At 40.6% G+C, this 144179-nt stretch overlaps 1 long non-coding RNA gene across 1 annotated transcript; it reads left to right on the top strand.

Annotated features, from left to right (window-relative positions):
• The first annotated feature begins 39018 nt into the window (after positions 1–39018).
• On the top strand, positions 39019–113647 carry LOC130338381 (uncharacterized). Its single transcript, XR_008879077.1, has 3 exons — positions 39019–39071; positions 48553–48605; positions 113592–113647. It is a non-coding gene; the product is annotated as an uncharacterized LOC130338381 (long non-coding RNA).
• The last annotated feature ends 30532 nt before the right edge of the window (positions 113648–144179 follow it).

Below are 144179 nucleotides of genomic sequence, written 5' to 3'. Positions count from 1 at the left end.
CATTCTGTCTAAAATAAACTTGTAAACTCTGCAGTAAGTCTAGTCTATTCTATTAAATATTGAAAAAGGAATTCCTACAAATAACAAAACAGAGATTAGGGATCACAAATATTCTTAATCTCTGTACCTAAGACATGATTGTGTTATATAAGAAGCTGTCCATAGACTATATACTTATTATCAACACATATATCTTCATGTATAAGGTAGAGTCTAAGATGTCTTTGTAGGTCTAGATATTACAATAGGGAGTATTCTGAGAAAAAATGAACAACAAAAAGAGATGGAGAAAAAATCTAAAAAAAAAACCTGGTTAGGAGACACCGTACCTGAAGGCAATAAAAAATGTAAAAATTGCAATTTTTGCAAATACAACATGGAAGCTAAATACATACGGCTAGGAGCAGTGTCACATACAGTCCAAGATCTTATAACTTGCAAGACGCATCAGGTGGTTTATGCCCTGTTCTGTCCATGCGGTTTTTATTACCTGGGGCAGACAAGCCGACAGCTCAGGGTAAGAATAAGAGAACACCTGTACGCTATATGTACAGGAAAACCAGGAGCTGCCAGACTAATGTCCCACGTAAGGGAAACGGATAATAATAATCCTGATATCTTAAAATTTGCAGGACTGGAAAGAATAACTGTCCAAAAAGGAGAAAGGCTAGACAGGAAATTATTAAAAATAGAAACTGAATGGATAATCAAGACTAATGCGACAGGTGTACTAGGCCTCAATGATAGAACAGAACAATCAGCTTGTTTTTAATCACAAACACTCTCCCCCCACCTCTCCCCTTTCTCTCTCCCGGAGGTGTACGTCATAGTCACGTGTCAAGGAGAGAAAATAAGGTGATTTGATAACAGGAAGGCTTACCTGGTATATAAAGATGTACTGTTAGTCTAGAAGTTAGGGCCGGAGGAAGTGCATTCACAGCACGAAACGGAGCTTTTGTCGCCTTTGTAATCCCCACCACGTCTGTTCCCTACCCCTGAACACATGTGAAGCAAAATAAAGCAAGAATTTTGAGAAGAATGGTGAGTGCCGGCTTTATTTCCATTATCTTCTATGTTGGACTACTATGATTACCTATCTATAAGCCAGAGCACCACAGCACACTCACCAGCGTTTCCCAGTATACTGTAGAGATCCCTCCATGTCCTCAGTGCCGTATGCACACCTAATAGTGATCTTTGGTCTAGATATTACATCCAGCCTGATTGTCATCAGTAATTAAAGGGGTATTCCAGGAATAAAAAAAAACAGGCCTTTTTTCTTTCAAAGACCTGTTTGTATCCAGTTTGGGTGTGGTTTCGCACCTCCGTTCCACTGAAGTGAATGGAGCCAAGTTTTAATACCTCATTCAAAGTGGAGACAAAGGAGGGCACTTTCTTTGAAAGAAAAAAGGCCTATTTTTTTATTCCTAAAATACCCCTTTAAGCCCTTAAAGGGGTACTCCACCCCTAGCATCTCGTCCCCTATCCAAAGGATAGGGGATAAGATGTCAGATCACCAGGGTCCCGCTGCTGGGGACCCTCAGGATCTCCACTACGGCACCCTGCTATCATTACTGCACAGAGCAAACTCGCTTTGTGCGTAATGACAGGCAATACAGGGGCCGGAGCATCGTTACATTATGTCTCCGCCCCCTCATCACATCACGGCCCGCCTCCTCAATACAAGTCTATGGATGGGGGGTTGGCGGCCATCACACATACGCCATTGACCGTGCGGTTTATTTAACTTTATATTTTTATAGTTCGGACATTTACGCACGCGGCGATACCACATATGTTTATTTTCATTTACAGTTTTTTTTTATTGGGAAAAGGGGGATGATTCAAACTTTTATTAGGGAAGGGGTTAAATGATCTTTGTTAACTTTTTTTCACTTATTTTTTTGCATGCAGTACATTGATTCAATACACTGATCACTGCCATTGCATTTAATGGCAGGGATCATTGTTATCGGCGTTTGATTGCTCAAGCCTTGATTTCAGGCTTGGAGCAATCAATCGCCGATCAGAAGCGCAGGAGGCAGGTAAGGCACCCTCCTGTTGCATTGTAGCTGATCGGGACATTGTGATTTTTCCGCGATGGTACCGATCAGCCCGACTGAGCTGCCGGGAAGATTTTACTTTCACTTTAGACGCGGCGATCAACTTTGATTGCCGCGCCTAAAGAATTAATGCCGGACATCAGCCCGATCGGCGATGGCCGGCATTAGCCACGGGTCCTGGTTTCTTATAGCAACTGGGACCCACCTGGTATGATGCACGCTCACCTGCTGAGTGGCCGTCATAACTCAGGAGACGCTTATGGACGTTCATAAACTGGGTTAATATAAATATTAATTACCTCTCTAATGGTTCCTTTCTTGCAGCTAATCTCAGGGATTATTAAACAGTAAAAAAAAAAAAAAGAAACAAAAAAAATTGTAACATGTTACACATTGGTTCTCTTTTTTTATAGAGAATTCTAAGGATAGGCAATTATTGAAATTTGAAAAAAATCGACTCTTCAAAATAATAAAAATACATACATTTCCCAAACATAAAAATATATTTATTTTTAATTTATGTATTTTTATTCTTTTGAGGGGTTGATTTTTTCAAATTTAAATGATTGGCTATCATTAGGCTAGGCCATTAATTGCTGATCGTCAGGATACTGACTGCAGGCACACCCTCTGATCAGCTATTCAGCTCCTCTTCTTATACAGGAAATGGGCCTGAAGCCCTAGGCCTTTCTTTCTACAGTGGTGGTGCCAGGCAACTGCAGCTCAGCTCCCTTCTACGTCAATGAGAGCCATGATGCTGTTATTCAGCGCCACCACTATATAATGAAGAGAGCAAGGCTTTTGTCCCTATTTACTGTATAGTGCGGCACACTGAACAGCAATTGAGGGGCTATCCTGTGAATAGACCAGCAATCACAAAAGTCCTGAAAACCCCCTTTAATTACAGTACAGTCTAATAGTAAGAGGCATTACAAGAATGTATGGTAGAGAACTGGCAGAACGTTTCCTCAATATATTCATACATATTCCTGTTCTGGTATAAAGAAATTTCCGTGTATGCATTTCTTTTTATGAATCAGAGTTAAAGGGGTATTGTCACGATTCGGCTTACGGGTTGTGGATCCGCTGTGTCAGCGAGGGATTGGCGTGGACCGTGCTAGTGGACCGGTTCTAAGAGGCTACTGGTTTTCACCAGAGCCCGCCGCAAAGCGGGATGGTCTTGCTGCGGCAGTAGCAACCAGGTCGTATCCACTAGCAACGGCTCAACCTCGCTGACTGCTGAGAAGGCGTGGGACAGAAGGACTAGGCAGAGGCAAGGTCAGACGTAGCAGAAGGTCGGGGGCAGGCGGCAAGGTTCGTAGTCAGGATGGATAGCAGAAGTTCAGGTACACAGGCTTTGGACACACTAAACGCTTTCACTGGCACAAGGCAACAAGATCCGGCAAGGGAGTGCAAGGGAGGAGATCAGATATAGCCAGGGAGCAGATGGAAGCCAATTAAGCTAATTGGGCCAGGCACCAATCATTGGTGCACTGGCCCTTTAAATCTCAGAGAGCTGGCGCGCGCGCCCTAGAGAGCGGAGCCGCGCGCGCCAGCACAAGACAGCAGGGGACCGGGACGGGTAAGTGACCTGGGATGCGATTCGCGAGCGGGCGCGTCCCGCTGTGCGAATCGCATCCCCGACGGCCATGACAGTGCAGCGCTCCCGGTCAGCGGGACTGACCGGGGCGCTGCAGGGAGAAAGACGCCGTGAGCGCTCCGGGGAGGAGCGGGGACCCGGAGCGCTAGGCGTAACAGGTATTGCCCTGTATCGCCCGTCATTACGCACAGAGCGAACTCGCTCTGTGCAGTAATGATGGCGGGGTGCCGCAGCGGCGATCCCCGGGGTCCCCAGCAGCGGGACCGCGGCGATCTAACATCTTATCCCCTATCCTTTGGATAGGGGATAAGATGCCAGGGGAGGAATACCCCTTTAAAGGGAACCAAGCAACAGATTTTACCTTGTATGATGCTTGGCAATGCATTATTTAAAGGGGTACTCCGCCCCTAGACATATTATCCCCTATCCAAAGAATAGGGGATAAGATGTCAGATCGCCGCGGTCCCGCTGCTGGTGACCCCCGGGATCGCCGCTGCGGCGCTGCTCTATCATTACTGCACAGAGCGAGTTCGCTCTGTGCGTAATGACTGGCAATACAGGGGACGGAGCATCGTTACATCATGGCTCCGCCCCTCGTGACGTCACGGCCCGCCCCTTTCATCCCGGGGGTCGCCAGCAGCGGGACCGTGGTGATCTGACATCTTATCCCCTATCCTTTGGATATGGGATAAGATGTCTAGGGGCGGAGTACCCCTTTAAGCCAAAATCTTTATCCTCACCATCCCTGGGAGACATTTTTTACCTTCAGGGACGGTGAGGATATGAAGTTACTAAGTCGCCCCACCGCCCCCCCCCCAGCCGCTCCGTAAGTAGTCCCCTGCGAGGACTTAAACTTACCGAGTCCTGTAACTTCGACCATGATGCCGCCCCCTCAGCTTGATTGACGGCCTGCATCATCGCTAAGCAGACAAAGCAGAGTGGTGACATGAGACGTCAATCAAGCCGAGGGGTTGGGAGCACAGCCGCAGCGACGGGACCAGTAAGTATAGTCCAGGTGACTACTTATGGGGCGACCGAGGGGGACTTTATAACTTCATATCCTCCCCATCTCTGGGGGCAAAAACATCTTCCGGGATGGTGAGGATAAAGATTTTGCCCAATTTCTTCTGATTAAAAAAATGCACCATATGTGGACGTTAAGTGCTCTGTTGGCGCACTACAAAGCTTAGAAGAGAAGGAGCAAAATTTGGCTTTTTGAAAGAGAATTTTGCTGAAATGGTTTTTGGGGGGCATGTTGCATTTTGAAAGTCCCCAGGGTGCCAGAACAGCAAAAAAAGAAAACAACCCACTATTTTGGAAACTACACTGCTCAAGGAACGTAACAAGGGGTATAGTGAGTCTTAACACCTCACAGGTGTTTGACGACTTTGCGTTGAAGTTGGACGTGAAAACGGAAAATTTGATTTTTAACACTAAAATGATGGTGTTGCCCCATATTTTTCTTTTTCACAAGGGGTAATAGGAGAAAATGGACCCCAAAATTTGAAGCTCAATTTCTCCCAATTAAGAAAACGCCCCATATGTGAACATTAAGTGCTCTGCTGGTACACTACAATGCTCAGAAGAGAAGGAGCAAAATTTGGCTTTTTGAAAGCGAATTTGCTGAAATGATTTTTGGGGGGCATGTTGCATTTAGAAGGTCCTCAGGGTGCCAAAACTGCAAAAAAAAACAACACATGGTATACTATTTTAGAAACTACACCCCTCAAAGAATGTAACAAGGGGTATAGTGAGCATTAATACCTCACAGGTGTTTGACGACTTTGCCTTGAAGTTGGATGTGAAAATGGAAAATTTTATTTTTACCACTAAAATGATGGTGTTACCCTAAATTTTTCTTCTTCACAAGGGGTAATAGGAGGAAATGGACCCCAAAATTGGAAGCCCAATTTCTCCTGAGAAAATGCCCCATATGTGGACTTTAAGTGCTCTGCTGGCGCACTACAGGTCTCAGAACAGAAGGAGTACCATTGGGCTTTTGGAGAGAGAATTTTGCTGAAATTGAAGTCTGGGGCCATGTGCATTTACAAACCTCCCATGACGCAAGAACAGCAGAAACGCCCCACATGTGACGTAACAAGGGTTACAGTGAGTACTTACACCTCACAGGTTTTTTGAACAGTGGGCCAAAAAATGTAAGGTTTGATTTTTAACACTAAAATGATGGTGTTACTCCAAATTTTTCATTTTCACATGGTGTAATAGGAGAAAATGGACCTCAAAATTTGAACCCCAATTTCTCCTGATTAAGAAAAGGCCCCATATGTGGACGTTAAGTACTCTGAGGCCTCAGAACAGAAGGAGCGACATTGGACTTTTGGAGAGAGAATTTTGCTGAAATTGAAGTCGGGGGCGATGTGTATTAACAAACCTCCCATTATGCCAGAACATCAGAAACCCCCCCCCCATGTGACACTGTTTTCGCAACTTCACCCCTCACAGAATTTTATAAGGGGTGCAGTGAGCATTTACACCCCACTGGCGTTTCACAGATCTTTGGAACAGTGGGCTGTGCAAATGAAAAATTACATTTTTTATTTTCACGGACCACTGTTCAAAAAATCTGTTAGACACCTGGGGGTTGTAAATGCTCACTGTATCCCCTTATTATATTCCTTGAGGGGAGTAGTTTCCAAAATGGGGTCACATGTGGGGGGGTCCATTGTTCTGGCACCACAGGAGGGGGGGGGGCTTTGTATACACACATGGCCTTCAATTCCAGACACATTCTCTCTCCAAAAGCCCAATGGCGCTCCTTCTCTTCTGAGCATTGTAGTTTGCCCACAGAGCACTTTACATCCACATATGGGGCATTTACATACTCAGAAGAAATAGGGTTCCAAATTTTTCCTATTACCCCTTGTGAAAATGAAAAATTTGGGATAACACCAGCATTTTCGTGAAAAAAAATGCACATTTTTCATTTTCACGTCCAACTTTAACGGAAATTCATCAAACACCTGTGGGGTGTTATGGCTTACTATACCCCTTGTTATGTTCAGTGGGTATTTTTGTACTCAGAAGAAATTGCGTCACAAATTTTGGGGCTCTTTTTTCCTTTTACTTCTTGTGAAAATGAAAAGTATGGGGCAACACTAGCATTTTTAACCCCTTCAGGACCAAGCCCATTTTGGCCTTAAGGACCAGAGCGTTTTTTGCACATCTGACCACTGTCACTTTAAACATTAATAACTCTGGGATGCTTTTAGTTATCATTCTGATTCCGAGATTGTTTTTTCGTGACATATTCTACTTTAACATGGAGGTAAGTTTTTGTGGTAACTTACATCCTTTCCATGTGAAAAATCCTAAAATTTGATGAAAAATTTGAAAATTTTGCATTTTTCTAACTTTGAAGCTCTCTGCTTGTAAGGAAAATGTATATTACAAGTAAAAAAAAATTTATTCACATATACAATATGTCTACTTTATGTCTGCATCATAAAAGTGACGAGTTTTTACTTTTGGAAGATACCAGAGGGCTTCAAAGTTCAGCAGCAATTTTCCAATTTTTCACAAAATTTTCAAACTCACTATTTTTCAGGGACCAGTTCAGGTTTGAAGTGGATTTGAAGGGTCTTCATATTAGAAATACCCCACAAAAGACCCCATTATAAAAACTGCACCCCCCAAAGTATTCAAAATGACATTCAGTCATCATTTTAACCCTTTAGGTGTTTCACAGGAATAGAAGCAAAGTGAAGGAGAAAATTCACAATCTTCATTTTTTACACTCCCATGTTCTTGTAGACCCAATTTTTGAATTTTTACAAGGGGTAAAATGAGAAAATGTATACTTCTATTTGTAGCCCAATTTCTCTTGAGTAAGCACATATCTCATATGTCTATGTAAAGTGTTCGGCGGGCGCAGTAGAGGGCTCAGAAGGGAAAGAGCGACAAGGGGATTTTGGAGAGTACGTTTTTCTGAAATGGTTTTTGGGGGGCATGTTGCATTTAGGAAGCCCCTATGGTGCCAGAACAGCAAAAAAAACCTCACATGGCATACCATTTTGGAAACTAGACCCCTTGAGGAACATAACAAGGAATAAAGTGAGCCTTAATACCCCACAGGTGTTTCACGACTTTTGCATATGTAAAAAAAAAAATATTTTTTTTCACTAAAATGTGTGTTTCCCCCCAAATTTCAAATTTTTCCAAGGGTTAATAGCAGGAAATATCCCCCAATATTTGTAACCCCTTCTCTTCTGAGTATGGAGGTACCCCATAAGTTGACATGAAGTGCACTATGGGCGAACTACAATGCTCAGAAGAGAAGGAGTCATATTTGGCTTTTTGAGATCAAATTTTGCTCGGGGGACATGTCGCATTTAGGAAGCCCCTATGGTGCCAGAACAGCAAAAAAAAAACACATGGCATACCATTTTGGAAACTAGACCCCTTGAGGAATGTAACAAGGAATAAAGTGAGCCTTATTACCCCACAGGTGTTTCGCGACTTTGCATATGTAAAAAAAAAAAAAAAATTCCACTAAAATGTGTGTTTCCCCCCAAATTTCACATTTTTGCAAGGGTTAATAGCAGGAACTACCCCCCAATATTTGTAACCCCTTCTCTTCTGAGTATGGAGGTACCCCATAAGTTGACCTGAAGTGCACTATGGGCGAACTACAATGCTCAGAAGAGAAGGAGTCATATTTGGCTTTTTGAGAGCAAATTTTGCTTGGGGGGCATATCGCATTTAGGAAGCCCCTATGGTGCCAGAACAGCAAAAAAAAAACACATGGCATACCATTTTGGAAACTAGACCCCTTGAGGAACGTAACAAGGAATACAGTGAGCATTTGCCCCCCACTGGTGTCTGACAGATCTTTGGAACAGTGGGCTGTACAAGTTTTCATTTTCACGGACCACTGTTCCAAAGATCCGTCAGACACCAGTGGGGTGTAAATTCTCGCTGCACCCCTTATTACATTCCGTGAGGGGTGTCGTTTCCGAAATGGGGTCACATGTGGGTTTTTTTTTTTTTTTGCGTTTGTCAAAACCGCTGTAACAATCAGCCACCCCTGTGCAAATCACCTCAAATGTACATGGTGCACTCTCCCTTCTGGGCCTTGTTGTGCGCCCCCAGAGCACTTTGCGCTCACATATGGGGTATCTCCGTAGTCGGAAGAAATTGCGTTAAAAATTTTGGGGGGCTTTTTTCCCTTTTACCTCTTGTGAAAATGTAAAGTATAGGGCAACATCAGCATGTTAGTGTAAAAAATAAAATTTTTTTACACTAACATTCTGGTGTAGACCCCAACATTTCCTTTTCATGAAGGGTTAAAGAAGAAAAAGCCCCCCAAACCTTGTAACACAATTTCTCCCGAGTACAGCGATACCCCATATGTGACCCTGGACTGTTGCCTTGAAATACGACAGGGCTCCAAAGTGAGAGCGCTGTGCGCATTTGAGGCCTAAATTAGGGATTTGCATAGGGGTGGACATAGGGGTATTCTACGCCAGTGATTCCCAAACAGGGTGCCTCCAGCTGTTGCAAAACTCCCAGCATGCGTGGACAGTCAACGGCTGTCCGGCAATACTGGGAGTTGTTGCTTTTCAACAGCTGGAGGCTCTGCTTTGGAAACAGTGGCGTACCGGACGTTCTTATTGGGGGAGGGGGGCTGTGTAAGGGTATGTGTATATGTAGTGTTTTTAACTTTTTATTTTATTTTGTGTTAGTGTAGTGTAGTGTTTTTAGGGTACAGTCACATGGGTGGGGGATTACAGCGAGTTTCCCGGCGCAAAATTTGCTGCATCTTAAGATGCGAGAAACCCACTGTAAAAGCCTCGCCCATGTGAATGTACCCTGTACATTCACGGGGGCGGGGGGGGGGGGGGGTTGGTGCACCAGCTGTTGCAAAACCACAACTCCCAGCATGCATGGTCTGTTAGTGCATGCTGGGAGTTATAGTTTTGCAACAGCTGGAGGCACACAGGTTAGGGAACACTGAGTTAGAAACAGACAATGTTTCCCAACCAGTGTGTCTCCAGTTGTTGCAAAACTACAACTCCCAGCATGCCCAGACAGCTGAAGGGCAGGCTGGGAGTTGTAGTTCGGCAACATCTGAAGGGCCAGATGTTGCTGAACTAAAACTCCCAGCATGCCTGGACAGTCAGTGCATGCTGGGAGTTGTAGTTTTGCAACAGCTGGAAGAGCACAGATTGGAGACCATTATACAATGGTCTCCAAACTGGGGCCCTCCAGATATTGCAAAACTACAACTCCCAGCATGCATGGTCTGTTAGTGCATGCTGGGAGTTATAGTTTTGCAACAGCTGGAGGCACACAGGTTAGGAAACACTGAGTTAGAAACAATGTTTCCCAACCAGTGTGTCTCCAGTTGTTGCAAAACTACAACTCCCAGCATGCCCAGAAAGCTGAAGGGCATGCTGGGAGTTGTAGTTCGGCAACATCTGAAGGGCCAGATGTTGCTGAACTAAAACTCCCAGCATGCCTGGACAGTCAGTGCATGCTGGGAGTTGTAGTTTTGCAACAGCTGGAAGAGCACAGATTGGAGACCATTATACAAAGGTCTCCAAACTGGGGCCCTCCAGATGTTGCAAAACTACAACTCCCAGCATGCCCAGACAGCCAAAGGCTGTCTAGGCATGCTGGGAGTTGTAGTTTTCAGACTCCTAGAAGCAGCAGTGAAGATCTTCACTGCTGCTTCTGAGGACCATATACTCACCTGCTGGTCCCGTCGCTCCTCGTCCTCGTGGCCGGTCCCGCGCTGCTCCTCGGTCCCGCCGCTGGATCTGGTAAGTCCGCCGGTCCCCTCGTGTTCCCCCCCTATGCTGCAGGTCCCGAGCGACCCCCCGCAGCTATCGTCCCCCGTTCTGCCCGACTTCCAGGGGCGGGCAGTGCGGGGGATCTGAACTTTCACCCCAGATCACTGTGATTGGTCCACAGGGACCAATCACAGTGATCGCTGACCAGGACCATCAATGGATGGTCCTGGGGGTGAAGCAGAAGTTGTCCCCTGCTGGACACAGCGGGACTTCTGCCAGTTAACCCGTGCGATGCTGCGCATCGCCGGGTTAACTGAATGTCATTTATAAACGCCGGGATGCACAACCCGGCACTGCACAACCCGGCGTTTATATATGCCATTCTGCGGGAAGGGGTTAACAAGGCCTGTGAAAAATAATAGAAGCAATCTGATTGGTTGCTATGGGCAACTGGCTAACTTTTCCTCTCACAGGTTTTGATAAATCTCCCCCATTATATTTAATAGATCTAGTCTTCATTTGCAAATCTAGAACTCAGATCGATTCTGATGAATATTAAGGATTTATTTTTAACTCTCCTGTGTCATCTTGTCCTCGTCCTCATCTCCTCCTGTTTGTATGCACTTCCTCTTTTTAATAACCATGAGCAAACTCTCATGTATTCCTTAGCGTAGTTGGGTCTGTGAGGGTTTTATTTCAGGGTTCTGACAATTTTAATGGTAACAATAGCACTACAAACTAAGGAAGGCAAGAACCACCCATGAATGTCATAGACACAGTGCACCCTAACACATGCTCAGTTCAACTGCAGTCTCCTGAAGGTAATGGCAGTTTGTCTCCACTGTGCTTATAAGCAAGGGGGATTGTGGGAAAGCGTGTGCTCTGTTGCCTGGCAACAGGAGGGTTACAGCTCAGAGACAGCTCCATGAGGGAGAACTGTACAGGGATATAAGTTATTTTTGTACCCCTTTACATAGATGTATGGGGCACACATCTTATTACCAAATTTCCTCTGTGGGACAATCCTGTTAAAGAAAATTCAATGTATGCATTTCTTTTTATGATTCAATATTAATAGTCATACATGAAATCCAGCATTATAAAAGTAAAATATACATTATTTCAGCCTAAATTATTGTTTTAGGTTATAACAGGAGGTCATGTCAAAGGTCAGAGATCTCTTATATTACTTCCCTGTCACCCCCTTTAGTAGGTCACATACACTGAACATATCAATGTGTTTTAGACATTTAGGTGCTTTTCCCTTTCTATGTATGGAAAACTATACATATAGGTGGAGACTTATCAAAACCAGTGCAGAGGAAATGTTGACCAGTTGCCCATAGCAACCAATAAGATTGCTTCTTTCATTTTGAAAAAGGCCTCTGAAAACTGAAAGAAGCAATCTGATTGGTTGCTATGGGCAACTGCTCCCCTCTTCCTCTACACAGGTTTTGATGATTCTCCCCCATAGACTTAATGTATCCATACAGTAATCACACCCCCCAACTCTTTGTGTAATATAATTCAGTATAAATAGTATATACTTGGTCATTTGTGAACATCAGCAAAGTGTATAGTTAAATGATTATATTTATTACAATTAACACTATTATTGTGACACATTATATGTAATAGAGCTAGTCATCATTTGCAAGTCTAGAACTCTAGATATATTCTGATCAATATTTAGGATTAATGTACCTCTCCTGTGTCATCTTGTCCTCTTCCTCATCTTCTGCTCTTTGTGTGTGCTCCCTCTGATAGCCAAGGCCTGAACTGTACTAGTGGCTGGTCAAGGTAGCTCCAAACACTTGATGATGTCACATGTGTGATGTCATAAGGGAAACAAAGAAAGTCGGTAAGGCCACTGAATAATATCATAGTGTTATTTTTAATGGGATCTATTAGGCTTCTATTGTGATTTCTAACATTTTACCAGACAAAATATTAAAGAATGTTGTGCTATAAAAAAAAATCCCCATTATATGACTCTGTTGGTGGAAAAATACAAAGTTATCTTAGAAGCCGGGGAGGAAGAAAAATAAGAAAAGGAAAGCAATGAAATGGGAAGAGTTTAATAGGGTCTGTCACATTTCTGACACTCAGGGATATATTTTCAACCAGAAACTTTGGGGGGCAGCATTAACCCCTTAAGGACATAGGGCGTATGGATACGCCCTGGCTTTCTGGTACTTAAAGACCCAGGACATATCCATACGCCCATGGGAATTTCGGTCCCCGCCACGCGCTGGGCGGGGGCCGGATCGGGGTGACTGCGGATATCAATCAGCAGGAGCCCCATGCAAATGCCCATGGGGGGTCATCAGACCCCGCCATGTCAGCGATCGGCGCAAATCGCAAGTGAATTCAGACTTGCGATTTGCGCCTATTCCTGGTCATACGGGTCTGGTGACCCGGTGATTTGGGATATAAGGGGGATCGCGGTTGTCTAAGACACCTACGATCCCCCTGGAGGGATAGGAGTGAGGTGGCAGGGGTGCCACCCCTCCTATCCCTGCTATTGGTCGTCAGAAGTGACCAATAGCAGATCGGGGGCGGGGGGGGGGGTTCACTTTCGTTTTCCCCGTCCTGCCCACCCACAATAGGCGGGGCAGAACGGGGAAACGAAGGGGATCGAACGCCGAAGTCCACTTACCCATCCGGAGGCAGCGGGCGACTGTGATCGGCGGGCGGCGATGTCGTGCGGCAGAAGAGGACAGCTCCCTGGATCCTACGGAAGCCGATAAGTTGATCTGGAGGGCTACAGTCTGAGACCACTGTATAGTGGTCTCTAAGCTCTAGCCCTCCAGATGTTGCAAAACTACAACTCCCAGCATGCCCAGACAGCTGTTTGGGAATGCTGGAATATGTAGTTGTGCAACAGCTGGAGGGCTACAGTTTGAGACCACTGCACAGTGGTCTCTAAACTGCATCCCTGCAGATCTTGCAAAACTACAACTCCTAGCATGCCCAAACAGCTGTTTGCTGTCTGAGCATGCTGAGAGTTGTAGTTTTGCAACACCTGGAGGTCCACAGTTTGTAGATCACTGTGCAGTGGTCTATAAACTGTAGCCCTCCAAATGTTGCAAAACTGCAAATCCCAGCATGCCCAGACAGCAAACAGCTGTCTCGGCATGCTGGGAGTTGTAGTTGCATACCTCCAACTGTTGCATAACTACATCTCCCAGCATGCCCTTCGGTGATCAGTACATGCTGGGAGATGTAGTTTTGTAACAGCTGGAGGCATATGGGTTGGAAAATACTGAGTTAGGTAACAGAACCTAACTGAAGGTTTTCCAACCAGTGTGCTTCCAGCTGTTCCAAAAGTACAACTCCCAGCATGCACGGTCTGTCAGTAATGCTGGGGGTTGTAGTTTTGAAACAGCTGGAGATTTGCCCCCCCCCCCCCATGTGAATGTACATGGTACATTCACACGGACAGGTTTACAGTAAATTTCCTGCTTCAAGTTTGGTCTGCGGCAAATTTTTCACCGCAGCGCAAACTCCTAGCGGGAAATTCACAGTAACCAGTCAGTGCGAATGTACCCTAAAAACACTACACTAACACATAATAAAGGGTAAAACACTACATAAACACTCCCTTACACTGCCCCCCCCCCCCCCCCCAATAAAAATGAAAAAAGTCTTGTACGGCAGTGTTTCCAAAATGGAGCTTCCAGCTGTTGCAAAACAACAACTCCCAGCATTTCTGGACAGCCACTGACTGTCCAGGCATGCTGGGAATTTAGCAACAGCTGGAGGCACCCTGTTTGTTAATCACTGGCGTAGAATACCCCTATGTCCACCCCTATGCAATCCGTAATTTAGTCCTCAAATGCGCATGGCGCTCTCTCACTTTGGAGCCCTGTCGTATTTCAAGGAAACAGATAAGGGCCACATATGGGGTATTTCTGTACTTCTTTTACCCCTTATGAAAAGGAAAAGTTGGGGGCTACACCAGCCTGTTAGTGAAAAAAAATAAAAATTTTAGACTAATATGCTGGTGTTGCCCCATACTTTTTATTTTCACAAGCGGTAAAAGGAAAAAAGACCCCCAAAATTTGTAACGCAATTTCTCCTGAGTACGGAAATACCCCATATGTGGCTGTAAAATGCTCTGCGAACGCACAACAAGGCTCAGGAGTGAGAACGCACATTTGTACATTTGAGGCCTAAATTGGTGATTTGCACAGGGGTGGCTGAAACGCAAAAAAATAAATACCCACATGTGACCCCATTTTGGAAACTACACCCCTCACGGAACATGACAAGGGGTATAGTGAGCCTTAACACCCCACAGGTGTTTGACAAATTTTCATTAAATTTGGATGGGAAAATGAAAAAAAAAATTTCACTAAAATGCTGGTGTTACCCTAAATTTTTCATTTTCACAGGGGAAACTAGGAAAAAATCCCCCTAAAATTTGTAACCCCAATTCTTCTGAGTAAGAACATACCCCATATGTGAATGTAAAGTGCTCTGCTGGTGCACTACAATGCTCAGAACAGAAGGAGTGCCATTGGGATTTTGAAGAGAAAATTTGTCCTGAATTGAAGGTGACGTGTGTTTACAAAGCCCACATAGTGCCAGAACAATGGACCCCCCCCCACACATGTGACCCCATTTTGGAAACTTCACCCCTCATGTAATGTAATAAGGGGTACAGTGAGCATTTATGCCCCACAGGTGTCTGACAGATTTTTGGAACAGTGGTCCGTGAAAATGAAAAATGTAGTGTTTCATTTGCACAGCCCACTGTTCCAAAGATCTGTCAAACGCCAGTGGGGTGTAAATACTCACTGCACCCCTTATTAAATTCTGTGAGGGGTGTAGTTTCCAAAATGGGGTCACATGTGGGGGGGGGGGGGTCCACTGTTTTGGCACCACGGGGGGCTTTGTAAACGCACATGGCCCCTGACTACCATTCCAAACAAATTCTCTTCCCAAAAGCTCAATGACGCTCCTCCTCTTCTGAGCATTGTAGTTCGCCAGCAGAGCACTTGATGTCCACACATGGGTTATTTCCATACTCAGAAGAAATGGGGTTACAAATTTTGGGGGTCATTTTCTCCTATTACCCCTTGTAAAAATGAAAAATTTTGGGGGGAAAACAGCATTTTTGTAAAAAAAAAATTACATATCCAACTTTAACAAAAAGTCGTCAAACACCTGTGGGTAGTAAAGGCTCACTGTACAGCTTGTTACATTCCTTAAGGGGTGTAGTTTCCAAAATGGTATGCCATGTGGGTATTTTTTTGCTGTTCTGGCACCACAGGGGCTTCCTAAATGCGACATGCCCCCCAAAAACCATTTCAGCAAAATTTGCTTTCAAAAAGCCAAATGTGACTCCTTCTCTTCTGAGCATTTTAGGTCCTAACCTGAGCATTTTACGTCCTAACATGGGGTATTTCCATACTCAGAAGAGATGGGGTTACAAATTTTGGGGGGCATTTTCTCCTATTACCCTTTGTAAAAATGGTAAATTTGGGGAAAAAAATGCACTTTAGTGAATTATTTTTTCCATTTACGCATCCGATTTTAACGAAAAGTTGTCAAACACCTGTGGGGTGCTAAGGCTAACTGGACCCCTTGTTACGTGCCTTGAGGGGAGTAATTTCTAAAATGGTATGCCATGTGGGGTTTTCTGTTGTTCTGGCACCATAGGGACTTTCTAAATGTGACATGCCCCCCAAAAACCATTTCAGCAAAATTCACTCTCCAAAATCCCATTGTTGCTCCTTCCCTTCTGAGCCCTCTACTGCGCCCGCCGAACACTTGACATACACATATGAGGTATTTCCTTACTCAAGAGAAATTGGGTTACAAATTTTGCCAGGCTTTTTCTCCTATTACCACTTGTAAAAATGCAAAAACTGGGTCTACAAGAACATGCGAGTGTAAAAAAATGAAGATTTTGAATTTTCTCCTTCAGTTTGCTGCTATTCCTGTGAAACACTTAAAGGGTTAACACACTTACTGAATGTCATTTTGGATACTTTGAGGGGTGCAGTTTTTATAATTGGGTCATTTGATGGGTATTTCTAATATGAAGGCACTTCAAATCCACTTCAAAACTGAACTGGTCACTGAAAAATTCCGATTTTGAAAATTTTGTGAGAAATTGGAAAATTGCTGCTGAACTTTGAAGCCCTCTGATGTCTTCCAAAAGTAAAAACATGTCAACTTCATGATGCAAATATAAAGTAGACATATTGGGGGAGATTTATCAAAGGATTTAGACTGGTTTTTCTTGTCTTAATTTGTCGCACAGAAAGTCGCAGTCTAAATATGTGCGACTTTTCTGCGACTTTTGCTCTAGAGGATTTTTAGAACATGATGCATGCAAGTCTATTTTAGACTGAAATGCATTGGAAAATGCATTGGTGCTGAATTTATCAAAAGCGACTTTTCAGCGACAAGTCGCATCGGCTGAAAGTACGCTGAAATGTCAGACCATGCTGGAGCAGGCTTAAATATAAACTAAAGCATACATCATGCAGTCTGTACACAGAATTTATCAAGAGCTGTGTGCCATTTGATAAATTAGGTGCATAATAGACCAGACTAACCCTCTGTAGTTTGGTCTATATTGATGCGGGACATAGACAACTTTGATAAATATAACCCATTGTGTATGTGAATCAATGTATAATTTATTTGAAATATCCATTTCCCTTATAAGCAGAGAGCTTCAAAGTTAAAAAAAAATGCAAAATTTTAAATTTTTTCATCAAATTTTGGAATTTTTCACCATGAAATGAAACAAGTATCGACAAAATTTTACCACAGACATAGAGTAGAATATGTCACGGAAAACAATCTCGGAATCAGAATGAAAGGTAAAAGCATCCCAGAGTTATTAATGCTTGAAGTGACAGTGGTAAGATTTTCAAAAAATGGCCGGGTCCTTAAGGTATATTTGGGCTGGGTCCTTAATGGGTTAAAGGGGTACTCTGGCCCTAATACATCTTAGGGGATAAGATGTATGACCACGGGGGTCTCGCCGCTGGGGACCCCCGCAATCTGTGATTGCGCACCCACCTTTGTGAGCTCTCCGCAGCGCCCGAGGCTCCGAGTGGGTAGCGTGACGACCACGGGGCCGGACATTTGTGGCATCTCGACTCCGTCATGCTACGCACTTGGAGCCTCCAGCACTGCGGAGAGCTCACAAAGGTGGGTGCGAAATTACAGATTGCGGGGGTCCCCAGCCGTGGGACCCCCGCGATCATACATTTTATCCCCTATCCTTTGGATAAGATGTATTAGGGCTGGAGTACCCCTTTAAAAACATTTTTATAAATACTTATGATGTAGCTGCGGCCACCATGCTGTGTCCTAGAGAAAAATAATGAACTCTAGTTAAATGTGAATGAGTCAGAACGGTCGCTCATTATGTTGTGCATTTTGTGACTGATTTCACCACTTTCTGTGTATAGGGTGAAATCCAAGGTGAACCTGCAACAAAATCCACAAGTAATGCATGCAGTTTTTGCTGCATATTTGTGACAGATCTGCATTATAAAATAGGGTTTGAGGTGGATTTTCATCTGTGCAAATTTTCTGCCAAAAACTCGGCACAGAGAGCCTGCCCCCTTTTCAAACTCACAGCAGGAAACATGGGGTTGGCTTTCTGGGCATGCTGAAAGTTGTAGTTTTACAACATCTGGAGGGCCACAGTTTGGAGACCATTGTGCAGTGGTCTCTGTACTGTGACCTTCCATATGACATTTTCAGGCCAATCGGGTCTCTAGTGACCCAGTGGCCTGGGAAAAAAAGTGTGATTGGTGGTGTCAGAGATAGCACCAATCACCCTTGGCCAGCAGGAGTGAGGTGGCACAACTACAACTCTGAGCATGCCCTTTGACTGTCCAAGCATGCTAGGAGTTGTAGTTATGCAACAGCTATAGCACACAAGTGGGTTTTCAGTAAGTTTCCCACTACGAGTTTGAGTTGCGGGAAATTTGCCTTGGCTCAAACGTGTATCAGGAAACTTGTTGTAAACCCGACTGTGTGTATGTACAGAAAAAACACCTACACTACACTAACACAAACATAAGACGTAAAACACTACATATATACACACACTTACACCGTTACCTTCCGACCCCCCAATAAAAATGAATAACAGTTTGTACGGCACTGTTTCCTAAATGTAGCCTCCAGCTGTTGCAAAACAACAGCTCCCAGCATGGCCGGACTGCCATTGACTGTCCAAAAATGCTGGGAGTTGTAGTGCTGTAACAGCTGGAGGCATCAATGAAAATGTACCACTAAAATAAAGTAGAATATGTCACAAAAAAAAAACATCCTGAAAACAAAGTCATAAGTAAAAGCATCCCAGAGTTATTGATGCATAAAGTGACAGAGGTCAGATATGCAAAGCCCCCACGGTGCCAGAACAGTAAAAAAAAAAAAAAACACACATGGCACATTATTTTGGAAACTACATTATTTGGGAAACTATTTTACCAAACACTATTAGCATTTTTCTAACTTTGAAACTCTCTGCTTATTAGGAAAATGGACATGCCAAATAAATTACACTATATATTGATTCACAAATACCATATGTTTACTTTATGTTGGCATCGTAAAGTTGACAAATTTTTACTTTTTGAAGACATTAGAGGGCTTCAAATTTTAACAGCAATTTTACAATTTTTTTACAAAAATTTTACATTTTCAGGGCCCAGTTCAGTGTGGAAGTCAATTTGAGGGTCTTTATAACAGATCAGCGAATTGTTCAAAAATGTTATTCCGTGAAAAAAAATTGTTTCGATCCACATTTATTCGCATGGAATCGCTTTTAAAAACGTCTATTTGCGGGCTACAGAAAGCCTCAATAGGGAGTCTTCCGGGGTAGTGAAATAATACTGTTATTTAGTATGTCATGCAGATTAGAGGCGTCGCTATTAGAATCAGTGACCCTATACAGCTGTAACAGAAACTTGCAGAACACTCAATGGGGGAGATTTATCAAAACCTGTCCAGAGGAAAAGTTGCCCAGTTGCCCATAGCAATCAATCAAATCGCTCTAGGGCCAGAACTACTTATCTCAGGGATTATGAAACCGCATAAGAAAAAGGAACAAAAATAAAAATAAATGGAACACATTGGGATTTAGATGATAGGGATTTTTATTTCTATACTAGTGCAGTGTACTACTCCTCCCATCATCCCAGGATGATGTTGACGCAGACTATTGACAGGTTTTTGGAGGGTTTGTTTTTGTAATGTTTGGGTTATGTCTTAAATTTCATTTATTTATTTATACATTTTAAGGGTAATATATGTTTTCTTTGGGGGGAGGGGGCAGAACATTTTATTAATTATTTGTTATGCCGAGCGCTCCGGGTCCCCGCTCCTCCCCGGAGCGCTCGCAGCGTTCTCCTGTTCGCAGCGCCCCGGTCAGACCCGCTGACCGGGAGCGCTGCGATAATGTCCCTAGCCGCATCCCGGCCCGCTTACCAGACTCGTTCCCCGTCTGCTCTGTCCCGGCGCGCGGCCCCGCTCCCTAGGGCGCGGGCGCGCCGGCTCTCTGCGATTTAAATGGCCGGTGCGCCACTGATTGGTGCCTGGTTCTAATTAGTGTGTTCACCTGTGCACTTCCCTATATAATCTCACTTCCCCATCCCTTCCTTGCCGGATCTTGTTGCCATTGTGCCAGTGAAAGCGTTCCTTGTGTATCCCAAGCCTGTGTTCCAGACATCTTGCCGTTGCCCCTGACCACGATCCTTGCTGCCCGCCCTGACCTTCTGCTACGTCCGACCTTGCTCTTGCCTAATCCCTTGTACCGCGCCTATCTCAGCAGTCTGAGATGTTGAGCCGTTGCTGGTGGATACGACCTGGTTGCTACCGCCGCTGCAAGACCATCCCACTTTGCGGCGAGCTCTGGTGAATACCAGTAGCAACTTAGAACCGGTCCGCCGGCACGGTCCACGCCAGTCCCTCTCTGACACAGAGGATCCACCTCCAGCCTGCCGAATCCTGACAGTAGATCCGGCCATGGATCCCGCTGAGGTCCCGCTGCCAGTTGTCGCTGACCTTACCACGGTGGTCGCCTAGCAGTCGCAACAGATAGCGCAACAAGGCCATCAGCTGTCTCAACTGACTGTTATGCTACAGCAGCTTCTACCACAGCTTCAACAACCATCTCCTCCGCCAGCTCCTGCACCTCCTCCGCAGCGAGTGGCCGCATCCAGCCTCCGTTTATACTTGCCGGACAAGTTTGATGGGGACTCTAGACTTTGCCGTGGTTTTCTCTCGCAATGTTCCCTGCATTTGGAGATTATGTCGGACCAATTTCCAACTGAACGGTCAAAGGTGGCTTTCGTGGTTAGTCTCCTGTCTGGGAAGGCCCTGTCATGGGCCACACCGCTCTGGGACCGCAATGATCCTGTCACTGCCTCTGTATACTCTTTCTTTGCGGAGATACGAAGTGTCTTCGAGGAACCAGCCCGAGCTTCTTCTGCCGAGACTGCCCTGCTGAACCTGGTCCAGGGTAATTCTTCAGTAGGCGAGTACGCCATCCAATTTCGTACTCTCGCCTCCGAGTTATCTTGGAATAATGAGGCCCTCTGCGCGACCTTCAAAAAAGGCCTATCCAGTAACATCAAAGATGTGCTGGCCGCACGAGAAATCCCTGCCAACCTGCATGAACTTATTCATTTGGCCACCCGCATTGACATGCGTTTTTCCGAAAGACGTCAGGAGCTCCGTCAGGATATGGACTTTGTTCGCACTAGGCGGTTTCTCTCCCCGGCTCCTCTCTTCTCTTGTCCGCTGCAATCTGTTCCTGTGCCTTCCGCCGTGGAGGCTATGCAAGTGGACCAGTCTCGCCTGACACCTTTAAGAGAGGACACGCCGCCGCATTGAGAACCTATGCCTGTACTGTGCCAGTACCGAACACTTCTTGAAGGATTGTCCTATCCGTCCTCCACGTCAGGAAAGACACACTCCGATTCCGCACAAAGGGGAGACAGCTCTAGATGTGAACTCTGCTTCTCCACGTCTTACTGTGCCTGTGCGTATTTCTTCTTCTAACTCCTCCTTCTCAGCTGTGGCCTTCTTGGATTCTGGATCTGCAGGAAATTTTATTTTTGCCTCTTTCGTTAACAGGTTCAACATCCCAGTGACCAGTCTCGCCAGACCTCTCTACATCTCCTCAGTTAATGATGAAAGATTGGACTGTACTGTGCGTTACCGCACAGAACCCCTGTTAATGTGCATTGGACCTCATCACGAAAAAATTTAATTTCTGGTCCTCTCTAACTGCACTTCTGAAATTCTTCTCGGACTGCCTTGGCTTCAACGCCATTCCCCTACCCTTGACTGGACCACCGGGGAAATCAAGAACTGGGGTACTTCTTGCTACGAAAAATGCCTTACGTCTGCTCCCAGTCCTGCCAGTCAAATTCCTATGCCTCCTCCGATACCAGGTCTCCCCAAGGCCTATCTGGACTATGCCGATGTTTTTTTGCAAAAAACAAGCAGAGACTTTGCCTCCTCACAGACCTTATGACTGTCCTATTGATCTCCTTCCTGGTACTACTCCACCCCGGGGCAGAATCTATCCTCTGTCAGCTCCTGAAACACAAGCCATGACGGAGTACATCCAAGAAAATTTAAAAAGGGGATTTATCCGCAAGTCTTCCTCCCCGTCCGGAGCAGGGTTCTTCTTTGTCTCCAAAAAAGACGGTTCCTTACGTCCATGCATTGATTACCGCGGTCTTAATAAAATCACTATAAAAAAACGCTATCCCCTGCCTCTTATCTCAGAACTCTTTGACCACCTACGTGGCGCTAACATCTTCACCAAATTGGATTTAAGAGGTGCATATAATCTCATCCGCATCAGGGAAGGGGATGAGTGGAAGACCGCATTTAACACCAGAGATGGACACTTTGAATATCTGGTTATGCCCTTTGGGCTCTGCAACGCCCCTGCTGTCTTCCAGGACTTTGTAAATGAAATTTTTCGTGATTTATTATATACCTGTGTTGTGGTCTACTTGGACGACATTTTGATTTTTTCTTCTAACCTCGAAGAACACCGCCGCCATGTCCGCCTGGCTCTTCAGAGACTCCGTGACAATCAATTATATGCCAAGATGGAGAAATGTCTCTTTGAATGCCAATCTCTTCCCTTCCTAGGATATTTAGTCTCTGGCCAGGGACTTCAAATGGACCCAGACAAACTGTCAGCCGTGTTAGATTGGCCACGCCCCTCCGGACTCCGAGCTATCCAACGTTTCTTGGGGTTTGCCAATTACTACCGACAATTTATTCCACATTTTTCCACCATTGTGGCCCCAATTGTGGCCCTAACCAAGAAAAACGCCAACCCTAATGTTACGCCGAGTGCTCCGGGTCCCTGCTCCTCCCCGGAGCGCTCACGGCGTCTCTCTCTCTGCAGCGCCCCGGTCAGACCCGCTGCCCAGGAGCGCTGCACTGACATTGCCGGCGGGGATGCGATTTGCATAGCGGGATGTGCCCGCTCGCGAATCGCATCCCAATTCACTTACCCGTCCCGGTCCCCGGCTGTCATGTGCTGGCGCGCGAGGCTCCGCTCTCTAGGGCGCGCGCGCACCAGCTCTCTAAGATTGAAAGGGCCATTGCACCAATGATTGGTGCCTGGCCCAATCAGCCTAATTAGCTTACACCTGCTCCCGGGCTATAATACCTCACTTCCCCTGCACTCCCTTGCCGGATTTTGTTGCCTTGTGCCAGTGAAAGCGCTTAGTGTTGTCCAAAGCTTGTGTTTCCAGATCTTCTGCTATCCACATTGACTACGAACCTTGCCGCCTGCCCCGACCTTCTGCTACTTCTGACCTTGCCTCTGCCTAGTCCTTCTGTCCCACGCCTTCTCAGCAGTCAGCGAGGTTGAGCCTTTGCCGGTGGATACGACCTGGTTGCTACCGCCGCAGCAAGACCATCCCGCTTTGCGGCGGGCTCTGGTGAATACCAGTAGCATCTTAGAACCGGTCCACCGACATGGTCCACGCCAATCCCTCGCTGACACAGAGGATCCACATCCAGCTAGCCGAATCGTGACACCTAAGTCCTGGCCTCCTCAAGCGAACGAGGCGTTCAACCGTCTCAAAACTGCCTTTTCTTCTGCTCCCGTACTCTCCAGACCTGATCCATCTAAACCCTTCTCACTGGAGGTAGACGCCTCCTCGGTGGGAGCCGGAGCTGTACTCCTACAAAAAAACTCTTCTGGACATAACGTTACTTGTGGTTTCTTTTCTAGGACCTTCTCTCCGGCGAAGAAAAGTTACTCCATTGGTGATCAAGAACTGCTGGCCATAAAACTAGCCCTCGAGGAATGGAGGCACCTGCTGGAGGGGTCCAAATACCCAATTATCATATACACTGATCACAAAAATCTCTCTTATCTTCAGTCTGCCCAATGGCTGAACCCATGCCAGGCTAGGTGATCGTTGTTTTTTGCCCGTTTTAACTTTGAGATTCATTTTCGCCCTGCTGACAAGAATATCAGGGCTGACGCCCTCTCTCATTCCTCTGATGCCTCCGAAATGGAAGCCCCCCTGCAACACATTGTTCCTCCTGACTGTCTGATATCCTCTTCCCCAGCTTCCATCAGACAAACACCTCCTGGAAAGACCTTCGTCCCTCCACGCCAGCACCTCAGGATCCTCAGGTGGGGACACTCCTCACACCTCGCCGGTCATGCTGGCATCAAAAAGTCCATCCAGCTCATCTTTCGATTTTATTGGTGGCCTACCCTGGAAGCAGATGTTGCTGATTTTGTTCGGGCTTGTACAGTCTGTGCCCGGGACAAGACTCTTCGTCAGAAGCCTGCCGGCCTACTTCATCCTCTGCCTGTTCCCGAGCTACCATGGTCTCAGATTGCTATGGACTTTATAACAGACCTGCCCTTATCCCATGGCAACACAGTCATTTGGGTGGTCGTTGATCGTTTCTCCAAGATGGCACATTTTATTCCACTTTCAGGTCTTCCTTCTGCCCCACAGTTGGCGAAACAATTTTTTGTGCACATTTTTCGCCTTTACGGGCTTCCCACGCATATCATCTCGGATAGAGGCGTTCAATTTGTGTCGACATTCTGGAGGGCCCTCTGTAATCAGCTTAAAATCAAATTAAATTTCTCGTCTTCCTATCATCCCCAATCCAATGGGCAAGTGGAGAGAGTTAGGCTGGGTCCACACTACGTTTAGTCCCATACGGGAGCGCATACGGCAGGAGGGAGCTAAAACCTCGCGCTCCCGTATGTGACCGTATGCGCTCCCGTATGCCATTCACTTCAATGAGCCGACCGGAGTGAAACGTTCGGTCCGGTCGGCTCATTTTTCGCCGTATGCGCTTTTACAACCGGACCTAAAACCGTGGTTGACCACGGTTTTAGGTCCGGTTGTAAAAGCGCATACGGCGCAAAAATGAGCCGACCGGACCGAACGTTTCACTCCGGTCGGCTCATTGAAGTGAATGGCATACGGGAGCGCATACGGTCACATACGGGAGCGCGAGGTTTTAGCTCCCTCCTGCCGTATGGGACAAATCGTAGTGTGGACCCAGCCTTAACCAGGTTCTTGGTGACTATTTGCGACATTTTGTTTCCTCCCGCCAGGATGATTGGGCCGATCTTCTACCCTGGGCCGAATTCTCGTACAATTTCAAAGTCTCTAAGTCCTCCGTTAAATCCCCGTTCGTTGTGGTGTACGGCCGTCACCCTCTTCCCCCCCTCCCCACTCCCACGCCTTCTGGTTTGCCCGCTGTTGATGAGGTTAACCGGGACTTCTCTACCATCTGGAATGAGACTCAAAAATCCCTCATACAGGCCTCATCCCGGATGAAGAAGCATGCCGACATGTTCCTGGTGACAAAGTGTGGCTTTCCGCCAAGTATATCCGCTTCCGCGTCCCCAGTTATAAACTGGGACCACGTTATCTTGGACCCTTTAAAATCAAGTGCCAAATCAATCCTGTCTCCTACAAACTCCTTCTTCTCCATTCTCTCCGTATTCCTAATGCTTTTCATGTCTCTCTCCTTAAACCGTTTATCCTTAACCGCTTCTCTCCCAAGGTTGTTGCTCCTACTCCTGTCTCCGGGTCCTCAGATGTCTTCTCGGTTAAAGAAATTCTCGTGTCTAAGACGGTCAGAGGTAAAAAAAAAATTCTTGTGGATTGGGAAAATTGCGGTCCTGAGGAGAGGTCATGGGAACCCGAGGATAACATTCTCGACAAGGACCTTATTCACAAATTTTCAGGTTCAAAAAAGAGGGGGAGACCCAAGGGGGGGTACTGTTACGCCGAGCGCTCCGGGTCCCCACTCCTCCCCAGAGCGTTCTCCTGTTCGCAGCGCCCCGGTCAGACCCGCTGACCGGGAGCGCTGCGATAATGTCCCTAGCCGGGATGCGATTCGCGATCCATCCGGTCCCGCTTACCAGACTCGTTCCCCATCTGTTCTGTCCCGGTGCGCACGGCCCCGCTCCCTAGGGCGCGCACGCGCTGGCTCTCTGCGGTTTAAAGGGCCAGTGCGCCACTGATTGGCGCCTGGTTCTAATTAGTGTGTTCACCTGTGCACTTCCCTATATAACCTCACTTCCCCTTCCCTTCCTTGCCGGTTCTTGTTGCCATTGTGCCAGTGAAAGCGTTCCTTGTTTTACCCAAGCCAGTGTTCCAGACCTCTTGCCGTTGCCCCTGACCACGATCCTTGCTGCCTGCCCTGACCTTCTGCTACGTCCGACCTTGCTCTTGCCTAATCCCTTGTACCGCGCCTATCTAAGCAGTCAGAGAGGTTGAGCCGTTGCTGGTGGATACGACCTGGTTGCTACCGCCGCTGCAAGACCATCCCGCTTTGCGGTGGGCTCTGGTGAATACCAGTAGCAACTTAGAACTGGTCCGCCGGCACGGTACACGCCAATCCCTCTCTGACACAGAGGATCCACCTCCAGCCTGCCGAATCCTGACATTATTATTGTGTATTTTTTTTTTCAAAGGCATTTCTGCCTTTCTATTGTTTTCTTTTTCTTTTTTTTGTTGGTGGGGGGGGGGGGTCAATAAACCATTTTATTACATTTTTATTTTATGGGGGGGGTTTCACCCATATTCCCATTAGAGGGCAACCTTTCACCAAAGATCTGATTATTTCTATAAAACACTGCACTACTATTGTGGTACAGTGTATTATTCCTCTCAGCATTATTCTGACAGGCAGTGCATGGTTATAAAGTTTTTGGGGGAATTTTTATATATTTTTTCTATTTTCTTAATTTTATATTTCATACCAAATATGTTTTGTAAGGGATATTTTTGTAGAAGTGTTTTTTTTTTAAATTATTTTATTAACCTTCTTTTTCTTTTATTGTTTTTAATGGAAATATGTCACCAGTGTCACCTACACAAAAGTGGCGGTACTGACAGATAGTGCAGGTGACACTGGTGACAACGGTACTTACCTTTTCCCGTTCAGTGGCGGGAATCTCCGGTGATCTTCTCTGTTAAGCTTCAGCTCTGGCCAGCTTGGTGCATGGGCGGAGCATAGGGACATCACCACTGCTGTTCTTTAGCAGCGGGACCAAGCAGGGAGCAGTAGCGGCGATGTCACTAAGCTCTGCCAATGCCCCTAGCCGCTGCTGCTCTCTGCTGGACTCGTATCAGCAGTGACATTCCTAAGCTCCACCCGTGCCCCAAGCCGGGCCTGGAGCTGAAGCTTAACAGAGAAGATTACCGGAGATCCCCTCCACGGAACGGGACAAGGTAAGGACCGTTGTCATTAGTGTCACCTGCACTATCTGTTGGTACCGACAGGTTAGTGCAGGTGACACTGGTGACAAATTTCCTTTAACTATTCCAATCAAGGGACTTTGAGCAGCAATCTTTCGATAGCTATGTAATAATACACTGCACTAGTGTCTTATGCCTCTTGTCCTTATTCTAAAATACAATGTATGGTTACAGTATTGTCAGGAGTGTTATTTCGTTTTTTTTTTCTTTTTTTAATATTTTTTTAGGGTGTTCTGTTTCAATATATTTTTAACTTGTTTTTTTTATTTTTTATTTTTTGATCTGTTTTTAACAAATACCATGAGAGGGCTTTCCCCAGTGATCTTTTTATCACCCATATAATACTTTGCAATAGTATTATAGTGCAGTGTATTATCGATGTTAGCATTATGTTGACAGCCTATTTTTAATTATAGCTTATGTGACGGGAGAAATGTTTTTTTTTTTATTCTTTTTTATATAAACATTTATTTTTTTGTAGGGGTTGGGGTGAATTATTTTATAAATTGTTTATTTTTAACTTCATTTAGATAGGATCCGGGCAGAATACATTGCCATCTATGATAACGGTAATGTACGCTTGGAACCTCCGGCAATAGTTATTCCGGCTGAAAATTCCTAGCTAGCCTTTAAGTTTTTTTTACAAAGGGGACTTTTAACAGCGATCTTAAGATCGCTCATATAATACACTGCACTAGTATTAAAGTGCAGTGTATTATGTGCTTCATGATTACTTCAACAGGCTATGTATTATTATGGCTATAGTCTTTTAATATATAGTTTTTTAATTCTCATTATTTTTATAATTATATATTTGTAGCAAAAACAAATTATTGATTTTTCTTTACATTACAGTTATGTTCTAAATCTGCAGTCAGTTTGTCTAAAGGAAACTTGTAAACCTTGGGGTAAGTCGGGTCTATTCTATTAAATATTGATAAAGGAATTCCTACAAATAAAAAACAGATATTAAGGATCATAAATGTTCCTATTCTCTGTACCTGAGACATGGTTGTGTTATATAAGAAGCTGTCCATAGACGATATGCTTATTAACAACACATATATGTTCATGTATAAGGTGGAGACTATGACATCTCTGCAGGTCTAGATATTACATCTAGCCTGATTGTTATCAGTAATTAATATAAATATTAATTACCTGTCCTGTGGTTCCTTTCTTGCAGTTGACGGGGGTATAGGTCACTTTCACCTTCTCACCGGACATCAGTCACCTGTAAAAAGACACTGGTATGATAACATGTTCCTGATACATGCTACAGACGCTAATATATATAACACTCTAGGGCCAGAACTACTTATCTCAGGGATTATGAAACCGCATAAGAAAAAGGAACAAAAAAAATGGAACACATTGGGATTTAGATGATAGGGATTTTTATTTCTATAGTAGTGCAGTGTACTACTCCTCCCATCTTCCCAGGATGATGTTGACGCAGACTATTGACAGGTTTTTGGAGGGTTTGTTTTTGTAATGTTTGGGTTATGTCTTAATTTTCATTTATTTATTCATACATTTTAAGGGTAATATATGTTATCTTTGGGGGAGGGGGCAGAAAATTTTATAAATTATTATTGTGTATTTCTTTTTTCAAAAGCATTTCTGCCTTTCTACTGTTTTCTTTTTCTTTTTTTGTTGGTGGGGGAGGGGGGGGGGTCAATAAATCATGTTATTACACTTTTATTTTATAGGTTGTTTTTTTCACCTATATTCCCATTAGAGGGCAACCTTTCACCAAAGATCTGATTATTTCTAGAAAACACTGCACTACTATTGTGGTGCAGTGTATTATTCCTCTCAGCATTATTCTGACAGGCAGTGCATGGTTATGGCATTGTGAGGGATTTGTATGGGGTTATATAGTTTTTAGGGGAATTTTTATATATTTTTTCTATTTTCTTAATTTTATATTTCATACCAAATATGCTTTTTTAGGGATATTTTTGTAGAAGTTTTTTTTCTTTTTTAATTATTTTATTAACCTTCTTTTTCTTTTATTGTTTTTAATGGAAATATGTCACCAGTGTCACCTACACAAAAGTGGCGGTACTGACAGATAGTGCAGGTGACACTGGTGACAACGGTACTTACCTTTTCCCGTTCAGTGGCGGGAATCTCCGGTGATCTTCTCTGTTAAGCTTCAGCGATGGCCAGCTTGGTGCATGGGCGGAGCATAGGGACATCACCACTGCTGTTCTTTAGCAGCGGGACCAAGCAGGGAGCAGTAGCGGTGATGTCATTAAGCTCTGCCAATGCCCCTAGCCGCTGCTGCTCTTTGCTGGACTCGTAGCAGCAGTGACATTCCTAAGCTCCACTCGTGCCCCAAGCCGGGCCTAGAGCTGAAGCTTAACAGAGAAGATTACCGGAGATCCCCTCCACGGAACGGGACAAGGCAAGGACCGTTGTCATTAGTGTCACCTGCACTATCTGTTGGTACCGACAGGTTAGTGCAGGTGACACTGGTGACAAATTTCCTTTAACTATTCCCATCAAGGGACTTTGAGCAGCAATCTTTTGATAGCTGTGTAATAATACACTGCACTAGTGTCTTAGGCTTCTTGTCATTATTCTAAAAGACAATGTATGGTTACAGTATTGTCAGAGGTTTTATTTCGGGTTTTTGGTTTTTACATTTTTTTTCTTTTTTTAATATGTTTTTTTTAGGATGTTCTGTTTAAATATTTTTTTTAACTTTTTTTTCTTTATTTTTTGGTCTTTTTTAACAAATACGATGAGAGGCCTTTCCCCAGTGATCTTTTGATCACCCATATAATACATTGCAATAGTGTTATACTGCAGTGTATTATCGCTGTCAGCATTATATTGACAGACGATTTTTAATTATAGCTTATGTGAGGGGAGAAATGGGTTATTTTTTTTTTATACTTTTTTATATAAACATTTATTTTTTTGTAGGGGTTGGGGTGGGGTGAATTATTTATAAATTGTTTATTTTTAACTTCATTTACATAGGATCCGGGCAGAATGCATTGCCATCTATAATGACGGTAATGTACGCTTGGAACCTCCGGCAATAGTTATTCCGGCTGAAAATTCCTAGCTAGCCTTTAAGGTTTTTTTTACAAAGGGGACTTTTAACAGCGATCTTAAGATCGCTCATATAATACACTGCACTAGTATTAAAGTGCAGTGTATTATGCGCTTCATGATTATTTCAACAGGCTATGTATTATTATGGCTATAGTCTTTTAATATATAGTTTTTTAATTTTCATTATTTTTATAATTATATATTTGTAGCAAAAACAAATTATAGATTTTTCTTTACATTAGAGTTATGTTCTAAATCTGCAGTCAGTTTGTCTAAAGGAAACTTGTAAACCTTGGGGTAAGTTGGGTCTATTCTATTAAATATTGATAAAGGAATTCCTACAAATAAAAAACAGATATTAACCCCTTCAGGACGGAGCCCATTTTGGCCTTAAGGACCGGAGCGTTTTTTGCACATCTGACCACTGTCACTTTAAACATTAATAACTCTGGAATGCTTTTAGTTATCATTCTGATTCCGAGATTGTTTTTTCGTGACATATTCTACTTTAACATAGTGGTAAGTTTTTGTCGATACTTGCATCCTTTTTTGGTGAAAAATCCGTAAATTTGATGAAAAATTTTAAAATTTAGCATTTTTCTAACTTTGAAGCTTTCTGCTTGTAAGGAAAATGGGTATTACGAATACATTTTTTTTTGGTTCACATATACAATAGGTCTACTTTATATTTGCATCATAAAATTGATGAGTTTTTACTTTTGGAAGACACCAGAGGGCTTCAACGGTCAGCAGCAATTTTCCGATTTTTCACAAAATTTTCAAACTCAGTATTTTTCAGGGACCAGTTCAGGTTTGAAGTGGATTTGAAGGGTCTTCATATTAGAAATACCCCATAAATGACCCCATTATAAAAACTACACCCCCCAAAGTATTCAAAATGACATTCAGTCAGCGTTTTAACCCTTTAGGTGTTTCACACGAATAGCAGCAAAGTGAAGGAGAAAATTCACAATCTTCATTTTTTACACTCACATGTTCTTGTAGACCCAATTTCTGAATTTTTACAAGGGGTAAAAGGACAACATTTTTACTTGTATTTGTAGCCCAATTTCTCTCGAGTAAGCACATACCTCATATGTCTATGTAAAGTGTTCGGCGGGCGCAGTAGAGGGCTCAGAAGGGAAGGAGCGACAAGGGGATTTTGGAGAGTACGTTTTTCTGAAATGGTTTTTGGGGGGCATGTTACCTTTAGGAAGCCCTTATGGTGCCAGAACAGCAAAAAAAAACCACATGGCATACCATTTTGGAAACTAGACCCCTCGGGGAATGTAACATGGGATAAAGTGAACCTTAATACCCCACAGGTGTTTCACGACTTTTGCAAATGTAAAAAATAAATAAAAAATTTTACCTAAAATGCTTGTTTTCCCCCCAAAATTTTATTTTTAAAAAGGGTAATAGCAGAAAATACCCCTAAAAATTTGAAGCCCAATTTCTCCCGATTCAGAAAACACCCCATATGGGGGTGAAAAGTGCTCTGCTGGCGCACTACAGGTCTCAGAAGAGAAGGAGTCACATTTGGCTTTTTGAACGCAAATTTTGCTCTGGGGGCATGCCGCATTTAGGAAGCCCCTATGGTGCCAGGATAGCGAAAAAAAACCACATGGCATATCATTTTGGAAACTAGACCCCTCGGGGAACGTAACAAGGGGTTAAGTGAACCTTTATACCCCACAGGTGTTTCACGACTTTTGCATATGTAAAAAAATTTTTTTTTTTTTACCTAAAATGCTTGTTTTCCCAAAAATTTTACATTTTTAAAAAGGGTAAAAGCAGAAAATACCCCCCAAAATTTGTAACACAATTTCTCCCGAGTACGGCGATACCCCATATGTGACCCTAAACTGTTGCCTTGAAATACGACAGGGCTCCAAAGTGAGAGCGCCATGCGCATTTGAGGCCTAAATTAGGGACTTGCATAGGGGTGGACATAGGGGTATTCTACGCCAGTGATTCCCAAACAGGGTGCCTCCAGCTGTTGCAAAACTCCCAGCATGCCTGGACAGTCAACGGCTGTCCGACAATACTGGGAGTTGTTTTGCAACAGCTGGAGGCTCCGTTCTGGAAACAGTGGTGTACCAGACGTTTTTCATTTTTATTGGGGAGGGGAGGGGGGTTGTATAGGGGTATGTGTTTATGTAGTGTTTTTTACTTTTTATTTTATTTTTTGTGTTAGTGTAGTGTAGTGTTTTTAGGGTACAGTCGCACGGGCGGGGGTTCACAGTAGTTTCTCGCTGGCAATTTGAGCTGCAGCAGAAAGTTTGCGGCAGCTCAAATTTGCAGCCCGATACTTACTGTAAGCCTCCGCCCATGTGAGTGTACCCTGTACGTTCACATTGGGGGGGGGGGGGGGGACATCCAGCTGTTGCATAACTACAACTCCCAGCATGCCCGTTGGCTGTCGGTGACTGCTGAGAGTTGCAGTTTTGTAACAACTGTAGGCACACTGGTTATGTATCACTGAGTTTGTGATCTAACTCAGTGTTTCACAACCAGTGTGCCTCCAGCTGTTGCAAAACTACAACTCCCAGCATGTACGGTGCATGGTGTACGGTGACTGCTGAGAGTTGTAGTTTGCAACAGCTGGAGGCACACCGGTCGTGAAACACTGAGTTAGGTAAAAAAAAACTCTGAGTTTCACAACCAGTGTGCCTTCAGCTGTTGCAAAACTACAACTCTCAGCAGTCACCGACAGCCAACGGGCATGCTGGGAGTTGTAGTTATGCAACCAGCAGATGCACCACTACAACTCCCAGCATGCACTTTAGCTGTTTGTGCAAGCTGGGAGTTGTAGTTATACAACAGCTGAAGGTACACTTTTCCATAGAAAGAATGTGCCTCCAGCTGTTGCAAAACCATAAGTCCCAGCATGCCCATAAGGGAATGCTGGGAGTTGTGGTGGTCTGCCTCCTGCTGTTGCATAACTACAGCTCCCAGCATGCCCTTTTTGCATGCTGGGAGCTGTTGCTAAGCAACAGCAGGAGGCTGTCACTCACCTCCAACGATCCAGACGCTGCAGGTCAGTCCCGCCGCCGCAGCTGCTCCTGGGGCCCCGATCCCAACAGGGGCGCCGGGGATCGGGGTCCCCAGCACCGGGGGTCGTCTTCCCGCACTCGCTCACGTCCTCCAGAAGAGGGGCGGAGCGGGTGCGGGAGTGACACCCGCAGCAGGCGCCCTGATTGGTCGGCCGGTAATCCGGCCGACGAATCAGGGCGATCGTGAGGTGGCACCAGTGCCACCTCACCCCTGCAGGCTCTGGCTGTTCGGGGCCGTCAGAGACGGCCCCGAACAGCCAGTAATTCCGGGTCACCGGGTCACCGGAGACCCGATTGACCCGGAATCGCCGCAGATCGCTGGACTGAATTGTCCAGCGATCTGCGGCGATCGCCGACATGGGGGGGCATAATGACCCCCCTGGGCGATATGCCGGGATGCCTGCTGAACGATTTCAGCAGGCATCCGGCTCCGGTCCCCAACCGGCTAGCGGTGGGGGCCGGAATTCCCACGGGCGTATGGATACGCCCTCGGTCCTTAAGGACTCGGGATTCAGGGCGTATCCATACGCCCTATGTCCTGAAGAGGTTAAGGATCATAAATGTTCCTATTCTCTGTACCTGAGACATGGTTGTGTTATATAAGAAGCTGTCCATAGACGATATGCTTATTAACAACACATATATGTTCATGTATAAGGTGGAGACTATGACATCTCTGCAGGTCTAGATATTACATCTAGCCTGATTGTTATCAGTAATTAATATAAATATTAATTACCTGTCCTGTGGTTCCTTTCTTGCAGTTGACGGGGGTATAGGTCACTTTCACCTTCTCACCGGACATCAGTCACCTGTAAAAAGACACAGGTATGATAACATGTTCCTGATACATGCTACAGACGCTAATATATATAACACTCTAGGGCCAGAACTACTTATCTCAGGGATTATGAAACCGCATAAGAAAAAGGAACAAAAAAAAATGGAACACATTGGGATTTAGATGATAGGGATTTTTATTTCTATAGTAGTGTAGTGAACTACTCCTCCCATCATCCCAGGATGATGTTGACGCAGACTATTGACAGGTTTTTGGAGGGTTTGTTTTTGTAATGTTTGGGTTATGTCTTAATTTTCATCTATTTATTCATACATTTTAAGGGTAATATATGTTTTCTTTGGGGGAGGGGGCAGACAATTTTATAAATTATTACTGTGTATTTCTTTTTTCAAAAGCATTTCTGCCTTTCTACTGTTTTCTTTTTCTTTTTTTGTTGGTGGGGGAGGGGGGGTCAATAAATCATGTTATTACACTTTTATTTTATGGGTTGTTTTTTTCACCCATATTCCCATTAGAGGGCAACCTTTCACCAAAGATCTGATTATTTCTATAAAACACTCCACTACTATTGTGGTGCAGTGTATTATTCCTCTCAGCATTATTCTGACAGGCAGTGCATGGTTATGGCATTGTGAGGGATTTGTATGGGGTTATATAGTTTTTGGGGGAATTTTTATATATTTTTTCTATTTTCTTAATTTTATATTTCATACCAAATATGTTTTTTTAGGGATATTTTTGTAGAAGGTTTTTTTCTTTTTTAATTATTTTATTAACCTTCTTTTTCTTTTATTGTTTTTAATGGAAATATGTCACCAGTGTCACCTACACAAAAGTGGCGGTACTGACAGATAGTGCAGGTGACACTGGTGACAACGGTACTTACCTTTTCCCGTTCAGTGGCGGGAATCTCCGGTGATCTTCTCTGTTAAGCTTCAGCTCTGGCCAGCTTGGTGCATGGGCGGAGCATAGGGACATCACCACTGCTGTTCTTTAGCAGCGGGACCAAGCAGGGAGCAGCAGCGGTGATGTCACTAAGCTCTGCCAATGCCCCTAGCCGCTGCTGCTCTCTTCTGGACTCGTAGCAGCAGTGACATTCCTAAGCTCCACTCGTGCCCCAAGCCGGGCCTAGAGCTGAAGCTTAACAGAGAAGATTACCGGAGATCCCCTCCACGGAACGGGACAAGGCAAGGACCGTTGTCATTAGTGTCACCTGCACTATCTGTTGGTACCGACAGGTTAGTGCAGGTGACACTGGTGACAAATTTCCTTTAACTATTCACATCAAGGGACTTTGAGCAGCAATCTTTCGATAGCTATGTAATAATACACTGCACTAGTGTCTTAGGCCTCTTGTCATTATTCTAAAAGACAATGTATGGTTACAGTATTGTCAGGGGTTTTATTTCGGGTTTTTGGTTTTTAAATTTTTTTTCTTTTTTTAATATATTTTTTTTAGGGTGTTCTGTTTAAATATTTTTTTTTTTACTTTTTTTTCTTTCTTTTTAATTTTTGGGTCTTTTTTTTTAACAAATTCGATGAGAGGCCTTTCCCCAGTGATCTTGTGATCACCCATATATTACATTGCAATAGTGTTATAGTGCAGTGTATTATCGCTGTCAGCATTATGTTGACAGCCGATTTTTAATTATAGCTTATGTGAGGGGAGAAATGGGTTATTTTTTTTTTATTCTTTTTTATATAAACATTTATTTTTTTGTAGGGGTTGGGGTGGGGTGAATTATTTTATAAATTGTTCATTTTTAACTTCATTTACATAGGATCCGGGCAGAATACATTGCCATCTATGATGACGGTAATGTACGCTTGGAACCTCCGGCAATAGTTATTCCGGCTGAAAATTCCTAGCTAGCCTTTACGTTTTTTTTACAAAGGGGACTTTTAACAGCGATCTTAAGATCGCTCATATAATACACTGCACTAGTATTAAAGTGCAGTGTATTATGCGCTTCATGATTATTTCAACAGGCTATGTATTATTATGGCTCTAGTCTTTTAATATATAGTTTTTTAATTCTCATTATTTTTATAATTATATATTTGTAGCAAAAACAAATTATAGATTTTTCTTTACATTAGAGTTATGTTCTAAATCTGCAGTCAGTTTGTCTAAAGGAAACTTGTAAACCTTGGGGTAAGTTGGGTCTATTCTATTAAATATTGATAAAGGAATTCCTACAAATAAAAAACAGATATTAAGGATCATAAATGTTCCTATTCTCTGTACCTGAGACATGTTTGTGTTATATAAGAAGCTGTCCATAGACGATATGCTTATTAACAACACATATATGTTCATGTATAAGGTGGAGACTATGACATCTCTGCAGGTCTAGATATTACATCTAGCCTGATTGTTATCAGTAATTAATATAAATATTAATTACCTGTCCTGTGGTTCCTTTCTTGCAGTTGACGGGGGTATAGGTCACTTTCACCTTCTCACCGGACATCAGTCACCTGTAAAAAGACACAGGTATGATAACATGTTCCTGATACATGCTACAGACGCTAATATATATAACACTCTAGGGCCAGAACTACTTATCTCAGGGATTATGAAACCGCATAACAAAAAGGAACAAAAAAAATGGAACACATTGGGATTTAGATGATAGGGATTTTTATTTCTATAGTAGTGCAGTGTACTACTCCTCCCATCATCCCAGGATGATGTTGACGCAGACTATTGACAGGTTTTTGGAGGGTTTGTTTTTGTAATGTTTGGGTTATTTCTTCATTTTCATTTATTTACTCATACATTTTAAAGGTAATATATGTTTTCTTTGGGGGAGGGGGCAGAAAATTTTATAAATTATTATTGTGTATTTCTTTTTTCAAAAGCATTTCTGCCTTTCTACTGTTTTCTTTTTTTGTTGGTGGGGGAGGGGGGGGGGGTCAATAAATCATGTTATTACACTTTTATTTTATAGGTTGTTTTTTTCACCTATATTCCCATTAGAGGGCAACCTTTCACCAAAGATCTGATTATTTCTATAAAACACTGCACTACTATTGTGGTGCAGTGTATTATTCCTCTCAGCATTATTCTGACAGGCAGTGCATGGTTATGGCATTGTGAGGGATTTGTATGGGGTTATATAGTTTTTGGGGGAATTTTTATATATTTTTTCTATTTTCTTAATTTTATATTTCATACCAAATATGTTGTTTTAGGGATATTTTTGTAGAAGTTTTTTTTCTTTTTTAATTATTTTATTAACCTTCTTTTTCTTTTATTGTTTTTAATGGAAATATGTCACCAGTGTCACCTACACAAAAGTGGCGGTACTGACAGATAGTGCAGGTGACACTGGTGACAACTATACTTACCTTTTCCCGTTCAGTTGCGGGAATCTCCGGTGATCTTCTCTGTTAAGCTTCAGCTCTGGCCAGCTTGGTGCATGGGCGGAGCATAGGGACATCACCACTGCTGTTCTTTAGCAGCGGGACCAAGCAGGGAGCAGCAGCGGTGATGTCACTAAGCTCTGCCAATGCCCCTAGCCGCTGCTGCTCTCTTCTGGACTCGTAGCAGCAGTGACATTCCTAAGCTCCACTCGTGCCCTAAGCCGGGCCTAGAGCTGAAGCTTAACAGAGAAGATTACCGGAGATCCCCTCCACGGAACGGGACAAGGCAAGGACCGTTGTCATTAGTGTCACCTGCACTATCTGTTGGTACCTACAGGTTAGTGCAGGTGACACTGGTGACAAATTTCCTTTAACTATTCCCATCAAGGGACTTTGAGCAGCAATCTTTTGATAGCTATGTAATAATACACTGCACTAGTGTCTTAGGCTTCTTGTCATTATTCTAAAAGACAATGTATGGTTACAGTATTGTCAGAGGTTTTATTTCGGGTTTTTGGTTTTTACATTTTTTTTCTTTTTTTAATATGTTTTTTTTTAGGATGTTCTGTTTAAATATTTTTTTTAACTTTTTTTTCTTTATTTTTTGGTCTTTTTTAACAAATACAATGAGAGGCCTTTCCCCAGTGATCTTTTGAACACCCATATAATACATTGCAATAGTGTTATACTGCAGTGTATTATCGCTGTCAGCATTATGTTGACAGACGATTTTTAATTATAGCTTATGTGAGGGGAGAAATGGGTTATTTTTTTTTTATACTTTTTTATATAAACATTTATTTTTTTGTAGGGGTTGGGGTGGGGTGAATTATTTATAAATTGTTTATTTTTAACTTCATTTACATAGGATCCGGGCAGAATGCATTGCCATCTATAATGACGGTAATGTACGCTTGGAACCTCCGGCAATAGTTATTCCGGCTGAAAATTCCTAGCTAGCCTTTAAGTTTTTTTTTACAAAGGGGACTTTTAACAGCGATCTTAAGATCGCTCATATAATACACTGCACTAGTATTAAAGTGCAGTGTATTATGCGCTTCATGATTATTTCAACAGGCTATGTATTATTATGGCTATAGTCTTTTAATATATAGTTTTTTAATTTTCATTATTTTTATAATTATATATTTGTAGCAAAAACAAATTATAGATTTTTCTTTACATTACAGTTATGTTCTAAATCTGCAGTCAGTTTGTCTAAAGGAAACTTGTAAACCTTGGGGTAAGTTGGGTCTATTCTATTAAATATTGATAAAGGAATTCCTAGAAATAAAAAACAGATATTAAGGATCATAAATGTTCCTATTCTCTGTACCTGAGACATGGTTGTGTTATATAAGAAGCTGTCCATAGACGATATGCTTATTAACAACACATATATGTTCATGTATAAGGTGGAGACTATGACATCTCTGCAGGTCTAGATATTACATCTAGCCTGATTGTTATCAGTAATTAATATAAATATTAATTACCTGTCCTGTGGTTCCTTTCTTGCAGTTGACGGGGGTATAGGTCACTTTCACCTTCTCACCGAACATCAGTCACCTGTAAAAAGACACAGGTATGATAACATGTTCCTAATACATGCTACAGACGCTAATATATATAACACTCTAGGGCCAGAACTACTTATCTCAGGGATTATGAAACCGCATAAGAAAAAGGAACAAAAAAAAATGGAACACATTGGGAATTAGATGATAGGGATTTTTATTTCTATAGTAGTGCAGTGAACTACTCCTCCCATCATCCCAGGATGATGTTGACGCAGACTATTGACAGGTTTTTGGAGGGTTTGTTTTTGTAATGTTTGGGTTATGTCTTAATTTTCATCTATTTATTCATACATTTTAAGGGTAATATATGTTTTCTTTGGGGGAGGGGGCAGACAATTTTATAAATTATTACTGTGTATTTCTTTTTTCAAAAGCATTTCTGCCTTTCTACTGTTTTCTTTTTCTTTTTTTGTTGGTGGGGGAGGGGGGGTCAATAAATCATGTTATTACACTTTTATTTTATGGGTTGTTTTTTTCACCCATATTCCCATTAGAGGGCAACCTTTCACCAAAGATCTGATTATTTCTATAAAACACTCCACTACTATTGTGGTGCAGTGTATTATTCCTCTCAGCATTATTCTGACAGGCAGTGCATGGTTATGGCATTGTGAGGGATTTGTATGGGGTTATATAGTTTTTGGGGGAATTTTTATATATTTTTTCTATTTTCTTAATTTTATATTTCATACCAAATATTTTTTTTAGGGATATTTTTGTAGAAGGTTTTTTTCTTTTTTAATTATTTTATTAACCTTCTTTTCTTTTATTGTTTTTAATGGAAATATGTCACCAGTGTCACCTACACAAAAGTGGCGGTACTGACAGATAGTGCAGGTGACACAGGTGACAACTATACTTACCTTTTCCCGTTCAGTTGCGGGAATCTCCGGTGATCTTCTCTGTTAAGCTTCAGCTCTGGCCAGCTTGGTGCATGGGCGGAGCATAGGGACATCACCACTGCTGTTCTTTAGCAGCGGGACCAAGCAGGGAGCAGCAGCGGTGATGTCACTAAGCTCTGCCAATGCCCCTAGCCGCTGCTGCTCTCTTCTGGACTCGTAGCAGCAGTGACATTCCTAAGCTCCACTCGTGCCCCAAGCCGGGCCTAGAGCTGAAGCTTAACAGAGAAGATTACCGGAGATCCCCTCCACGGAACGGGACAAGGCAAGGACCGTTGTCATTAGTGTCACCTGCACTATCTGTTGGTACCTACAGGTTAGTGCAGGTGACACTGGTGACAAATTTCCTTTAACTATTCCCATCAAGGGACTTTGAGCAGCAATCTTTTGATAGCTATGTAATAATACACTGCACTAGTGTCTTAGGCCTCTTGTCATTATTCTAAAAGACAATGTATGGTTACAGTATTGTCAGGGGTTTTATTTCGGGTTTTTGGTTTTTAAATTTTTTTTCTTTTTTTAATATATTTTTTTTTAGGGTGTTCTGTTTAAATATATTTTTTTTAACTTTTTTTCTTTATTTTTAATTTTTTGGTCTTTTTTTTAACAAATTCGATGAGAGGCCTTTCCCCAGTGATCTTGTGATCACCCATATATTACATTGCAATAGTGTTATAGTGCAGTGTATTATCGCTGTCAGCATTATGTTGACAGACGATTTTTAATTATAGCTTATGTGAGGGGAGAAATGTTTTTTTTTTTTTTTAATTCTTTTTTATATAAACATTTATTTTTTTGTAGGGGTTGGGGTGGGGTGAATTATTTTATAAATTGTTTATTTTTAACTTCATTTACATAGGATCCGGGCAGAATACATTGCCATCTATGATGACGGTAATGTACGCTTGGAACCTCCGGCAATAGTTATTCCGGCTGAAAATTCCTAGCTAGCCTTTCCGTTTTTTTTACAAAGGGGACTTTTAACAGCGATCTTAAGATCGCTCATATAATACACTGCACTAGTATTAAAGTGCAGTGTATTATGCGCTTCATGATTATTTCAACAGGCTATGTATTATTATGGCTCTAGTCTTTTAATATATAGTTTTTTAATTCTCATTATTTTTATAATTATATATTTGTAGCAAAAACAAATTATAGATTTTTCTTTACATTACAGTTATGTTCTAAATCTGCAGTCAGTTTGTCTAAAGGAAACTTGTAAACCTTGGGGTAAGTTGGGTCTATTCTATTAAATATTGATAAAGGAATTCCTACAAATAAAAAACAGATATTAAGGATCATAAATGTTCCTATTCTCTGTACCTGAGACATGGTTGTGTTATATAAGAAGCTGTCCATAGACGATATGCTTATTAACAACACATATATGTTCATGTATAAGGTGGAGACTATGACATCTCTGCAGGTCTAGATATTACATCTAGCCTGATTGTTATCAGTAATTAATATAAATATTAATTACCTGTCCTGTGGTTCCTTTCTTGCAGTTGACGGGGGTATAGGTCACTTTCACCTTCTCACCGGACATCAGTCACCTGTAAAAAGACACAGGTATGATAACATGTTCCTGATACATGCTACAGACGCTAATATATATAACACTCTAGGGCCAGAACTACTTATCTCAGGGATTATGAAACCGCATAAGAAAAAGGAACAAAAAAAATGGAACACATTGGGATTTAGATGATAGGGATTTTTATTTCTATAGTAGTGCAGTGTACTACTCCTCCCATCATCCCAGGATGATGTTGACGCAGACTATTGACAGGTTTTTGGAGGGTTTGTTTTTGTAATGTTTGGGTTATTTCTTCATTTTCATTTATTTACTCATACATTTTAAAGGTAATATATGTTTTCTTTGGGGGAGGGGGCAGAACATTTTATAAATTATTATTGTGTATTTCTTTTTTCAAAAGCATTTCTGCCTTTCTACTGTTTTCTTTTTTTTTTTTTTGTTGGTGGGGGAGGGGGGGGGGGGGTCAATAAATCATGTTATTACACTTTTATTTTATAGGTTGTTTTTTTCACCCATATTCCCATTAGAGGGCAACCTTTCACCAAAGATCTGATTATTTCTATAAAACACTGCACTACTATTGTGGTGCAGTGTATTATTCCTCTCAGCATTATTCTGACAGGCAGTGCATGGTTATGGCATTGTGAGGGATTTGTATGGGGTTATATAGTTTTTGGGTGAATTTTTATATATTTTTTCTATTTTCTTAATTTTATATTTCATACCAAATATGTTTTTTTAGGGATATTTTTGTAGAAGGTTTTTTTCTTTTTTAATTATTTTATTAACCTTCTTTTTCTTTTATTGTTTTTAATGGAAATATGTCACCAGTGTCACCTACACAAAAGTGGCGGTACTGACAGATAGTGCAGGTGACACTGGTGACAACTATACTCACCTTTTCCCGTTCAGTTGCGGGAATCTCCGGTGATCTTCTCTGTTAAGCTTCAGCTCTGGCCAGCTTGGTGCATGGGCGGAGCATAGGGACATCACCACTGCTGTTCTTTAGCAGCGGGACCAAGCAGGGAGCAGCAGCGGTGATGTCACTAAGCTCTGTCAATGCCCCTAGCCGCTGCTGCTCTCTTCTGGACTCGTAGCAGCAGTGACATTCCTAAGCTCCACTCGTGCCCCAAGCCGGGCCTAGAGCTGAAGCTTAACAGAGAAGATTACCGGAGATCCCCTCCACGGAACGGGACAAGGCAAGGACCGTTGTCATTAGTGTCACCTGCACTATCTGTTGGTACCTACAGGTTAGTGCAGGTGACACTGGTGACAAATTTCCTTTAACTATTCCCATCAAGGGACTTTGAGCAGCAATCTTTTGATAGCTATGTAATAATACACTGCACTAGTGTCTTAGGCCTCTTGTCATTATTCTAAAAGACAATGTATGGTTACAGTATTGTCAGGGGTTTTATTTCGGGTTTTTGGTTTTTAAATTTTTTTTCTTTTTTTAATATATTTTTTTTTAGGGTGTTCTGTTTAAATATTTTTTTTTTTAACTTTTTTTTCTTTATTTTTAATTTTTTGGTCTTTTTTTTAACAAATTCGATGAGAGGCCTTTCCCCAGTGATCTTGTGATCACCCATATATTACATTGCAATAGTGTTATAGTGCAGTGTATTATCGCTGTCAGCATTATGTTGACAGCCGATTTTTAATTATAGCTTATGTGAGGGGAGAAATCGGTTATTTTTTTTTAATTCTTTTTTATATAAACATTTAGTTTTTTGTAGGGGTTGGGGTGGGGTGAATTATTTTATAAATTGTTTATTTTTAACTTCATTTACATAGGATCCGGGCAGAATACATTGCCATCTATGATGACGGTAATGTACGCTTGGAACCTCCGGCAATAGTTATTCCGGCTGAAAATTCCTAGCTAGCCTTTACGTTTTTTTTACAAAGGGGACTTTTAACAACAATCTTAAGATCGCTCATATAATACACTGCACTAGTATTAAAGTGCAGTGTATTATGCGCTTCATGATTATTTCAACAGGCTATGTATTATTATGGCTCTAGTCTTTTAATATATAGTTTTTTAATTCTCATTATTTTTATAATTATATATTTGTAGCAAAAACAAATTATAGATTTTTCTTTACATTACAGTTATGTTCTAAATCTGCAGTCAGTTTGTCTAAAGGAAACTTGTAAACCTTGGGGTAAGTTGGGTCTATTCTATTAAATATTGATAAAGGAATTCCTACAAATAAAAAACAGATATTAAGGATCATAAATGTTCCTATTCTCTGTACCTGAGACATGGTTGTGTTATATAAGAAGCTGTCCATAGACGATATGCTTATTAACAACACATATATGTTCATGTATAAGGTGGAGACTATGACATCTCTGCAGGTCTAGATATTACATCTAGCCTGATTGTTATCAGTAATTAATATAAATATTAATTACCTGTCCTGTGGTTCCTTTCTTGCAGTTGACGGGGGTATAGGTCACTTTCACCTTCTCACCGGACATCAGTCACCTGTAAAAAGACACAGGTATGATAACATGTTCCTGATACATGCTACAGACGCTAATATATATAACACTCTAGGGCCAGAACTACTTATCTCAGGGATTATGAAACCGCATAAGAAAAAGGAACAAAAAAAATGGAACACATTGGGATTTAGATGATAGGGATTTTTATTTCTATAGTAGTGCAGTGTACTACTCCTCCCATCATCCCAGGATGATGTTGATGCAGACTATTGACAGGTTTTTGGAGGGTTTGTTTTTGTAATGTTTGGGTTATTTCTTCATTTTCATTTATTTACTCATACATTTTAAAGGTAATATATGTTTTCTTTGGGGGAGGGGGCAGAACATTTTATAAATTATTATTGTGTATTTCTTTTTTCAAAAGCATTTCTGCCTTTCTACTGTTTTCTTTTTCTTTTTTTGTTGGTGGGGGAGGGGGGGGGTCAATAAATCATGTTATTACACTTTTATTTTATAGGTTGTTTTTTTCACCCATATTCCCATTAGAGGGCAACCTTTCACCAAAGATCTGATTATTTCTATAAAACACTGCACTACTATTGTGGTGAGTGTATTATTCCTCTCAGCATTATTCTGACAGGCAGTGCATGGTTATGGCATTGTGAGGGATTTGTATGGGGTTATATAGTTTTTGGGTGAATTTTTATATATTTTTTCTATTTTCTTAATTTTATATTTCATACCAAATATGTTTTTTTAGGGATATTTTTGTAGAAGGTTTTTTTCTTTTTTAATTATTTTATTAACCTTCTTTTTCTTTTATTGTTTTTAATGGAAATATGTCACCAGTGTCACCTACACAAAAGTGGCGGTACTGACAGATAGTGCAGGTGACACTGGTGACAACTATACTTACCTTTTCCCGTTCAGTTGCGGGAATCTCCGGTGATCTTCTCTGTTAAGCTTCAGCTCTGGCCAGCTTGGTGCATGGGCGGAGCATAGGGACATCACCACTGCTGTTCTTTAGCAGCGGGACCAAGCAGGGAGCAGCAGCGGTGATGTCACTAAGCTCTGCCAATGCCCCTAGCCGCTGCTGCTCTCTGCTGGACTCGTAGCAGCAGTGACATTCCTAAGCTCCACTCGTGCCCCAAGCCGGGCCTAGAGCTGAAGCTTAACAGAGAAGATTACCGGAGATCCCCTCCACGGAATGGGACAAGGTAATGACCGTTGTCATTAGTGTCAGCTGCACTATCTGTTGGTACCGACAGGTTAGTGCAGGTGACACTGGTGACAAATTTCCTTTAACTATTCCCATCAAGGGACTTTGAGCAGCAATCTTTCGATAGCTATGTAATAATACACTGCACTAGTGTCTTAGGCTTCTTGTCATTATTCTAAAAGACAATGTATGGTTACAGTATTGTCAGAGGTTTTATTTCGGGTTTTTGGTTTTTACATTTTTTTTCTTTTTTTAATATGTTTTTTTTTAGGATGTTCTGTTGAAATATTTTTTTTTACTTTTTTTTCTTTATTTTTTGGTCTTTTTTAACAAATACAATGAGAGGCCTTTCTCCAGTGATCTTTTGATCACCCATATAATACATTGCAATAGTGTTATACTGCAGTGTATTATCGCTGTCAGCATTATGTTGACAGACGATTTTTAATTATAGCTTATGTGAGGGGAGAAATGGGTTATTTTTTTTTTTATACTTTTTTATATAAACATTTATTTTTTTGTAGGGGTTGGGGTGGGGTGAATTATTTATAAATTGTTTATTTTTAACTTCATTTACATAGGATCCGGGCAGAATGCATTGCCATCTATAATGACGGTAATGTACGCTTGGAACCTCCGGCAATAGTTATTCCGGCTGAAAATTCCTAGCTAGCCTTTAAGTTTTTTTTTACAAAGGGGACTTTTAACAGCGATCTTAAGATCGCTCATATAATACACTGCACTAGTATTAAAGTGCAGTGTATTATGCGCTTCATGATTATTTCAACAGGCTATGTATTATTATGGCTATAGTCTTTTAATATATAGTTTTTTAATTTTCATTATTTTTATAATTATATATTTGTAGCAAAAACAAATTATAGACTTTTCTTTACATTACAGTTATGTTCTAAATCTGCAGTCAGTTTGTCTAAAGGAAACTTGTAAACCTTGGGGTAAGTTGGGTCTATTCTATTAAATATTGATAAAGGAATTCCTACAAATAAAAAACAGATATTAAGGATCATAAATGTTCCTATTCTCTGTACCTGAGACATGGTTGTGTTATATAAGAAGCTTTCCATAGACGATATGCTTATTAACAACACATATATGTTCATGTATAAGGTGGAGACTATGACATCTCTGCAGGTCTAGATATTACATCTAGCCTGATTGTTATCAGTAATTAATATAAATATTAATTACCTGTCCTTTGGTTCCTTTCTTGCAGTTGACGGGGGTATAGGTCACTTTCACCTTCTCACCGGACATCAGTCACCTGTAAAAAGACACAGGTATGATAACATGTTCCTAATACATGCTACAGACGCTAATATATATAACACTCTAGGGCCAGAACTACTTATCTCAGGGATTATGAAACCGCATAAGAAAAAGGAACAAAAAAAAATGGAACACATTGGGATTTAGATGATAGGGATTTTTATTTCTACAGTAGTGCAGTGAACTACTCCTCCCATCATCCTAGGATGATGTTGACGCAGACTATTGACAGGTTTTTGGAGGGTTTGTTTTTGTAATGGTTGGGTTATGTCTTAATTTTCATCTATTTATTCATACATTTTAAGGGTAATATATGTTTTCTTTGGGGGAGGGGGCAGACAATTTTATAAATTATTACTGTGTATTTCTTTTTTCAAAAGCATTTTTGCCTTTCTACTGTTTTCTTTTTCTTTTTTTGTTGGTGGGGGAGGGGGGGTCAATAAATCATGTTATTACACTTTTATTTTATGGGTTGTTTTTTTCACCCATATTCCCATTAGAGGGCAACCTTTCACCAAAGATCTGATTATTTCTATAAAACACTCCACTACTATTGTGGTGCAGTGTATTATTCCTCTCAGCATTATTCTGACAGGCAGTGCATGGTTATGGCATTGTGAGGGATTTGTATGGGGTTATATAGTTTTTGGGGGAATTTTTATATATTTTTTCTATTTTCTTAATTTTATATTTCATACCAAATATGTTTTTTAGGGATATTTTTGTAGAAGGTTTTTTTCTTTTTTAATTATTTTATTAACCTTCTTTTTCTTTTATTGTTTTTAATGGAAATATGTCACCAGTGTCACCTACACAAAAGTGGCGGTACTGACAGATAGTGCAGGTGACACTGGTGACATCTATACTTACCTTTTCCCGTTCAGTTGCGGGAATCTCCGGTGATCTTCTCTGTTAAGCTTCAGCTCTGGCCAGCTTGGTGCATGGGCGGAGCATAGGGACATCACCACTGCTGTTCTTTAGCAGCGGGACCAAGCAGGGAGCAGCAGCGGTGATGTCACTAAGCTCTGCCAATGCCCCTAGCCGCTGCTGCTCTCTTCTGGACTCGTAGCAGCAGTGACATTCCTAAGCTCCACTCGTGCCCCAAGCCGGGCCTAGAGCTGAAGCTTAACAGAGAAGATTACCGGAGATCCCCTCCACGGAACGGGACAAGGCAAGGACCGTTGTCATTAGTGTCACCTGCACTATCTGTTGGTACCGACAGGTTAGTGCAGGTGACACTGGTGACAAATTTCCTTTAACTATTCCCATCAAGGGACTTTGAGCAGCAATCTTTTGATAGCTATGTAATAATACACTGCACTAGTGTCTTAGGCCTCTTGTCATTATTCTAAAAGACAATGTATGGTTACAGTATTGTCAGGGGTTTTATTTCGGGTTTTTGGTTTTTACATTTTTTTTCTTTTTTTAATATATTTTTTTTAGGGTGTTCTGTTTAAATATTTTTTTTTAACTTTTTTTTCTTTATTTTTTATTTCTTGGTCTTTTTTTTAACAAATTCGATGAGAGGCCTTTCCCCAGTGATCTTGTGATCACCCATATATTACATTGCAATAGTGTTATAGTGCAGTGTATTATCGCTGTCAGCATTATGTTGACAGCCGATTTTTAATTATAGCTTATGTGAGGGGAGAAATGTTTTTTTTTTTTTTTATTCTTTTTTATATAAACATTTATTTTTTTGTAGGGGTTGGGGTGGGGTGAATTATTTTATAAATTGTTTATTTTTAACTTCATTTACATAGGATCCGGGCAGAATATATTGCCATCTATGATGACGGTAATGTACGCTTGGAAACTCCGGCAATAGTTATTCCGGCTGAAAATTCCTAGCTAGCCTTTACATTTTTTTTACAAAGGGGACTTTTAACAGCGATCTTAAGATCGCTCATATAATACACTGCACTAGTATTAAAGTGCAGTGTATTATGCGCTTCATGATTATTTCAACAGGCTATGTATTATTATGGCTCTAGTCTTTTAATATATAGTTTTTTAATTCTCATTATTTTTATAATTATATATTTGTAGCAAAAACAAATTATTGATTTTTCTTTACATTACAGTTATGTTCTAAATCTGCAGTCAGTTTGTCTAAAGGAAACTTGTAAACCTTGGGGTAAGTTGGGTCTATTCTATTAAATATTGATAAAGGAATTCCTACAAATAAAAAACAGATATTAAGGATCATAAATGTTCCTATTCTCTGTACCTGAGACATGGTTGTGTTATATAAGAAGCTGTCCATAGACGATATGCTTATTAACAACACATATATGTTCATGTATAAGGTGGAGACTATGACATCTCTGCAGGTCTAGATATTACATCTAGCCTGATTGTTATCAGTAATTAATATAAATATTAATTACCTGTCCTGTGGTTCCTTTCTTGCAGTTGACGGGGGTATAGGTCACTTTCACCTTCTCACCGGACATCAGTCACCTGTAAAAAGACACAGGTATGATAACATGTTCCTGATACATGCTACAGACGCTAATATATATAACACTCTAGGGCCAGAACTACTTATCTCAGGGATTATGAAACCGCATAAGAAAAAGGAACAAAAAAAATGGAACACATTGGGATTTAGATGATAGGGATTTTTATTTCTATAGTAGTGCAGTGTACTACTCCTCCCATCATCCCATGATGATGTTGACGCAGACTATTGACAGGTTTTTGGAGGGTTTGTTTTTGTAATGTTTGGGTTATGTCTTAATTTTCATTTATTTATTCATACATTTTAAGGGTAATATATGTTTTCTTTGGGGGAGGGGGCAGAAAATTTTATAAATTATTATTGTGTATTTCTTTTTTCAAAAGCATTTCTGCCTTTCTACTGTTTTCTTTTTCTTTTTTTGTTGGTGGGGGGGGGGGGGGGTCAATAAATCATGTTATTACCCTTTTATTTTATAGGTTGTTTTTTTCACCTATATTCCCATTAGAGGGCAACCTTTCACCAAAGATCTGATTATTTCTATAAAACACTGCACTACTATTGTGGTGCAGTGTATTATTCCTCTCAGCATTATTCTGACAGGCAGTGCATGGTTATGGCATTGTGAGGGATTTGTATGGGGTTATATAGTTTTTGGGGGAATTTTTATATATTTTTTCTATTTTCTTAATTTTATATTTCATACCAAGTATGTTTTTTTAGGGATATTTTTGTAGAAGTTTTTTTTCTTTTTTAATTATTTTATTAACCTTCTTTTTCTTTTATTGTTTTTAATGGAAATATGTCACCAGTGTCACCTACACAAAAGTGGCGGTACTGACAGATAGTGCAGGTGACACTGGTGACAACGGTACTTACCTTTTCCCGTTCAGTGGCGGGAATCTCCGGTGATCTTCTCTGTTAAGCTTCAGCTCTGGCCAGCTTGGTGCATGGGCGGAGCATAGGGACATCACCACTGCTGTTCTTTAGCAGCGGGACCAAGCAGGGAGCAGCAGCGGTGATGTCACTAAGCTCTGCCAATGCCCCTAGCCACTGCTGCTCTCCGCTGGACTCGTAGCAGCAGTGACATTCCTAAGCTCCACTCGTGCCCCAAGCCGGGCCTAGAGCTGAAGCTTAACAGAGAAGATTACCGGAGATCCCCTCCACGGAACGGGACAAGGCAAGGACCGTTGTCATTAGTGTCACCTGCACTATCTGTTAGTACCGACAGGTTAGTACAGGTGACACTGGTGACAAATTTCCTTTAACTATTCCCATCAAGGGACTTTGAGCAGCAATCTTTTGATAGCTATGTAATAATACACTGCACTAGTGTCTTAGGCTTCTTGTCATTATTCTAAAAGACAATGTATGGTTACAGTATTGTCAGAGGTTTTATTTCAGGTTTTTGGTTTTTACATTTTTTTTCTTTTTTTAATATGTTTTTTTTTAGGATGTTCTGTTTAAATTTTTTTTAACTTTTTTTTCTTAATTTTTTGGTCTTTTTTTAACAAATACGATGAGAGGCCTTTCCCCAGTGATCTTTTGATCACCCATATAATACATTGCAATAGTGTTATACTGCAGTGTATTATCGCTGTCAGCATTATGTTGACAGACGATTTTTAATTATAGCTTATGTGAGGGGAGAAATGGGTTATTTTTTTTTAATACTTTTTTATATAAACATTTATTTTTTTGTAGGGGTTGGGGTGGGGTGAATTATTTATAAATTGTTTATTTTTAACTTCATTTACATAGGATCCGGGCAGAATGCATTGCCATCTATAATGACGGTAATGTACGCTTGGAACCTCCGGCAATAGTTATTCCGGCTGAAAATTCCTAGCTAGCCTTTAAGTTTTTTTTTACAAAGGGGACTTTTAACAGCGATCTTAAGATCGCTCATATAATACACTGCACTAGTATTAAAGTGCAGTGTATTATGCGCTTCATGATTATTTCAACAGGCTATGTATTATTATGGCTATAGTCTTTTAATATATAGTTTTTTAATTTTCATTATTTTTATAATTATATATTTGTAGCAAAAACAAATTATAGATTTTTCTTTACATTACAGTTATGTTCTAAATCTGCAGTCAGTTTGCCTAAAGGAAACTTGTAAACCTTGGGTTAAGTTGGGTCTATTCTATTAAATATTGATAAAGGAATTCCTACAAATAAAAAACAGATATTAAGGATCATAAATGTTCCTATTCTCTGTACCTGAGACATGGTTGTGTTATATAAGAAGCTGTCCATAGACGATATGCTTATTAACAACACATATATGTTCATGTATAAGGTGGAGACTATGACATCTCTGCAGGTCTAGATATTACATCTAGCCTGATTGTTATCAGTAATTAATATAAATATTAATTACCTGTCCTGTGGTTCCTTTCTTGCAGTTGACGGGGGTATAGGTCACTTTCACCTTCTCACCGGACATCAGTCACCTGTAAAAAGACACAGGTATGATAACATGTTCCTGATACATGCTACAGACGCTAATATATATAACACTCTAGGGCCAGAACTACTTATCTCAGGGATTATGAAACCGCATAAGAAAAAGGAACAAAAAAAAATGGAACACATTGGGATTTAGATGATAGGGATTTTTATTTCTATAGTAGTGCAGTGAACTACTCCTCCCATCATCCCAGGATGATGTTGACGCAGACTATTGACAGGTTTTTGGAGGGTTTGTTTTTGTAATGTTTGGGTTATGTCTTAATTTTCATCTATTTATTCATACATTTTAAGGGTAATATATGTTTTCTTTGGGGGAGGGGGCAGACAATTTTATAAATTATTATTGTGTATTTCTTTTTTCAAAAGCATTTCTGCCTTTCTACTGTTTTCTTTTTCTTTTTTTGTTGGTGTTATTACACTTTTATTTTATAGGTTGTTTTTTTCACCTATATTCCCATTAGAGGGCAACCTTTCACCAAAGATCTGATTATTTCTATAAAACACTGCACTACTATTGTGGTGCAGTGTATTATTCCTCTCAGCATTATTCTGACAGGCAGTGCATGGTTATGGCATTGTGAGGGATTTGTATGGGGTTATATAGTTTTTGGGGGAATTTTTATATATTTTTTCTATTTTCTTAATTTTATATTTCATACCAAGTATGTTTTTTTAGGGATATTTTTGTAGAAGTTTTTTTTCTTTTTTAATTATTTTATTAACCTTCTTTTTCTTTTATTGTTTTTAATGGAAATATGTCACCAGTGTCACCTACACAAAAGTGGCGGTACTGACAGATAGTGCAGGTGACACTGGTGACAACGGTACTTACCTTTTCCCGTTCAGTGGCGGGAATCTCCGGTGATCTTCTCTGTTAAGCTTCAGCTCTGGCCAGCTTGGTGCATGGGCGGAGCATAGGGACATCACCACTGCTGTTCTTTAGCAGCGGGACCAAGCAGGGAGCAGCAGCGGTGATGTCACTAAGCTCTGCCAATGCCCCTAGCCACTGCTGCTCTCCGCTGGACTCGTAGCAGCAGTGACATTCCTAAGCTCCACTCGTGCCCCAAGCCGGGCCTAGAGCTGAAGCTTAACAGAGAAGATTACCGGAGATCCCCTCCACGGAACGGGACAAGGCAAGGACCGTTGTCATTAGTGTCACCTGCACTATCTGTTAGTACCGACAGGTTAGTACAGGTGACACTGGTGACAAATTTCCTTTAACTATTCCCATCAAGGGACTTTGAGCAGCAATCTTTTGATAGCTATGTAATAATACACTGCACTAGTGTCTTAGGCTTCTTGTCATTATTCTAAAAGACAATGTATGGTTACAGTATTGTCAGAGGTTTTATTTCAGGTTTTTGGTTTTTACATTTTTTTTCTTTTTTTAATATGTTTTTTTTTAGGATGTTCTGTTTAAATTTTTTTTAACTTTTTTTTCTTAATTTTTTGGTCTTTTTTAACAAATACGATGAGAGGCCTTTCCCCAGTGATCTTTTGATCACCCATATAATACATTGCAATAGTGTTATACTGCAGTGTATTATCGCTGTCAGCATTATGTTGACAGACGATTTTTAATTATAGCTTATGTGAGGGGAGAAATGGGTTATTTTTTTTTAATACTTTTTTATATAAACATTTATTTTTTTGTAGGGGTTGGGGTGGGGTGAATTATTTATAAATTGTTTATTTTTAACTTCATTTACATAGGATCCGGGCAGAATGCATTGCCATCTATAATGACGGTAATGTACGCTTGGAACCTCCGGCAATAGTTATTCCGGCTGAAAATTCCTAGCTAGCCTTTAAGTTTTTTTTTACAAAGGGGACTTTTAACAGCGATCTTAAGATCGCTCATATAATACACTGCACTAGTATTAAAGTGCAGTGTATTATGCGCTTCATGATTATTTCAACAGGCTATGTATTATTATGGCTATAGTCTTTTAATATATAGTTTTTTAATTTTCATTATTTTTATAATTATATATTTGCAGCAAAAACAAATTATAGATTTTTCTTTACATTACAGTTATGTTCTAAATCTGCAGTCAGTTTGCCTAAAGGAAACTTGTAAACCTTGGGGTAAGTTGGGTCTATTCTATTAAATATTGATAAAGGAATTCCTACAAATAAAAAACAGATATTAAGGATCATAAATGTTCCTATTCTCTGTACCTGAGACATGGTTGTGTTATATAAGAAGCTGTCCATAGACGATATGCTTATTAACAACACATATATGTTCATGTATAAGGTGGAGACTATGACATCTCTGCAGGTCTAGATATTACATCTAGCCTGATTGTTATCAGTAATTAATATAAATATTAATTACCTGTCCTGTGGTTCCTTTCTTGCAGTTGACGGGGGTATAGGTCACTTTCACCTTCTCACCGGACATCAGTCACCTGTAAAAAGACACAGGTATGATAACATGTTCCTGATACATGCTACAGACGCTAATATATATAACACTCTAGGGCCAGAACTACTTATCTCAGGGATTATGGAACCGCATAAGAAAAAGGAACAAAAAAAAATGGAACACATTGGGATTTAGATGATAGGGATTTTTATTTCTATAGTAGTGCAGTGAACTACTCCTCCCATCATCCCAGGATGATGTTGACGCAGACTATTGACAGGTTTTTGGAGGGTTTGTTTTTGTAATGTTTGGGTTATGTCTTAATTTTCATTTATTTATTCATACATTTTAAGGGTAATATATGTTTTCTTTGGGGGAGGGGGCAGACAATTTTATAAATTATTACTGTGTATTTCTTTTTTCAAAAGCATTTCTGCCCTTCTACTGTTTTCTTTTTCTTTTTTTGTTGGTTGGGGAGGGGGGGTCAATAAATCATGTTATTACACTTTTATTTTATTGGTTTTTTTTTTTCACCCATATTCCCATTAGAGGGCAACCTTTCACCAAAGATTTGATTATTTCTATAAAACACTGCACTACTATTGTGGTGCAGTGTATTATTCCTCTCAGCATTATTCTGACAGGCAGTGCATCGTTATGGCATTGTGAGGGATTTGTATGGGGTTATATAGTTTTTGGGGGAATTTTTATATATTTTTTCTATTTTCTTAATTTTATATTTCATACCAAATATGTTGTTTTAGGGATATTTTTGTAGAAGTTTTTTTTCTTTTTAATTATTTTATTAACCTTCTTTTTCTTTTATTGTTTTTAATGGAAATATGTCACCAGTGTCACCTACACAAAAGTGGCGGTACTGACAGATAGTGCAGGTGACACTGGTGACAACGGTACTTACCTTTTCCCGTTCAGTGGCGGGAATCTCCGGTGATCTTCTCTGTTAAGCTTCAGCTCTGGCCAGCTTGGTGCATGGGCGGAGCATAGGGACATCACCACTGCTGTTCTTTAGCAGCGGGACCAAGCAGGGAGCAGTAGCGGTGATGTCACTAAGCTCTGCCAATGCCCCTAGCCGCTGCTGCTCTCTGCTGGACTCGTAGCAGCAGTGACATTCCTAAGCTCCACTCGTGCCCCAAGTCGGGCCTAGAGCTGAAGCTTAACAGAGAAGATTACCGGAGATCCCCTCCACGGAACGGGACAAGGCAAGGACCGTTGTCATTAGTGTCACCTGCACTATCTGTTGGTACCGACAGGTTAGTGCAGGTGACACTGGTGACAAATTTCCTTTAACTATTCCCATCAAGGGACTTTGAGCAGCAATCTTTCGATAGCTATGTAATAATACACTGCACTAGTGTCTTAGGCCTCTTGTCATTATTCTAAAAGACAATGTATGGTTACAGTATTGTCAGGGGTTTTATTTCGGTTTTTGGTTTTTACATTTGTTTCTTTTTTTAATATATTATTTTTTTAGGGTGTTCTGTTTAAATTTTTTTTTAAACTTTTTTTTCTTTATTTTTTATTTTTTGGTCTTTTTTTTAACAAATTCGATGAGAGGCCTTTCCCCAGTGATCTTGTGATCACCCATATATTACATTGCAATAGTGTTATAGTGCAGTGTATTATCGCTGTCAGCATTATGTTGACAGCCGATTTTTAATTATAGCTTAAGTGAGGGGAGAAATGGGTTATTTTTTTTTATTCTTTTTTATATAAACATTTATTTTTTTGTAGGGGTTGGGGTGGGGTGAATTATTTTATAAATTGTTTATTTTTAACTTCATTTACATAGGATCCGGGCAGAATACATTGCCATCTATGATGACGGTAATGTACGCTTGGAACCTCCGGCAATAGTTATTCCGGCTGAAAATTCCTAGCTAGCCTTTAAGTTTTTTTTACAAAGGGGACTTTTAACAGCGATCTTAAGATCGCTCATATAATACACTGCACTAGTATTAAAGTGCAGTGCATTATGCGCTTCATGATTATTTCAACAGGCTATGTATTATTATGGCTCTAGTCTTTTAATATATAGTTTTTTAATTCTCATTATTTTTATAATTATATATTTGTAGCAAAAACAAATTATAGATTTTTCTTTACATTACAGTTATGTTCTAAATCTGCAGTCAGTTTGTCTAAAGGAAACTTGTAAACCTTGGGGTAAGTTGGGTCTATTCTATTAAATATTGATAAAGGAATTCCTACAAATAAAAAACAGATGTTAAGGATCATAAATGTTCCTATTCTCTGTACCTGAGACATGGTTGTGTTATATAAGAAGCTGTCCATAGACGATATGCTTATTAACAACACATATATGTTCATGTATAAGGTGGAGACTATGACATCTCTGCAGGTCTAGATATTACATCTAGCCTGATTGTTATCAGTAATTAATATAAATATTAATTACCTGTCCTGTGGTTCCTTTCTTGCAGTTGACGGGGGTATAGGTCACTTTCACCTTCTCACCGGACATCAGTCACCTGTAAAAAGACACAGGTATGATAACATGTTCCTGATACATGCTACAGACGCTAATATATATAACACTCTAGGGCCAGAACTACTTATCTCAGGGATTATGAAACCGCATAAGAAAAAGGAACAAAAAAATGGAACACATTGGGATTTAGATGATAGGGATTTTTATTTCTATAGTAGTGCAGTGTACTACTCCTCCCATCATCCCAGGATGATGTTGACGCAGACTATTGACAGGTTTTTGGAGGGTTTGTTTTTGTAATGTTTGGGTTATGTCTTAATTTTCATTTATTTATTCATACATTTTAAGGGTAATATATGTTTTCTTTGGGGGAGGGGGCAGAAAATTTTATAAATTATTATTGTGTATTTCTTTTTTCAAAAGCATTTCTGCCTTTCTACTGTTTTCTTTTTCTTTTTTTGTTGGTGGGGGAGGGGGGGTCAATAAATCATGTTATTACACTTTTATTTTATGGGTTGTTTTTTTCACCCATATTCCCATTAGAGGGCAACCTTTCACCAAAGATTTGATTATTTCTATAAAACACTGCACTACTATTGTGGTGCAGTGTATTATTCCTCTCAGCATTATTCTGACAGGCAGTGCATGGTTATGGCATTGTGAGGGATTTGTATGGGGTTATATAGTTTTTGGGGGAATTTTTATATATTTTTTCTATTTTCTTAATTTTATATTTCATACCAAATATGTTGTTTTAGGGATATTTTTGTAGAAGTTTTTTTTCTTTTTTAATTATTTTATTAACCTTCTTTTTCTTTTATTGTTTTTAATGGAAATATGTCACCAGTGTCACCTACACAAAAGTGGCGGTACTGACAGATAGTGCAGGTGACACTGGTGACAACGGTACTTACCTTTTCCCGTTCAGTGGCGGGAATCTCCGGTGATCTTCTCTGTTAAGCTTCAGCTCTGGCCAGCTTGGTGCATGGGCGGAGCATAGGGACATCACCACTGCTGTTCTTTAGCAGCGGGACCAAGCAGGGAGCAGTAGCGGTGATGTCACTAAGCTCTGCCAATGCCCCTAGCCGCTGCTGCTCTCTGCTGGACTCGTAGCAGCAGTGACATTCCTAAGCTCCACTCGTGCCCCAAGTCGGGCCTAGAGCTGAAGCTTAACAGAGAAGATTACCGGAGATCCCCTCCACGGAACGGGACAAGGCAAGGACCGTTGTCATTAGTGTCACCTGCACTATCTGTTGGTACCGACAGGTTAGTGCAGGTGACACTGGTGACAAATTTCCTTTAACTATTCCCATCAAGGGACTTTGAGCAGCAATCTTTCGATAGCTATGTAATAATACACTGCACTAGTGTCTTAGGCCTCTTGTCATTATTCTAAAAGACAATGTATGGTTACAGTATTGTCAGGGGTTTTATTTCGGTTTTTGGTTTTTACATTTGTTTCTTTTTTTAATATATTTTTTTTAGGGTGTTCTGTTTAAATTTTTTTTTAAACTTTTTTTTCTTTATTTTTTGGTCTTTTTTTAACAAATTCGATGAGAGGCCTTTCCCCAGTGATCTTGTGATCACCCATATATTACATTGCAATAGTGTTATAGTGCAGTGTATTATCGCTGTCAGCATTATGTTGACAGCCGATTTTTAATTATAGCTTATGTGAGGGGAGAAATGGGTTATTTTTTTTTTATTCTTTTTTATATAAACATTTATTTTTTTGTAGGGGTTGGGGTGGGGTGAATTATTTTATAAATTGTTTATTTTTAACTTCATTTACATAGGATCCGGGCAGAATACATTGCCATCTATGATGACGGTAATGTACGCTTGGAACCTCCGGCAATAGTTATTCCGGCTGAAAATTCCTAGCTAGCCTTTACGTTTTTTTTACAAAGGGGACTTTTAACAGCGATCTTAAGATCGCTCATATAATACACTGCACTAGTATTAAAGTGCAGTGTATTATGCGCTTCATGATTATTTCAACAGGCTATGTATTATTATGGCTCTAGTCTTTTAATATATAGTTTTTTAATTCTCATTATTTTTATAATTATATATTTGTAGCAAAAACAAATTATAGATTTTTCTTTACATTACAGTTATGTTCTAAATCTGCAGTCAGTTTGTCTAAAGGAAACTTGTAAACCTTGGGGTAAGTTGGGTCTATTCTATTAAATATTGATAAAGGAATTTCTATAAATAAAAAACAGATATTAAGGATCATAAATGTTCCTATTCTCTGTACCTGAGACATGGTTGTGTTATATAAGAAGCTGTCCATAGACGATATGCTTATTAACAACACATATATGTTCATGTATAAGGTGGAGACTATGACATCTCTGCAGGTCTAGATATTACATCTAGCCTGATTGTTATCAGTAATTAATATAAATATTAATTACCTGTCCTGTGGTTCCTTTCTTGCAGTTGACGGGGGTATAGGTCACTTTCACCTTCTCACCGGACATCAGTCACCTGTAAAAAGACACAGGTATGATAACATGTTCCTGATACATGCTACAGACGCTAATATATATAACACTCTAGGGCCAGAACTACTTATCTCAGGGATTATGGAACCGCATAAGAAAAAGGAACAAAAAAAAATGGAACACATTGGGATTTAGATGATAGGGATTTTTATTTCTATAGTAGTGCAGTGAACTACTCCTCCCATCATCCCAGGATGATGTTGACGCAGACTATTGACAGGTTTTTGGAGGGTTTGTTTTTGTAATGTTTGGGTTATGTCTTAATTTTCATTTATTTATTCATACATTTTAAGGGTAATATATGTTTTCTTTGGGGGAGGGGGCAGACAATTTTATAAATTATTACTGTGTATTTCTTTTTTCAAAAGCATTTCTGCCCTTCTACTGTTTTCTTTTTCTTTTTTTGTTGGTTGGGGAGGGGGGGTCAATAAATCATGTTATTACACTTTTATTTTATTGGTTTTTTTTTTTCACCCATATTCCCATTAGAGGGCAACCTTTCACCAAAGATTTGATTATTTCTATAAAACACTGCACTACTATTGTGGTGCAGTGTATTATTCCTCTCAGCATTATTCTGACAGGCAGTGCATGGTTATGGCATTGTGAGGGATTTGTATGGGGTTATATAGTTTTTGGGGGAATTTTTATATATTTTTTCTATTTTCTTAATTTTATATTTCATACCAAATATGTTGTTTTAGGGATATTTTTGTAGAAGTTTTTTTTCTTTTTTAATTATTTTATTAACCTTCTTTTTCTTTTATTGTTTTTAATGGAAATATGTCACCAGTGTCACCTACACAAAAGTGGCGGTACTGACAGATAGTGCAGGTGACACTGGTGACAACGGTACTTACCTTTTCCCGTTCAGTGGCGGGAATCTCCGGTGATCTTCTCTGTTAAGCTTCAGCTCTGGCCAGCTTGGTGCATGGGCGGAGCATAGGGACATCACCACTGCTGTTCTTTAGCAGCGGGACCAAGCAGGGAGCAGTAGCGGTGATGTCACTAAGCTCTGCCAATGCCCCTAGCCGCTGCTGCTCTCTGCTGGACTCGTAGCAGCAGTGACATTCCTAAGCTCCACTCGTGCCCCAAGTCGGGCCTAGAGCTGAAGCTTAACAGAGAAGATTACCGGAGATCCCCTCCACGGAACGGGACAAGGCAAGGACCGTTGTCATTAGTGTCACCTGCACTATCTGTTGGTACCGACAGGTTAGTGCAGGTGACACTGGTGACAAATTTCCTTTAACTATTCCCATCAAGGGACTTTGAGCAGCAATCTTTCGATAGCTATGTAATAATACACTGCACTAGTGTCTTAGGCCTCTTGTCATTATTCTAAAAGACAATGTATGGTTACAGTATTGTCAGGGGTTTTATTTCGGTTTTTGGTTTTTACATTTGTTTCTTTTTTTAATATATTTTTTTTAGGGTGTTCTGTTTAAATTTTTTTTTAAACTTTTTTTTCTTTATTTTTTGGTCTTTTTTTAACAAATTCGATGAGAGGCCTTTCCCCAGTGATCTTGTGATCACCCATATATTACATTGCAATAGTGTTATAGTGCAGTGTATTATCGCTGTCAGCATTATGTTGACAGCCGATTTTTAATTATAGCTTATGTGAGGGGAGAAATGGGTTATTTTTTTTTTATTCTTTTTTATATAAACATTTATTTTTTTGTAGGGGTTGGGGTGGGGTGAATTATTTTATAAATTGTTTATTTTTAACTTCATTTACATAGGATCCGGGCAGAATACATTGCCATCTATGATGACGGTAATGTACGCTTGGAACCTCCGGCAATAGTTATTCCGGCTGAAAATTCCTAGCTAGCCTTTACGTTTTTTTTACAAAGGGGACTTTTAACAGCGATCTTAAGATCGCTCATATAATACACTGCACTAGTATTAAAGTGCAGTGTATTATGCGCTTCATGATTATTTCAACAGGCTATGTATTATTATGGCTCTAGTCTTTTAATATATAGTTTTTTAATTCTCATTATTTTTATAATTATATATTTGTAGCAAAAACAAATTATAGATTTTTCTTTACATTACAGTTATGTTCTAAATCTGCAGTCAGTTTGTCTAAAGGAAACTTGTAAACCTTGGGGTAAGTTGGGTCTATTCTATTAAATATTGATAAAGGAATTTCTATAAATAAAAAACAGATATTAAGGATCATAAATGTTCCTATTCTCTGTACCTGAGACATGGTTGTGTTATATAAGAAGCTGTCCATAGACGATATGCTTATTAACAACACATATATGTTCATGTATAAGGTGGAGACTATGACATCTCTGCAGGTCTAGATATTACATCTAGCCTGATTGTTATCAGTAATTAATATAAATATTAATTACCTGTCCTGTGGTTCCTTTCTTGCAGTTGACGGGGGTATAGGTCACTTTCACCTTCTCACCGGACATCAGTCACCTGTAAAAAGACACAGGTATGATAACATGTTCCTGATACATGCTACAGACGCTAATATATATAACACTCTAGGGCCAGAACTACTTATCTCAGGGATTATGGAACCGCATAAGAAAAAGGAACAAAAAAAAATGGAACACATTGGGATTTAGATGATAGGGATTTTTATTTCTATAGTAGTGCAGTGAACTACTCCTCCCATCATCCCAGGATGATGTTGACGCAGACTATTGACAGGTTTTTGGAGGGTTTGTTTTTGTAATGTTTGGGTTATGTCTTAATTTTCATTTATTTATTCATACATTTTAAGGGTAATATATGTTTTCTTTGGGGGAGGGGGCAGACAATTTTATAAATTATTACTGTGTATTTCTTTTTTCAAAAGCATTTCTGCCCTTCTACTGTTTTCTTTTTCTTTTTTTGTTGGTTGGGGAGGGGGGGTCAATAAATCATGTTATTACACTTTTATTTTATTGGTTTTTTTTTTTCACCCATATTCCCATTAGAGGGCAACCTTTCACCAAAGATTTGATTATTTCTATAAAACACTGCACTACTATTGTGGTGCAGTGTATTATTCCTCTCAGCATTATTCTGACAGGCAGTGCATCGTTATGGCATTGTGAGGGATTTGTATGGGGTTATATAGTTTTTGGGGGAATTTTTATATATTTTTTCTATTTTCTTAATTTTATATTTCATACCAAATATGTTGTTTTAGGGATATTTTTGTAGAAGTTTTTTTTCTTTTTTAATTATTTTATTAACCTTCTTTTTCTTTTATTGTTTTTAATGGAAATATGTCACCAGTGTCACCTACACAAAAGTGGCGGTACTGACAGATAGTGCAGGTGACACTGGTGACAACGGTACTTACCTTTTCCCGTTCAGTGGCGGGAATCTCCGGTGATCTTCTCTGTTAAGCTTCAGCTCTGGCCAGCTTGGTGCATGGGCGGAGCATAGGGACATCACCACTGCTGTTCTTTAGCAGCGGGACCAAGCAGGGAGCAGTAGCGGTGATGTCACTAAGCTCTGCCAATGCCCCTAGCTGCTGCTGCTCTCTGCTGGACTCGTAGCAGCAGTGAAATTCCTAAGCTCCACTCGTGCCCCAAGTCGGGCCTAGAGCTGAAGCTTAACAGAGAAGATTACCGGAGATCCCCTCCACGGAACGGGGCAAGGCAAGGACCGTTGTCATTAGTGTCACCTGCACTATCTGTTGGTACCGACAGGTTAGTGCAGGTGACACTGGTGACAAATTTCCTTTAACTATTCCCATCAAGGGACTTTGAACAGCAATCTTTCGATAGCTATGTAATAATACACTGCACTAGTGTCTTAGGCCTCTTGTCATTATTCTAAAAGACAATGTATGGTTACAGTATTGTCAGGGGTTTTATTTCGGGTTTTTGGTTTTTACATTTTTTTTCTTTTTTTAATATATTTTTTTTTTAGGGTGTTCTGTTTAAATATTTTTTTTTAAACTTTTTTTTCTTTATTTTTAATTTTTTGGTCTTTTTTTTAACAAATTCGATGAGAGGCCTTTCCCCAAGGATCTTGTGATCACCCATATATTACATTGCAATAGTGTTATAGTGCAGTGTATTATCGCTGTCAGCATTATGTTGACAGCCGATTTTTAATTATAGCTTATGTGAGGGGAGAAATGGGTTATTTTTTTTTTATTCTTTTTTATATAAACATTTATTTTTTTGTAGGGGTTGGGGTGGGGTGAATTATTTTATAAATTGTTTATTTTTAACTTCATTTACATAGGATCCGGGCAGAATACATTGCCATCTATGATGACGGTAATGTACGCTTGGAACCTCCGGCAATAATTATTCCGGCTGAAAATTCCTAGCTAGCCTTTACGTTTTTTTTACAAAGGGGACTTTTAACAGCGATCTTAAGATCGCTCATATAATACACTGCACTAGTATTAAAGTGCAGTGTATTATGCGCTTCATGATTATTTCAACAGGCTATGTATTATTATGGCTCTAGTCTTTTAATATATAGTTTTTTAATTCTCATTATTTTTATAATTATATATTTGTAGCAAAAACAAATTATAGATTTTTCTTTACATTACAGTTATGTTCTAAATCTGCAGTCAGTTTGTCTAAAGGAAACTTGTAAACCTTGAGGTAAGTTGGGTCTATTCTATTAAATATTGATAAAGGAATTCCTACAAATAAAAAACAGATATTAAGGATCATAAATGTTCCTATTCTCTGTACCTGAGACATGGTTGTGTTATATAAGAAGCTGTCCATAGACGATATGCTTATTAACAACACATATATGTTCATGTATAAGGTGGAGACTATGACATCTCTGCAGGTCTAGATATTACATCTAGCCTGATTGTTATCAGTAATTAATATAAATATTAATTACCTGTCCTGTGGTTCCTTTCTTGCAGTTGACGGGGGTATAGGTCACTTTCACCTTCTCACCGGACATCAGTCACCTGTAAAAAGACACAGGTATGATAACATGTTCCTGATACATGCTACAGACGCTAATATATATAACACTCTAGGGCCAGAACTACTTATCTCAGGAATTATGAAACCGCATAAGAAAAAGGAACAAAAAAAATGGAACACATTGGGATTTAGATGATAGGGATTTTTATTTCTATAGTAGTGCAGTGTACTACTCCTCCCATCATCCCAGGATGATGTTGACGCAGACTATTGACAGGTTTTTGGAGGGTTTGTTTTTGTAATGTTTGGGTTATGTCTTAATTTTCATTTATTTATTCATACATTTTAAGGGTAATATAGGTTTTCTTTGGGGGAGGGGGCAGAAAATTTTATAAATTATTATTGTGTATTTCTTTTTTCAAAAGCATTTCTGCCTTTCTACTGTTTTCTTTTTCTTTTTTTTGTTGGTCAATAAATCATGTTATTACACTTTTATTTTATGGGTTGTTTTTTTCACCCATATTCCCATTAGAGGACAACCTTTCACCAAAAATCTGATTATTTCTATAAAACACTGCACTACTATTGTGGTGCAGTGTATTATTCCTCTCAGCATTATTCTGACAGGCAGTGCATGGTTATGGCATTGTGAGGGATTTGTATGGGGTTATATAGTTTTTGGGGGAATTTTTATATTTTTTTTCTATTTTCTTAATTTTATATTTCATACCAAATATGTTTTTTTAGGGATATTTTTGTAGAAGTTTTTTTTCTTTTTTAATTATTTTATTCACCTTCTTTTTCTTTTATTGTTTTTAATGGAAATATGTCACCAGTGTCACCTACACAAAAGTGGCGGTACTGACAAATAGTGCAGGTGACACTGGTGACAACGGTACTTACCTTTTCCCGTTCAGTGGCGGGAATCTCCGGTGATCTTCTCTGTTAAGCTTCAGCTCTGGCCAGCTTGGTGCATGGGCGGAGCATAGGGACATCACCACTGCTGTTCTTTAGCAGCGGGACCAAGCAGGGAGCAGCAGCGGTGATGTCACTAAGCTCTGCCAATGCCCCTAGCTGCTGCTGCTCTCTGCTGGACTCGTAGCAGCAGTGACATTCCTAAGCTCCACTCGTGCCCCAAGCCGGGCCTAGAGCTGAAGCTTAACAGAGAAGATTACCGGAGATCCCCTCCACGGAACGGGACAAGCCAAGGACCGTTGTCATTAGTGTCACCTGCACTATCTGTTGGTACCGACAGGTTAGTGCAGGTGACACTGGTGACAAATTTCCTTTAACTATTCCCATCAAGGGACTTTGAGCAACAATCTTTCGATAGCTATGTAATAATACACTGCACTAGTGTCTTAGGCCTCTTGTCATTATTCTAAAAGACAATGTATGGTTACAGTATTGTCAGGGGTTTTATTTTGGGTTTTTGGTTTTAAAATATTTTTTCTTTTTTTAATATTTTTTTTAGGGTGTTCTGTTTAAATATTTTTTTTTAACTTATTTTTCTTTATTTATTATTTTTTGGTCTTTTTTTTAACAAATACGATGAGAGGCCTTTCCCCAGTGATCTTTTGATCTCCCATAAAATACATTGCAATAGTGTTATAGTGCAGTGTATTATCGCTGTCAGCATTATGTTGACAGCCGATTTTTAATCATAGCTTATGTGAGGGGAGAAATGGGTTATTTTTTTTTATTCCTTTTTTATATAAACATTAATTTTTTTGTAGGGGTTGGGGTGAATTATTTTATAAATTGTTTATTTTTAACTTCATTTACATAGGATCCGGGCAGAATACATTGCCATCTATGATGACGGTAATGTACGCTTGGAACCTCCGGCAATAGTTATTCCGGCTGAAAATTCCTAGCTAGCCTTTAAGTTTTTTTTACAAAGGGGACTTTTAACAGCGATCTTAAGATCGCTCATATAATACACTGCACTAGTATTAAAGTGCAGTGTATTATGCGCTTCATGATTATTTCAACAGGCTATGTATTATTATGGCTATAATCTTTTAATATATAGTTTTTTAATTCTCATTATTTTTATAATTATATATTTGTAGCAAAAACAAATTATAGATTTTTTTACATTACAGTTATGTTCTAAATCTGCAGTCAGTTTGTCTAAAGGAAACTTTTAAACCTTGGGGTAAGTCGGGTCATTTCTATTAAATATTGATAAAGGAATTCCTACAAATAAAAAATAGATATTAAGGATCATAAATGTTCCTATTCTCTGTACCTGAGACATGGTTGTGTTATATAAGAAGCTGTCCATAGACGATATGCTTATTAACAACACATATATGTTCATGTATAAGGTGGAGACTATGACATCTCTGCAGGTCTAGATATTACATCTAGCCTGATTGTTATCAGTAATTAATATAAATATTAATTACCTGTCCTGTGGTTCCTTTCTTGCAGTTGACGGGGGTATAGGTCACTTTCACCTTCTCACCGGACATCAGTCACCTGTAAAAAGACACAGGTATGATAACATGTTCCTGAGACATGCTACAGACGCTAATATATATAACACTCTAGGGCCAGAACTACTTATCTCAGGGATTATGAAACCGCATAAGAAAAAGGAACAAAAAAAATGGAACACATTGGGATTTAGATGATAGGGATTTTTATTTCTATAGTAGTGCAGTGTACTACTCCTCCCATCATCCCAAGATGATGTTGACGCAGACTATTGACAGGTTTTTGGAGGGTTTGTTTTTGTAATGTTTGGGTTATGTCTTAATTTTCATTTATTTATTCATACATTTTAAGGGTAATATATGTTTTCTTTGGGGGAGGGGGCAGAACATTTTATAAATTATTATTGTGTATTTCTTTTTTCAAAAGCATTTCTGCCTTTCTACTGTTTTCTTTTTCTTTTTTTGTTGGTGGGGGAGGGGGGGGTCAATAAATCATGTTATTACACTTTTATTTTATGGGTTGTTTTTTTCACCCATATTCCCATTAGAGGGCAACCTTTCACCAAAGATCTGATTATTTCTATAAAACTCTGCACTACTATTGTGGTGCAGTGTATTATTCCTCTCAGCATTATTCTGACAGGCAGTGCATGGTTATGGCTATTGTGAGGGATTTGTATGGGGTTATAAAGTTTTTGGGGGAATTTTTATATATTTTTTCTATTTTCTTAATTTCATATTTCATACCAAATATGTTTTTTAAGGAATATTTTTGTAGAAGTGTTTTTCTTTTTTAATTATTTTATTAACCTTCTTTTTCTTTTATTGTTTTTAATGGAAATATGTCACCAGTGTCACCTACACAAAAGTGGCGGTACTGACAGGTGCAGGTGACACTGGTGACAACGGTACTTACCTTTTCCCGTTCAGTGGCGGGAATCTCCGGTGATCTTCTCTGTTAAGCTTCAGCTCTGGCCAGCTTGGTGCATGGGCGGAGCATAGGGACATCACCACTGCTGTTCTTTAGCAGCGGGACCAAGCAGGGAGCAGCAGCGGTGATGTCACTAAGCTCTGCCAATGCCCCTAGCTGCTGCTGCTCTCTGCTGGACTCGTAGCAGCAGTGACATTCCTAAGCTCCACTCGTGCCCCAAGCCGGGCCTAGAGCTGAAGCTTAACAGAGAAGATTACCGGAGATCCCCTCCACGGAACGGGACAAGGCAAGGACCGTTGTCATTAGTGTCACCTGCACTATCTGTTGGTACCGACAGGTTAGTGCAGGTGACACTGGTGACAAATTTCCTTTAACTATTCCCATCAAGGGACTTTGAGCAACAATCTTTCGATAGCTATGTAATAATACACTGCACTAGTGTCTTAGGCCTCTTGTCATTATTCTAAAAGACAATGTATGGTTACAGTATTGTCAGGGGTTTTATTTTGGGTTTTTGGTTTTAAAATATTTTTTCTTTTTTTAATATTTTTTTTAGGGTGTTCTGTTTAAATATTTTTTTTTAACTTATTTTTCTTTATTTATTATTTTTTGGTCTTTTTTTTAACAAATACGATGAGAGGCCTTTCCCCAGTGATCTTTTGATCTCCCATAAAATACATTGCAATAGTGTTATAGTGCAGTGTATTATCGCTGTCAGCATTATGTTGACAGCCGATTTTTAATCATAGCTTATGTGAGGGGAGAAATGGGTTATTTTTTTTTATTCCTTTTTTATATAAACATTAATTTTTTTGTAGAGGTTGGGGTGAATTATTTTATAAATTGTTTATTTTTAACTTCATTTACATAGGATCCGGGCAGAATACATTGCCATCTATGATGACGGTAATGTACGCTTGGAACCTCCGGCAATAGTTATTCCGGCTGAAAATTCCTAGCTAGCCTTTAAGTTTTTTTTACAAAGGGGACTTTTAACAGCGATCTTAAGATCGCTCATATAATACACTGCACTAGTATTAAAGTGCAGTGTATTATGCGCTTCATGATTATTTCAACAGGCTATGTATTATTATGGCTATAATCTTTTAATATATAGTTTTTTAATTCTCATTATTTTTATAATTATATATTTGTAGCAAAAACAAATTATAGATTTTTTTACATTACAGTTATGTTCTAAATCTGCAGTCAGTTTGTCTAAAGGAAACTTTTAAACCTTGGGGTAAGTCGGGTCATTTCTATTAAATATTGATAAAGGAATTCCTACAAATAAAAAATAGATATTAAGGATCATAAATGTTCCTATTCTCTGTACCTGAGACATGGTTGTGTTATATAAGAAGCTGTCCATAGACGATATGCTTATTAACAACACATATATGTTCATGTATAAGGTGGAGACTATGACATCTCTGCAGGTCTAGATATTACATCTAGCCTGATTGTTATCAGTAATTAATATAAATATTAATTACCTGTCCTGTGGTTCCTTTCTTGCAGTTGACGGGGGTATAGGTCACTTTCACCTTCTCACCGGACATCAGTCACCTGTAAAAAGACACAGGTATGATAACATGTTCCTGAGACATGCTACAGACGCTAATATATATAACACTCTAGGGCCAGAACTACTTATCTCAGGGATTATGAAACCGCATAAGAAAAAGGAACAAAAAAAATGGAACACATTGGGATTTAGATGATAGGGATTTTTATTTCTATAGTAGTGCAGTGTACTACTCCTCCCATCATCCCAAGATGATGTTGACGCAGACTATTGACAGGTTTTTGGAGGGTTTGTTTTTGTAATGTTTGGGTTATGTCTTAATTTTCATTTATTTATTCATACATTTTAAGGGTAATATATGTTTTCTTTGGGGGAGGGGGCAGAACATTTTATAAATTATTATTGTGTATTTCTTTTTTCAAAAGCATTTCTGCCTTTCTACTGTTTTCTTTTTCTTTTTTTGTTGGTGGGGGAGGGGGGGGTCAATAAATCATGTTATTACACTTTTATTTTATGGGTTGTTTTTTTCACCCATATTCCCATTAGAGGGCAACCTTTCACCAAAGATCTGATTATTTCTATAAAACTCTGCACTACTATTGTGGTGCAGTGTATTATTCCTCTCAGCATTATTCTGACAGGCAGTGCATGGTTATGGCTATTGTGAGGGATTTGTATGGGGTTATAAAGTTTTTGGGGGAATTTTTATATATTTTTTCTATTTTCTTAATTTCATATTTCATACCAAATATGTTTTTTAAGGAATATTTTTGTAGAAGTGTTTTTCTTTTTTAATTATTTTATTAACCTTCTTTTTCTTTTATTGTTTTTAATGGAAATATGTCACCAGTGTCACCTACACAAAAGTGGCGGTACTGACAGGTGCAGGTGACACTGGTGACAACGGTACTTACCTTTTCCCGTTCAGTGGCGGGAATCTCCGGTGATCTTCTCTGTTAAGCTTCAGCTCTGGCCAGCTTGGTGCATGGGCGGAGCATAGGGACATCACCACTGCTGTTCTTTAGCAGCGGGACCAAGCAGGGAGCAGCAGTAGTGATGTCACTAAGCTCTGCCAATGCCCCAAGCCGCTGCTGCTCTCTGCTGGACTCGTAGCAGCAGTGACATTCCTAAGCTCCACTCGTGCCCCAAGCCGGGCCTAGAGCTGAAGCTTAACAGAGAAGATTACCGGAGATCCCCTCCACGGAATGGGACAAGGTAATGACCGTTGTCATTAGTGTCAGCTGCACTATCTGTTGGTACCGACAGGTTAGTGCAGGTGACACTGGTGACAAATTTCCTTTAACTATTTCCATCAAGGGACTTTGAGCAGCAATCTTTCGATAGCTATGTAATAATACACTGCACTAGTGTCTTATGCCTCTTGTCATTATTCTAAAAGACAATGTATGGTTACAGTATTGTCAGGGGTTTTATTTTGGGTTTTTGGTTTTAAAATATTTTTTCTTTTTTTAATATTTTTTTTAGGGTGTTCTGTTTAAATATTTTTTTAACTAGTTTTTAAATTTTTTGGTCTTTTTTAACAAATACCATGAGAGGGCTTTCCCCAGTGATCTTTTAATCACCCATATAATACATTGCAATAGTATTACAGTGCAGTATATTATCGCTGTCAGCATTATGCTGACAGCCGATTTTTAATTATAGCTTATGTGAGGGGAGAAATCGTTTTTTTTTTTAATTCCTTTTTTATAAAAACATTTATTTTTTGTAGGGATTGGGGTGGGGTGAATTATTTTATAAATAGTTTATTTTTAACTTCACTTAGATAGGATCCGGGCAGAATACATTGCCATCTATGATGACGGTAATGTACGCTTGGAACCTCCGGCAATAGTTATTCCGGCTGAAAATTCCTAGCTAGCATTTAAGTTTTTTTTACAAAGGGGACTTTTAACAGCGATCTTAAGATCACTCATATAATACATTGCAATAGTATTATAGTGCAATGTATTATGGCTGTCAGCATTATGTTGACAGTTGATTTTTAATTATAGCTTATGTGAGCGGAGAAATGGGTTATTTTTTTTATTCTTTTTTATATAAACATTTATTTTTTTGTATGGGTTGGGGTGGGGGTGAATTATTTTATAAATTGTATATTTTTAACTTTATTTAGATAGGATCCGGGCAGAATACATTGCCATCTATGATGCCGGTAATGTACGCTTGGAACCTCCGGCAATAGTTATTTCTCAGTTTGTAGCTAGCCGTTAAGTTTTTTACAAAGGGGACTTTTAACAGCAATCTTAAGATCGCTCATATAATACACTGCACTAGTATTAAAGTGCAGTGTATTATGCCCTTCAGCATTATTTCATCAGGCTATGTATCCTTACTGCTATAGTCTTTTATATAGTTTTTTTGTTGTTATTATTAATTGTATATTTGTAGCAAAAAAAAAAAAATTATTGTTTTTTCTTATGTCCTAAATCTGCGGTCATTCTGTCTAAAATAAACTTGTAAACTCTGCAGTAAGTCTAGTCTATTCTATTAAATATTGAAAAAGGAATTCCTACAAATAACAAAACAGAGATTAGGGATCACAAATATTCTTAATCTCTGTACCTAAGACATGATTGTGTTATATAAGAAGCTGTCCATAGACTATATACTTATTATCAACACATATATCTTCATGTATAAGGTAGAGTCTAAGATGTCTTTGTAGGTCTAGATATTACAATAGGGAGTATTCTGAGAAAAAATGAACAACAAAAAGAGATGGAGAAAAAATCTAAAAAAAAAACCTGGTTAGGAGACACCGTACCTGAAGGCAATAAAAAATGTAAAAATTGCAATTTTTGCAAATACAACATGGAAGCTAAATACATACGGCTAGGAGCAGTGTCACATACAGTCCAAGATCTTATAACTTGCAAGACGCATCAGGTGGTTTATGCCCTGTTCTGTCCATGCGGTTTTTATTACCTGGGGCAGACAAGCCGACAGCTCAGGGTAAGAATAAGAGAACACCTGTACGCTATATGTACAGGAAAACCAGGAGCTGCCAGACTAATGTCCCACGTAAGGGAAACGGATAATAATAATCCTGATATCTTAAAATTTGCAGGACTGGAAAGAATAACTGTCCAAAAAGGAGAAAGGCTAGACAGGAAATTATTAAAAATAGAAACTGAATGGATAATCAAGACTAATGCGACAGGTGTACTAGGCCTCAATGATAGAACAGAACAATCAGCTTGTTTTTAATCACAAACACTCTCCCCCCACCTCTCCCCTTTCTCTCTCCCGGAGGTGTACGTCATAGTCACGTGTCAAGGAGAGAAAATAAGGTGATTTGATAACAGGAAGGCTTACCTGGTATATAAAGATGTACTGTTAGTCTAGAAGTTAGGGCCGGAGGAAGTGCATTCACAGCACGAAACGGAGCTTTTGTCGCCTTTGTAATCCCCACCACGTCTGTTCCCTACCCCTGAACACATGTGAAGCAAAATAAAGCAAGAATTTTGAGAAGAATGGTGAGTGCCGGCTTTATTTCCATTATCTTCTATGTTGGACTACTATGATTACCTATCTATAAGCCAGAGCACCACAGCACACTCACCAGCGTTTCCCAGTATACTGTAGAGATCCCTCCATGTCCTCAGTGCCGTATGCACACCTAATAGTGATCTTTGGTCTAGATATTACATCCAGCCTGATTGTCATCAGTAATTAAAGGGGTATTCCAGGAATAAAAAAAAACAGGCCTTTTTTCTTTCAAAGACCTGTTTGTATCCAGTTTGGGTGTGGTTTCGCACCTCCGTTCCACTGAAGTGAATGGAGCCAAGTTTTAATACCTCATTCAAAGTGGAGACAAAGGAGGGCACTTTCTTTGAAAGAAAAAAGGCCTATTTTTTATTCCTAAAATACCCCTTTAAGCCCTTAAAGGGGTACTCCACCCCTAGCATCTCGTCCCCTATCCAAAGGATAGGGGATAAGATGTCAGATCACCAGGGTCCCGCTGCTGGGGACCCTCGGGATCTCCACTACGGCACCCTGCTATCATTACTGCACAGAGCAAACTCGCTTTGTGCGTAATGACAGGCAATACAGGGGCCGGAGCATCGTTACATTATGTCTCCGCCCCCTCATCACATCACGGCCCGCCTCCTCAATACAAGTCTATGGATGGGGGGTTGGCGGCCATCACACATACGCCATTGACCGTGCGGTTTAATTAACTTTATATTTTTATAGTTCGGACATTTACGCACGCGGCGATACCACATATGTTTATTTTCATTTACAGTTTTTTTTTATTGGGAAAAGGGGGATGATTCAAACTTTTATTAGGGAAGGGGTTAAATGATCTTTGTTAACTTTTTTTCACTTATTTTTTTGCATGCAGTACATTGATTCAATACACTGATCACTGCCATTGCATTTAATGGCAGGGATCATTGTTATCGGCGTTTGATTGCTCAAGCCTTGATTTCAGGCTTGGAGCAATCAATCGCCGATCAGAAGCGCAGGAGGCAGGTAAGGCACCCTCCTGTTGCATTGTAGCTGATCGGGACATTGTGATTTTTCCGCGATGGTACCGATCAGCCCGACTGAGCTGCCGGGAAGATTTTACTTTCACTTTAGACGCGGCGATCAACTTTGATTGCCGCGCCTAAAGAATTAATGCCGGACATCAGCCCGATCGGCGATGGCCGGCATTAGCCACGGGTCCTGGTTTCTTATAGCAACTGGGACCCACCTGGTATGATGCACGCTCACCTGCTGAGTGGCCGTCATAACTCAGGAGACGCTTATGGACGTTCATAAACTGGGTTAATATAAATATTAATTACCTCTCTAATGGTTCCTTTCTTGCAGCTAATCTCAGGGATTATTAAACAGTAAAAAAAAAAAAAAGAAACAAAAAAAATTGTAACATGTTACACATTGGTTCTCTTTTTTTATAGAGAATTCTAAGGATAGGCAATTATTGAAATTTGAAAAAAATCGACTCTTCAAAATAATAAAAATACATACATTTCCCAAACATAAAAATATATTTATTTTTAATTTATGTATTTTTATTCTTTTGAGGGGTTGATTTTTTCAAATTTAAATGATTGGCTATCATTAGGCTAGGCCATTAATTGCTGATCGTCAGGATACTGACTGCAGGCACACCCTCTGAGCAGCTATTCAGCTCCTCTTCTTATACAGGAAATGGGCCTGAAGCCCTAGGCCTTTCTTTCTACAGTGGTGGTGCCAGGCAACTGCAGCTCAGCTCCCTTCTACGTCAATGAGAGCCATGATGCTGTTATTCAGCGCCACCACTATATAATGAAGAGAGCAAGGCTTTTGTCCCTATTTACTGTATAGTGCGGCACACTGAACAGCAATTGAGGGGCTATCCTGTGAATAGACCAGCAATCACAAAAGTCCTGAAAACCCCCTTTAATTACAGTACAGTCTAATAGTAAGAGGCATTACAAGAATGTATGGTAGAGAACTGGCAGAACGTTTCCTCAATATATTCATACATATTCCTGTTCTGGTATAAAGAAATTTCCGTGTATGCATTTCTTTTTATGAATCAGAGTTAAAGGGGTATTGTCACGATTCGGCTTACGGGTTGTGGATCCGCTGTGTCAGCGAGGGATTGGCGTGGACCGTGCTAGTGGACCGGTTCTAAGAGGCTACTGGTTTTCACCAGAGCCCGCCGCAAAGCGGGATGGTCTTGCTGCGGCAGTAGCAACCAGGTCGTATCCACTAGCAACGGCTCAACCTCGCTGACTGCTGAGAAGGCGTGGGACAGAAGGACTAGGCAGAGGCAAGGTCAGACGTAGCAGAAGGTCGGGGGCAGGCGGCAAGGTTCGTAGTCAGGATGGATAGCAGAAGTTCAGGTACACAGGCTTTGGACACACTAAACGCTTTCACTGGCACAAGGCAACAAGATCCGGCAAGGGAGTGCAAGGGAGGAGATCAGATATAGCCAGGGAGCAGATGGAAGCCAATTAAGCTAATTGGGCCAGGCACCAATCATTGGTGCACTGGCCCTTTAAATCTCAGAGAGCTGGCGCGCGCGCCCTAGAGAGCGGAGCCGCGCGCGCCAGCACAAGACAGCAGGGGACCGGGACGGGTAAGTGACCTGGGATGCGATTCGCGAGCGGGCGCGTCCCGCTGTGCGAATCGCATCCCCGACGGCCATGACAGTGCAGCGCTCCCGGTCAGCGGGACTGACCGGGGCGCTGCAGGGAGAAAGACGCCGTGAGCGCTCCGGGGAGGAGCGGGGACCCGGAGCGCTAGGCGTAACAGGTATTGCCCTGTATCGCCCGTCATTACGCACAGAGCGAACTCGCTCTGTGCAGTAATGATGGCGGGGTGCCGCAGCGGCGATCCCCGGGGTCCCCAGCAGCGGGACCGCGGCGATCTAACATCTTATCCCCTATCCTTTGGATAGGGGATAAGATGCCAGGGGAGGAATACCCCTTTAAAGGGAACCAAGCAACAGATTTTACCTTGTATGATGCTTGGCAATGCATTATTTAAAGGGGTACTCCGCCCCTAGACATATTATCCCCTATCCAAAGAATAGGGGATAAGATGTCAGATCGCCGCGGTCCCGCTGCTGGTGACCCCCGGGATTGCCGCTGCGGCGCTGCTCTATCATTACTGCACAGAGCGAGTTCGCTCTGTGCGTAATGACTGGCAATACAGGGGACGGAGCATCGTTACATCATGGCTCCGCCCCTCGTGACGTCACGGCCCGCCCCTTTCATCCCGGGGGTCGCCAGCAGCGGGACCGTGGTGATCTGACATCTTATCCCCTATCCTTTGGATATGGGATAAGATGTCTAGGGGCGGAGTACCCCTTTAAGCCAAAATCTTTATCCTCACCATCCCTGGGAGACATTTTTTACCTTCAGGGACGGTGAGGATATGAAGTTACTAAGTCGCCCCACCGCCCCCCCCCCCAGCCGCTCCGTAAGTAGTCCCCTGCGAGGACTTAAACTTACCGAGTCCTGTAACTTCGACCATGATGCCGCCCCCTCAGCTTGATTGACGGCCTGCATCATCGCTAAGCAGACAAAGCAGAGTGGTGACATGAGACGTCAATCAAGCCGAGGGGTTGGGAGCACAGCCGCAGCGACGGGACCAGTAAGTATAGTCCAGGTGACTACTTATGGGGCGACCGAGGGGGACTTTATAACTTCATATCCTCCCCATCTCTGGGGGCAAAAACATCTTCCGGGATGGTGAGGATAAAGATTTTGCCCAATTTCTTCTGATTAAAAAAATGCACCATATGTGGACGTTAAGTGCTCTGTTGGCGCACTACAAAGCTTAGAAGAGAAGGAGCAAAATTTGGCTTTTTGAAAGAGAATTTTGCTGAAATGGTTTTTGGGGGGCATGTTGCATTTTGAAAGTCCCCAGGGTGCCAGAACAGCAAAAAAAGAAAACAACCCACTATTTTGGAAACTACACTGCTCAAGGAACGTAACAAGGGGTATAGTGAGTCTTAACACCTCACAGGTGTTTGACGACTTTGCGTTGAAGTTGGACGTGAAAACGGAAAATTTGATTTTTAACACTAAAATGATGGTGTTGCCCCATATTTTTCTTTTTCACAAGGGGTAATAGGAGAAAATGGACCCCAAAATTTGAAGCTCAATTTCTCCCAATTAAGAAAACGCCCCATATGTGAACATTAAGTGCTCTGCTGGTACACTACAATGCTCAGAAGAGAAGGAGCAAAATTTGGCTTTTTGAAAGCGAATTTGCTGAAATGATTTTTGGGGGGCATGTTGCATTTAGAAGGTCCTCAGGGTGCCAAAACTGCAAAAAAAAACAACACATGGTATACTATTTTAGAAACTACACCCCTCAAAGAATGTAACAAGGGGTATAGTGAGCATTAATACCTCACAGGTGTTTGACGACTTTGCCTTGAAGTTGGATGTGAAAATGGAAAATTTTATTTTTACCACTAAAATGATGGTGTTACCCTAAATTTTTCTTCTTCACAAGGGGTAATAGGAGGAAATGGACCCCAAAATTGGAAGCCCAATTTCTCCTGAGAAAATGCCCCATATGTGGACTTTAAGTGCTCTGCTGGCGCACTACAGGTCTCAGAACAGAAGGAGTACCATTGGGCTTTTGGAGAGAGAATTTTGCTGAAATTGAAGTCTGGGGCCATGTGCATTTACAAACCTCCCATGACGCAAGAACAGCAGAAACGCCCCACATGTGACGTAACAAGGGTTACAGTGAGTACTTACACCTCACAGGTTTTTTGAACAGTGGGCCAAAAAATGTAAGGTTTGATTTTTAACACTAAAATGATGGTGTTACTCCAAATTTTTCATTTTCACATGGTGTAATAGGAGAAAATGGACCTCAAAATTTGAACCCCAATTTCTCCTGATTAAGAAAAGGCCCCATATGTGGACGTTAAGTACTCTGAGGCCTCAGAACAGAAGGAGCGACATTGGACTTTTGGAGAGAGAATTTTGCTGAAATTGAAGTCGGGGGCGATGTGTATTAACAAACCTCCCATTATGCCAGAACATCAGAAACCCCCCCACATGTGACACTGTTTTCGCAACTTCACCCCTCACAGAATTTTATAAGGGGTGCAGTGAGCATTTACACCCCACTGGCGTTTCACAGATCTTTGGAACAGTGGGCTGTGCAAATGAAAAATTACATTTTTTATTTTCACGGACCACTGTTCAAAAAATCTGTTAGACACCTGGGGGTTGTAAATGCTCACTGTATCCCCTTATTATATTCCTTGAGGGGAGTAGTTTCCAAAATGGGGTCACATGTGGGGGGGTCCATTGTTCTGGCACCACAGGAGGGGGGGGGGCTTTGTATACACACATGGCCTTCAATTCCAGACACATTCTCTCTCCAAAAGCCCAATGGCGCTCCTTCTCTTCTGAGCATTGTAGTTTGCCCACAGAGCACTTTACATCCACATATGGGGCATTTACATACTCAGAAGAAATAGGGTTCCAAATTTTTCCTATTACCCCTTGTGAAAATGAAAAATTTGGGATAACACCAGCATTTTCGTGAAAAAAAATGCACATTTTTCATTTTCACGTCCAACTTTAACGGAAATTCATCAAACACCTGTGGGGTGTTATGGCTTACTATACCCCTTGTTATGTTCAGTGGGTATTTTTGTACTCAGAAGAAATTGCGTCACAAATTTTGGGGCTCTTTTTTCCTTTTACTTCTTGTGAAAATGAAAAGTATGGGGCAACACTAGCATTTTTAACCCCTTCAGGACCAAGCCCATTTTGGCCTTAAGGACCAGAGCGTTTTTTGCACATCTGACCACTGTCACTTTAAACATTAATAACTCTGGGATGCTTTTAGTTATCATTCTGATTCCGAGATTGTTTTTTCGTGACATATTCTACTTTAACATGGAGGTAAGTTTTTGTGGTAACTTACATCCTTTCCATGTGAAAAATCCTAAAATTTGATGAAAAATTTGAAAATTTTGCATTTTTCTAACTTTGAAGCTCTCTGCTTGTAAGGAAAATGTATATTACAAGTAAAAAAAAATTTATTCACATATACAATATGTCTACTTTATGTCTGCATCATAAAAGTGACGAGTTTTTACTTTTGGAAGATACCAGAGGGCTTCAAAGTTCAGCAGCAATTTTCCAATTTTTCACAAAATTTTCAAACTCACTATTTTTCAGGGACCAGTTCAGGTTTGAAGTGGATTTGAAGGGTCTTCATATTAGAAATACCCCACAAAAGACCCCATTATAAAAACTGCACCCCCCAAAGTATTCAAAATGACATTCAGTCATCATTTTAACCCTTTAGGTGTTTCACAGGAATAGAAGCAAAGTGAAGGAGAAAATTCACAATCTTCATTTTTTACACTCCCATGTTCTTGTAGACCCAATTTTTGAATTTTTACAAGGGGTAAAATGAGAAAATGTATACTTCTATTTGTAGCCCAATTTCTCTTGAGTAAGCACATATCTCATATGTCTATGTAAAGTGTTCGGCGGGCGCAGTAGAGGGCTCAGAAGGGAAAGAGCGACAAGGGGATTTTGGAGAGTACGTTTTTCTGAAATGGTTTTTGGGGGGCATGTTGCATTTAGGAAGCCCCTATGGTGCCAGAACAGCAAAAAAACCCTCACATGGCATACCATTTTGGAAACTAGACCCCTTGAGGAACATAACAAGGAATAAAGTGAGCCTTAATACCCCACAGGTGTTTCACGACTTTTGCATATGTAAAAAAAAAATATTTTTTTTCACTAAAATGTGTGTTTCCCCCCAAATTTCAAATTTTTCCAAGGGTTAATAGCAGGAAATATCCCCCAATATTTGTAACCCCTTCTCTTCTGAGTATGGAGGTACCCCATAAGTTGACATGAAGTGCACTATGGGCGAACTACAATGCTCAGAAGAGAAGGAGTCATATTTGGCTTTTTGAGATCAAATTTTGCTCGGGGGACATGTCGCATTTAGGAAGCCCCTATGGTGCCAGAACAGCAAAAAAAAACACATGGCATACCATTTTGGAAACTAGACCCCTTGAGGAATGTAACAAGGAATAAAGTGAGCCTTATTACCCCACAGGTGTTTCGCGACTTTGCATATGTAAAAAAAAAAAAAAAATTCCACTAAAATGTGTGTTTCCCCCCAAATTTCACATTTTTGCAAGGGTTAATAGCAGGAACTACCCCCCAATATTTGTAACCCCTTCTCTTCTGAGTATGGAGGTACCCCATAAGTTGACCTGAAGTGCACTATGGGCGAACTACAATGCTCAGAAGAGAAGGAGTCATATTTGGCTTTTTGAGAGCAAATTTTGCTTGGGGGGCATATCGCATTTAGGAAGCCCCTATGGTGCCAGAACAGCAAAAAAAAAACACATGGCATACCATTTTGGAAACTAGACCCCTTGAGGAACGTAACAAGGAATACAGTGAGCATTTGCCCCCCACTGGTGTCTGACAGATCTTTGGAACAGTGGGCTGTACAAGTTTTCATTTTCACGGACCACTGTTCCAAAGATCCGTCAGACACCAGTGGGGTGTAAATTCTCGCTGCACCCCTTATTACATTCCGTGAGGGGTGTCGTTTCCGAAATGGGGTCACATGTGGGTTTTTTTTTTTTTTGCGTTTGTCAAAACCGCTGTAACAATCAGCCACCCCTGTGCAAATCACCTCAAATGTACATGGTGCACTCTCCCTTCTGGGCCTTGTTGTGCGCCCCCAGAGCACTTTGCGCTCACATATGGGGTATCTCCGTAGTCGGAAGAAATTGCGTTAAAAATTTTGGGGGGCTTTTTTCCCTTTTACCTCTTGTGAAAATGTAAAGTATAGGGCAACATCAGCATGTTAGTGTAAAAAATAAAAATTTTTTACACTAACATTCTGGTGTAGACCCCAACATTTCCTTTTCATGAAGGGTTAAAGAAGAAAAAGCCCCCCAAACCTTGTAACACAATTTCTCCCGAGTACAGCGATACCCCATATGTGACCCTGGACTGTTGCCTTGAAATACGACAGGGCTCCAAAGTGAGAGCGCTGTGCGCATTTGAGGCCTAAATTAGGGATTTGCATAGGGGTGGACATAGGGGTATTCTACGCCAGTGATTCCCAAACAGGGTGCCTCCAGCTGTTGCAAAACTCCCAGCATGCGTGGACAGTCAACGGCTGTCCGGCAATACTGGGAGTTGTTGCTTTTCAACAGCTGGAGGCTCTGCTTTGGAAACAGTGGCGTACCGGACGTTCTTATTGGGGGAGGGGGGCTGTGTAAGGGTATGTGTATATGTAGTGTTTTTAACTTTTTATTTTATTTTGTGTTAGTGTAGTGTAGTGTTTTTAGGGTACAGTCACATGGGTGGGGGATTACAGCGAGTTTCCCGGCGCAAAATTTGCTGCATCTTAAGATGCGAGAAACCCACTGTAAAAGCCTCGCCCATGTGAATGTACCCTGTACATTCACGGGGGCGGGGGGGGGGGGGGGGGGGGTCGGTGCACCAGCTGTTGCAAAACCACAACTCCCAGCATGCATGGTCTGTTAGTGCATGCTGGGAGTTATAGTTTTGCAACAGCTGGAGGCACACAGGTTAGGGAACACTGAGTTAGAAACAGACAATGTTTCCCAACCAGTGTGTCTCCAGTTGTTGCAAAACTACAACTCCCAGCATGCCCAGACAGCTGAAGGGCAGGCTGGGAGTTGTAGTTCGGCAACATCTGAAGGGCCAGATGTTGCTGAACTAAAACTCCCAGCATGCCTGGACAGTCAGTGCATGCTGGGAGTTGTAGTTTTGCAACAGCTGGAAGAGCACAGATTGGAGACCATTATACAATGGTCTCCAAACTGGGGCCCTCCAGATATTGCAAAACTACAACTCCCAGCATGCATGGTCTGTTAGTGCATGCTGGGAGTTATAGTTTTGCAACAGCTGGAGGCACACAGGTTAGGAAACACTGAGTTAGAAACAATGTTTCCCAACCAGTGTGTCTCCAGTTGTTGCAAAACTACAACTCCCAGCATGCCCAGAAAGCTGAAGGGCATGCTGGGAGTTGTAGTTCGGCAACATCTGAAGGGCCAGATGTTGCTGAACTAAAACTCCCAGCATGCCTGGACAGTCAGTGCATGCTGGGAGTTGTAGTTTTGCAACAGCTGGAAGAGCACAGATTGGAGACCATTATACAAAGGTCTCCAAACTGGGGCCCTCCAGATGTTGCAAAACTACAACTCCCAGCATGCCCAGACAGCCAAAGGCTGTCTAGGCATGCTGGGAGTTGTAGTTTTCAGACTCCTAGAAGCAGCAGTGAAGATCTTCACTGCTGCTTCTGAGGACCATATACTCACCTGCTGGTCCCGTCGCTCCTCGTCCTCGTGGCCGGTCCCGCGCTGCTCCTCGGTCCCGCCGCTGGATCTGGTAAGTCCGCCGGTCCCCTCGTGTTCCCCCCCTATGCTGCAGGTCCCGAGCGACCCCCCGCAGCTATCGTCCCCCGTTCTGCCCGACTTCCAGGGGCGGGCAGTGCGGGGGATCTGAACTTTCACCCCAGATCACTGTGATTGGTCCACAGGGACCAATCACAGTGATCGCTGACCAGGACCATCAATGGATGGTCCTGGGGGTGAAGCAGAAGTTGTCCCCTGCTGGACACAGCGGGACTTCTGCCAGTTAACCCGTGCGATGCTGCGCATCGCCGGGTTAACTGAATGTCATTTATAAACGCCGGGATGCACAACCCGGCACTGCACAACCCGGCGTTTATATATGCCATTCTGCGGGAAGGGGTTAACAAGGCCTGTGAAAAATAATAGAAGCAATCTGATTGGTTGCTATGGGCAACTGGCTAACTTTTCCTCTCACAGGTTTTGATAAATCTCCCCCATTATATTTAATAGATCTAGTCTTCATTTGCAAATCTAGAACTCAGATCGATTCTGATGAATATTAAGGATTTATTTTTAACTCTCCTGTGTCATCTTGTCCTCGTCCTCATCTCCTCCTGTTTGTATGCACTTCCTCTTTTTAATAACCATGAGCAAACTCTCATGTATTCCTTAGCGTAGTTGGGTCTGTGAGGGTTTTATTTCAGGGTTCTGACAATTTTAATGGTAACAATAGCACTACAAACTAAGGAAGGCAAGAACCACCCATGAATGTCATAGACACAGTGCACCCTAACACATGCTCAGTTCAACTGCAGTCTCCTGAAGGTAATGGCAGTTTGTCTCCACTGTGCTTATAAGCAAGGGGGATTGTGGGAAAGCGTGTGCTCTGTTGCCTGGCAACAGGAGGGTTACAGCTCAGAGACAGCTCCATGAGGGAGAACTGTACAGGGATATAAGTTATTTTTGTACCCCTTTACATAGATGTATGGGGCACACATCTTATTACCAAATTTCCTCTGTGGGACAATCCTGTTAAAGAAAATCAATGTATGCATTTCTTTTTATGATTCAATATTAATAGTCATACATGAAATCCAGCATTATAAAAGTAAAATATACATTATTTCAGCCTAAATTATTGTTTTAGGTTATAACAGGAGGTCATGTCAAAGGTCAGAGATCTCTTATATTACTTCCCTGTCACCCCCTTTAGTAGGTCACATACACTGAACATATCAATGTGTTTTAGACATTTAGGTGCTTTTCCCTTTCTATGTATGGAAAACTATACATATAGGTGGAGACTTATCAAAACCAGTGCAGAGGAAATGTTGACCAGTTGCCCATAGCAACCAATAAGATTGCTTCTTTCATTTTGAAAAAGGCCTCTGAAAACTGAAAGAAGCAATCTGATTGGTTGCTATGGGCAACTGCTCCCCTCTTCCTCTACACAGGTTTTGATGATTCTCCCCCATAGACTTAATGTATCCATACAGTAATTACACCCCCCAACTCTTTGTGTAATATAATTCAGTATAAATAGTATATACTTGGTCATTTGTGAACATCAGCAAAGTGTATAGTTAAATGATTATATTTATTACAATTAACACTATTATTGTGACACATTATATGTAATAGAGCTAGTCATCATTTGCAAGTCTAGAACTCTAGATATATTCTGATCAATATTTAGGATTAATGTACCTCTCCTGTGTCATCTTGTCCTCTTCCTCATCTTCTGCTCTTTGTGTGTGCTCCCTCTGATAGCCAAGGCCTGAACTGTACTAGTGGCTGGTCAAGGTAGCTCCAAACACTTGATGATGTCACATTTGTGATGTCATAAGGGAAACAAAGAAAGTCGGTAAGGCCACTGAATAATATCATAGTGTTATTTTTAATGGGATCTATTAGGCTTCTATTGTGATTTCTAACATTTTACCAGACAAAATATTAAAGAATGTTGTGCTATAAAAAAAAATCCCCATTATATGACTCTGTTGGTGGAAAAATACAAAGTTATCTTAGAAGCCGGGGAGGAAGAAAAATAAGAAAAGGAAAGCAATGAAATGGGAAGAGTTTAATAGGGTCTGTCACATTTCTGACACTCAGGGATATATTTTCAACCAGAAACTTTGGGGGGCAGCATTAACCCCTTAAGGACATAGGGCGTATGGATACGCCCTGGCTTTCTGGTACTTAAAGACCCAGGACATATCCATACGCCCATGGGAATTTCGGTCCCCGCCACGCGCTGGGCGGGGGCCGGATCGGGGTGACTGCGGATATCAATCAGCAGGAGCCCCATGCAAATGCCCATGGGGGGTCATCAGACCCCGCCATGTCAGCGATCGGCGCAAATCGCAAGTGAATTCAGACTTGCGATTTGCGCCTATTCCTGGTCATACGGGTCTGGTGACCCGGTGATTTGGGATATAAGGGGGATCGCGGTTGTCTAAGACACCTACGATCCCCCTGGAGGGATAGGAGTGAGGTGGCAGGGGTGCCACCCCTCCTATCCCTGCTATTGGTCGTCAGAAGTGACCAATAGCAGATCGGGGGCGGGGGGGGGGGGTTCACTTTCGTTTTCCCCGTCCTGCCCACCCACAATAGGCGGGGCAGAACGGGGAAACGAAGGGGATCGAACGCCGAAGTCCACTTACCCATCCGGAGGCAGCGGGCGACTGTGATCGGCGGGCGGCGATGTCGTGCGGCAGAAGAGGACAGCTCCCTGGATCCTACGGAAGCCGATAAGTTGATCTGGAGGGCTAAAGTCTGAGACCACTGTATAGTTGTCTCTAAGCTCTAGCCCTCCAGATGTTGCAAAACTACAACTCCCAGCATGCCCAGACAGCTGTTTGGGCATGCTGGAATATGTAGTTTTGCAACAGCTGGAGGGCTACAGTTTAAGACCACTACACAGTGGTCTCTAAACTGCATCCCTCCAGATCTTGCAAAACTACAACTCCTAGCATGCCCAAACAGCTGTTTGCTGTCTGGGCATGCTGGGAGTTGTAGTTTTGCAACATCTGGAGGTCCACAGTTTGTAGATCACTGTGCAGTGGTCTATAAACCGGGTTAGTGTCACTTTCCCTTCAGACGCGGCAGTCAGCTTTGATCGCCGTGTCTGAAGGGTTAATACAGGGCCTCACCGCGATCGGCGATGTCCTGTATTAGCCGCAGGGACCGCCGCAATAGGGGTGTATTCGCCGTATAAGACGCACCGACTTTTTCCCCCCAGTTTTCGGGAAGAAAAAGTGCGTCTTATACGGCGAAAAACACGGTAAATTAAAATTAAATATATTTTTATGTTTGGGAAATGTATGTATTTTTATTATTTAGAATTTTTTCAAATTTCAATAATTGCCTATCCTTAGAATTCCCTATAAAAAAGAGAACCAATGTGTAACATGTTGCAATTTTTTTTGTTTCTTTTTTTTTTTACTGTTTAATAATCCCTGAGATTAGCTGCAAGAAAGGAACCATGAGACAGGTAATTAATATTTATATTAACCGCATTTATGAACGTCCATAAGCGTCTCCTGAGTTATGACGGCCGCTCAGCAGGTGAGCGTGCATCATACCAGGTGGGTCCCGGTTGCTATAAGAAACCAGGACCCCTGGCCAATGCCGGCCATCGCCGATCAGGCTTATGTCCGACATTAATTCTTTAGGCGCGGCAATCAAAGTTGATCGCCGCATCTAAAGTGAAAGTAAAATCTTCCCGGCAGCTCAGTCGGCTGATCGGTACCATCGCGGAAAAATCGCGATGTCCCGATCAGCTAGAATGCAACAGGAGAATGCCTTACCTGCCTCCTGCGCTTCTGATCGGCAATTGATTGCTCCAAGACTGAAATCCAGGCTTGAGCAAATTATTGGGGGGGGGGGGGTCGGAAGGTAACGGTGTAAGTGTGTGTATATATGTAGTGTTTTACTTCTTATTTTTGTGTTAGTGTAGTGTAGGTGTTTTTTCTGTACATACACACAATCGGGTTTACAACAAGTTTCCTGATACAAGTTTGAGCCAAGGCAAATTTCCCGCAACTCAAACTCGTAGTGGGAAACTTACTGAAAACCCACTTGTGTGCTATAGCTGTTGCATAACTACAACTCCTAGCATGCATGGACAGTCAAAGGGCATGCTCAGAGTTGTAGTTGTGCCACCTCACTCCTGCTGGCCAAGGGTGATTGGGGCTATCTCTGACACCACCAATCACACTTTTTTTTTCCAGGCCACTTGGTCACTAGAGACCCGATTGGCCTGAAAATGTCATATGGAAGGTCACAGTACAGAGACCACTGCACAATGGTCTCCAAACTGTGGCCCTTCAGATGTTGCAAAACTACAACTTTCAGCATGCCCAGAAAGCCAACCCCATGTTTCCTGCTGTGAGTTTGAAAGGGGGCAGGCTCTCTTTGCCGAGTTTTTGGCAGAAAATTTGCACAGATGAAAATCCACCTCAAACCCTATTTTATAATGCAGATCTGTCACAAGTATGCAACAAAAACTGCATGTATTACTTGTGGATTTTGTTGCAGATTCACCTTGGATTTCACACTATACACAGAAAGTGGTGAAATCAGTCACAAAATGCACAACATAATGAGCGACCGTTCTGACTCATTCAAATTTAACTAAAGTTCATTATTTTTCTCTAGGACACAGCATGGTGGCCGCAGCTACATCATAAGTATTTATAATTTTTTTTTTAAAGGGGTACTCCAGCCCTAATACATCTTATCCAAAGGATAGGGGATAAGATGTATGATCGCGAGGTCCCACCGCTGGGGACCCCCGCAATCTGTAATTGCGCACCCACCTTTGTGAGCTCTGCACAGTGCTGGAGGCTCCAAGTGTGTAGTGTGACGTAACGACTCCGCCCCCTTGTAATGTCACGCCCCACCCCCTCAATGCAAGTCTATGGGAGGAAGCGTAACGGCCATCTTCCATAGACCAGCATAAAGGGGGCGGAGTGTGATGTCACATGGGGGCGGAGTCGAGATGCCACAAAACTCCGGCCCGGTGGTCGTCACGCTACCCACTCGGAGCCTCGGGCGCTGCGGAGAGCTCACAAAGGTGGGTGCGCAATGACAGATTGCGGGGGTCCCCAGCGGCGAGACCCCCGTGGTCATACATCTTATCCCCTAAGATGTATTAGGGCCGGAGTACCCCTTTAACCCATTAAGGACCCAGCCCAAATATACCTTAAGGACCCGGCCATTTTTTGAACATCTGACCACTGTCACTTCAAGCATTAATAACTCTGTTTGACAACTTTTCGTTAAAATCGGATGTGTAAATGGAAAAAAAATTCACTAAAGTGCATTTTTCCCCCCAAATTTACAATTTTTATAAAGGGTAATGGGAGAAAATGGCCCCCAAAATTTGTAACCCCATCTCTTCTGAGTATGGAAATACTCCATGTTAGGAAGTAAAATGCTCTGTGGGCGAACTACAATGCTCAGAAGAGAAGGAGTCACATTTGGCTTTTTGAAAGCAAATTTTGCTGAAATGGTTTTTGGGGGGCATGTCACATTTCGGAAGCCCCTGTGGAGCCAGAACAGCAAAAAATACCAACATGGCATACCATTTTGGAAACTACACCCCTTAAGGAACGCAACAAGGGGTACAGTGAGCCTTAACTACCCACAGGTGTTTGACGACTTTTTGTTAAAGTTGGATGTGTAAATGAAAAAAAATATTTTTTTTTTACAAAAATGCTGTTTTTTCCCCAAAATTTTACATTTTCACAAGGGGTAATAGGAGAAAATGACCCCCAAAATGTATAACCCCATTTCTTCTGAGTATGGAAATACCCCATGTGTGGACGCCCACATATGGGGCATTTCCATACTCAGAAGAAATGGGGTTACAAATTTTTCCTATTACCCCTTGTGAAAATGAAAAATTTGGGATAACACCAGCATTTCCGTGAAAAAAAATGCAAATTTTTCATTTTCACGTCCAACTTTAATGAAAATTCTTCAAACACCTGTGGGGTGTTATGGCTCACTATACCCCTTGTTATGTTCAGTGGGTATGTTTGTAGAAATTGTGTTATGGCTCACTATACCCCTTGTTATTGTTACGCCTAGCGCTCCGGGTCCCCGCTCCTCCCCGGAGCGCTCACGGCGTCTTTCTCCCTGCAGCGCCCCGGTCAGTCCCGCTGACCGGGAGCGCTACACTGTCATGGCCGTTGGGGATGCGATTCGCACAGCGGGACGCGCCCGCTCGCGAATCGCATCCCAGGTCACTTACCCGTCCCGGTCCCCTGCTGTCATGTGCTGGCGCGCGCGGCTCCGCTCTCTAGGGCGCGCGCGCGCCAGCTCTCTGAGACTTAAAGGGCCAGTGCACCAATGATTGGTGCCTGGCCCAATTAGCTTAATTGGCTTCCATCTGCTCCCTGCCTTTATCTGACCTCCTCCCATGCACTCCCTTGCCGGATCTTGTTGCCTTGTGCCAGTGAAAGCGTTTAGTGTGTCCAAAGCCTGTGTACCTGAACTTCTGCTACCCATCCTGACTACGAACCTTGCCGCCTGCCCCCGACCTTCTGCTACGTCTGACCTTGCCTCTGCCTAGTCCTTCTGTCCCACGCCTTCTCAGCAGTCAGCGAGGTAGAGCCGTTGCTAGTGGATACGACCTGGTTGCTACTGCCGCAGCAAGACCATCCCGCTTTGCGGCGGGCTCTGGTGAAAACCAGTAGCCTCTTAGAACCGGTCCACTAGCACGGTCCACGCCAATCCCTCGCTGACACAGAGGATCCACTACCTGGAAGCCGAATCGTGACAGTTATGTTCTGTGGGTAATTTTGTAGAAATTGTGTCACAAATTTTGGGGCTCTTTTTTTCCTTTTACGTCTTGTGAAAAAGTATGGGGCAACACTAGCATTTTTAACAAGGCCTGTGAAAAATAAAAGAAGCAATCTGATTGGTTGCTATGGGCAACTGGTTAACTTTTCCTCTCACAGGTTTTGATAAATCTCCCCCATTGGCCCTCATTTACTATTCTAAACCCGACTTCTTTTGTCGGGTTTTTTTGGGGCATCTTTGTCTGCGCCATGTCGCAGACATCGTGCGCCAGTCTGCGACACGATGCGACATTTTTTCCCGACGGACCCAATGTGAATTCTCCCAAATCCGAAAAAGGGGCGTAACCCGACATTTCTGAGCTTTTCCACGTATTTATAAAGGTTTCCAACCCGAATTTGTTGAATTGTTGTGGATTTTTTCCCGACAACTCAGAGGAGTTGGAAACCAAAACCTACAAAACCCAGTGCGACAAACAGGATGCGACATAATAATAAATACCAGGGGAAAAATGCAGTCGGGTAAGAAAGCAAGATAGACTTACAACCCGATTTTCTAAGTAAATGAGGGCCATTATATTTAATAGATCTAGTCTTCATTTGCGAATCTAGAACTCAGATCGATTCTGATGAATATTAAGGATTTATTTTTAACTCTCCTGTGTCATCTTGTCCTCGTCCTCTTCTCCTCCTGTTTGTATGCACTTCCTCTTTTTAATAACCATGAGCAAACTCTCATGTATTCCTTAGCGTAGTTGGGTCTGTGAGGGTTTTATTTCAGGGTTCTGACAATTTTAATGGTAACAATAGCACTACAAACTAAGGAAGGCAAGAATCACCCATGAATGTCATAGACATAGTGCACCCTAACACATGCTCAGTTCAACTGCAGTCTCCTGAAGGTAATGGCAGTTTGTCTCCACTGTGCTTATAAGCAAGGGGGATTGTGGGAAAGCGTGTGCTCTGTTGCCTGGCAACAGGAGGGTTACAGCTCAGAGACAGGTCCATGAGGGAGAACTGTATAGGGATATAAGTTATTTTTGTACCCCTTTACATAGATGTATGGGACACACATCTGATTACCAAATTTCCTCTGTGGGACAATCCTGTTAAAGAAAATTCAATGTATGCATTTCTTTTTATGATTCAGTATTAATAGTCATACATGAAATCCAGCATTATAAAAGTAAAATATACATTATTTCAGCCTAAATTCTTGTTTTAGGTTATAACAGGAGGTCAATGCAGAGATCTCTTATATTACTTCCCTGTCACCCCCTTTAGTAGGTCACATACACTGAACATATCAATGTGTTTTAGACATTTAGGTGCTTTTCCCTTTCTATGTATGGAAAACTATACATATAGGTGGAGACTTATCAAAACCAGTGCAGAGGAAATGTTGACCAGTTGCCCATAGCAACTAATAAGATTGCTTCTTTCATTTTGAAAAAGGCCTCTGAAAACTGAAAGAAGCAATCTGATTGGTTGCTATGGCCAACTGCTCCCCTCTTCCTCTACACAGGTTTTGATGATTCTCCCCCATAGACTTAATGTACCCATACAGTAATCACACCCCCCAACTCTTTGTGTAATAGAATTCAGTATAAATAGTATATACTTGGTCATTTGTGAACATCAGCAAAGTGTATAGTTAAATGATTATATTTATTACAATTAACACTATTATTTTGACACATTATATGTAATAGAGCTAGTCATTATTTGCAAGTCTAGAACTCTAGATATATTCTGATCAATATTTAGGATTAATGTACCTCTCCTGTGTCATCTTGTCCTCTTCCTCATCTTCTGCTCTTTGTGTGCGCTCCCTCTGATACCTAAGGCCTGAACTGTACTAGTGGCTGGTCAAGGTAGCTCCAAACACTTGATGATGTCACATGTGTGATGTCATAAGGGAAACAAAGAAAGCCGGTAAGGCCACTGTATAATTTCATAGTGTTATTTTTAATGGGATCTATTAGGCTTCTATTGTGATATCTAACATTTTACCAGACAAAATATTAAAGAATGTTGTGCTATAAAAAAAAAGTCCCCATTATATGACTCTGTTGGTGGAAAAATAAAAAGTTATCTTAGAAGCCGGGGAGGAAGAAAAATAAGAAAAGGAAAGCAATGAAATGGGAAGAGTTTAATAGGGTCTGTCACATTTCTGACACTCAGGGATATATTTTCAACCAGGAACTTTGGGGGGCAGCATTAACCCCTTAAGGACCTAGGGCGTATGGATACACCCTGGCTTTCTGGTACTTAAAGACCCAGGACATATCCATACGCCCATGGGCGGGGGCCGGATCGGGGTGACTGCTGATATTAATGAGCAGGAACCCCGTGCAAATGCCCAAGGGGGTCATCAAACCCCCCCCCCCCATGTCATCGATCGGCGCAAATCACAAGTGAATTTAGACTTGCGATTTGCGCCTATTCCGGGTCATACGGGTCTATGGTGACCCGGTGACCCAGAATATAAGGGGGATCGCGGTTGTCAAAGACACCTACGATTCCCCTGAAGGGATAGGAGTGAGGAGGCAGGGGTGCCACCCCTCCTATCCCTGCTATTGGTCGTCAGAAGTGACCAATAGCAGATCGGGGGCAGGGGAGGTTAACTTTCGCTGTGTGCTCTGTTGCCTGGCAACAGGAGGGTTACAGCTCAGAGACAGGTCCATGAGGGAGAACTGTATAGGGATATAAGTTATTTTTGTACCCCTTTACATAGATGTATGGGACACACATCTGATTACCAAATTTCCTCTGTGGGACAATCCTGTTAAAGAAAATTCAATGTATGCATTTCTTTTTATGATTCAGTATTAATAGTCATACATGAAATCCAGCATTATAAAAGTAAAATATACATTATTTCAGCCTAAATTCTTGTTTTAGGTTATAACAGGAGGTCAATGCAGAGATCTCTTATATTACTTCCCTGTCACCCCCTTTAGTAGGTCACATACACTGAACATATCAATGTGTTTTAGACATTTAGGTGCTTTTCCCTTTCTATGTATGGAAAACTATACATATAGGTGGAGACTTATCAAAACCAGTGCAGAGGAAATGTTGACCAGTTGCCCATAGCAACTAATAAGATTGCTTCTTTCATTTTGAAAAAGGCCTCTGAAAACTGAAAGAAGCAATCTGATTGGTTGCTATGGCCAACTGCTCCCCTCTTCCTCTACACAGGTTTTGATGATTCTCCCCCATAGACTTAATGTACCCATACAGTAATCACACCCCCCAACTCTTTGTGTAATAGAATTCAGTATAAATAGTATATACTTGGTCATTTGTGAACATCAGCAAAGTGTATAGTTAAATGATTATATTTATTACAATTAACACTATTATTTTGACACATTATATGTAATAGAGCTAGTCATTATTTGCAAGTCTAGAACTCTAGATATATTCTGATCAATATTTAGGATTAATGTACCTCTCCTGTGTCATCTTGTCCTCTTCCTCATCTTCTGCTCTTTGTGTGCGCTCCCTCTGATACCTAAGGCCTGAACTGTACTAGTGGCTGGTCAAGGTAGCTCCAAACACTTGATGATGTCACATGTGTGATGTCATAAGGGAAACAAAGAAAGCCGGTAAGGCCACTGTATAATTTCATAGTGTTATTTTTAATGGGATCTATTAGGCTTCTATTGTGATATCTAACATTTTACCAGACAAAATATTAAAGAATGTTGTGCTATAAAAAAAAAGTCCCCATTATATGACTCTGTTGGTGGAAAAATAAAAAGTTATCTTAGAAGCCGGGGAGGAAGAAAAATAAGAAAAGGAAAGCAATGAAATGGGAAGAGTTTAATAGGGTCTGTCACATTTCTGACACTCAGGGATATATTTTCAACCAGGAACTTTGGGGGGCAGCATTAACCCCTTAAGGACCTAGGGCGTATGGATACACCCTGGCTTTCTGGTACTTAAAGACCCAGGACATATCCATACGCCCATGGGCGGGGGCCGGATCGGGGTGACTGCTGATATTAATGAGCAGGAACCCCGTGCAAATGCCCAAGGGGGTCATCAAACCCCCCCCCCCCCCATGTCATCGATCGGCGCAAATCACAAGTGAATTTAGACTTGCGATTTGCGCCTATTCCGGGTCATACGGGTCTATGGTGACCCGGTGACCCAGAATATAAGGGGGATCGCGGTTGTCAAAGACACCTACGATTCCCCTGAAGGGATAGGAGTGAGGAGGCAGGGGTGCCACCCCTCCTATCCCTGCTATTGGTCGTCAGAAGTGACCAATAGCAGATCGGGGGCAGGGGAGGTTAACTTTCGTTTTCCCCATCCTGCCCACCCACAATAGGCGGGGCAGAACGGGGAAACGAAGGGGACCGAACGCCAAAGTCCACTTACCCATCCGGAGGCAGCGGGCGACCGTGATCGGCGGGCGGCGATGTCGTGCGGCCGAAGAGGACAGCTCCCTGGATCCTATGGAAGCTGGTAAGTTGATCTGGAGGGCTACAGTCTGAGACCACTGTATAGTGGTCTCTAAGCTCTAGCCCTCCAGATGTTGCAAAACTACAACTCCCAGCATGCCCAGACAGCTGTTTGGGAATGCTGGAATATGTAGTTGTGCAACAGCTGGAGGGCTACAGTTTGAGACCACTGCACAGTGGTCTCTAAACTGCATCCCTGCAGATCTTGCAAAACTACAACTCCTAGCATGCCCAAACAGCTGTTTGCTGTCTGAGCATGCTGAGAGTTGTAGTTTTGCAACACCTGGAGGTCCACAGTTTGTAGATCACTGTGCAGTGGTCTATAAACTGTAGCCCTCCAAATGTTGCAAAACTGCAAATCCCAGCATGCCCAGACAGCAAACAGCTGTCTCGGCATGCTGGGAGTTGTAGTTGCATACCTCCAACTGTTGCATAACTACATCTCCCAGCATGCCCTTCGGTGATCAGTACATGCTGGGAGATGTAGTTTTGTAACAGCTGGAGGCATATGGGTTGGAAAATACTGAGTTAGGTAACAGAACCTAACTGAAGGTTTTCCAACCAGTGTGCTTCCAGCTGTTCCAAAAGTACAACTCCCAGCATGCACGGTCTGTCAGTAATGCTGGGGGTTGTAGTTTTGAAACAGCTGGAGATTTGCCCCCCCCCCCCATGTGAATGTACATGGTACATTCACACGGACAGGTTTACAGTAAATTTCCTGCTTCAAGTTTGGTCTGCGGCAAATTTTTCACCGCAGCGCAAACTCCTAGCGGGAAATTCACAGTAACCAGTCAGTGCGAATGTACCCTAAAAACACTACACTAACACATAATAAAGGGTAAAACACTACATAAACACTCCCTTACACTGCCCCCCCCCCCCCCCCAATAAAAATGAAAAAAGTCTTGTACGGCAGTGTTTCCAAAATGGAGCTTCCAGCTGTTGCAAAACAACAACTCCCAGCATTTCTGGACAGCCACTGACTGTCCAGGCATGCTGGGAATTTAGCAACAGCTGGAGGCACCCTGTTTGTTAATCACTGGCGTAGAATACCCCTATGTCCACCCCTATGCAATCCGTAATTTAGTCCTCAAATGCGCATGGCGCTCTCTCACTTTGGAGCCCTGTCGTATTTCAAGGAAACAGATAAGGGCCACATATGGGGTATTTCTGTACTTCTTTTACCCCTTATGAAAAGGAAAAGTTGGGGGCTACACCAGCCTGTTAGTGAAAAAAAATAAAAATTTTAGACTAATATGCTGGTGTTGCCCCATACTTTTTATTTTCACAAGCGGTAAAAGGAAAAAAGACCCCCAAAATTTGTAACGCAATTTCTCCTGAGTACGGAAATACCCCATATGTGGCTGTAAAATGCTCTGCGAACGCACAACAAGGCTCAGGAGTGAGAACGCACATTTGTACATTTGAGGCCTAAATTGGTGATTTGCACAGGGGTGGCTGAAACGCAAAAAAATAAATACCCACATGTGACCCCATTTTGGAAACTACACCCCTCACGGAACATGACAAGGGGTATAGTGAGCCTTAACACCCCACAGGTGTTTGACAAATTTTCATTAAATTTGGATGGGAAAATGAAAAAAAAAATTTCACTAAAATGCTGGTGTTACCCTAAATTTTTCATTTTCACAGGGGAAACTAGGAAAAAATCCCCCTAAAATTTGTAACCCCAATTCTTCTGAGTAAGAACATACCCCATATGTGAATGTAAAGTGCTCTGCTGGTGCACTACAATGCTCAGAACAGAAGGAGTGCCATTGGGATTTTGAAGAGAAAATTTGTCCTGAATTGAAGGTGACGTGTGTTTACAAAGCCCACATAGTGCCAGAACAATGGACCCCCCCCACACATGTGACCCCATTTTGGAAACTTCACCCCTCATGTAATGTAATAAGGGGTACAGTGAGCATTTATGCCCCACAGGTGTCTGACAGATTTTTGGAACAGTGGTTCGTGAAAATGAAAAATGTAGTGTTTCATTTGCACAGCCCACTGTTCCAAAGATCTGTCAAACGCCAGTGGGGTGTAAATACTCACTGCACCCCTTATTAAATTCTGTGAGGGGTGTAGTTTCCAAAATGGGGTCACATGTGGGGGGGGGGGGTCCACTGTTTTGGCACCACGGGGGGCTTTGTAAACGCACATGGCCCCTGACTACCATTCCAAACAAATTCTCTTCCCAAAAGCTCAATGACGCTCCTCCTCTTCTGAGCATTGTAGTTCGCCAGCAGAGCACTTGATGTCCACACATGGGTTATTTCCATACTCAGAAGAAATGGGGTTACAAATTTTGGGGGTCATTTTCTCCTATTACCCCTTGTAAAAATGAAAAATTTTGGGGGGAAAACAGCATTTTTGTAAAAAAAATATTACATATCCAACTTTAACAAAAAGTCGTCAAACACCTGTGGGTAGTAAAGGCTCACTGTACAGCTTGTTACATTCCTTAAGGGGTGTAGTTTCCAAAATGGTATGCCATGTGGGTATTTTTTTGCTGTTCTGGCACCACAGGGGCTTCCTAAATGCGACATGCCCCCCAAAAACCATTTCAGCAAAATTTGCTTTCAAAAAGCCAAATGTGACTCCTTCTCTTCTGAGCATTTTAGGTCCTAACCTGAGCATTTTACGTCCTAACATGGGGTATTTCCATACTCAGAAGAGATGGGGTTACAAATTTTGGGGGGCATTTTCTCCTATTACCCTTTGTAAAAATGGTAAATTTGGGGAAAAAAATGCACTTTAGTGAATTATTTTTTCCATTTACGCATCCGATTTTAACGAAAAGTTGTCAAACACCTGTGGGGTGCTAAGGCTAACTGGACCCCTTGTTACGTGCCTTGAGGGGAGTAATTTCTAAAATGGTATGCCATGTGGGGTTTTCTGTTGTTCTGGCACCATAGGGACTTTCTAAATGTGACATGCCCCCCAAAAACCATTTCAGCAAAATTCACTCTCCAAAATCCCATTGTTGCTCCTTCCCTTCTGAGCCCTCTACTGCGCCCGCCGAACACTTGACATACACATATGAGGTATTTCCTTACTCAAGAGAAATTGGGTTACAAATTTTGCCAGGCTTTTTCTCCTATTACCACTTGTAAAAATGCAAAAACTGGGTCTACAAGAACATGCGAGTGTAAAAAAATGAAGATTTTGAATTTTCTCCTTCAGTTTGCTGCTATTCCTGTGAAACACTTAAAGGGTTAACACACTTACTGAATGTCATTTTGGATACTTTGAGGGGTGCAGTTTTTATAATTGGGTCATTTGATGGGTATTTCTAATATGAAGGCACTTCAAATCCACTTCAAAACTGAACTGGTCACTGAAAAATTCCGATTTTGAAAATTTTGTGAGAAATTGGAAAATTGCTGCTGAACTTTGAAGCCCTCTGATGTCTTCCAAAAGTAAAAACATGTCAACTTCATGATGCAAATATAAAGTAGACATATTGGGGGAGATTTATCAAAGGATTTAGACTGGTTTTTCTTGTCTTAATTTGTCGCACAGAAAGTCGCAGTCTAAATATGTGCGACTTTTCTGCGACTTTTGCTCTAGAGGATTTTTAGAACATGATGCATGCAAGTCTATTTTAGACTGAAATGCATTGGAAAATGCATTGGTGCTGAATTTATCAAAAGCGACTTTTCAGCGACAAGTCGCATCGGCTGAAAGTACGCTGAAATGTCAGACCATGCTGGAGCAGGCTTAAATATAAACTAAAGCATACATCATGCAGTCTGTACACAGAATTTATCAAGAGCTGTGTGCCATTTGATAAATTAGGTGCATAATAGACCAGACTAACCCTCTGTAGTTTGGTCTATATTGATGCGGGACATAGACAACTTTGATAAATATAACCCATTGTGTATGTGAATCAATGTATAATTTATTTGAAATATCCATTTCCCTTATAAGCAGAGAGCTTCAAAGTTAAAAAAAAATGCAAAATTTTAAATTTTTTCATCAAATTTTGGAATTTTTCACCATGAAATGAAACAAGTATCGACAAAATTTTACCACAGACATAGAGTAGAATATGTCACGGAAAACAATCTCGGAATCAGAATGAAAGGTAAAAGCATCCCAGAGTTATTAATGCTTGAAGTGACAGTGGTAAGATTTTCAAAAAATGGCCGGGTCCTTAAGGTATATTTGGGCTGGGTCCTTAATGGGTTAAAGGGGTACTCTGGCCCTAATACATCTTAGGGGATAAGATGTATGACCACGGGGGTCTCGCCGCTGGGGACCCCCGCAATCTGTGATTGCGCACCCACCTTTGTGAGCTCTCCGCAGCGCCCGAGGCTCCGAGTGGGTAGCGTGACGACCACGGGGCCGGACATTTGTGGCATCTCGACTCCGTCATGCTACGCACTTGGAGCCTCCAGCACTGCGGAGAGCTCACAAAGGTGGGTGCGAAATTACAGATTGCGGGGGTCCCCAGCCGTGGGACCCCCGCGATCATACATTTTATCCCCTATCCTTTGGATAAGATGTATTAGGGCTGGAGTACCCCTTTAAAAACATTTTTATAAATACTTATGATGTAGCTGCGGCCACCATGCTGTGTCCTAGAGAAAAATAATGAACTCTAGTTAAATGTGAATGAGTCAGAACGGTCGCTCATTATGTTGTGCATTTTGTGACTGATTTCACCACTTTCTGTGTATAGGGTGAAATCCAAGGTGAACCTGCAACAAAATCCACAAGTAATGCATGCAGTTTTTGCTGCATATTTGTGACAGATCTGCATTATAAAATAGGGTTTGAGGTGGATTTTCATCTGTGCAAATTTTCTGCCAAAAACTCGGCACAGAGAGCCTGCCCCCTTTTCAAACTCACAGCAGGAAACATGGGGTTGGCTTTCTGGGCATGCTGAAAGTTGTAGTTTTACAACATCTGGAGGGCCACAGTTTGGAGACCATTGTGCAGTGGTCTCTGTACTGTGACCTTCCATATGACATTTTCAGGCCAATCGGGTCTCTAGTGACCCAGTGGCCTGGGAAAAAAAGTGTGATTGGTGGTGTCAGAGATAGCACCAATCACCCTTGGCCAGCAGGAGTGAGGTGGCACAACTACAACTCTGAGCATGCCCTTTGACTGTCCAAGCATGCTAGGAGTTGTAGTTATGCAACAGCTATAGCACACAAGTGGGTTTTCAGTAAGTTTCCCACTACGAGTTTGAGTTGCGGGAAATTTGCCTTGGCTCAAACGTGTATCAGGAAACTTGTTGTAAACCCGACTGTGTGTATGTACAGAAAAAACACCTACACTACACTAACACAAACATAAGACGTAAAACACTACATATATACACACACTTACACCGTTACCTTCCGACCCCCCAATAAAAATGAATAACAGTTTGTACGGCACTGTTTCCTAAATGTAGCCTCCAGCTGTTGCAAAACAACAGCTCCCAGCATGGCCGGACTGCCATTGACTGTCCAAAAATGCTGGGAGTTGTAGTGCTGTAACAGCTGGAGGCATCAATGAAAATGTACCACTAAAATAAAGTAGAATATGTCACAAAAAAAAAACATCCTGGAAACAAAGTCATAAGTAAAAGCATCCCAGAGTTATTGATGCATAAAGTGACAGAGGTCAGATATGCAAAGCCCCCACGGTGCCAGAACAGTAAAAAAAAAAAAAAACACACATGGCACATTATTTTGGAAACTACATTATTTGGGAAACTATTTTACCAAACACTATTAGCATTTTTCTAACTTTGAAACTCTCTGCTTATTAGGAAAATGGACATGCCAAATAAATTACACTATATATTGATTCACAAATACCATATGTTTACTTTATGTTGGCATCGTAAAGTTGACAAATTTTTACTTTTTGAAGACATTAGAGGGCTTCAAATTTTAACAGCAATTTTACAATTTTTTTACAAAAATTTTACATTTTCAGGGCCCAGTTCAGTGTGGAAGTCAATTTGAGGGTCTTTATAACAGATCAGCGAATTGTTCAAAAATGTTATTCCGTGAAAAAAAATTGTTTAGATCCACATTTATTCGCATGGAATCGCTTTTAAAAACGTCTATTTGCGGGCTACAGAAAGCCTCAATAGGGAGTCTTCCGGGGTAGTGAAATAATACTGTTATTTAGTATGTCATGCAGATTAGAGGCGTCGCTATTAGAATCAGTGACCCTATACAGCTGTAACAGAAACTTGCAGAACACTCAATGGGGGAGATTTATCAAAACCTGTCCAGAGGAAAAGTTGCCCAGTTGCCCATAGCAATCAATCAAATCGCTCTAGGGCCAGAACTACTTATCTCAGGGATTATGAAACCGCATAAGAAAAAGGAACAAAAATAAAAATAAATGGAACACATTGGGATTTAGATGATAGGGATTTTTATTTCTATACTAGTGCAGTGTACTACTCCTCCCATCATCCCAGGATGATGTTGACGCAGACTATTGACAGGTTTTTGGAGGGTTTGTTTTTGTAATGTTTGGGTTATGTCTTAAATTTCATTTATTTATTTATACATTTTAAGGGTAATATATGTTTTCTTTGGGGGGAGGGGGCAGAACATTTTATTAATTATTTGTTATGCCGAGCGCTCCGGGTCCCCGCTCCTCCCCGGAGCGCTCGCAGCGTTCTCCTGTTCGCAGCGCCCCGGTCAGACCCGCTGACCGGGAGCGCTGCGATAATGTCCCTAGCCGCATCCCGGCCCGCTTACCAGACTCGTTCCCCGTCTGCTCTGTCCCGGGGCGCGGGCGCGCCGGCTCTCTGCGATTTAAATGGCCGGTGCGCCACTGATTGGTGCCTGGTTCTAATTAGTGTGTTCACCTGTGCACTTCCCTATATAATCTCACTTCCCCATCCCTTCCTTGCCGGATCTTGTTGCCATTGTGCCAGTGAAAGCGTTCCTTGTGTATCCCAAGCCTGTGTTCCAGACATCTTGCCGTTGCCCCTGACCACGATCCTTGCTGCCCGCCCTGACCTTCTGCTACGTCCGACCTTGCTCTTGCCTAATCCCTTGTACCGCGCCTATCTCAGCAGTCTGAGATGTTGAGCCGTTGCTGGTGGATACGACCTGGTTGCTACCGCCGCTGCAAGACCATCCCACTTTGCGGCGAGCTCTGGTGAATACCAGTAGCAACTTAGAACCGGTCCGCCGGCACGGTCCACGCCAGTCCCTCTCTGACACAGAGGATCCACCTCCAGCCTGCCGAATCCTGACAGTAGATCCGGCCATGGATCCCGCTGAGGTCCCGCTGCCAGTTGTCGCTGACCTTACCACGGTGGTCGCCTAGCAGTCGCAACAGATAGCGCAACAAGGCCATCAGCTGTCTCAACTGACTGTTATGCTACAGCAGCTTCTACCACAGCTTCAACAACCATCTCCTCCGCCAGCTCCTGCACCTCCTCCGCAGCGAGTGGCCGCATCCAGCCTCCGTTTATACTTGCCGGACAAGTTTGATGGGGACTCTAGACTTTGCCGTGGTTTTCTCTCGCAATGTTCCCTGCATTTGGAGATTATGTCGGACCAATTTCCAACTGAACGGTCAAAGGTGGCTTTCGTGGTTAGTCTCCTGTCTGGGAAGGCCCTGTCATGGGCCACACCGCTCTGGGACCGCAATGATCCTGTCACTGCCTCTGTATACTCTTTCTTTGCGGAGATACGAAGTGTCTTCGAGGAACCAGCCCGAGCTTCTTCTGCCGAGACTGCCCTGCTGAACCTGGTCCAGGGTAATTCTTCAGTAGGCGAGTACGCCATCCAATTTCGTACTCTCGCCTCCGAGTTATCTTGGAATAATGAGGCCCTCTGCGCGACCTTCAAAAAAGGCCTATCCAGTAACATCAAAGATGTGCTGGCCGCACGAGAAATCCCTGCCAACCTGCATGAACTTATTCATTTGGCCACCCGCATTGACATGCGTTTTTCCGAAAGACGTCAGGAGCTCCGTCAGGATATGGACTTTGTTCGCACTAGGCGGTTTCTCTCCCCGGCTCCTCTCTTCTCTTGTCCGCTGCAATCTGTTCCTGTGCCTTCCGCCGTGGAGGCTATGCAAGTGGACCAGTCTCGCCTGACACCTTTAAGAGAGGACACGCCGCCGCATTGAGAACCTATGCCTGTACTGTGCCAGTACCGAACACTTCTTGAAGGATTGTCCTATCCGTCCTCCACGTCAGGAAAGACACACTCCGATTCCGCACAAAGGGGAGACAGCTCTAGATGTGAACTCTGCTTCTCCACGTCTTACTGTGCCTGTGCGTATTTCTTCTTCTAACTCCTCCTTCTCAGCTGTGGCCTTCTTGGATTCTGGATCTGCAGGAAATTTTATTTTTGCCTCTTTCGTTAACAGGTTCAACATCCCAGTGACCAGTCTCGCCAGACCTCTCTACATCTCCTCAGTTAATGATGAAAGATTGGACTGTACTGTGCGTTACCGCACAGAACCCCTGTTAATGTGCATTGGACCTCATCACGAAAAAATTTAATTTCTGGTCCTCTCTAACTGCACTTCTGAAATTCTTCTCGGACTGCCTTGGCTTCAACGCCATTCCCCTACCCTTGACTGGACCACCGGGGAAATCAAGAACTGGGGTACTTCTTGCTACGAAAAATGCCTTACGTCTGCTCCCAGTCCTGCCAGTCAAATTCCTATGCCTCCTCCGATACCAGGTCTCCCCAAGGCCTATCTGGACTATGCCGATGTTTTTTTGCAAAAAACAAGCAGAGACTTTGCCTCCTCACAGACCTTATGACTGTCCTATTGATCTCCTTCCTGGTACTACTCCACCCCGGGGCAGAATCTATCCTCTGTCAGCTCCTGAAACACAAGCCATGACGGAGTACATCCAAGAAAATTTAAAAAGGGGATTTATCCCCAAGTCTTCCTCCCCGTCCGGAGCAGGGTTCTTCTTTGTCTCCAAAAAAGACGGTTCCTTACGTCCATGCATTGATTACCGCGGTCTTAATAAAATCACTATAAAAAAACGCTATCCCCTGCCTCTTATCTCAGAACTCTTTGACCACCTACGTGGCGCTAACATCTTCACCAAATTGGATTTAAGAGGTGCATATAATCTCATCCGCATCAGGGAAGGGGATGAGTGGAAGACCGCATTTAACACCAGAGATGGACACTTTGAATATCTGGTTATGCCCTTTGGGCTCTGCAACGCCCCTGCTGTCTTCCAGGACTTTGTAAATGAAATTTTTCGTGATTTATTATATACCTGTGTTGTGGTCTACTTGGACGACATTTTGATTTTTTCTTCTAACCTCGAAGAACACCGCCGCCATGTCCGCCTGGCTCTTCAGAGACTCCGTGACAATCAATTATATGCCAAGATGGAGAAATGTCTCTTTGAATGCCAATCTCTTCCCTTCCTAGGATATTTAGTCTCTGGCCAGGGACTTCAAATGGACCCAGACAAACTGTCAGCCGTGTTAGATTGGCCACGCCCCTCCGGACTCCGAGCTATCCAACGTTTCTTGGGGTTTGCCAATTACTACCGACAATTTATTCCACATTTTTCCACCATTGTGGCCCCAATTGTGGCCCTAACCAAGAAAAACGCCAACCCTAATGTTACGCCGAGTGCTCCGGGTCCCTGCTCCTCCCCGGAGCGCTCACGGCGTCTCTCTCTCTGCAGCGCCCCGGTCAGACCCGCTGCCCAGGAGCGCTGCACTGACATTGCCGGCGGGGATGCGATTTGCATAGCGGGATGTGCCCGCTCGCGAATCGCATCCCAATTCACTTACCCGTCCCGGTCCCCGGCTGTCATGTGCTGGCGCGCGAGGCTCCGCTCTCTAGGGCGCGCGCGCACCAGCTCTCTAAGATTGAAAGGGCCATTGCACCAATGATTGGTGCCTGGCCCAATCAGCCTAATTAGCTTACACCTGCTCCCGGGCTATAATACCTCACTTCCCCTGCACTCCCTTGCCGGATTTTGTTGCCTTGTGCCAGTGAAAGCGCTTAGTGTTGTCCAAAGCTTGTGTTTCCAGATCTTCTGCTATCCACATTGACTACGAACCTTGCCGCCTGCCCCGACCTTCTGCTACTTCTGACCTTGCCTCTGCCTAGTCCTTCTGTCCCACGCCTTCTCAGCAGTCAGCGAGGTTGAGCCTTTGCCGGTGGATACGACCTGGTTGCTACCGCCGCAGCAAGACCATCCCGCTTTGCGGCGGGCTCTGGTGAATACCAGTAGCATCTTAGAACCGGTCCACCGACATGGTCCACGCCAATCCCTCGCTGACACAGAGGATCCACATCCAGCTAGCCGAATCGTGACACCTAAGTCCTGGCCTCCTCAAGCGAACGAGGCGTTCAACCGTCTCAAAACTGCCTTTTCTTCTGCTCCCGTACTCTCCAGACCTGATCCATCTAAACCCTTCTCACTGGAGGTAGACGCCTCCTCGGTGGGAGCCGGAGCTGTACTCCTACAAAAAAACTCTTCTGGACATAACGTTACTTGTGGTTTCTTTTCTAGGACCTTCTCTCCGGCGAAGAAAAGTTACTCCATTGGTGATCAAGAACTGCTGGCCATAAAACTAGCCCTCGAGGAATGGAGGCACCTGCTGGAGGGGTCCAAATACCCAATTATCATATACACTGATCACAAAAATCTCTCTTATCTTCAGTCTGCCCAATGGCTGAACCCATGCCAGGCTAGGTGATCGTTGTTTTTTGCCCGTTTTAACTTTGAGATTCATTTTCGCCCTGCTGACAAGAATATCAGGGCTGACGCCCTCTCTCATTCCTCTGATGCCTCCGAAATGGAAGCCCCCCTGCAACACATTGTTCCTCCTGACTGTCTGATATCCTCTTCCCCAGCTTCCATCAGACAAACACCTCCTGGAAAGACCTTCGTCCCTCCACGCCAGCACCTCAGGATCCTCAGGTGGGGACACTCCTCACACCTCGCCGGTCATGCTGGCATCAAAAAGTCCATCCAGCTCATCTTTCGATTTTATTGGTGGCCTACCCTGGAAGCAGATGTTGCTGATTTTGTTCGGGCTTGTACAGTCTGTGCCCGGGACAAGACTCTTCGTCAGAAGCCTGCCGGCCTACTTCATCCTCTGCCTGTTCCCGAGCTACCATGGTCTCAGATTGCTATGGACTTTATAACAGACCTGCCCTTATCCCATGGCAACACAGTCATTTGGGTGGTCGTTGATCGTTTCTCCAAGATGGCACATTTTATTCCACTTTCAGGTCTTCCTTCTGCCCCACAGTTGGCGAAACAATTTTTTGTGCACATTTTTCGCCTTTACGGGCTTCCCACGCATATCATCTCGGATAGAGGCGTTCAATTTGTGTCGACATTCTGGAGGGCCCTCTGTAATCAGCTTAAAATCAAATTAAATTTCTCGTCTTCCTATCATCCCCAATCCAATGGGCAAGTGGAGAGAGTTAGGCTGGGTCCACACTACGTTTAGTCCCATACGGGAGCGCATACGGCAGGAGGGAGCTAAAACCTCGCGCTCCCGTATGTGACCGTATGCGCTCCCGTATGCCATTCACTTCAATGAGCCGACCGGAGTGAAACGTTCGGTCCGGTCGGCTCATTTTTCGCCGTATGCGCTTTTACAAGCGGACCTAAAACCGTGGTTGACCACGGTTTTAGGTCCGGTTGTAAAAGCGCATACGGCGCAAAAATGAGCCGACCGGACCGAACGTTTCACTCCGGTCGGCTCATTGAAGTGAATGGCATACGGGAGCGCATACGGTCACATACGGGAGCGCGAGGTTTTAGCTCCCTCCTGCCGTATGGGACAAATCGTAGTGTGGACCCAGCCTTAACCAGGTTCTTGGTGACTATTTGCGACATTTTGTTTCCTCCCGCCAGGATGATTGGGCCGATCTTCTACCCTGGGCCGAATTCTCGTACAATTTCAAAGTCTCTAAGTCCTCCGTTAAATCCCCGTTCGTTGTGGTGTACGGCCGTCACCCTCTTCCCCCCCTCCCCACTCCCACGCCTTCTGGTTTGCCCGCTGTTGATGAGGTTAACCGGGACTTCTCTACCATCTGGAATGAGACTCAAAAATCCCTCATACAGGCCTCATCCCGGATGAAGAAGCATGCCGACATGTTCCTGGTGACAAAGTGTGGCTTTCCGCCAAGTATATCCGCTTCCGCGTCCCCAGTTATAAACTGGGACCACGTTATCTTGGACCCTTTAAAATCAAGTGCCAAATCAATCCTGTCTCCTACAAACTCCTTCTTCTCCATTCTCTCCGTATTCCTAATGCTTTTCATGTCTCTCTCCTTAAACCGTTTATCCTTAACCGCTTCTCTCCCAAGGTTGTTGCTCCTACTCCTGTCTCCGGGTCCTCAGATGTCTTCTCGGTTAAAGAAATTCTCGTGTCTAAGACGGTCAGAGGTAAAAAAAAAATTCTTGTGGATTGGGAATATTGCGGTCCTGAGGAGAGGTCATGGGAACCCGAGGATAACATTCTCGACAAGGACCTTATTCACAAATTTTCAGGTTCAAAAAAGAGGGGGAGACCCAAGGGGGGGTACTGTTACGCCGAGCGCTCCGGGTCCCCACTCCTCCCCAGAGCGTTCTCCTGTTCGCAGCGCCCCGGTCAGACCCGCTGACCGGGAGCGCTGCGATAATGTCCCTAGCCGGGATGCGATTCGCGATCCATCCGGTCCCGCTTACCAGACTCGTTCCCCATCTGTTCTGTCCCGGTGCGCACGGCCCCGCTCCCTAGGGCGCGCACGCGCTGGCTCTCTGCGGTTTAAAGGGCCAGTGCGCCACTGATTGGCGCCTGGTTCTAATTAGTGTGTTCACCTGTGCACTTCCCTATATAACCTCACTTCCCCTTCCCTTCCTTTCCGGTTCTTGTTGCCATTGTGCCAGTGAAAGCGTTCCTTGTTTTACCCAAGCCAGTGTTCCAGACCTCTTGCCGTTGCCCCTGACCACGATCCTTGCTGCCTGCCCTGACCTTCTGCTACGTCCGACCTTGCTCTTGCCTAATCCCTTGTACCGCGCCTATCTAAGCAGTCAGAGAGGTTGAGCCGTTGCTGGTGGATACGACCTGGTTGCTACCGCCGCTGCAAGACCATCCCGCTTTGCGGTGGGCTCTGGTGAATACCAGTAGCAACTTAGAACTGGTCCGCCGGCACGGTACACGCCAATCCCTCTCTGACACAGAGGATCCACCTCCAGCCTGCCGAATCCTGACATTATTATTGTGTATTTTTTTTTTCAAAGGCATTTCTGCCTTTCTATTGTTTTCTTTTTCTTTTTTTTGTTGGTGGGGGGGGGGGGTCAATAAACCATTTTATTACATTTTTATTTTATGGGGGGGGTTTCACCCATATTCCCATTAGAGGGCAACCTTTCACCAAAGATCTGATTATTTCTATAAAACACTGCACTACTATTGTGGTACAGTGTATTATTCCTCTCAGCATTATTCTGACAGGCAGTGCATGGTTATAAAGTTTTTGGGGGAATTTTTATATATTTTTTCTATTTTCTTAATTTTATATTTCATACCAAATATGTTTTGTAAGGGATATTTTTGTAGAAGTGTTTTTTTTTTAAATTATTTTATTAACCTTCTTTTTCTTTTATTGTTTTTAATGGAAATATGTCACCAGTGTCACCTACACAAAAGTGGCGGTACTGACAGATAGTGCAGGTGACACTGGTGACAACGGTACTTACCTTTTCCCGTTCAGTGGCGGGAATCTCCGGTGATCTTCTCTGTTAAGCTTCAGCTCTGGCCAGCTTGGTGCATGGGCGGAGCATAGGGACATCACCACTGCTGTTCTTTAGCAGCGGGACCAAGCAGGGAGCAGTAGCGGCGATGTCACTAAGCTCTGCCAATGCCCCTAGCCGCTGCTGCTCTCTGCTGGACTCGTATCAGCAGTGACATTCCTAAGCTCCACCCGTGCCCCAAGCCGGGCCTGGAGCTGAAGCTTAACAGAGAAGATTACCGGAGATCCCCTCCACGGAACGGGACAAGGTAAGGACCGTTGTCATTAGTGTCACCTGCACTATCTGTTGGTACCGACAGGTTAGTGCAGGTGACACTGGTGACAAATTTCCTTTAACTATTCCAATCAAGGGACTTTGAGCAGCAATCTTTCGATAGCTATGTAATAATACACTGCACTAGTGTCTTATGCCTCTTGTCATTATTCTAAAATACAATGTATGGTTACAGTATTGTCAGGAGTGTTATTTCGTTTTTTTTTTCTTTTTTTAATATTTTTTTAGGGTGTTCTGTTTCAATATATTTTTAACTTGTTTTTTTTATTTTTTATTTTTTGGTCTGTTTTTAACAAATACCATGAGAGGGCTTTCCCCAGTGATCTTTTTATCACCCATATAATACTTTGCAATAGTATTATAGTGCAGTGTATTATCGATGTTAGCATTATGTTGACAGCCTATTTTTAATTATAGCTTATGTGACGGGAGAAATGTTTTTTTTTTTATTCTTTTTTATATAAACATTTATTTTTTTGTAGGGGTTGGGGTGAATTATTTTATAAATTGTTTATTTTTAACTTCATTTAGATAGGATCCGGGCAGAATACATTGCCATCTATGATAACGGTAATGTACGCTTGGAACCTCCGGCAATAGTTATTCCGGCTGAAAATTCCTAGCTAGCCTTTAAGTTTTTTTTACAAAGGGGACTTTTAACAGCGATCTTAAGATCGCTCATATAATACACTGCACTAGTATTAAAGTGCAGTGTATTATGTGCTTCATGATTACTTCAACAGGCTATGTATTATTATGGCTATAGTCTTTTAATATATAGTTTTTTAATTCTCATTATTTTTATAATTATATATTTGTAGCAAAAACAAATTATTGATTTTTCTTTACATTACAGTTATGTTCTAAATCTGCAGTCAGTTTGTCTAAAGGAAACTTGTAAACCTTGGGGTAAGTCGGGTCTATTCTATTAAATATTGATAAAGGAATTCCTACAAATAAAAAACAGATATTAAGGATCATAAATGTTCCTATTCTCTGTACCTGAGACATGGTTGTGTTATATAAGAAGCTGTCCATAGACGATATGCTTATTAACAACACATATATGTTCATGTATAAGGTGGAGACTATGACATCTCTGCAGGTCTAGATATTACATCTAGCCTGATTGTTATCAGTAATTAATATAAATATTAATTACCTGTCCTGTGGTTCCTTTCTTGCAGTTGACGGGGGTATAGGTCACTTTCACCTTCTCACCGGACATCAGTCACCTGTAAAAAGACACTGGTATGATAACATGTTCCTGATACATGCTACAGACGCTAATATATATAACACTCTAGGGCCAGAACTACTTATCTCAGGGATTATGAAACCGCATAAGAAAAAGGAACAAAAAAAATGGAACACATTGGGATTTAGATGATAGGGATTTTTATTTCTATAGTAGTGCAGTGTACTACTCCTCCCATCTTCCCAGGATGATGTTGACGCAGACTATTGACAGGTTTTTGGAGGGTTTGTTTTTGTAATGTTTGGGTTATGTCTTAATTTTCATTTATTTATTCATACATTTTAAGGGTAATATATGTTATCTTTGGGGGAGGGGGCAGAAAATTTTATAAATTATTATTGTGTATTTCTTTTTTCAAAAGCATTTCTGCCTTTCTACTGTTTTCTTTTTCTTTTTTTGTTGGTGGGGGAGGGGGGGGGGTCAATAAATCATGTTATTACACTTTTATTTTATAGGTTGTTTTTTTCACCTATATTCCCATTAGAGGGCAACCTTTCACCAAAGATCTGATTATTTCTAGAAAACACTGCACTACTATTGTGGTGCAGTGTATTATTCCTCTCAGCATTATTCTGACAGGCAGTGCATGGTTATGGCATTGTGAGGGATTTGTATGGGGTTATATAGTTTTTAGGGGAATTTTTATATATTTTTTCTATTTTCTTAATTTTATATTTCATACCAAATATGCTTTTTTAGGGATATTTTTGTAGAAGTTTTTTTTCTTTTTTAATTATTTTATTAACCTTCTTTTTCTTTTATTGTTTTTAATGGAAATATGTCACCAGTGTCACCTACACAAAAGTGGCGGTACTGACAGATAGTGCAGGTGACACTGGTGACAACGGTACTTACCTTTTCCCGTTCAGTGGCGGGAATCTCCGGTGATCTTCTCTGTTAAGCTTCAGCTCTGGCCAGCTTGGTGCATGGGCGGAGCATAGGGACATCACCACTGCTGTTCTTTAGCAGCGGGACCAAGCAGGGAGCAGTAGCGGTGATGTCATTAAGCTCTGCCAATGCCCCTAGCCGCTGCTGCTCTTTGCTGGACTCGTAGCAGCAGTGACATTCCTAAGCTCCACTCGTGCCCCAAGCCGGGCCTAGAGCTGAAGCTTAACAGAGAAGATTACCGGAGATCCCCTCCACGGAACGGGACAAGGCAAGGACCGTTGTCATTAGTGTCACCTGCACTATCTGTTGGTACCGACAGGTTAGTGCAGGTGACACTGGTGACAAATTTCCTTTAACTATTCCCATCAAGGGACTTTGAGCAGCAATCTTTTGATAGCTGTGTAATAATACACTGCACTAGTGTCTTAGGCTTCTTGTCATTATTCTAAAAGACAATGTATGGTTACAGTATTGTCAGAGGTTTTATTTCGGGTTTTTGGTTTTTACATTTTTTTTCTTTTTTTAATATGTTTTTTTTAGGATGTTCTGTTTAAATATTTTTTTTAACTTTTTTTTCTTTATTTTTTGGTCTTTTTTAACAAATACGATGAGAGGCCTTTCCCCAGTGATCTTTTGATCACCCATATAATACATTGCAATAGTGTTATACTGAAGTGTATTATCGCTGTCAGCATTATATTGACAGACGATTTTTAATTATAGCTTATGTGAGGGGAGAAATGGGTTATTTTTTTTTTATACTTTTTTATATAAACATTTATTTTTTTGTAGGGGTTGGGGTGGGGTGAATTATTTATAAATTGTTTATTTTTAACTTCATTTACATAGGATCCGGGCAGAATGCATTGCCATCTATAATGACGGTAATGTACGCTTGGAACCTCCGGCAATAGTTATTCCGGCTGAAAATTCCTAGCTAGCCTTTAAGGTTTTTTTTACAAAGGGGACTTTTAACAGCGATCTTAAGATCGCTCATATAATACACTGCACTAGTATTAAAGTGCAGTGTATTATGCGCTTCATGATTATTTCAACAGGCTATGTATTATTATGGCTATAGTCTTTTAATATATAGTTTTTTAATTTTCATTATTTTTATAATTATATATTTGTAGCAAAAACAAATTATAGATTTTTCTTTACATTACAGTTATGTTCTAAATCTGCAGTCAGTTTGTCTAAAGGAAACTTGTAAACCTTGGGGTAAGTTGGGTCTATTCTATTAAATATTGATAAAGGAATTCCTACAAATAAAAAACAGATATTAACCCCTTCAGGACGGAGCCCATTTTGGCCTTAAGGACCGGAGCGTTTTTTGCACATCTGACCACTGTCACTTTAAACATTAATAACTCTGGAATGCTTTTAGTTATCATTCTGATTCCGAGATTGTTTTTTCGTGACATATTCTACTTTAACATAGTGGTAAATTTTTGTCGATACTTGCATCCTTTTTTGGTGAAAAATCCGTAAATTTGATGAAAAATTTTAAAATTTAGCATTTTTCTAACTTTGAAGCTTTCTGCTTGTAAGGAAAATGGGTATTACGAATACATTTTTTTTTGGTTCACATATACAATAGGTCTACTTTATATTTGCATCATAAAATTGATGAGTTTTTACTTTTGGAAGACACCAGAGGGCTTCAACGGTCAGCAGCAATTTTCCGATTTTTCACAAAATTTTCAAACTCAGTATTTTTCAGGGACCAGTTCAGGTTTGAAGTGGATTTGAAGGGTCTTCATATTAGAAATACCCCATAAATGACCCCATTATAAAAACTACACCCCCCAAAGTATTCAAAATGACATTCAGTCAGCGTTTTAACCCTTTAGGTGTTTCACACGAATAGCAGCAAAGTGAAGGAGAAAATTCACAATCTTCATTTTTTACACTCACATGTTCTTGTAGACCCAATTTCTGAATTTTTACAAGGGGTAAAAGGACAAAATTTTTACTTGTATTTGTAGCCCAATTTCTCTCGAGTAAGCACATACCTCATATGTCTATGTAAAGTGTTCGGCGGGCGCAGTAGAGGGCTCAGAAGGGAAGGAGCGACAAGGGGATTTTGGAGAGTACGTTTTTCTGAAATGGTTTTTGGGGGGCATGTTACCTTTAGGAAGCCCTTATGGTGCCAGAACAGCAAAAAAAAACCACATGGCATACCATTTTGGAAACTAGACCCCTCGGGGAATGTAACATGGGATAAAGTGAACCTTAATACCCCACAGGTGTTTCACGACTTTTGCAAATGTAAAAAGTAAATAAAAAATTTTACCTAAAATGCTTGTTTTCCCCCCAAAATTTTATTTTTAAAAAGGGTAATAGCAGAAAATACCCCTAAAAATTTGAAGCCCAATTTCTCCCGATTCAGAAAACACCCCATATGGGGGTGAAAAGTGCTCTGCTGGCGCACTACAGGTCTCAGAAGAGAAGGAGTCACATTTGGCTTTTTGAACGCAAATTTTGCTCTGGGGGCATGCCGCATTTAGGAAGCCCCTATGGTGCCAGGATAGCAAAAAAAAACCACATGGCATATCATTTTGGAAACTAGACCCCTCGGGGAACGTAACAAGGGGTTAAGTGAACCTTTATACCCCACAGGTGTTTCACGACTTTTGCATATGTAAAAAATTTTTTTTTTTTTTACCTAAAATGCTTGTTTTCCCAAAAATTTTACATTTTTAAAAAGGGTAAAAGCAGAAAATACCCCCCAAAATTTGTAACACAATTTCTCCCGAGTACGGCGATACCCCATATGTGACCCTAAACTGTTGCCTTGAAATACGACAGGGCTCCAAAGTGAGAGCGCCATGCGCATTTGAGGCCTAAATTAGGGACTTGCATAGGGGTGGACATAGGGGTATTCTACGCCAGTGATTCCCAAACAGGGTGCCTCCAGCTGTTGCAAAACTCCCAGCATGCCTGGACAGTCAACGGCTGTCCGACAATACTGGGAGTTGTTTTGCAACAGCTGGAGGCTCCGTTCTGGAAACAGTGGTGTACCAGACGTTTTTCATTTTTATTGGGGAGGGGAGGGGGGTTGTATAGGGGTATGTGTTTATGTAGTGTTTTTTACTTTTTATTTTATTTTTTGTGTTAGTGTAGTGTAGTGTTTTTAGGGTACAGTCGCACGGGCGGGGGTTCACAGTAGTTTCTCGCTGGCAATTTGAGCTGCAGCAGAAAGTTTGCGGCAGCTCAAATTTGCAGCCCGATACTTACTGTAAGCCTCCGCCCATGTGAGTGTACCCTGTACGTTCACATTGGGGGGGGGGGGGGGGACATCCAGCTGTTGCATAACTACAACTCCCAGCATGCCCGTTGGCTGTCGGTGACTGCTGAGAGTTGCAGTTTTGTAACAACTGTAGGCACACTGGTTATGTATCACTGAGTTTGTGACCTAACTCAGTGTTTCACAACCAGTGTGCCTCCAGCTGTTGCAAAACTACAACTCCCAGCATGTACGGTGCATGGTGTACGGTGACTGCTGAGAGTTGTAGTTTGCAACAGCTGGAGGCACACCGGTCGTGAAACACTGAGTTAGGTAAAAAAAAACTCTGAGTTTCACAACCAGTGTGCCTTCAGCTGTTGCAAAACTACAACTCTCAGCAGTCACCGACAGCCAACGGGCATGCTGGGAGTTGTAGTTATGCAACCAGCAGATGCACCACTACAACTCCCAGCATGCACTTTAGCTGTTTGTGCAAGCTGGGAGTTGTAGTTATACAACAGCTGAAGGTACACTTTTCCATAGAAAGAATGTGCCTCCAGCTGTTGCAAAACCATAAGTCCCAGCATGCCCATAAGGGAATGCTGGGAGTTGTGGTGGTCTGCCTCCTGCTGTTGCATAACTACAGCTCCCAGCATGCCCTTTTTGCATGCTGGGAGCTGTTGCTAAGCAACAGCAGGAGGCTGTCACTCACCTCCAACGATCCAGACGCTGCAGGTCAGTCCCGCCGCCGCAGCTGCTCCTGGGGCCCCGATCCCAACAGGGGCGCCGGGGATCGGGGTCCCCAGCACCGGGGGTCGTCTTCCCGCACTCGCTCACGTCCTCCAGAAGAGGGGCGGAGCGGGTGCGGGAGTGACACCCGCAGCAGGCGCCCTGATTGGTCGGCCGGTAATCCGGCCGACGAATCAGGGCGATCGTGAGGTGGCACCAGTGCCACCTCACCCCTGCAGGCTCTGGCTGTTCGGGGCCGTCAGAGACGGCCCCGAACAGCCAGTAATTCCGGGTCACCGGGTCACCGGAGACCCGATTGACCCGGAATCGCCGCAGATCGCTGGACTGAATTGTCCAGCGATCTGCGGCGATCGCCGACATGGGGGGGCATAATGACCCCCCTGGGCGATATGCCGGGATGCCTGCTGAACGATTTCAGCAGGCATCCGGCTCCGGTCCCCAACCGGCTAGCGGTGGGGGCCGGAATTCCCACGGGCGTATGGATACGCCCTCGGTCCTTAAGGACTCGGGATTCAGGGCGTATCCATACGCCCTATGTCCTGAAGAGGTTAAGGATCATAAATGTTCCTATTCTCTGTACCTGAGACATGGTTGTGTTATATAAGAAGCTGTCCATAGACGATATGCTTATTAACAACACATATATGTTCATGTATAAGGTGGAGACTATGACATCTCTGCAGGTCTAGATATTACATCTAGCCTGATTGTTATCAGTAATTAATATAAATATTAATTACCTGTCCTGTGGTTCCTTTCTTGCAGTTGACGGGGGTATAGGTCACTTTCACCTTCTCACCGAACATCAGTCACCTGTAAAAAGACACAGGTATGATAACATGTTCCTAATACATGCTACAGACGCTAATATATATAACACTCTAGGGCCAGAACTACTTATCTCAGGGATTATGAAACCGCATAAGAAAAAGGAACAAAAAAAAATGGAACACATTGGGAATTAGATGATAGGGATTTTTATTTCTATAGTAGTGCAGTGAACTACTCCTCCCATCATCCCAGGATGATGTTGACGCAGACTATTGACAGGTTTTTGGAGGGTTTGTTTTTGTAATGTTTGGGTTATGTCTTAATTTTCATCTATTTATTCATACATTTTAAGGGTAATATATGTTTTCTTTGGGGGAGGGGGCAGACAATTTTATAAATTATTACTGTGTATTTCTTTTTTCAAAAGCATTTCTGCCTTTCTACTGTTTTCTTTTTCTTTTTTTGTTGGTGGGGGAGGGGGGGTCAATAAATCATGTTATTACACTTTTATTTTATGGGTTGTTTTTTTCACCCATATTCCCATTAGAGGGCAACCTTTCACCAAAGATCTGATTATTTCTATAAAACACTCCACTACTATTGTGGTGCAGTGTATTATTCCTCTCAGCATTATTCTGACAGGCAGTGCATGGTTATGGCATTGTGAGGGATTTGTATGGGGTTATATAGTTTTTGGGGGAATTTTTATATATTTTTTCTATTTTCTTAATTTTATATTTCATACCAAATATTTTTTTTAGGGATATTTTTGTAGAAGGTTTTTTTCTTTTTTAATTATTTTATTAACCTTCTTTTTCTTTTATTGTTTTTAATGGAAATATGTCACCAGTGTCACCTACACAAAAGTGGCGGTACTGACAGATAGTGCAGGTGACACAGGTGACAACTATACTTACCTTTTCCCGTTCAGTTGCGGGAATCTCCGGTGATCTTCTCTGTTAAGCTTCAGCTCTGGCCAGCTTGGTGCATGGGCGGAGCATAGGGACATCACCACTGCTGTTCTTTAGCAGCGGGACCAAGCAGGGAGCAGCAGCGGTGATGTCACTAAGCTCTGCCAATGCCCCTAGCCGCTGCTGCTCTCTTCTGGACTCGTAGCAGCAGTGACATTCCTAAGCTCCACTCGTGCCCCAAGCCGGGCCTAGAGCTGAAGCTTAACAGAGAAGATTACCGGAGATCCCCTCCACGGAACGGGACAAGGCAAGGACCGTTGTCATTAGTGTCACCTGCACTATCTGTTGGTACCTACAGGTTAGTGCAGGTGACACTGGTGACAAATTTCCTTTAACTATTCCCATCAAGGGACTTTGAGCAGCAATCTTTTGATAGCTATGTAATAATACACTGCACTAGTGTCTTAGGCCTCTTGTCATTATTCTAAAAGACAATGTATGGTTACAGTATTGTCAGGGGTTTTATTTCGGGTTTTTGGTTTTTAAATTTTTTTTCTTTTTTTAATATATTTTTTTTTTAGGGTGTTCTGTTTAAATATTTTTTTTTTAACTTTTTTTCTTTATTTTTAATTTTTTGGTCTTTTTTTTAACAAATTCGATGAGAGGCCTTTCCCCAGTGATCTTGTGATCACCCATATATTACATTGCAATAGTGTTATAGTGCAGTGTATTATCGCTGTCAGCATTATGTTGACAGACGATTTTTAATTATAGCTTATGTGAGGGGAGAAATGTTTTTTTTTTTTTTTAATTCTTTTTTATATAAACATTTATTTTTTTGTAGGGGTTGGGGTGGGGTGAATTATTTTATAAATTGTTTATTTTTAACTTCATTTACATAGGATCCGGGCAGAATACATTGCCATCTATGATGACGGTAATGTACGCTTGGAACCTCCGGCAATAGTTATTCCGGCTGAAAATTCCTAGCTAGCCTTTACGTTTTTTTTACAAAGGGGACTTTTAACAACAATCTTAAGATCGCTCATATAATACACTGCACTAGTATTAAAGTGCAGTGTATTATGCGCTTCATGATTATTTCAACAGGCTATGTATTATTATGGCTCTAGTCTTTTAATATATAGTTTTTTAATTCTCATTATTTTTATAATTATATATTTGTAGCAAAAACAAATTATAGATTTTTCTTTACATTACAGTTATGTTCTAAATCTGCAGTCAGTTTGTCTAAAGGAAACTTGTAAACCTTGGGGTAAGTTGGGTCTATTCTATTAAATATTGATAAAGGAATTCCTACAAATAAAAAACAGATATTAAGGATCATAAATGTTCCTATTCTCTGTACCTGAGACATGGTTGTGTTATATAAGAAGCTGTCCATAGACGATATGCTTATTAACAACACATATATGTTCATGTATAAGGTGGAGACTATGACATCTCTGCAGGTCTAGATATTACATCTAGCCTGATTGTTATCAGTAATTAATATAAATATTAATTACCTGTCCTGTGGTTCCTTTCTTGCAGTTGACGGGGGTATAGGTCACTTTCACCTTCTCACCGGACATCAGTCACCTGTAAAAAGACACAGGTATGATAACATGTTCCTGATACATGCTACAGACGCTAATATATATAACACTCTAGGGCCAGAACTACTTATCTCAGGGATTATGAAACCGCATAAGAAAAAGGAACAAAAAAAATGGAACACATTGGGATTTAGATGATAGGGATTTTTATTTCTATAGTAGTGCAGTGTACTACTCCTCCCATCATCCCAGGATGATGTTGACGCAGACTATTGACAGGTTTTTGGAGGGTTTGTTTTTGTAATGTTTGGGTTATTTCTTCATTTTCATTTATTTACTCATACATTTTAAAGGTAATATATGTTTTCTTTGGGGGAGGGGGCAGAACATTTTATAAATTATTATTGTGTATTTCTTTTTTCAAAAGCATTTCTGCCTTTCTACTGTTTTCTTTTTCTTTTTTTGTTGGTGGGGGAGGGGGGGGGTCAATAAATCATGTTATTACACTTTTATTTTATAGGTTGTTTTTTTCACCCATATTCCCATTAGAGGGCAACCTTTCACCAAAGATCTGATTATTTCTATAAAACACTGCACTACTATTGTGGTAAGTGTATTATTCCTCTCAGCATTATTCTGACAGGCAGTGCATGGTTATGGCATTGTGAGGGATTTGTATGGGGTTATATAGTTTTTGGGTGAATTTTTATATATTTTTTCTATTTTCTTAATTTTATATTTCATACCAAATATGTTTTTTTAGGGATATTTTTGTAGAAGGTTTTTTTCTTTTTTAATTATTTTATTAACCTTCTTTTTCTTTTATTGTTTTTAATGGAAATATGTCACCAGTGTCACCTACACAAAAGTGGCGGTACTGACAGATAGTGCAGGTGACACTGGTGACAACTATACTTACCTTTTCCCGTTCAGTTGCGGGAATCTCCGGTGATCTTCTCTGTTAAGCTTCAGCTCTGGCCAGCTTGGTGCATGGGCGGAGCATAGGGACATCACCACTGCTGTTCTTTAGCAGCGGGACCAAGCAGGGAGCAGCAGCGGTGATGTCACTAAGCTCTGCCAATGCCCCTAGCCGCTGCTGCTCTCTTCTGGACTCGTAGCAGCAGTGACATTCCTAAGCTCCACTCGTGCCCCAAGCCGGGCCTAGAGCTGAAGCTTAACAGAGAAGATTACCGGAGATCCCCTCCACGGAACGGGACAAGGCAAGGACCGTTGTCATTAGTGTCACCTGCACTATCTGTTGGTACCTACAGGTTAGTGCAGGTGACACTGGTGACAAATTTCCTTTAACTATTCCCATCAAGGGACTTTGAGCAGCAATCTTTCGATAGCTATGTAATAATACACTGCACTAGTGTCTTAGGCTTCTTGTCATTATTCTAAAAGACAATGTATGGTTACAGTATTGTCAGAGGTTTTATTTCGGGTTTTTGGTTTTTACATTTTTTTTCTTTTTTTAATATGTTTTTTTTTAGGATGTTCTGTTTAAATATTTTTTTTAACTTTTTTTTCTTTATTTTTTGGTCTTTTTTAACAAATACAATGAGAGGCCTTTCTCCAGTGATCTTTTGATCACCCATATAATACATTGCAATAGTGTTATACTGCAGTGTATTATCGCTGTCAGCATTATGTTGACAGACGATTTTTAATTATAGCTTATGTGAGGGGAGAAATGGGTTATTTTTTTTTTTATACTTTTTTATATAAACATTTATTTTTTTGTAGGGGTTGGGGTGGGGTGAATTATTTATAAATTGTTTATTTTTAACTTCATTTACATAGGATCCGGGCAGAATGCATTGCCATCTATAATGACGGTAATGTACGCTTGGAACCTCCGGCAATAGTTATTCCGGCTGAAAATTCCTAGCTAGCCTTTAAGTTTTTTTTTACAAAGGGGACTTTTAACAGCGATCTTAAGATCGCTCATATAATACACTGCACTAGTATTAAAGTGCAGTGTATTATGCGCTTCATGATTATTTCAACAGGCTATGTATTATTATGGCTATAGTCTTTTAATATATAGTTTTTTAATTTTCATTATTTTTATAATTATATATTTGTAGCAAAAACAAATTATAGACTTTTCTTTACATTACAGTTATGTTCTAAATCTGCAGTCAGTTTGTCTAAAGGAAACTTGTAAACCTTGGGGTAAGTTGGGTCTATTCTATTAAATATTGATAAAGGAATTCCTACAAATAAAAAACAGATATTAAGGATCATAAATGTTCCTATTCTCTGTACCTGAGACATGGTTGTGTTATATAAGAAGCTTTCCATAGACGATATGCTTATTAACAACACATATATGTTCATGTATAAGGTGGAGACTATGACATCTCTGCAGGTCTAGATATTACATCTAGCCTGATTGTTATCAGTAATTAATATAAATATTAATTACCTGTCCTTTGGTTCCTTTCTTGCAGTTGACGGGGGTATAGGTCACTTTCACCTTCTCACCGGACATCAGTCACCTGTAAAAAGACACAGGTATGATAACATGTTCCTAATACATGCTACAGACGCTAATATATATAACACTCTAGGGCCAGAACTACTTATCTCAGGGATTATGAAACCGCATAAGAAAAAGGAACAAAAAAAAATGGAACACATTGGGATTTAGATGATAGGGATTTTTATTTCTACAGTAGTGCAGTGAACTACTCCTCCCATCATCCTAGGATGATGTTGACGCAGACTATTGACAGGTTTTTGGAGGGTTTGTTTTTGTAATGGTTGGGTTATGTCTTAATTTTCATCTATTTATTCATACATTTTAAGGGTAATATATGTTTTCTTTGGGGGAGGGGGCAGACAATTTTATAAATTATTACTGTGTATTTCTTTTTTCAAAAGCATTTCTGCCTTTCTACTGTTTTCTTTTTCTTTTTTTGTTGGTGGGGGAGGGGGGGTCAATAAATCATGTTATTACACTTTTATTTTATGGGTTGTTTTTTTCACCCATATTCCCATTAGAGGGCAACCTTTCACCAAAGATCTGATTATTTCTATAAAACACTCCACTACTATTGTGGTGCAGTGTATTATTCCTCTCAGCATTATTCTGACAGGCAGTGCATGGTTATGGCATTGTGAGGGATTTGTATGGGGTTATATAGTTTTTGGGGGAATTTTTATATATTTTTTCTATTTTCTTAATTTTATATTTCATACCAAATATGTTTTTTAGGGATATTTTTGTAGAAGGTTTTTTTCTTTTTTAATTATTTTATTAACCTTCTTTTTCTTTTATTGTTTTTAATGGAAATATGTCACCAGTGTCACCTACACAAAAGTGGCGGTACTGACAGATAGTGCAGGTGACACTGGTGACATCTATACTTACCTTTTCCCGTTCAGTTGCGGGAATCTCCGGTGATCTTCTCTGTTAAGCTTCAGCTCTGGCCAGCTTGGTGCATGGGCGGAGCATAGGGACATCACCACTGCTGTTCTTTAGCAGCGGGACCAAGCAGGGAGCAGCAGCGGTGATGTCACTAAGCTCTGCCAATGCCCCTAGCCGCTGCTGCTCTCTTCTGGACTCGTAGCAGCAGTGACATTCCTAAGCTCCACTCGTGCCCCAAGCCGGGCCTAGAGCTGAAGCTTAACAGAGAAGATTACCGGAGATCCCCTCCACGGAACGGGACAAGGCAAGGACCGTTGTCATTAGTGTCACCTGCACTATCTGTTGGTACCGACAGGTTAGTGCAGGTGACACTGGTGACAAATTTCCTTTAACTATTCCCATCAAGGGACTTTGAGCAGCAATCTTTTGATAGCTATGTAATAATACACTGCACTAGTGTCTTAGGCCTCTTGTCATTATTCTAAAAGACAATGTATGGTTACAGTATTGTCAGGGGTTTTATTTCGGGTTTTTGGTTTTTACATTTTTTTTCTTTTTTTAATATATTTTTTTTAGGGTGTTCTGTTTAAATATTTTTTTTTAACTTTTTTTTCTTTATTTTTTATTTCTTGGTCTTTTTTTTAACAAATTCGATGAGAGGCCTTTCCCCAGTGATCTTGTGATCACCCATATATTACATTGCAATAGTGTTATAGTGCAGTGTATTATCGCTGTCAGCATTATGTTGACAGCCGATTTTTAATTATAGCTTATGTGAGGGGAGAAATGTTTTTTTTTTTTTTTATTCTTTTTTATATAAACATTTATTTTTTTGTAGGGGTTGGGGTGGGGTGAATTATTTTATAAATTGTTTATTTTTAACTTCATTTACATAGGATCCGGGCAGAATACATTGCCATCTATGATGACGGTAATGTACGCTTGGAAACTCCGGCAATAGTTATTCCGGCTGAAAATTCCTAGCTAGCCTTTACATTTTTTTTACAAAGGGGACTTTTAACAGCGATCTTAAGATCGCTCATATAATACACTGCACTAGTATTAAAGTGCAGTGTATTATGCGCTTCATGATTATTTCAACAGGCTATGTATTATTATGGCTCTAGTCTTTTAATATATAGTTTTTTAATTCTCATTATTTTTATAATTATATATTTGTAGCAAAAACAAATTATTGATTTTTCTTTACATTACAGTTATGTTCTAAATCTGCAGTCAGTTTGTCTAAAGGAAACTTGTAAACCTTGGGGTAAGTTGGGTCTATTCTATTAAATATTGATAAAGGAATTCCTACAAATAAAAAACAGATATTAAGGATCATAAATGTTCCTATTCTCTGTACCTGAGACATGGTTGTGTTATATAAGAAGCTGTCCATAGACGATATGCTTATTAACAACACATATATGTTCATGTATAAGGTGGAGACTATGACATCTCTGCAGGTCTAGATATTACATCTAGCCTGATTGTTATCAGTAATTAATATAAATATTAATTACCTGTCCTGTGGTTCCTTTCTTGCAGTTGACGGGGGTATAGGTCACTTTCACCTTCTCACCGGACATCAGTCACCTGTAAAAAGACACAGGTATGATAACATGTTCCTGATACATGCTACAGACGCTAATATATATAACACTCTAGGGCCAGAACTACTTATCTCAGGGATTATGAAACCGCATAAGAAAAAGGAACAAAAAAAATGGAACACATTGGGATTTAGATGATAGGGATTTTTATTTCTATAGTAGTGCAGTGTACTACTCCTCCCATCATCCCATGATGATGTTGACGCAGACTATTGACAGGTTTTTGGAGGGTTTGTTTTTGTAATGTTTGGGTTATGTCTTAATTTTCATTTATTTATTCATACATTTTAAGGGTAATATATGTTTTCTTTGGGGGAGGGGGCAGAAAATTTTATAAATTATTATTGTGTATTTCTTTTTTCAAAAGCATTTCTGCCTTTCTACTGTTTTCTTTTTCTTTTTTTGTTGGTGGGGGGGGGGGGGGGGGGTCAATAAATCATGTTATTACCCTTTTATTTTATAGGTTGTTTTTTTCACCTATATTCCCATTAGAGGGCAACCTTTCACCAAAGATCTGATTATTTCTATAAAACACTGCACTACTATTGTGGTGCAGTGTATTATTCCTCTCAGCATTATTCTGACAGGCAGTGCATGGTTATGGCATTGTGAGGGATTTGTATGGGGTTATATAGTTTTTGGGGGAATTTTTATATATTTTTTCTATTTTCTTAATTTTATATTTCATACCAAGTATGTTTTTTTAGGGATATTTTTGTAGAAGTTTTTTTTCTTTTTTAATTATTTTATTAACCTTCTTTTTCTTTTATTGTTTTTAATGGAAATATGTCACCAGTGTCACCTACACAAAAGTGGCGGTACTGACAGATAGTGCAGGTGACACTGGTGACAACGGTACTTACCTTTTCCCGTTCAGTGGCGGGAATCTCCGGTGATCTTCTCTGTTAAGCTTCAGCTCTGGCCAGCTTGGTGCATGGGCGGAGCATAGGGACATCACCACTGCTGTTCTTTAGCAGCGGGACCAAGCAGGGAGCAGCAGCGGTGATGTCACTAAGCTCTGCCAATGCCCCTAGCCACTGCTGCTCTCCGCTGGACTCGTAGCAGCAGTGACATTCCTAAGCTCCACTCGTGCCCCAAGCCGGGCCTAGAGCTGAAGCTTAACAGAGAAGATTACCAGAGATCCCCTCCACGGAACGGGACAAGGCAAGGACCGTTGTCATTAGTGTCACCTGCACTATCTGTTAGTACCGACAGGTTAGTACAGGTGACACTGGTGACAAATTTCCTTTAACTATTCCCATCAAGGGACTTTGAGCAGCAATCTTTTGATAGCTATGTAATAATACACTGCACTAGTGTCTTAGGCTTCTTGTCATTATTCTAAAAGACAATGTATGGTTACAGTATTGTCAGAGGTTTTATTTCAGGTTTTTGGTTTTTACATTTTTTTTCTTTTTTTAATATGTTTTTTTTTAGGATGTTCTGTTTAAAATTTTTTTAACTTTTTTTTCTTAATTTTTTGGTCTTTTTTAACAAATACGATGAGAGGCCTTTCCCCAGTGATCTTTTGATCACCCATATAATACATTGCAATAGTGTTATACTGCAGTGTATTATCGCTGTCAGCATTATGTTGACAGACGATTTTTAATTATAGCTTATGTGAGGGGAGAAATGGGTTATTTTTTTTTAATACTTTTTTATATAAACATTTATTTTTTTGTAGGGGTTGGGGTGGGGTGAATTATTTATAAATTGTTTATTTTTAACTTCATTTACATAGGATCCGGGCAGAATGCATTGCCATCTATAATGACGGTAATGTACGCTTGGAACCTCCGGCAATAGTTATTCCGGCTGAAAATTCCTAGCTAGCCTTTAAGTTTTTTTTTACAAAGGGGACTTTTAACAGCGATCTTAAGATCGCTCATATAATACACTGCACTAGTATTAAAGTGCAGTGTATTATGCGCTTCATGATTATTTCAACAGGCTATGTATTATTATGGCTATAGTCTTTTAATATATAGTTTTTTAATTTTCATTATTTTTATAATTATATATTTGTAGCAAAAACAAATTATAGATTTTTCTTTACATTACAGTTATGTTCTAAATCTGCAGTCAGTTTGCCTAAAGGAAACTTGTAAACCTTGGGGTAAGTTGGGTCTATTCTATTAAATATTGATAAAGGAATTCCTACAAATAAAAAACAGATATTAAGGATCATAAATGTTCCTATTCTCTGTACCTGAGACATGGTTGTGTTATATAAGAAGCTGTCCATAGACGATATGCTTATTAACAACACATATATGTTCATGTATAAGGTGGAGACTATGACATCTCTGCAGGTCTAGATATTACATCTAGCCTGATTGTTATCAGTAATTAATATAAATATTAATTACCTGTCCTGTGGTTCCTTTCTTGCAGTTGACGGGGGTATAGGTCACTTTCACCTTCTCACCGGACATCAGTCACCTGTAAAAAGACACAGGTATGATAACATGTTCCTGATACATGCTACAGACGCTAATATATATAACACTCTAGGGCCAGAACTACTTATCTCAGGGATTATGAAACCGCATAAGAAAAAGGAACAAAAAAAAAATGGAACACATTGGGATTTAGATGATAGGGATTTTTATTTCTATAGTAGTGCAGTGAACTACTCCTCCCATCATCCCAGGATGATGTTGACGCAGACTATTGACAGGTTTTTGGAGGGTTTGTTTTTGTAATGTTTGGGTTATGTCTTAATTTTCATCTATTTATTCATACATTTTAAGGGTAATATATGTTTTCTTTGGGGGAGGGGGCAGACAATTTTATAAATTATTATTGTGTATTTCTTTTTTCAAAAGCATTTCTGCCTTTCTACTGTTTTCTTTTTCTTTTTTTGTTGGTGGGGGGGGGGGGGGTCAATAAATCATGTTATTACACTTTTATTTTATAGGTTGTTTTTTACACCTATATTCCCATTAGAGGGCAACCTTTCACCAAAGATCTGATTATTTCTATAAAACACTGCACTACTATTGTGGTGCAGTGTATTATTCCTCTCAGCATTATTCTGACAGGCAGTGCATGGTTATGGCATTGTGAGGGATTTGTATGGGGTTATATAGTTTTTGGGGGAATTTTTATATATTTTTTCTATTTTCTTAATTTTATATTTCATACCAAGTATGTTTTTTTAGGGATATTTTTGTAGAAGTTTTTTTTCTTTTTTAATTATTTTATTAACCTTCTTTTTCTTTTATTGTTTTTAATGGAAATATGTCACCAGTGTCACCTACACAAAAGTGGCGGTACTGACAGATAGTGCAGGTGACACTGGTGACAACGGTACTTACCTTTTCCCGTTCAGTGGCGGGAATCTCCGGTGATCTTCTCTGTTAAGCTTCAGCTCTGGCCAGCTTGGTGCATGGGCGGAGCATAGGGACATCACCACTGCTGTTCTTTAGCAGCGGGACCAAGCAGGGAGCAGCAGCGGTGATGTCACTAAGCTCTGCCAATGCCCCTAGCCACTGCTGCTCTCCGCTGGACTCGTAGCAGCAGTGACATTCCTAAGCTCCACTCGTGCCCCAAGCCGGGCCTAGAGCTGAAGCTTAACAGAGAAGATTACCGGAGATCCCCTCCACGGAACGGGACAAGGCAAGGACCGTTGTCATTAGTGTCACCTGCACTATCTGTTAGTACCGACAGGTTAGTACAGGTGACACTGGTGACAAATTTCCTTTAACTATTCCCATCAAGGGACTTTGAGCAGCAATCTTTTGATAGCTATGTAATAATACACTGCACTAGTGTCTTAGGCTTCTTGTCATTATTCTAAAAGACAATGTATGGTTACAGTATTGTCAGAGGTTTTATTTCAGGTTTTTGGTTTTTACATTTTTTTTCTTTTTTTAATATGTTTTTTTTTAGGATGTTCTGTTTAAATTTTTTTTAACTTTTTTTTCTTAATTTTTTGGTCTTTTTTAACAAATACGATGAGAGGCCTTTCCCCAGTGATCTTTTGATCACCCATATAATACATTGCAATAGTGTTATACTGCAGTGTATTATCGCTGTCAGCATTATGTTGACAGACTATTTTTAATTATAGCTTATGTGAGGGGAGAAATGGGTTATTTTTTTTTAATACTTTTTTATATAAACATTTATTTTTTTGTAGGGGTTGGGGTGGGGTGAATTATTTATAAATTGTTTATTTTTAACTTCATTTACATAGGATCCGGGCAGAATGCATTGCCATCTATAATGACGGTAATGTACGCTTGGAACCTCCGGCAATAGTTATTCCGGCTGAAAATTCCTAGCTAGCCTTTAAGTTTTTTTTTACAAAGGGGACTTTTAACAGCGATCTTAAGATCGCTCATATAATACACTGCACTAGTATTAAAGTGCAGTGTATTATGCGCTTCATGATTATTTCAACAGGCTATGTATTATTATGGCTATAGTCTTTTAATATATAGTTTTTTAATTTTCATTATTTTTATAATTATATATTTGTAGCAAAAACAAATTATAGATTTTTCTTTACATTACAGTTATGTTCTAAATCTGCAGTCAGTTTGCCTAAAGGAAACTTGTAAACCTTGGGGTAAGTTGGGTCTATTCTATTAAATATTGATAAAGGAATTCCTACAAATAAAAAACAGATATTAAGGATCATAAATGTTCCTATTCTCTGTACCTGAGACATGGTTGTGTTATATAAGAAGCTGTCCATAGACGATATGCTTATTAACAACACATATATGTTCATGTATAAGGTGGAGACTATGACATCTCTGCAGGTCTAGATATTACATCTAGCCTGATTGTTATCAGTAATTAATATAAATATTAATTACCTGTCCTGTGGTTCCTTTCTTGCAGTTGACGGGGGTATAGGTCACTTTCACCTTCTCACCGGACATCAGTCACCTGTAAAAAGACACAGGTATGATAACATGTTCCTGATACATGCTACAGACGCTAATATATATAACACTCTAGGGCCAGAACTACTTATCTCAGGGATTATGAAACCGCATAAGAAAAAGGAACAAAAAAAAATGGAACACATTGGGATTTAGATGATAGGGATTTTTATTTCTATAGTAGTGCAGTGAACTACTCCTCCCATCATCCCAGGATGATGTTGACGCAGACTATTGACAGGTTTTTGGAGGGTTTGTTTTTGTAATGTTTGGGTTATGTCTTAATTTTCATCTATTTATTCATACATTTTAAGGGTAATATATGTTTTCTTTGGGGGAGGGGGCAGACAATTTTATAAATTATTATTGTGTATTTCTTTTTTCAAAAGCATTTCTGCCTTTCTACTGTTTTCTTTTTCTTTTTTTGTTGGTGGGGGGGGGGGGTCAATAAATCATGTTATTACACTTTTATTTTATAGGTTGTTTTTTTCACCTATATTCCCATTAGAGGGCAACCTTTCACCAAAGATCTGATTATTTCTATAAAACACTGCACTACTATTGTGGTGCAGTGTATTATTCCTCTCAGCATTATTCTGACAGGCAGTGCATGGTTATGGCATTGTGAGGGATTTGTATGGGGTTATATAGTTTTTGGGGGAATTTTTATATATTTTTTCTATTTTCTTAATTTTATATTTCATACCAAGTATGTTTTTTTAGGGATATTTTTGTAGAAGTTTTTTTTCTTTTTTAATTATTTTATTAACCTTCTTTTTCTTTTATTGTTTTTAATGGAAATATGTCACCAGTGTCACCTACACAAAAGTGGCGGTACTGACAGATAGTGCAGGTGACACTGGTGACAACGGTACTTACCTTTTCCCGTTCAGTGGTGGGAATCTCCGGTGATCTTCTCTGTTAAGCTTCAGCTCTGGCCAGCTTGGTGCATGGGCGGAGCATAGGGACATCACCACTGCTGTTCTTTAGCAGCGGGACCAAGCAGGGAGCAGCAGCGGTGATGTCACTAAGCTCTGCCAATGCCCCTAGCCACTGCTGCTCTCCGCTGGACTCGTAGCAGCAGTGACATTCCTAAGCTCCACTCGTGCCCCAAGCCGGGCCTAGAGCTGAAGCTTAACAGAGAAGATTACCGGAGATCCCCTCCACGGAACGGGACAAGGCAAGGACCGTTGTCATTAGTGTCACCTGCACTATCTGTTAGTACCGACAGGTTAGTACAGGTGACACTGGTGACAAATTTCCTTTAACTATTCCCATCAAGGGACTTTGAGCAGCAATCTTTTGATAGCTATGTAATAATACACTGCACTAGTGTCTTAGGCTTCTTGTCATTATTCTAAAAGACAATGTATGGTTACAGTATTGTCAGAGGTTTTATTTCAGGTTTTTGGTTTTTACATTTTTTTTCTTTTTTTAATATGTTTTTTTTTAGGATGTTCTGTTTAAATTTTTTTTAACTTTTTTTTCTTAATTTTTTGGTCTTTTTTAACAAATACGATGAGAGGCCTTTCCCCAGTGATCTTTTGATCACCCATATAATACATTGCAATAGTGTTATACTGCAGTGTATTATCGCTGTCAGCATTATGTTGACAGACGATTTTTAATTATAGCTTATGTGAGGGGAGAAATGGGTTATTTTTTTTTAATACTTTTTTATATAAACATTTATTTTTTTGTAGGGGTTGGGGTGGGGTGAATTATTTATAAATTGTTTATTTTTAACTTCATTTACATAGGATCCGGGCAGAATGCATTGCCATCTATAATGACGGTAATGTACGCTTGGAACCTCCGGCAATAGTTATTCCGGCTGAAAATTCCTAGCTAGCCTTTAAGTTTTTTTTTACAAAGGGGACTTTTAACAGCGATCTTAAGATCGCTCATATAATACACTGCACTAGTATTAAAGTGCAGTGTATTATGCGCTTCATGATTATTTCAACAGGCTATGTATTATTATGGCTATAGTCTTTTAATATATAGTTTTTTAATTTTCATTATTTTTATAATTATATATTTGTAGCAAAAACAAATTATAGATTTTTCTTTACATTACAGTTATGTTCTAAATCTGCAGTCAGTTTGCCTAAAGGAAACTTGTAAACCTTGGGGTAAGTTGGGTCTATTCTATTAAATATTGATAAAGGAATTCCTACAAATAAAAAACAGATATTAAGGATCATAAATGTTCCTATTCTCTGTACCTGAGACATGGTTGTGTTATATAAGAAGCTGTCCATAGACGATATGCTTATTAACAACACATATATGTTCATGTATAAGGTGGAGACTATGACATCTCTGCAGGTCTAGATATTACATCTAGCCTGATTGTTATCAGTAATTAATATAAATATTAATTACCTGTCCTGTGGTTCCTTTCTTGCAGTTGACGGGGGTATAGGTCACTTTCACCTTCTCACCGGACATCAGTCACCTGTAAAAAGACACAGGTATGATAACATGTTCCTGATACATGCTACAGACGCTAATATATATAACACTCTAGGGCCAGAACTACTTATCTCAGGGATTATGAAACCGCATAAGAAAAAGGAACAAAAAAAAAATGGAACACATTGGGATTTAGATGATAGGGATTTTTATTTCTATAGTAGTGCAGTGAACTACTCCTCCCATCATCCCAGGATGATGTTGACGCAGACTATTGACAGGTTTTTGGAGGGTTTGTTTTTGTAATGTTTGGGTTATGTCTTAATTTTCATCTATTTATTCATACATTTTAAGGGTAATATATGTTTTCTTTGGGGGAGGGGGCAGACAATTTTATAAATTATTATTGTGTATTTCTTTTTTCAAAAGCATTTCTGCCTTTCTACTGTTTTCTTTTTCTTTTTTTGTTGGTGGGGGGGGGGGGGGTCAATAAATCATGTTATTACACTTTTATTTTATAGGTTGTTTTTTACACCTATATTCCCATTAGAGGGCAACCTTTCACCAAAGATCTGATTATTTCTATAAAACACTGCACTACTATTGTGGTGCAGTGTATTATTCCTCTCAGCATTATTCTGACAGGCAGTGCATGGTTATGGCATTGTGAGGGATTTGTATGGGGTTATATAGTTTTTGGGGGAATTTTTATATATTTTTTCTATTTTCTTAATTTTATATTTCATACCAAGTATGTTTTTTTAGGGATATTTTTGTAGAAGTTTTTTTTCTTTTTTAATTATTTTATTAACCTTCTTTTTCTTTTATTGTTTTTAATGGAAATATGTCACCAGTGTCACCTACACAAAAGTGGCGGTACTGACAGATAGTGCAGGTGACACTGGTGACAACGGTACTTACCTTTTCCCGTTCAGTGGCGGGAATCTCCGGTGATCTTCTCTGTTAAGCTTCAGCTCTGGCCAGCTTGGTGCATGGGCGGAGCATAGGGACATCACCACTGCTGTTCTTTAGCAGCGGGACCAAGCAGGGAGCAGCAGCGGTGATGTCACTAAGCTCTGCCAATGCCCCTAGCCACTGCTGCTCTCCGCTGGACTCGTAGCAGCAGTGACATTCCTAAGCTCCACTCGTGCCCCAAGCCGGGCCTAGAGCTGAAGCTTAACAGAGAAGATTACCGGAGATCCCCTCCACGGAACGGGACAAGGCAAGGACCGTTGTCATTAGTGTCACCTGCACTATCTGTTAGTACCGACAGGTTAGTACAGGTGACACTGGTGACAAATTTCCTTTAACTATTCCCATCAAGGGACTTTGAGCAGCAATCTTTTGATAGCTATGTAATAATACACTGCACTAGTGTCTTAGGCTTCTTGTCATTATTCTAAAAGACAATGTATGGTTACAGTATTGTCAGAGGTTTTATTTCAGGTTTTTGGTTTTTACATTTTTTTTCTTTTTTTAATATGTTTTTTTTTAGGATGTTCTGTTTAAATTTTTTTTAACTTTTTTTTCTTAATTTTTTGGTCTTTTTTAACAAATACGATGAGAGGCCTTTCCCCAGTGATCTTTTGATCACCCATATAATACATTGCAATAGTGTTATACTGCAGTGTATTATCGCTGTCAGCATTATGTTGACAGACTATTTTTAATTATAGCTTATGTGAGGGGAGAAATGGGTTATTTTTTTTTAATACTTTTTTATATAAACATTTATTTTTTTGTAGGGGTTGGGGTGGGGTGAATTATTTATAAATTGTTTATTTTTAACTTCATTTACATAGGATCCGGGCAGAATGCATTGCCATCTATAATGACGGTAATGTACGCTTGGAACCTCCGGCAATAGTTATTCCGGCTGAAAATTCCTAGCTAGCCTTTAAGTTTTTTTTTACAAAGGGGACTTTTAACAGCGATCTTAAGATCGCTCATATAATACACTGCACTAGTATTAAAGTGCAGTGTATTATGCGCTTCATGATTATTTCAACAGGCTATGTATTATTATGGCTATAGTCTTTTAATATATAGTTTTTTAATTTTCATTATTTTTATAATTATATATTTGTAGCAAAAACAAATTATAGATTTTTCTTTACATTACAGTTATGTTCTAAATCTGCAGTCAGTTTGCCTAAAGGAAACTTGTAAACCTTGGGGTAAGTTGGGTCTATTCTATTAAATATTGATAAAGGAATTCCTACAAATAAAAAACAGATATTAAGGATCATAAATGTTCCTATTCTCTGTACCTGAGACATGGTTGTGTTATATAAGAAGCTGTCCATAGACGATATGCTTATTAACAACACATATATGTTCATGTATAAGGTGGAGACTATGACATCTCTGCAGGTCTAGATATTACATCTAGCCTGATTGTTATCAGTAATTAATATAAATATTAATTACCTGTCCTGTGGTTCCTTTCTTGCAGTTGACGGGGGTATAGGTCACTTTCACCTTCTCACCGGACATCAGTCACCTGTAAAAAGACACAGGTATGATAACATGTTCCTGATACATGCTACAGACGCTAATATATATAACACTCTAGGGCCAGAACTACTTATCTCAGGGATTATGAAACCGCATAAGAAAAAGGAACAAAAAAAAATGGAACACATTGGGATTTAGATGATAGGGATTTTTATTTCTATAGTAGTGCAGTGAACTACTCCTCCCATCATCCCAGGATGATGTTGACGCAGACTATTGACAGGTTTTTGGAGGGTTTGTTTTTGTAATGTTTGGGTTATGTCTTAATTTTCATCTATTTATTCATACATTTTAAGGGTAATATATGTTTTCTTTGGGGGAGGGGGCAGACAATTTTATAAATTATTATTGTGTATTTCTTTTTTCAAAAGCATTTCTGCCTTTCTACTGTTTTCTTTTTCTTTTTTTGTTGGTGGGGGGGGGGGGGGGTCAATAAATCATGTTATTACACTTTTATTTTATAGGTTGTTTTTTTCACCTATATTCCCATTAGAGGGCAACCTTTCACCAAAGATCTGATTATTTCTATAAAACACTGCACTACTATTGTGGTGCAGTGTATTATTCCTCTCAGCATTATTCTGACAGGCAGTGCATGGTTATGGCATTGTGAGGGATTTGTATGGGGTTATATAGTTTTTGGGGGAATTTTTATATATTTTTTCTATTTTCTTAATTTTATATTTCATACCAAGTATGTTTTTTTAGGGATATTTTTGTAGAAGTTTTTTTTCTTTTTTAATTATTTTATTAACCTTCTTTTTCTTTTATTGTTTTTAATGGAAATATGTCACCAGTGTCACCTACACAAAAGTGGCGGTACTGACAGATAGTGCAGGTGACACTGGTGACAACGGTACTTACCTTTTCCCGTTCAGTGGTGGGAATCTCCGGTGATCTTCTCTGTTAAGCTTCAGCTCTGGCCAGCTTGGTGCATGGGCGGAGCATAGGGACATCACCACTGCTGTTCTTTAGCAGCGGGACCAAGCAGGGAGCAGCAGCGGTGATGTCACTAAGCTCTGCCAATGCCCCTAGCCACTGCTGCTCTCCGCTGGACTCGTAGCAGCAGTGACATTCCTAAGCTCCACTCGTGCCCCAAGCCGGGCCTAGAGCTGAAGCTTAACAGAGAAGATTACCGGAGATCCCCTCCACGGAACGGGACAAGGCAAGGACCGTTGTCATTAGTGTCACCTGCACTATCTGTTAGTACCGACAGGTTAGTACAGGTGACACTGGTGACAAATTTCCTTTAACTATTCCCATCAAGGGACTTTGAGCAGCAATCTTTTGATAGCTATGTAATAATACACTGCACTAGTGTCTTAGGCTTCCTGTCATTATTCTAAAAGACAATGTATGGTTACAGTATTGTCAGAGGTTTTATTTCAGGTTTTTGGTTTTTACATTTTTTTTCTTTTTTTAATATGTTTTTTTTTAGGATGTTCTGTTTAAATTTTTTTTAACTTTTTTTTCTTAATTTTTTGGTCTTTTTTAACAAATACGATGAGAGGCCTTTCCCCAGTGATCTTTTGATCACCCATATAATACATTGCAATAGTGTTATACTGCAGTGTATTATCGCTGTCAGCATTATGTTGACAGACGATTTTTAATTATAGCTTATGTGAGGGGAGAAATGGGTTATTTTTTTTTAATACTTTTTTATATAAACATTTATTTTTTTGTAGGGGTTGGGGTGGGGTGAATTATTTATAAATTGTTTATTTTTAACTTCATTTACATAGGATCCGGGCAGAATGCATTGCCATCTATAATGACGGTAATGTACGCTTGGAACCTCCGGCAATAGTTATTCCGGCTGAAAATTCCTAGCTAGCCTTTAAGTTTTTTTTTACAAAGGGGACTTTTAACAGCGATCTTAAGATCGCTCATATAATACACTGCACTAGTATTAAAGTGCAGTGTATTATGCGCTTCATGATTATTTCAACAGGCTATGTATTATTATGGCTATAGTCTTTTAATATATAGTTTTTTAATTTTCATTATTTTTATAATTATATATTTGTAGCAAAAACAAATTATAGATTTTTCTTTACATTACAGTTATGTTCTAAATCTGCAGTCAGTTTGCCTAAAGGAAACTTGTAAACCTTGGGGTAAGTTGGGTCTATTCTATTAAATATTGATAAAGGAATTCCTACAAATAAAAAACAGATATTAAGGATCATAAATGTTCCTATTCTCTGTACCTGAGACATGGTTGTGTTATATAAGAAGCTGTCCATAGACGATATGCTTATTAACAACACATATATGTTCATGTATAAGGTGGAGACTATGACATCTCTGCAGGTCTAGATATTACATCTAGCCTGATTGTTATCAGTAATTAATATAAATATTAATTACCTGTCCTGTGGTTCCTTTCTTGCAGTTGACGGGGGTATAGGTCACTTTCACCTTCTCACCGGACATCAGTCACCTGTAAAAAGACACAGGTATGATAACATGTTCCTGATACATGCTACAGACGCTAATATATATAACACTCTAGGGCCAGAACTACTTATCTCAGGGATTATGAAACCGCATAAGAAAAAGGAACAAAAAAAAATGGAACACATTGGGATTTAGATGATAGGGATTTTTATTTCTATAGTAGTGCAGTGAACTACTCCTCCCATCATCCCAGGATGATGTTGACGCAGACTATTGACAGGTTTTTGGAGGGTTTGTTTTTGTAATGTTTGGGTTATGTCTTAATTTTCATCTATTTATTCATACATTTTAAGGGTAATATATGTTTTCTTTGGGGGAGGGGGCAGACAATTTTTTAAATTATTACTGTGTATTTCTTTTTTCAAAAGCATTTCTGCCTTTCTACTGTTTTCTTTTTCTTTTTTTGTTGGTGGGGGAGGGGGGGTCAATAAATCATGTTATTACTTTTTTATTTTATGGGTTGTTTTTTTCACCCATATTCCCATTAGAGGGCAACCTCCTTTCACCAAAGATCTGATTATTTCTATAAAACACTCCACTACTATTGTGGTGCAGTGTATTATTCCTCTCAGCATTATTCTGACAGGCAGTGCATGGTTATGGCATTGTGAGGGATTTGTATGGGGTTATATAGTTTTTGGGGGAATTTTTATATTTTTTTTCTATTTTCTTAATTTTATATTTCATACCAAATATGTTTTTTTAGGGATATTTTTGTAGAAGGTTTTTTTCTTTTTTAATTATTTTATTAACCTTCTTTTTCTTTTATTGTTTTTAATGGAAATATGTCACCAGTGTCACCTACACAAAAGTGGCGGTACTGACAGATAGTGCAGGTGACACTGGTGACAACTAAACTTACCTTTTCCCGTTCAGTTGCCGGAATCTCCGGTGATCTTCTCTGTTAAGCTTCAGCTCTGGCCAGCTTGGTGCATGGGCGGAGCATAGGGACATCACCACTGCTGTTCTTTAGCAGCGGGACCAAGCAGGGAGCAGCAGCGGTGATGTCACTAAGCTCTGCCAATGCCCCTAGCCGCTTCTGCTTTCTTCTGGACTCGTAGCAGCAGTGACATTCCTAAGCTCCACTCGTGCCCCAAGCCGGGCCTAGAGCTGAAGCTTAACAGAGAAGATTACCGGAGATCCCCTCCACGGAACGGGACAAGGCAAGGACCGTTGTCATTAGTGTCACCTGTACTATCTGTTGGTACCGACAGGTTAGTGCAGGTGACACTGGTGACAAATTTCCTTTAACTATTCCCATCAAGGGACTTTGAGCAGCAATCTTTCGATAGCTATGTAATAATACATTGCACTAGTGTCTTAGGCCTCTTGTCATTATTCTAAAAGACAATGTATGGTTACAGTATTGTCAGGGGTTTTATTTCGGGGTTTTGGTTTTTACATTTTTTTTCTTTTTTTAATATATATTTTTTTAGGGTGTTCTGTTTAAATATTTTTTTTTAACTTTTTTTTCTTTATTTTTAATTTTTTGGTCTTTTTTTTAACAAATTCGATGAGAGGCCTTTCCCCAGTGAACTTGTGATCACCCATATATTACATTGCAATAGTGTTATAGTGCAGTGTATTATCGCTGTCAGCATTATGTTGACAGCCGATTTTTAATTATAGCTTATGTGAGGGGAGAAATAGGTTATTTTTTTTTAATTCTTTTTTATATAAACATTTATTTTTTTGTAGGGGTTGGGGTGGGGTGAATTATTTTATAAATTGTTTATTTTTTATTTCATTTACATAGGATCCGGGCAGAATACATTGCCATCTATGATGACGGTAATGTACGCTTGGAACCTCCGGCAATAGTTATTCCGGCTGAAAATTCCTAGCTAGCCTTTACGTTTTTTTTAGAAAGGGGACTTTTAACAGCGATCTTAAGATCACTCATATAATACACTGCACTAGTATTAAAGTGCAGTGTATTATGCGCTTCAGGCTATGTATTATTATGGCTCTTGTCTTTTAATATATAGTTTTTTAATTCTCATTATTTTTATAATTATATATTTGTAGCAAAAACAAATTATAGATTTTTCTTTACATTACAGTTATGTTCTAAATCTGCAGTCAGTTTGTCTAAAGGAAACTTGTAAACCTTGGGGTAAGTTGGGTCTATTCTATTAAATATTGATAAAGGAATTCCTACAAATAAAAAACAGATATTAAGGATCATAAATGTTCCTATTCTCTGTACCTGAGACATGGTTGTGTTATATAAGAAGCTGTCCATAGACGATATGCTTATTAACAACACATATATGTTCATGTATAAGGTGGAGACTATGACATCTCTGCAGGTCTAGATATTACATCTAGCCTGATTGTTATCAGTAATTAATATAAATATTAATTACCTGTCCTGTGGTTCCTTTCTTGCAGTTGACGGGGGTATAGGTCACTTTCACCTTCTCACCGGACATCAGTCACCTGTAAAAAGACACAGGTATGATAACATGTTCCTGATACATGCTACAGACGCTAATATATATAACACTCTAGGGCCAGAACTACTTATCTCAGGGATTATGAAACCGCATAAGAAAAAGGAACAAAAAAATGGAACACATTGGGATTTAGATGATAGGGATTTTTATTTCTATAGTAGTGCAGTGTACTACTCCTCCCATCATCCCAGGATGATGTTGACGCAGACTATTGACAGGTTTTTGGAGGGTTTGTTTTTGTAATGTTTGGGTTATTTCTTCATTTTCATTTATTTACTCATACATTTTAAGGGTAATATATGTTTTCTTTGGGGGAGGGGGCAGAAAATTTTATAAATTATTATTGTGTATTTCTTTTTTCAAAAGCATTTCTGCCTTTCTACTGTTTTCTTTTTCTTTTTTTGTTGGTGGGGGAGGGGGGGGGGTCAATAAATCATGTTATTACACTTTTATTTTATGGGTTGTTTTTTTCACCCATATTCCCATTAGAGGGCAACCTTTCACCAAAGATCTGATTATTTCTATAAAACACTCCACTACTATTGTGGTGCAGTGTATTATTCCTCTCAGCATTATTCTGACAGGCAGTGCATGGTTATGGCATTGTGAGGGATTTGTATGGGGTTATATAGTTTTTGGGGGAATTTTTATATATTTTTTCTATTTTCTTAATTTTATATTTCATACCAAATATGTTGTTTTAGGGATATTTTTGTAGAAGTTTTTTTTCTTTTTTAATTATTTTATTAACCTTCTTTTTCTTTTATTGTTTTTAATGGAAATATGTCACCAGTGTCACCTACACAAAAGTGGCGGTACTGACAGATAGTGCAGGTGACACTGGTGACAACTATACTTACCTTTTCCCGTTCAGTTGCGGGAATCTCCGGTGATCTTCTCTGTTAAGCTTCAGCTCTGGCCAGCTTGGTGCATGGGCGGAGCATAGGGACATCACCACTGCTGTTCTTTAGCAGCGGGACCAAGCAGGGAGCAGCAGCGGTGATGTCACTAAGCTCTGCCAATGCCCCTAGCCGCTGCTGCTCTCTGCTGGACTCGTAGCAGCAGTGACATTCCTAAGCTCCACTCGTGCCCCAAGCCGGGCCTAGAGCTGAAGCTTAACAGACAAGATTACCGGAGATCCCCTCCACGGAACGGGACAAGGCAAGGACCGTTGTCATTAGTGTCACCTGCACTATCTGTTGGTACCGACAGGTTAGTGCAGGTGACACTGGTGACAAATTTCCTTTAACTATTCCCATCAAGGGACTTTGAGCAGCAATCTTTTGATAGCTATGTAATAATACACTGCACTAGTGTCTTAGGCTTCTTGTCATTATTCTTAAAGACAATGTATGGTTACAGTATTGTCAGAGGTTTTATTTCGGGTTTTTGGTTTTTACATTTTTTTTCTTTTTTTAATATGTTTTTTTTTAGGATGTTCTGTTGAAATATTTTTTTTAACTTTTTTTTCTTTATTTTTTGGTCTTTTTTAACAAATACAATGAGAGGCCTTTCCCCAGTGATCTTTTGATCACCCATATAATACATTGCAATAGTGTTATACTGCAGTGTATTATCGCTGTCAGCATTATGTTGACAGACTATTTTTAATTATAGCTTATGTGAGGGGAGAAATGGGTTATTTTTTTTTTTTATACTTTTTTATATAAACATTTATTTTTTTGTAGGGGTTGGGGTGGGGTGAATTATTTATAAATTGTTTATTTTTAACTTCATTTACATAGGATCCGGGCAGAATGCATTGCCATCTATAATGACGGTAATGTACGCTTGGAACCTCCGGCAATAGTTATTCCGGCTGAAAATTCCTAGCTAGCCTTTAAGTTTTTTTTTTACAAAGGGGACTTTTACAGCGATCTTAAGATCGCTCATATAATACACTGCACTAGTATTAAAGTGCAGTGTATTATGCGCTTCATGATTATTTCAACAGGCTATGTATTATTATGGCTATAGTCTTTTAATATATAGTTTTTTAATTTTCATTATTTTTATAATTATATATTTGTAGCAAAAACAAATTATAGATTTTTCTTTACATTACAGTTATGTTCTAAATCTGCAGTCAGTTTGTCTAAAGGAAACTTGTAAACCTTGGGGTAAGTTGGGTCTATTCTATTAAATATTGATAAAGGAATTCCTACAAATAAAAAACAGATATTAAGGATCATAAATGTTCCTATTCTCTGTACCTGAGACATGGTTGTGTTATATAAGAAGCTGTCCATAGACGATATGCTTATTAACAACACATATATGTTCATGTATAAGGTGGAGACTATGACATCTCTGCAGGTCTAGATATTACATCTAGCCTGATTGTTATCAGTAATTAATATAAATATTAATTACCTGTCCTGTGGTTCCTTTCTTGCAGTTGACGGGGGTATAGGTCACTTTCACCTTCTCACCGGACATCAGTCACCTGTAAAAAGACACAGGTATGATAACATGTTCCTGATACATGCTACAGACGCTAATATATATAACACTCTAGGGCCAGAACTACTTATCTCAGGGATTATGAAACCGCATAAGAAAAAGGAACAAAAAAAATGGAACACATTGGGATTTAGATGATAGGGATTTTTATTTCTATAGTAGTGCAGTGTACTACTCCTCCCATCATCCCAGGATGATGTTGACGCAGACTATTGACAGGTTTTTGGAGGGTTTGTTTTTGTAATGTTTGGGTTATTTCTTCATTTTCATTTATTTACTCATACATTTTAAAGGTAATATATGTTTTCTTTGGGGGAGGGGGCAGAACATTTTATAAATTATTATTGTGTATTTCTTTTTTCAAAAGCATTTCTGCCTTTCTACTGTTTTCTTTTTTTTTTTGTTGGTGGGGGAGGGGGGGGGGGGTCAATAAATCATGTTATTACACTTTTATTTTATAGGTTGTTTTTTTCACCCATATTCCCATTAGAGGGCAACCTTTCACCAAAGATCTGATTATTTCTATAAAACACTCCACTACTATTGTGGTGCAGTGTATTATTCCTCTCAGCATTATTCTGACAGGCAGTGCATGGTTATGGCATTGTGAGGGATTTGTATGGGGTTATATAGTTTTTGGGTGAATTTTTATATATTTTTTCTATTTTCTTAATTTTATATTTCATACCAAATATGTTTTTTTAGGGATATTTTTGTAGAAGGTTTTTTTCTTTTTTAATTATTTTATTAACCTTCTTTTTCTTTTATTGTTTTTAATGGAAATATGTCACCAGTGTCACCTACACAAAAGTGGCGGTACTGACAGATAGTGCAGGTGACACTGGTGACAACTATACTCACCTTTTCCCGTTCAGTTGCGGGAATCTCCGGTGATCTTCTCTGTTAAGCTTCAGCTCTGGCCAGCTTGGTGCATGGGCGGAGCATAGGGACATCACCACTGCTGTTCTTTAGCAGCGGGACCAAGCAGGGAGCAGCAGCGGTGATGTCACTAAGCTCTGCCAATGCCCCTAGCCGCTGCTGCTCTCTTCTGGACTCGTAGCAGCAGTGACATTCCTAAGCTCCACTCGTGCCCCAAGCCGGGCCTAGAGCTGAAGCTTAACAGAGAAGATTACCGGAGATCCCCTCCACGGAACGGGACAAGGCAAGGACCGTTGTCATTAGTGTCACCTGCACTATCTGTTGGTACCGACAGGTTAGTGCAGGTGACACTGGTGACAAATTTCCTTTAACTATTCCCATCAAGGGACTTTGAGCAGCAATCTTTCGATAGCTATGTAATAATACATTGCACTAGTGTCTTAGGCCTCTTGTCATTATTCTAAAAGACAATGTATGGTTACAGTATTGTCAGGGGTTTTATTTCGGGGTTTTGGTTTTTACATTTTTTTTCTTTTTTTAATATATATTTTTTTAGGGTGTTCTGTTTAAATATTTTTTTTTAACTTTTTTTTCTTTATTTTTAATTTTTTGGTCTTTTTTTTAACAAATTCGATGAGAGGCCTTTCCCCAGTGAACTTGTGATCACCCATATATTACATTGCAATAGTGTTATAGTGCAGTGTATTATCGCTGTCAGCATTATGTTGACAGCCGATTTTTAATTATAGCTTATGTGAGGGGAGAAATAGGTTATTTTTTTTTAATTCTTTTTTATATAAACATTTATTTTTTTGTAGGGGTTGGGGTGGGGTGAATTATTTTATAAATTGTTTATTTTTTATTTCATTTACATAGGATCCGGGCAGAATACATTGCCATCTATGATGACGGTAATGTACGCTTGGAACCTCCGGCAATAGTTATTCCGGCTGAAAATTCCTAGCTAGCCTTTACGTTTTTTTTAGAAAGGGGACTTTTAACAGCGATCTTAAGATCACTCATATAATACACTGCACTAGTATTAAAGTGCAGTGTATTATGCGCTTCATGATTATTTCAACAGGCTATGTATTATTATGGCTCTAGTCTTTTAATATATAGTTTTTTAATTCTCATTATTTTTATAATTATATATTTGTAGCAAAAACAAATTATTGATTTTTCTTTACATTACAGTTATGTTCTAAATCTGCAGTCAGTTTGTCTAAAGGAAACTTGTAAACCTTGGGGTAAGTTGGGTCTATTCTATTAAATATTGATAAAGGAATTCCTACAAATAAAAAACAGATATTAAGGATCATAAATGTTCCTATTCTCTGTACCTGAGACATGGTTGTGTTATATAAGAAGCTGTCCATAGACGATATGCTTATTAACAACACATATATGTTCATGTATAAGGTGGAGACTATGACATCTCTGCAGGTCTAGATATTACATCTAGCCTGATTGTTATCAGTAATTAATATAAATATTAATTACCTGTCCTGTGGTTCCTTTCTTGCAGTTGACGGGGGTATAGGTAACTTTCACCTTCTCACCGGACATCAGTCACCTGTAAAAAGACACAGGTATGATAACATGTTCCTGATACATGCTACAGACGCTAATATATATAACACTCTAGGGCCAGAACTACTTATCTCAGGGATTATGAAACCGCATAAGAAAAAGGAACAAAAAAAATGGAACACATTGGGATTTAGATGATAGGGATTTTTATTTCTATAGTAGTGCAGTGTACTACTCCTCCCATCATCCCATGATGATGTTGACGCAGACTATTGACAGGTTTTTGGAGGGTTTGTTTTTGTAATGTTTGGGTTATGTCTTAATTTTCATTTATTTATTCATACATTTTAAGGGTAATATATGTTTTCTTTGGGGGAGGGGGCAGAAAATTTTATAAATTATTATCGTGTATTTCTTTTTTCAAAAGCATTTCTGCCTTTCTACTGTTTTCTTTTTCTTTTTTTGTTGGTGGGGGAGGGGGGGGGGGGTCAAGAAATCATGTTATTACACTTTTATTTTATAGGTTGTTTTTTTCACCTATATTCCCATTAGAGGGCAACCTTTCACCAAAGATCTGATTATTTCTATAAAACACTGCACTACTATTGTGGTGCAGTGTATTATTCCTCTCAGCATTATTCTGACAGGCAGTGCATGGTTATGGCATTGTGAGGGATTTGTATGGGGTTATATAGTTTTTGGGGGAATTTTTATATATTTTTTCTATTTTCTTAATTTTATATTTCATACCAAATATGTTTTTTAGGGATATTTTTGTAGAAGGTTTTTTTCTTTTTTAATTATTTTATTAACCTTCTTTTTCTTTTATTGTTTTTAATGGAAATATGTCACCAGTGTCACCTACACAAAAGTGGCGGTACTGACAGATAGTGCAGGTGACACTGGTGACATCTATACTTACCTTTTCCCGTTCAGTTGCGGGAATCTCCGGTGATCTTCTCTGTTAAGCTTCAGCTCTGGCCAGCTTGGTGCATGGGCGGAGCATAGGGACATCACCACTGCTGTTCTTTAGCAGCGGGACCAAGCAGGGAGCAGCAGCGGTGATGTCACTAAGCTCTGCCAATGCCCCTAGCCGCTGCTGCTCTCTTCTGGACTCGTAGCAGCAGTGACATTCCTAAGCTCCACTCGTGCCCCAAGCCGGGCCTAGAGCTGAAGCTTAACAGAGAAGATTACCGGAGATCCCCTCCACGGAACGGGACAAGGCAAGGACCGTTGTCATTAGTGTCACCTGCACTATCTGTTGGTACCGACAGGTTAGTGCAGGTGACACTGGTGACAAATTTCCTTTAACTATTCCCATCAAGGGACTTTGAGCAGCAATCTTTCGATAGCTATGTAATAATACACTGCACTAGTGTCTTAGGCCTCTTGTCATTATTCTAAAAGACAATGTATGGTTACAGTATTGTCAGGGGTTTTATTTCGGGTTTTTGGTTTTTACATTTTTTTCTTTTTTTAATATATTTTTTTTAGGGTGTTCTGTTTAAATATTTTTTTTAAACTTTTTTTTCTTTATTTTTTATTTTTTGGTCTTTTTTTTAACAAATTCGATGAGAGGCCTTTCCCCAGTGATCTTGTGATCACCCATATATTACATTGCAATAGTGTTATAGTGCAGTGTATTATCGCTGTCAGCATTATGTTGACAGCCGATTTTTAATTATAGCTTATGTGAGGGGAGAAATGTTTTTTTTTTTTTTTATTCTTTTTTATATAAACATTTATTTTTTTGTAGGGGTTGGGGTGGGGTGAATTATTTTATAAATTGTTTATTTTTAACTTCATTTACATAGGATCCGGGCAGAATACATTGCCATCTATGATGACGGTAATGTACGCTTGGAACCTCCGGCAATAGTTATTCCGGCTGAAAATTCCTAGCTAGCCTTTACGTTTTTTTTACAAAGGGGACTTTTAACAGCGATCTTAAGATCGCTCATATAATACACTGCACTAGTATTAAAGTGCAGTGTATTATGCGCTTCATGATTATTTCAACAGGCTATGTATTATTATGGCTCTAGTCTTTTAACATATAGTTTTTTAATTCTCATTATTTTTATAATTATATATTTGTAGCAAAAACAAATTATTGATTTTTCTTTACATTACAGTTATGTTCTAAATCTGCAGTCAGTTTGTCTAAAGGAAACTTGTAAACCTTGGGGTAAGTTGGGTCTATTCTATTAAATATTGATAAAGGAATTCCTACAAATAAAAAACAGATATTAAGGATCATAAATGTTCCTATTCTCTGTACCTGAGACATGGTTGTGTTATATAAGAAGCTGTCCATAGACGATATGCTTATTAACAACACATATATGTTCATGTATAAGGTGAAGACTATGACATCTCTGCAGGTCTAGATATTACATCTAGCCTGATTGTTATCAGTAATTAATATAAATATTAATTACCTGTCCTGTGGTTCCTTTCTTGCAGTTGACGGGGGTATAGGTCACTTTCACCTTCTCACCGGACATCAGTCACCTGTAAAAAGACACAGGTATGATAACATGTTCCTGATACATGCTACAGGCGCTAATATATATAACACTCTAGGGCCAGAACTACTTATCTCAGGGATTATGAAACCGCATAAGAAAAAGGAACAAAAAAAATGGAACACATTGGGATTTAGATGATAGGGATTTTTATTTCTATAGTAGTGCAGTGTACTACTCCTCCCATCATCCCATGATGATGTTGACGCAGACTATTGACAGGTTTTTGGAGGGTTTGTTTTTGTAATGTTTGGGTTATGTCTTAATTTTCATTTATTTATTCATACATTTTAAGGGTAATATATGTTTTCTTTGGGGGAGGGGGCAGAAAATTTTATAAATTATTATTGTGTATTTCTTTTTTCAAAAGCATTTCTGCCTTTCTACTGTTTTCTTTTTCTTTTTTTGTTGGTGGGGGAGGGGGGGGGTCAATAAATCATGTTATTACACTTTTATTTTATGGGTTGTTTTTTTCACCCATATTCCCATTAGAGGGCAACCTTTCACCAAAGATCTGATTATTTCTATAAAACACTCCACTACTATTGTGGTGCAGTGTATTATTCCTCTCAGCATTATTCTGACAGGCAGTGCATGGTTATGGCATTGTGAGGGATTTGTATGGGGTTATATAGTTTTTGGGGGAATTTTTATATATTTTTTCTATTTTCTTAATTTTATATTTCATACCAAATATGTTGTTTTAGGGATATTTTTGTAGAAGTTTTTTTTCTTTTTTAATTATTTTATTAACCTTCTTTTTCTTTTATTGTTTTTAATGGAAATATGTCACCAGTGTCACCTACACAAAAGTGGCGGTACTGACAGATAGTGCAGGTGACACTGGTGACAACGGTACTTACCTTTTCCCGTTCAGTGGCGGGAATCTCCGGTGATCTTCTCTGTTAAGCTTCAGCTCTGGCCAGCTTGGTGCATGGGCGGAGCATAGGGACATCACCACT

This window comes from Hyla sarda, unplaced genomic scaffold (genome assembly GCF_029499605.1).
Source record: "Hyla sarda isolate aHylSar1 unplaced genomic scaffold, aHylSar1.hap1 scaffold_522, whole genome shotgun sequence".
NCBI classification, from domain to species: Eukaryota; Metazoa; Chordata; class Amphibia; order Anura; family Hylidae; genus Hyla; species Hyla sarda.
The sequence above is the reverse complement of the archived record's forward strand: the minus strand, read 5'-3'. Positions and strand labels throughout refer to the sequence as shown.